At 44.7% G+C, this 144,179-nt stretch overlaps 2 protein-coding genes across 5 annotated transcripts in view; one reads left to right on the top strand and one right to left on the bottom strand.

The window, feature by feature from the left end:
• The window catches only part of RALGAPA1 (Ral GTPase activating protein catalytic subunit alpha 1), a 314,621-nt gene extending 313,217 nt beyond the window's left edge, over positions 1-1,404 (bottom strand). For all 4 annotated transcript variants that reach the window (XM_069732024.1, XM_069732041.1, XM_069732049.1 and 1 more), the window contains exon 1: positions 1,115-1,404. In XM_069732024.1, coding sequence (XP_069588125.1) covers positions 1,115-1,220 — 106 coding nt within the window. In that variant the 5' untranslated portion in view covers positions 1,221-1,404. The remainder of the gene's footprint in view (positions 1-1,114) is intronic.
• Positions 1,405-28,160: 26,756 nt separating this feature from the next.
• BRMS1L (BRMS1 like transcriptional repressor) lies at positions 28,161-84,415 on the top strand. Its single transcript, XM_069732011.1, has 11 exons — positions 28,161-28,345; positions 30,456-30,546; positions 32,904-33,031; positions 54,558-54,637; positions 56,463-56,559; positions 58,617-58,703; positions 74,624-74,688; positions 77,370-77,409; positions 77,561-77,629; positions 78,263-78,389; positions 79,732-84,415. Exons 1-11 carry the CDS (start codon positions 28,210-28,212, stop codon positions 79,847-79,849), a joined length of 1,038 nt encoding a protein of 345 aa, XP_069588112.1. The 5' UTR covers positions 28,161-28,209; the 3' UTR covers positions 79,850-84,415.
• The last annotated feature ends 59,764 nt before the right edge of the window (positions 84,416-144,179 follow it).

The following is a 144,179-nucleotide window of genomic DNA, read 5'->3' as shown; positions in this document are numbered from 1 at the left end:
CTCCAGTGTGGCTCCTCACCTCCGCTCCGGGGGCAATATTTCTAGGTTTGGCTGGAGTTAAAGAAATTGTCCATGATAAAAAATAACCAATATTTTCCTGCCCCCCCTAGTAGGCCCAACTGCGCTCTGATTACCTCCCAGCAGTGATGACATCACATACACCCATGTGATCACTGCAGCCAATCGTTGGCCTCACCACCGCCACTCAGGACAGTGATTGGCCACACCAGTCATGTGGGTGGTTGAAAGTGATGTCATCACTGAGGGACGTAAACAAAAACCAATGGCGGCGTCCGAAGGTGCCAGAGGGGTAATGAGCAGGCGAGTCTTGGAGATCGCTTTAGCGTATTGCATTTTCTGCTGTCAGACACTCTCTACCAGGGCCGGACTGGCCATCTGGCAATTCTGGCGAATGCCAGAAGGACCTGTCTGTAAATGGGCTGCCTTGTCTATTACGTTGTTAACAGAATTGGTGTTCTCAAGATACCCATACTGTTAAGAGTTGTGATGGAGCACGAACTTGCGTACCCCGTCACTTACCCCAGCAGGCCACAGGTATCATTAATAATATTGGTCTTATAGAAAACCTTCCTTTCATCCATCCAGGGTAATATTAGTAATATATCCTATCTAGTTCATGGGGACGGGGACAATATGGGCCTGTGTGATGTCAAATGCCGGGACTGAATTTCAGCCCTAGTCCGTACCTGCTCTCTACCCTTACCTAGAAAAATCCCTTTAAGTCGGTGACGGACACTACTGCAAACATCTACAGCGCAAGGACAGAGCCTGAGGGTCCCCGAATTTTGCCAAAGGGGGTAAGAAATTGGCGCCAGAGACGGTAAAACCTCTACCCCCCTCCCAGAACTAGATCGGACATCCGCAGCACGCCCCGACACCTATAGAAGCCCCCCGAGTGTGTACAGACCCGGGTACGACCGCAGGGTGGCACCGCTTTGCGTCACGTCGTCGTCGTGCAGCTCCTGACTGATTACTGCTGTATGATCAGATGACTTAAGGACTTTGGGCTCATCGTAGACCCCGGTGGCCCCCCATCCTCCATGTATCCCCCAGTACCCGGCCCCCCAACCATCCATCCTTCCCCGCCTCTCACCAATCACGATCCTCAGATGCTTCAGCCGGGTCAGGACATCCTTTTTGGGGTCCAGCACTTTTTGGGTTGATTTCTTCACATCCCCGTGAGTTTTTTTCGAGAACATCCCGGATGAGAGGAGGAGGACCCCCCGGCTCACCCCCGGGTGTCTCCCCTCCAGGTAACGGTATATACGGGCTTCCCGAGGAGAGGACGCGGACAGCCCCGGTCCCAGGGAGAGGATGGGAGGGGTGCGGGTGTCCCCGCTCTGACAGCAGCAGGTTACACAGATACATCCAACATGGCCGCCCCCGTCTGACTCCAGCATAACAAAGCAATCGAGCGCCGAGCACTGCACCGCTCGCTGCTGCCACCTAGTGTCCAAAATGTATGTATGCGAGGTGCAGTCAGGAGGATGGGAGCGCGTGTAATCGCACGGTGTGTACAGGTCAGAGATCAGCCCAACCTGTGTTCTGCTGGGCACATGACACTCCAGGACACAGGAGATCATCATGGGTCACACAGCTGCATATCAGTGGGATCCTGGGACAAAATAACGCAGGCCTCATTCAGACAAGTGTCTGTGTGCGAAACGGACTGGCGCAAATCATTTTAGACCGTTTATTAAAACGTCCAGCCGTTCTTGAGATATGAACACTTATGTTTACATCTTGTCGCCTTGGAGACCGACCACCACTGCTGTCTAGCTTCTCCACTTGTGAAAATTGGCTCAAGTCGTCAGTAATACTGTATAATCGTTCCTCAGGGGCAGGCTTACCATCAGTGCAACCGCACAGGGGCCCGAAAGATAAGGTGGGGCCACTGCCACCTCCACAAAAAAAGGGCATTACGATCAGTTATTTCTCTCTGGTCACAAAGAAGTTAAAAGACCGGGAGCAGCTCCGCACTGTGGCCCCCAGTACATAGGGACAGGGTTTGTGTAGAAGGAAGGCAAATAAATCTTCATTCTCTGGGACTGTGGGGCCGATTTATTATTGGATTTTTGCCTTTTTTCTCTAGTTTTTTGGTGTCTTTCATTTCTTATTATACACTTTTTTATTTTATACATTCACCTTTTTTTATTTCCTCCATCGTGGGTGAGGTTTGGGATTTTTAAGATGTTTCTGGATGATTCTTCAATTTCAACTGTCTGAAAACCTGCAATATTTTTTGGCAGATGCACTCCTGTCCCCTCCCCCACCACACTCTCCTCCTTGCCCGTTTCAATGTTTTATGTACATTTCAGCGCATCATGCGACTTTTTGCTATAAAAAGACATAAAAGCCAAAAATGAAGTATATTTTTGATTTTGCACAAAATTCATAAAATCAGGAGGGTTGATTTAAAGAATTTGGTGCATAAGAAGAAAAAAGGCTTAAAAAAACACAAATGATGAATCAGGGCCTTAATATTTTATTACTACAGACCCACCAGGCCTTATAGCCAGATCAGGACCAGAAGCGCCAGGTTTGGTTGAAGGAGGCTAATTCTTAAATATGAGGGAAAGATGATTTACAGGCTTTTGGTGCAATAAAGTATTGCCTGCAAATAAGGCTGCCGTCACACTCGCAGTATTTGGTCAGTATTTTACATCAGTATTTGTAGCCAAAACCAGGAGTGGAACAATTAGAGGAAAAGTATAATAGAAACATATGCACCACTTCTGTATTTATCACCCACTCCTGGTTTTGGCTTACAAATACTGATGTAAAATACTGACCAAATAATGATAGTGTGACGGCAGCCTAAGTCTCCATATACCAGCTGGTCCCGTTTAAAGGGGTTGTCCACTACTTTAATACTGACAGCCTATCCTTTGGATAAAAGTTGGAGAGGGTGCAACACCAGCACCCCACCGATCTGCTGAGACCTTTGTCGGCAGGCTATCATTAGTTGCAGAGCTCTACAGCACAGCTTTGTGAGCTGTATAATGGCCACTCATCCTTGTAAATCAAGTTCTAATCTTTAGAATAGGGGAACATGACATGTGCCGTCCCCGGCCGCGGCCTCTATGCAGTTGTCAGACCTATGCGCTCCATAGCGGATAACATCCGGCCTCCAGCTGATCGGCTGGGTAGTGCTGTCTGATGCCCCCCCCCCCCCCCCCCACACTGATCTGGTACTGTTTACCCATCCTAAGTATAGCTCATCAATACGAAATTAGTGAACAACCCCTTTAATGGAGATTTTAAAACTTTTAACTAAAAAAGCAACAATTGATCATCCTGTAGTGATAACGTGCCATCCATCCGCGTGACCCAACCATTCATTTCAGAAGTGAAACAACATGGCAAAGGAAGGCAAGTCTACCATTTTTTATTTTATTTTTTTTTAACAAAATTCATTGACGCAGCTATATGGAATTAGAGGGTTAATTCTACACTGCCGGGATGGAAGGATAAAGGGGGAAGGAATGTACAGGAAGGCGGTTATAATAGTCTACGCGCTTCGACGTTCCAAACGTCTTTGTCAGGACAAAACCACAGTGTACAGTACAATGCAACAATGCCGGTATGAACGGATGTACCATTTAGTTGTGCTCTTAGCTGTTGGACCTGTTAGTGACCATATCAGCTGAGTAACGCTGCTGTTGGTCTCCCCTTTGTACTCAGGTATAACTCTATTGTTATTCCAGTTTCTTAAAAAAAAAATGATGCAGCCAAATAGTTACAATGACACTAAACACTATTTTTTTTAATATTCAGAGAATATAACTGCACAGCATGGGGCAAAGTTATTTTTTTCTGATAAAGCCCCTTTAGACTGTTTGGGATATCAGGAAGAATAAATGTCCAGAGAATAAAAGGTGAGAGCGCCACCATTTCATCATCCTGAGACCACTCATGTATGGGGGCTTTTCATTTATGGAGGGGGCTCATCACAATTTTGGCCAAGATCACTTCCATGAATAAAGGGTGGAATCTATTCGTCCTCCAAGAGCAACATCTCCCGACCATCCAGGAGCAACTTGGTGATGATCAAAGCATGACGGAGACCATGCCCCAAAGCACAGTGATACCTACTAGTCAGGGAAACTCCCCGGACCTCAATCCCAGTGACTGATGGTCGCAACGTTGAAGCATTTTAAATGCCAGAGTCAATGACATCTCTGATGGCTCTTGTGTGTAAAAAAAAAATGTGAGAATGTCGCAAAAAGGTTTTTCAATAAAAATCTTTTAAAAGCTATTAGCTTTATCTTTTTAAAAGGTTTAAAAAAAAACAAAAAAAATCCCCAAATGCAGGTTGTTAAAAAAAAAAAATGAAAAAAGTACTTTACTCCCCATCCCTGGGATCAGCGTGGAGTCTCACCACTGCCCCGGTGTCTGATATTATTATTATTATTATTATTATACATTTTTATAGCGCCATTTATTCCATGGCGCTTTACATGTGAATACGGGGCAAATATAGACAAATACATTAAACATGAGCAGATAACAAGGCACACGAGTACATAAGGAGGGAGGACCCTGCCCGCGAGGGCTCACAGTCTGCAGGTGTCTGAACTTAGCAGCACAAACCCCTGAACTCATTGGAGCGCGGCACACAATAATAAACAAAGGTAGAGACTCAGTGCTGGACTCGTAGAGCTGGGTAAAGCGCCCCTTTAAGCAGGGATTGTCCAGTACTGGGTAACCCCTTTAATCCATTCAGGATCCCAATTGATTTAAAAACAATGGACGCAAACCTCCTACAGGGTCACGGTTCCAGCGATGTCTTCTCGGCTGCTGATGTTGTGAGAGAGCATCAGGGCCGTAGTCATGGCCGAGGACACCGGTGCTTTAGTGCCCTGGCCTCCCATCACATGAAAATAGTGTCCAATACTCTGCATACCTGTGGCTACACTTTCTGCGCCGTCGGGGTCCTCTCTGCTCTGCAGTAGGCTCCCATCAAAGTTGTTGCACAGATTGAGACTCAGTCCATTTCAACCTTCATAAGTACAACTTTACTATTTTCTTTAAGCAGCACATCCATATTCTTCACAGCATTTACAACAGGTTTCACATTGCACATCTCTTCCTCTTTCCTTGCACTTCCCTTTCTGTCACACAACACATACCCGGGTCGAACCGTATCGTTCGGTTCCTCAGCGTCCTCCCTGTTCAGCTATGCTACGGATAGACTTTCCTTAGTCTGTTTTGCCCCAGACATGAGAGTATCAGCCTCCGAAGTCAGCTGCCACTTGGCCAGTGACCTGCCCATCTATACTGTACTTTGCAGTGACACAGCATACTCGTGGACCAAACTCACTGCATCTGAGACTTCCCTCAGCCGTTTCACGCCGATTCTGAGGGCATCTGCCCATGCTATAAGCTGCCACATACTGGAGCTACCTGCCTCCGCGTCCTGTTACTGTTCCTGTCTTTAGTCTCCTTGCTGGCTGCTGTATTGGCCCACTGCTATTCAGGCCCAATGCTGTGGATGGCTGGGCTTCTCCTTTAGGCCTCTTTCACACTTCAGTCTTTTTGTTTCTGTCCAAATCTGTCGTTTTGTGAAAAAAATGGATCCAGCAAATGTTGTTGCTGGATCCATTTTTTTCTCATAGACTTGTATTAGTGACGGATTGTGACGGATGGCCTTCCGTTTCATCCGTCGTAAATTCTGTGTCCATCGAGCGGAGACAACGCACATAGAAATGTTTTTTGTATACGTCGTAAAATCACCCAGCGACAGATCCAGCACTGTCCATTGTTGGCTATAATGGAAGCCAATGGACGCAGGATCCGTTGCTGACTGTTGTGGAGATCAGACTGAACTAAAGGAATCCATCTTATCTTCTTCCTGAGAAATCTCGCTTACAACAAGATACATTTCTGCTGACTTGACATTTCCTTTTATGGAAGTAATCATGTGTGCATTCCTTCTTTCAATAGCAGCCTTTCATTCACCTTCCAGATGATGTAACTTTCTACTGATAAAGACTGGTATAGATTGTTTATGTAAGAGATAGTGAAATATGAGCGCTTGTGCGCATGTCTGTAAAAGAATAATTCTTTTCTATATAAAGGGAGGGCAAAGCCCAGAGAGAGAGATGTGCTCCTGGGCTTCCCTTGTATATGATCACACAATACCTTGTTTGCGTGTCATTTACTTAGGATCCCTACCTCTAGTAAGCCAGGGACTGAGAAGGACTTAACATTTCTTTGGCGCACCGAACAGGGACCCGAGATGAGAGTATTTGCTCGAGATTCACCTGCGGATACGGACAATGGAGATCTGGGATAATGGACGGCAAATGAACTGAAAAACCTGGCCAGGTAAGAGACATTATTAGTTCTCTTTTATCTGCCTTGTATTATCCGAAAGATCTCTATGAGCCGTGTCACGCTGGGTTAGTCTAGTAGTGAGTAGATACCTATAAAACTCGGGTTACTATATTGTATAGATTTATGAGTCCTGTCCCTGGCAGTGTGTGAACAGTGTGAAGGTTGTGGTATGTTGTGAAAGAAGAGCAAAAGTGCGTAGAAAAATAAGCCGAAATAGTTGGGGTATAAGCCTTATACACGGAAGTCAGCCTAACTGGGTCATGTGGTTGCGTCCTTTCGGGGAGACCTCCGCCCATGCTTGACTCTCATTTAAGTGCTTAACCTCCTTCATTTCTGGATAAGGTTTGATAGAATGAGCCCAGGACGCGGGTCCATGAGCCTGGGACAAGTATGCTAACTGACACAGAAAGTTTTGTGATCTGTATGGTGTTGCTGGGTCTGTTTGCGTGCATAATAGCACTTAAGTACATTCTGCACATTAGAAAGAATGGAGCAGATCAGCCCTTCAATATTTTAGCTCCCTAGGAGAGAAGGCAACGAGACATCACCTAGGATAAGTGATTGTCCAAACGTCACCTGGGGTAGAAATAGCTAATATTGAAAAAAAAAAAAGAAAAATGGGAAATAAACAGACAAAAACCGTCTTAGGACAAGTGGAAGCAGCAGATATCATACAGGAAAGATGTGGGAAGACAGTCAGAAGTCAGATTAGAAGGGTAAGAGAAAATTGGGAATTTCAGAAGCACTTATGTTTAGCACTGAATGGGAAAGACTGAGTAAAGAACGAGGTGGAATTATCAAAGACAATGGGTGGGAAGAAATCATACACTGTATGATAGAGGTCTCAAAAACAGCTAAAGAGGAGAATTGGAAGTATCATCCAGACACTTCCAAATGGATTATGGGGAAGGGAAAAAGTTGTGACATAATCCCACCACCTTACCTAGATCCAAAAGCCCAATCATTTGTACCATCTGGAGGAGCAGAAGGAGGAAAACAATTTCCAGCCTTGTATCCCAATCTTGGTGGGGTAGGAGGATGGGTATGTTCACACTGTGGACAACAAAATCCAGATTGGAGAAATGATTGCCTAGTCTGTGGTACACCTAGACATGGCGCTGTACTTGCCCCTGTTAGGGTAGTACCAAGACCCTTTAGGGAACCTGGTGCTGACGGGGTAATGGGAACTAGATATCACCAGACCCGACAGTATTTTCCTTGGTCCCCTGCTGAAGGTATGTCCCTCCTGCATAATGCGCCTGATCCCACTCAATATCCCATCCGATTTGCACAATACATACAACAAATCATGCAGACTCATGCTGGGGTCTGGGCGGACGGGGAAGAATTATTTAGAATGAAAATGTCCCCCGGACTTTTTCAGGAATTATTGACACACCTACAGCCCAATAGACCAGTGGCAGAAGGGGGTGCCTTACAGACAGAAGCATCAGGTACCCAGTTCACAGAGGCATTAATAATTTTCATGAGAGAAAAACAGAGGGAAAGGGGATCTACGGGTGTGATTATGCAGAAATTTGGGCAAAGTATTGAAGAATATAGTCAAGAATTAGAAAATAGCTTTAGGGATGAAGGATTGGATTTGACTGATGCTTCAGTAAGGAGACTTTTTACAAAACAATTAATAGAGGGGCTAGATCCGAAAATCAGAGAAAAATTTAAATCCTCTACTCCAGATTGGAGAACAATTGAACAACCAAATATTGTGAAACAACGATGTTTAGGAATAGTCATGGATATGAGAGAGAATCGTAAGCCTGTTAGAATAGCACAAGCTAATACAGGAGGAAGAGTGAGACACAACTTTCCTTGCCACTACTGTAAAAAGCCAGGTCATTTCCAAAGAGAGTGCAGGAAGAAGTTGGCAGATATAAAGTCAGGCAAATTTGTTCCCAGAAATAACCCTCCCCAAACGGACAACCAGCAGAAATCTACCATCATAGATGGTCCCATACCAGATTCAGATTGACTCGATGTGTTACAAACTTCCCTACCAGCTAGAAGACCTATGATACAGGTGAATGTGGGGGGGAGAGAGATTCCATTTTTGATAGATACAGGTGCAACTTCCTCAATTTTGAATCAAGATTTTCTTCCGAATCCGGAAGATATTTCAGAACAAACAACTTTTGCTGAGGGTTATGATGGGGTAATTCGAACACTGCCATATACTGTGCCCCTAGAGGTCTCATTAGGACCTAAATGTTTTGCATCCAGATTTTTGTATGCCAGAGGTGCCCCAACATGTTTGTTAGGAACTGATGTCCTAAAGAAATTAGAAGCTAACATCAATTTTAGGGAAGATGGCACAGTTATACTGACTATCCCTGATGATGCAGAAACATTAGAACAATATGTTAGAATTCAGGCTTTTGAGGATTATGCTGAAGAAAAAGAGTACACCACAGATCTAGACCTCTCAATGGTCCCAGAAACACTGTGGGCACAGGGTGACACCGATGTGGGACTATTGCATATCTCTCCTGTAAAACTATCTGTGCAACCAGGAACTGTTCTCCCACAGCTCAGACAATACCCTGTGAGTGCCCAGCAGGAACTAGCGATTACAAAACAGATAGAGGGATATAGAGAGAAAGGAGTTTTGGTAGAGATACAATCACCTGCTAACACTCCTCTGTATCCAGTCAAGAAGAGAACTCTTGATAAGAGTTCTATGCCCAAATATCGTATGGTACATGATTTAAGAGAAATAAACAAAGTTCTAGATCCAGTCACCCCAGTTGTACCCAATCCTCATACGTTACTATCACAGATACCAGCCAGTTCTCAAGTATTTACTGTAATAGATCTTTCAAATGCATTTTTCTCGGTTCCTTTACACCAAGATAGTTGGCATTTGTTTGCATTTACATTTAAGGGCAAACAGTTGGCGTGGACACGCCTTCCACAGGGAATGATACACTCCCCTACTCTTTATTCAAATGCCCTACAAACAGTCCTTCAGAGGTTTGAACCCGAACCACAGGTAGTAATTTTGCAGTATGTGGATGACCTACTACTTTGCTGCCCAGATCTAGAAACTGCAGAAAGGTCCACTGTGAGTTTACTATGTTTTTTAGAAAAAGAAGGGTGTAAAGTGAATAGACAAAAGCTACAAGTTTGTCAGACCAAAGTGGTCTTTCTAGGTCATTGCATTTCTCAAGGTAAAAAGCATCTTACACCTCAAAGAACTGAAGCAATAAGACAGATGAATGAGCCTAGAAATCATAAACAGCTACGAGCATTTTTAGGAATAGTGTCTCATTGTAGACAATGGATTATACATGCCAGTCAACTAATGCAACCACTGTATGACTGTGTAAAAAGTGAACCTTATTTGTTGACAAAAGAAGGTCAGATTTCGTTCCAACAATTAAAAGATGCCCTTGTTTCAGCTCCAGCGTTAGGGCTACCAGACTACACCAAACCGTTTCAGCTTATGGCTGCAGAAGTTGATTCCCATGCTACAGGAGTTCTTACCCAGAAGCATGCAGGGAAACAAAGACCAATTGCATATCTTTCAGCAAGGTTAGATCCCGTAGCTAGAGCAGCGCCAACCTGTGTACGTGTAGTTGTTGCTGTCTCACTATTGTTGGACAAAGCATCAGAAATTGTCCTAGAGTATCCACTCACAGTTCAAACTACACATGATGTTTATGGGATATTAAACCAGGTCCAACCAAAACACATTTCCATGGCCAGACATTCTACAGTGTTCTTTGTTGCTCCCCTCTACTATCACATTTGCTAGGCTTCAGACTCTCAATATAGCTACACTGCTACCTCTCGAGTCTGAAGGGGGGAATAAGGACACTGATCCACACGCAAATTTTTTCCCTACAGACACACATGATTGTACAGAGCTCATTTTACAAGAAACGGTAGGCTTACCCAATGTATCCGAAACACCACTTCAAAATCCAGATTTAGAGCTGTTTATAGATGGTAGTAGGTTTGCAGATGACACAGGTAACTTCCATACAGGGTATGCAGTTGTGTCAGGATCTGAAACTCTCAAAGCAGAACCACTTCCACCGAAACAGTCTGCACAAGAAGCAGAACTAACAGCATTGATTGAAGCTCTTAAAATAGCTGAGAACCAGACAGCTAATATATACACTGATTCTAGGTATGCACATGGTATTGTGTTTGATTTTGGAGTAATCTGGAGAGCTAGAGGTTACATGACAGCGTCAGGACAACCTGTAAAACATGCTTCTCTGATCAAACAGATCTTAGAGGCTGCACAAGAAACAAAAGAAGTAGCAGTAATCAAGGTAGCTGCACATGTGAGACTCGACACTAGGGAATCTAGGGGAAATGATAGGGCTGATAAAGCAGCCAAAGCAGCAGCAGTCAAACCCTTACAACAGGTCCATACTGTAAACCTCACAGAAAATACTGAAGATAGACTGAGACAAGCACAGGAAGATGCAGGAGAAGAGGAGAGGGACAGGTGGAAAAAGGAAGGGGCAGAAGAACAAGCGGGAATTTGGAAGAAAGATGGACTAATATGTCTACCTAGAGCCTGGTATCCGATTGTAGTTGGTGGACTGCACCACCCTACTCATGTGTCTGCAAATGCAATGACACTACTGGCAAAGCAAGTCTGGTTGGCTCCAGGTTTTGGCAACTATGCAAGAGACTATTGTGCTGCATGCGCTATATGCCTGACACATAATCCCGGACAGACAGCAAAGACCCCTATGAAGCACCACGTCCGACCTCTCTACCCGTTTCAGCGATTACAAATAGACTTTATCCAGCTGCCAAAAAGTAATGGGTATGAGTATGTGTTGGTGTGTGTGGACATGTTCTCGGGGTGGCCAGAGGCCTATCCAGTTCGGAAGGCTTCAGCTAAAAACACTGCTGTAAAGCTAGTTGCCGAACTGATACCCCGTTACGGTCTCCCTGAAGTGATCGAGTCAGATAGGGGTACTCATTTCACTGGAGAAATATTTCAAAATGTACTGAAAATGTTGGGTGTTGAAAGTCAGTTACACACTCCGTACCATCCTCAAAGTTCTGGTAAGGTGGAACGCATGAATGGAACTTTAAAATTAAAAATACAGAAAGCCATGGCTGAAACAGGAAAGCCTTGGACAGAATGCCTTTTACTGGCCCTTTACTCAATACGCAATACCCCAAGGGGTAAGACTAAACTGTCTCCATATGAAATTTTGTTTGGCAGGACTGCCAATTTAGGATGTTATTTTCCACAGCAACTTGTGTTAAATATTGAGTCATTGACTTCTTATGTGCAAAATCTTCAGAAACAATTAACTAAGGTGCATGCACAAGTTTTTGCTTCCCTTCCAGATCCTGACAACACAGAAGGAAGTCACAAGTTGGAACCAGGTGATCAAGTCTATGTAAAAAGACACACCAGAAAGGCTCTAGAACCAAGGTTTGACGGACCCTTCCAAGTCCTGTTGACAACACCTACATCAGTCAAGCTTGAAGGAAAGGCATCATGGATACATGCAAGCCATTGCAAGAAAAGCAGTATAAACTCATGATATTGATGTTAATAATGATAACCTCAACGGAGGCGTGGGATAGCCCCTTTGAACAATAGATTCGTACAACATCATAGAAAATTAGTGCATGACTTGTTAAACAATACACAAACCCTGACAGATTGTTGGATCTGTACCCATTCGCCGGTATCAGCCACAAGTATACCTTTTCTAGCAGTTCCCGTATTAGCAGAAGAAATATTCGCTTGGCCTAATTGTTCAGACAACCTGGCCAACAACCAAATTGGTAATGCTAGGCTGTGGAATACTACAATCGCCATACCAATTGTGGGATGGGTAGAATTTCCTTGGTGGCAGGGTAATCTCTCAGGGAGTAACACACATCTACAATATTTAGCATTTAGGGGAGGAAAATGGGTACCTAGAAATAAGACTGGATTAACTAATTTAGGACAGGTCCCCACAGAAAATCTACAGCTTAGTTTCAGTACAACCGTCCCCCCCTCTGATGCTTTCAAACCTGTAGTATTGGAAAGATACATACATAATAGAAAATGGAAACATTCTAAATTGTTCCCCCAAGGTGATGCAAACAGTTGTACAAGTAAGCCGGGGAACCTGGTTTGTAATGAATCCGATGAGTATATCAAAGGAATGCCTGTATGTGGGAATCCCGCAGCCGGGTACTGTAGCCCCTTGGGACAAAAACCCTCTTGGTGTATGCTTCAGAATGTATCTAGATTTGTGGACTTGGCTCACAGATTGGTATTGCAGCACTCAGCTCTATGGGATCTGCCTGAAGGTACATTTTGGATATGCGGAGAAGGAGCATATAAATGGCTTCCCGTAGGTATAAAGGGTACTTGTACATTAGGACGCCTAACCCCGGCTACATTCATAATTTCAAATAAACAAGTGAATATGCAAGCCGTGCCCAAGCACACACTGTATAAAAGAGCTGCAGATAACTCACCACGTCCCTCGGGGAGGCCACATATAGTACAAATGGGAATTCCTAACAAAATTGCTAGTACCATTTTTATTTATCCTATGTTAACACAGATGTGGGATAAATTAGTTAGAGCCACGGATTATCTAGATGATCAGATCTGGGATATATTGGATATACTAAACACTAGTATAGCTGTACAGAATCAGCTTATAATAGTCACTAACCAACATACCCTGGTATTGGATTACCTAACTGCCTCACAAGGGGGTATGTGTCAAATCATCGGACCCACCTGTCATTATATAGACCCGAATAGTACTATGAGTATGACATTTAAATTAAAGGACGTACAACGACTCAGAGATCAGTATGACAAAGACAATGACCAGAATAAGGATAGCTGGTGGTCAGATACCTTTTCTTTTCTTAACCCAGCCAACTGGTTCAGAGGAATCGGTGGGTGGGTTGCTGGGATTATGCAGAGCATAATACATATAGTTATGATTATTGTAGTCATATACGTACTATTCCAGATTGTGCTCAAGAGTATCTCAGTATGCACAGATAAACTTTGTGTAATAGATGCAAGAGTATAAAGTTTTTTTCCTTCTTCTCTTATGTTATCCTTTGCTAATACTGATTATTGCGCTTATTTTGCTATCCCTTTGTAATATCTGTACTTATTGCAAAACAAAGAAAAGGTTGCGAGAGTTAAACGGAAGAATTAATACTAGATTTGATTCTCTTATTGAATACAAGCATGTACATGTGTAATACCAAATAAAGGCTTTGTCTTTGGCCCTGTGGTAATAAAATAAATAAAAGAAAATGTCAAAGGGGGGAATTGTGGAGATCAGACTGAACTAAAGGAATCCATCTTATCTTCTTCCTGAGAAATCTCGCTTACAACAAGATTCATTTCTGCTGACTTGACATTTCCTTTTATGGAAGTAATCATGTGTGCATTCCTTCTTTCAATAGCAGCCTTTCATTCACCTTCCAGATGATGTAACTTTCTACTGATAAAGACTGGTATAGATTGTTTATGTAAGAGATAGTGAAATATGAGCGCTTGTGCGCATGTCTGTAAAAGAATAATTCTTTTCTATATAAAGGGAGGGCAAAGCCCAGAGAGAGAGATGTGCTCCTGGGCTTCCCTTGTATATGATCACACAATACCTTGTTTGCGTGTCATTTACTTAGGATCCCTACCTCTAGTAAGCCAGGGACTGAGAAGGACTTAACACTGTCAAATAACAGAATCGAGCGACGGCTTACGTTCTTTGAAATCGAGCATGCCTGGAAGGATTTCCATTCAGGGGAAAATCTCTCTCATTCTGTTTCTTAAAGGGGACCTGTCACCCCCAAAATTGAAAGTGAGCTAAGCCCACTAGCATCAGAGGCTTATCTACAGCATTTTGTAATGCTGTAGATAAGCCCCCGAGAAAAAGAGGTTAGATTATACTCACCCAGGGGCGGTCCGGTCCGATGGGTGTCGCAGTCTGGTCTGGGGCCTTCCATCTTCTTACGATGACGTCCTCTTCTTGTAGTCACGCTCCGGCGCAGGCGTACTTTGTCTGCCCTGTTGAGGGCAGAGCAAAGTACTGCAGTGCGCAGGCGCCGGGAAAGGTCAGAGAGGCCCATCACCTGCGCACTGCAGTACTTTGCTCCGGCTCTAACTAGTTCAACGGATCCGTCAATCCAGTGCATCCGTTTTGTACAATCGGCACAGGATCCTTCTTTTCAAGACTTTGGCTTCTTTCACACTTCCGTCGGTACGGGGTCGTCACGAAGCGTCGAAGCAACGTACCGACGGAAGTGTTTGCTTTCGTCTGCGTTGTCAAGCAGGAAAGATCGTGAGAGCGATACTTCCTGCTGGGCATGCGCAGTCTGAAACACTGGATCTGACATACAGAAAAACGTTCCCTTGAACGTTTTTCTGTGACGACGGGCCGCCAAAACCAAACCGTATCCAGTGCACGACGGACGCGACGTGTGGCCATACGTCGCGATCCGTCGGCAATACAAGTCTATGGGAAAATGCAAGATCCTGCAAATTTTTTTGCAGGATCCTGCATTTTCAAAAATCGACGGATTGTGATGTAAGCAGAAAGACGGAAGTGTGAACGAGGCCGAACGGAGTGTGACTGATTCTAAAAAAACGGATGTGTGAAAGAGGCCTTAGTGAACGTTGTGTGGCCACTGATATAATTCTGGGCACTTAAGCCCGTGCAGGTGGTTTGGGCACCCTGGCGCTTCTGGCTCAAATGAAGAAGTTTTCCCTCTCTTAGCTGCAGCTGACCCCTCCTACATTAACTATTTATAGTGTTGAAGCATATCATTACTAAACATACTAGAATGCCCCATCTAGTGGCCACAAAGAGGCACTACACTCTCCCTAACTGACATTAATTCAATACATTATATGTATATATACATACTAGATGGTGGCCCGATTCTAACGCATCGGGTAGTCTAGAATATGCATATCCACGTAGTATATTGCACAGCCCACGTAGTATATTGCCCAGCCACGTAGTATATTGCCCAGCCACGTAGTATATTGCCCAGTCATGTACTATATTGCCCAGCTACGTAGTATATTGCCCAGTCACGTAGTATATTGGCAAGTCACGTAGTATATTGCCCAGTGAAATAGTATATTGCCCAGTCACGTAGTATATTGCCCAGTCACGTAGTATATTGCCCAGTCACGTAGTATATTGCCCAGTTACGTAGTATATTGCCCAGCCACATAGTATATTGCCCAGTCACGTAGTACATTGCGCAGCCACGTAGTATATTGCCCAGCCACGTAGTATATTGCCCAGCCACGTGGTATATTGCCCAGTCACATAGTATATTGCACAGTCACGTAGTATATTGCCCAGTGACGTGGTACATTGCCCAGCCACGTCGTATATTGCCCAGTCATGTAGTATATTGCCCAGTGACGTGGTATATTGCCCAGTCACGTAGTATATTGCCCAACCACGTGGTATATTGCCCAGCCACATAGTATATTGCCCAACCACGTAGTATATTGCCCAGTCACGTAGTATATTGCCCAGTGACGTGGTATATTGCCCAGCCACGTAGTATATTGCCCAACCACGTGGTATATTGCCCAGTCATGTACTATATTGCCCAGCTACGTAGTATATTGCCCAGCCACGTAGTACATTGCCCAGTCACGTAGTACATTGCGCAGCCACGTAGTATATTGCCCAGTCACGTAGTATATTGCCCAGCCACGTAGTACATTGCCCAGTCACGTAGTATATTGCCCAGCCACGTAGTATATTGCCCAGTCATGTACTATATTGCCCAGCTACGTAGTATATTGCCCAGTCACGTAGTATATTGGCAAGTCACGTAGTATATTGCCCAGTGAAGTAGTATATTGCCCAGTCACGTAGTATATTGCCCAGTCACGTAGTATATTGCCCAGTCACGTAGTATATTGCCCAGTCACGTAGTATATTGCCCAGTTACGTAGTATATTGCCCAGCCACATAGTATATTGCCCAGTCACGTAGTACATTGCGCAGCCACGTAGTATATTGCCCAGCCACGTAGTATATTGCCCAGCCATGTAGTATATTGCCCAGTCACGTAGTATATTGCACAGTCACGTAGTATATTGCCCAGTGACGTGGTATATTGCCCAGCCACGTCGTATATTGCCCAGTCATGTAGTATATTGCCCAGTGACGTGGTATATTGCCCAGTCACGTAGTATATTGCCCAACCACGTGGCATATTGCCCAGCCACATAGTATATTGCCCAACCACGTAGTATATTGCCCAGTCACGTAGTATATTGCCCAGTGACGTGGTATATTGCCCAGCCACGTAGTATATTGCCCAACCACGTGGTATATTGCCCAGCCACGTAGTATATTGCCCAACCACGTAGTATATTGCCCAGTCACGTAGTATATTGCCCAGTCACGTAGTATATTGCCCAGCTACGTAGTACATTGCCCAGTCACGTAGTACATTGCGCAGCCACGTAGTATATTGCCCAGCCACGTAGTATATTGCCCAACCACGTAGTATACAGCACAGAGCCACGTAGTATATTGCACAGCCCACGTAGTATATTGCCCAGTCACGTAGTATATTGCCCAGCCATGTAGTATATTGCACAGCGACGTAGTATACAGCACAGAGCCACGTAGTATACTGCCCAGTCACGTAATATATTGCCCAATCACGTAGTATATTGCCCAGTGATGTGGTATATTGCCCAGCCACGTAGTATATTGCCCAATCACGTAGTATATTGCCCAGTGATGTGGTATATTGCCCAGCCACGTAGTATATTGCCCAGCCACGTAGTATATTGCCCAACCACGTGGTATATTGCCCAGCCACGTGGTATATTGCCCAACCACGTAGTATATTGCCCAGTCACGTAGTATATTGGCAAGTCACGTAGTATATTGCCCAGTCACGTAGTATATTGCCCAGTCACGTAGTATATTGCCCAGCCACGTAGTATATTTCCCAGCCACGTAGTATATTGCCCAGCCATGTAGTACATTGCCCAGTCACGTAGTACATTGCGCAGCCACGTAGTATATTGCCCAGCCACGTAGTATATTGCCCAACCATGTAGTATATTGCACAGCGACGTAGTATACAGCACAGAGCCACGTAGTATATTGCACAGCCCACGTAGTATATTGCCCAGTCACGTAGTATATTGCCCAGCCACGTAGTATATTGCCCAGCCACGTAGTACATTGCCCAGCCACGTAGTACATTGCCCAGTCACGTAGTACATTGCGCAGCCACGTAGTATATTGCCCAGCCACGTAGTATATTGCCCAACCATGTAGTATATTGCACAGCGACGTAGTATACAGCACAGAGCCACGTAGTATATTGCACAGCCCACGTAGTATATTGCCCAGTCACGTAGTATATTGCCCAGTCACGTAGTATATTGCCCAATGATGTAGTACATTGCCCAGCCATGTAGTATATTGCACAGCGACGTAGTATACAGCACAGAGCCACGTAGTATACAGCACAGCCACGTAGTATACTGCCCAGTCACGTAATATATTGGCCAGTCACGTAGTATATTGCCCAGCCACGTATGTATATGCAGCATCAATAGTAAAAACGTGGTCACACAGGGTTAATAGCAGCGGTTGCGGAGTGCGGTACCCGCGGCCCGTTACCACTGGCATTAACCCTGTGTGAGCGGTGAGTGGAGGGGATTATGTGGGCACTGGGCATTGACTGCAGGGGAGTAGGGAGGGACTAATAGGACTGTGCCCGTCTCTGATTGGTTGCGGCAGCCATGACAGGCAGCTGGCGACACCAATCAGCGACGCAGGATTTCCATGACGGAAGTTGCCGACAGACAGAAAGACAGACAGACGGAAGTACCCCTTAGACAATTATATATATAGATAGCAGCATGGCAAGCTTAAAGGGGTAGACTTTACATCCCCTTACAATGTGACAATTTGCAGCCATTAGTTGGCTTCAGTCTTTACGAATACGTCTGCGCTTAGATGGAATGTTGATGATTGGCTTCAGTGGTCATGTGACCCTCCGGGAATAGCAGAGCTGACATGGTCAGAACAGCACAGGGGAGTAGCCATTGCTTTTATTCTCTATGACGCCTTTAAGTGATTTAGCAGGAACAGTCCAGTAGTGGACGACCTCTTTAAGGCCGGGGACACACACAACGTATAAAAAGACGGTCCGTTTTTGATGGACGAGAATCGCACAAATGTTCCCAAAACAGTGATCCGTCTGCAGTGCGAGGATGCGATTTTCTCGCATCAAATGATCCGTGTGACATCCGTGTGACATCCGTATGGCGTCCGTATGGTGAGATTTTCTCACACACTTGCAAAATGAGCAAATAATGGCTGAACCTTTCCTGTCACCTGCCCAATGCCTGAGAATTTCTCGCAAGTCACACTAATGGTCCGTGTGCTGTGCTATTTTTTCTCACCCCCATAGACTTTCATTAGCGATTCTCGGCCGAGAAACGCTGACAATCGCAGCATGCTGCGATTTCACTCGGATCCTGAATACGGCCGAGAAAATATCGGATGATGGGAGCTGCCCCATAGGTTAACATTGGGACGAGTGCTATGCGATTTTTTATCGCATTGCACTCGTCCGTATTACGGTCTAGTGTGACCCCGGCCTAAGGCTCAGTTCCTACCATGCATATATTATGTGCAGGAATAACGCAGCACATTTCAGGCCTAGAAAAGTGGAGGAAACTTCTACAAATGGTGACTGTGGGATTTTTTGGGTTGAGATTTGGAAACCTCAGTTTCTATAAATGTTTTTTTTTTATCTGTGGATTTTCCCCATAAACTTAAATATGATTTAAAAAAACGCATGCAATCTGCACACAATATTAGCAATAAAGTTTTATGTAAGCCAAGTCCCTAAGCTAAGTTTCCAAAAGAAAAAAAATAGATATGAAACTTGACCCAAGAAAAAGAGAGAAAAATCCCAGCTGGGAAAAAAACATTCATAACAGTAAAAGAAAAAAAAAAAAAACAACTGAAATTTGTAGCATGAAAAATGCAGGCAGCAGTATTGTCATGTGACCGCTGCAGCCATTCAGCTGCAGTGCTACTCCAGGTGGCATGAGTCGCTGAGTACAGTGATTGCCTGCAGCGGTCAGCGAGTATAGTAGTCTAAACCCAAACATCTTATATGTGGATTTTGACGCAGATTTTAAGTTTTTCATTACAACGTGCAGTGAATTTTCGACTATAAGGCCGGGGACACACACAACGTATAAAAATATGGTCCGTTTTACACGGACGAGAATTGCACAAATGTTTACAAAACAGTGATCCGAGTGTACTGTGAGGATGCAATTTCCTTGCATCAAATTATCTGTGTGACATCCGTACGGTGAGATTTTCTCACCGGCTTGCAAAACGCACATAGTGAGACACATATATATATATATATATATATATATATATATATATATATATATACGAGAAAAAAAGGAAAACAGCACACAAAAAAATAATACAAAAAAAATTTTTCTAACATTAGTGCTAACATACTCTGTATCCTAATAAAGTGCATCAGTGTCCATGTGCATATTTATACAATTACACCGTAAAACAATATCCAGCATACACAGTAGGCTGCAAATATCACACAAATATGGTAATGAGCAATTAGAACTAAACAGATGTCCCAATCTAGTATGTAATTAAACAAAAAATACACTTACAGGCATACCGCCGTTTGTGTGTAAATCTCGGCGTCTTCCTGGAGTCACTGCGCATGTCTATAGCTTCTGACCTAAGACGCATAGCATTGTGGTCAGCGCCTGCGCATTCAGGCTCCGAATACAGCAACGCCATATTGGAAAAGGGAATGACCTTAATTCCTAATGGACATGTCAAAAAAACTCTGCAAATTTATAGCGAAACTTGATGTTTAATTCAGCGCTAGTCACATAAGTATCTTTTAAGTGTCATATTACCAAAAGACCTTAATATTCATTCAATGGGCTAATTTAAGCGCTAACAGAAATAGGACGCACTTATATATGTCAAAATGCTACATTATATCATATTAGTGTAATGGTCCGGACACTAGCCCATACGGGTCTAGCAAACACAACCCAACTACGTGGGTATTACGAAACAGGGCTGGAGTACCCAAGAAATAAGAACTCCCCAAAATTTCTGTGTGCCCTTAATAAATGAGACCATATTAAACTTCCATAATGATACTGTAGAGCAAATAATATATAAAGACAAATGAGTGCCATCCAAATATTTATTTCAGCAGAGTATTTATTTCCAAAAACATATTGAAGAAGGAGGACACCATTCTCCATACAAGGAATATCTTTCTCTTTATAGATTGGGACATCTGAAAAAAATGTATATACAAAAAATTAAAAACATATTCCCACATATATATGAAAAGAGGAAAGATACCAAATTCTATAAAACTTGATTAGTTTTAAAATCTACATTTAATCCATGTGGTTTTAATGTATTCAATTTCACTATCCACTCTAATTCCCTTCTTTTGAGCAGTCGCACACGATCTCCCCCTCTTCTCTGGGGAGGGACCATGTCAATGATACGGAATCGTAATTGTTTTTCTGTATGCGATTTCTCTACAAAGTGCTTGGAGACAGGCAGATCCATACGTCCCTTCCTTATGGTATGTCGGTGTTGGTTAATTCGAGTTTTGAAATCACAAGTCGTTTCACCGACATACCATAAGGAACAAGGGCACTGTAACAAATACACAACAAATTCAGAATTACAAGTCAAAAAATGTTGTATCTTAAATTTTTCTTGAGTAGTAGGGTGAGAAAAACTAGAACCTCTAAGCATCATGGGACAATTTACGCATGATAAACAGGGGAAACATCCCTTTCTGTTTTGACCAGACATAGTTGTTTGACTGGACCTTTTGAAGGGTCCAATATCAGATTTAATTATAGTGGTACCAATAGTACGGTTACGTTTATATGAAAACATTGGAGGATTGGAGAATTCTGTCACTTGGGGTAGACATTTAGACAACATACCCCAATGTTTACAGACAATTTTTGAAATTTTGCTACTCTCCTCACAAAAAGATGTAACAAAAGGTATACGATTCAATTCTTTTTTATAAGGCTTTTTTTGAAGAAGATCATCTCTTTTTAATAAATCCACCTTATTTTTTTGTGTTTTTAGAAGATTTTTAGGGTAGCCTCTATCTGAAAATTTTTTTAGGGTATTTTCCATGGATTCTTTTAAAGAGTCTTCCCTACTCTCAATTCTTTTGACTCTGATTAGCTGGCTAAAGGGAATGGATTCTTTCATTTTTCTCGGATGTTGGCTTTTAAAGAGAAGAAGGTCATTTTTGTCCGTCATCTTAGAATACAGTTGAGTCATCAATCTATTGTTATCGATTTTTACACTCACATCCAAGAACTGAATATTAGTGTTTGAGTATGCCAAAGTAAATTTGATTGTGTCGTCAACTGCATTCAAGTAATTATGGAATTCCAGCAGTGTAGCCTCAGGACCAGTCCAAATTAAAAAGATATCGTCTATGTATCTCCACCACGCAGCAACATAGCTGAAGTGGGGAGACACATAGACAAAATCCTCCTCGAGGGTGCTCATGACGATATTTGCATAAGCCGGCGCCATATTTGCGCCCATGGCAACTCCTCGCAATTGAAAATAATAAACGTCTCCAAACAGAAAATAATTTTTGGTCAATATCAATTCAAGCAATTGTAAAATGAATGTTCTGGTATCCTCAGAATATTGAGTATTTTGCAGCTTCCTACTAATTGCCTCCAAACCTTTACTATTTTCAATCGACGTATATAACGATATTACATCGAACGAAGCCAATATTATATCACCCGTCACTTTAACCCCATTAATCTTTTCAAGGAAATCTGTAGTGTCCCTCACAAATGACTCTGCATGATTAGCAATTGGATTCAAGATCCTGTCCAAGACGATCCCAATGTGTGACAAAATGGAATCACAGCCTGACACGATAGGCCTCCCCGGAGGATGCACGAGAGACTTATGTATCTTTGGTAGTATGTACATCACAGGAGTGATGGGAAATTTCACTGTCAAAAAATCAAATAAATCTTGATCAATAATTTGCATATTCAGGGCACCATCCAAAATTGATTTAATGTCCCTTGCAATTTCAAATTTTGGGTCATGGGTAAGTCTCTCGTACACCTCCGGGTCAGCCAACTGTCTATTGATCTCACTAATATAATCTTTTTTGTTCATAATGACGACTGCGCCACCTTTATCTGCATTTTTGATGATTATTTCATCATCATGTGCCAATTCATACAGAGCCTCCATTTCACCTACTGTCATATTAGGATACAGAAATTGATTAGTGCGTTCCTTTTTTAACTTATCTATATCACAATTAACAGCCAGAATGAAGGCTTCAATAACAGGTGAATTATCTGGTGGAATAAAGTGACTATTTTTCTTTAGGTTTAGTTGTTGTAAACTTAAGCTGCAATCAACAGATTTCTCTATACTTGGTTTGTTCCAGAACCATTCCTTTAGTTTAATAGACCTAAAAAATCGCTGGAGATCCATGTTGAGTTGGAACCAGTCCACATGTGTACTCAGCCCAAAGGATAACCCCTTATTTAAAACTGACATTTGATTTTCAGTAAGGGTCTTACTTGAGATGTTGACAATTAGGTCTGTTCTTTGCTCCTTGTCGCCATCTGTTTTTCTGCAGGTGACTTGTTTTTCCCTTTTTTCTCTTTTTTGCTGTCTCCGATGCTTTTTTCCTCCCCTTTTCCTATTGTTTTCGTTTTTTCTTTCATAGGGTCCAGTCCTAAAAAAATCAACATTAGGTAACAAATTTTCGTTATTAAAACAAGAATGTCTGTTTTTCAATGTCCAGTAACCTTTTTTCCTCCAGTTGCCTGCATTATCTCTCTGCCAGTTATAAATGTTACCATCTTTATAATCGTCCATATCACGGTTCCATTTTCTACGTTTCACATCCTCAAGTTCAAGACGCAATTTATCAATTTTAATATTTATGGATTCTTTAAAGTTGTTCCATTCCTCCTCTCTCATAAGATCTTTAAGTTCCTTTTCCACCAAGGATATATCGCATTTCAGTTTTTTTGTCTCCTGTTGTAAATATTCAATATTTAGGAGGATTACATCCAAGCCATATTTGTTTGAAATCATTCCAAACTTAGCACAAAAAGACGCATCATTTAACATAAGATTGGGATGAATGTTGGAACGAAGTCCTCTGGGGATTTTTTTAACCCTATAGTACTCACTAAGGGTTATCAAGTGTAATTGGGCTGTAGTAGATTTTCTTGAGATATTTTCATATTTCACTTTCAAGTCATAAAGCGATGGTGTGCTTAAGAAAGTGGCATGACTCTCCACTCCCTCAAGTATCCTTTCCCCATCTTCATTAGTATATGCAAAAACCCCCGAATCAGGCAAAACTTTTTCCATAGCCCACACTGGAAAATATATCTAGTAAAAATTGCACAAAAAATAATAAATCCAAAAGAATAGTACAAAAATAGGAGTAGTAGAAAAAATAGTCCGATGCAAATTTCCACAGAACATGTTATAAAGAAAAAAAATTAGAACAGCATCATATTACCAAACTTGTGGTGCAAAGCTTTCCAAACCAAAGTCCAAATGGTTCCAAACATACGAGAAAAAAAGGAAAACAGCACACAAAAAAATAATACAAAAAAGTGGGCTTTAATGCCTGGACGGCGTGGCAACGTTTCGGATTTCCAATCCTTTTTCAAGCAGTGAGTATACAAATGAAATGGGTATATATAGCTAATACATATGTTTCTTATTAACCATCAATAAAACAATATTCATTTTTCTAACATTAGTGCTAACATACTCTGTATCCTAATAAAGTGCATCAGTGTCCATGTGCATATTTATACAATTACACCGTAAAACAATATCCAGCATACACAGTAGGCTGCAAATATCACACAAATATGGTAATGAGCAATTAGAACTAAACAGATGTCCCAATCTAGTATGTAATTAAACAAAAAATACACTTACAGGCATACCGCCGTTTGTGTGTAAATCTCGGCGTCTTCCTGGAGTCACTGCGCATGTCTATAGCTTCTGACCTAAGACGCATAGCATTGTGGTCAGCGCCTGCGCATTCAGGCTCCGAATACAGCAACGCCATATTGGAAAAGGGAATGACCTTAATTCCTAATGGACATGTCAAAAAAACTCTGCAAATTTATAGCGAAACTTGATGTTTAATTCAGCGCTAGTCACATAAGTATCTTTTAAGTGTCATATTACCAAAAGACCTTAATATTCATTCAATGGGCTAATTTAAGCGCTAACAGAAATAGGACGCACTTATATATGTCAAAATGCTACATTATATCATATTAGTGTAATGGTCCGGACACTAGCCCATACGGGTCTAGCAAACACAACCCAACTACGTGGGTATTACGAAACAGGGCTGGAGTACCCAAGAAATAAGAACTCCCCAAAATTTCTGTGTGCCCTTAATAAATGAGACCATATTAAACTTCCATAATGATACTGTAGAGCAAATAATATATAAAGACAAATGAGTGCCATCCAAATATTTATTTCAGCAGAGTATTTATTTCCAAAAACATATTTAAGAAGGAGGACACCATTCTCCATACAAGGAATATCTTTCTCTTTATAGATTGGGACATCTGAAAAAAATGTATATACAAAAAATTAAAAACATATTCCCACATATATATATGAAAAGAGGAAAGATACCAAATTCTATAAAACTTGATTAGTTTTAAAATCTACATTTAATCCATGTGGTTTTAATTAAATGTGTATTTAATGTTGTTTTTTTTATTTTAACTTTGTTTCAGGTGACAAGGGTCTTCAATTGGATTGAGTGTTTAATAAACTATTACAACACCCTGTGTCTTTATTTCATTAAAATAATTTTTTCCTAATGTGTGTGTGTATTATTAACCCTTTATTACTATTGGATTAATAATGGATAGATGTCTTATTGATGCCTCTCCATTATTTACCTGGCTTAATGTCACCTTACAACAGCAAGGTGACATTAACCCTTCATTTCCCCATATCCCACTGCTACACAGGAGTGGGAAGAAGAGAGGCGAAGTGCCAGAATAGGTGCATCTTCCAGATGTGCCTTTTCTGGGGTGGCTGAGGGCAGATGTTTTTAGCCAGGGGGGGTCCTATAACCGTGGACCCTCTCTAGACTATTAATATCTGCCCTCAGTCACTGGCTTTACTACTCTGGCGGAGAAAATTGTGCGGGAGCCCATGCCATTTTTGTCTGTGATTTAACCCTTTATTTTAACAGCTAGAGACCCCAAATTTTGCACACAGACACTTCTAACATTACTAGTGAGGGATATGTAAAAAATAAGGGATATGAAATGGTTTACTGTATGTAAACCATGTCTCATATCCTGTCGGGTTTGGGAAGGAGATAGCAAAAGCCGGCAAATCAATTACCGGCTATTCTGCTATCTAGCCCTGTATGAAATATACCGCGAAAGCTAATGGACAATACTCTGTACTCGTCCTTCTAGACCTGTCCTCTGCTTTCGACACAGTTGACCACTGCCTCTTACTACAGATCCTCTCCTCTTTTGGCATCAAAGACCTCGCCCTATCCTGGATCTCCTCGTACCTTTCCAACCGCACATTCAGCATCTCCCACTCCCACACTACCTCCTTATCCCACCCTCTCTCTGTTGGAGTCCTCCAAGGCTCTGTCCTGGAACCCCTACTCTTCTCAATCTATACGCTCGGCCTGGGACAACTCATAAAGTCCCATGGATTCCAGTACCACCTCTATACTGATGACACTCAGATCTACCTCTCTGGTGCAGACGTCACCGCTCTGCTGTCCAGAATCCCAAAGTGCCTATCAGCCATATCCTCCTTCTTCACCTCTCGCTTCCTCAAACTCAATGTGGACAAATCTGAACTCATCATCTTTCCTCCATCTCATAGATCTTCCTCACCTGACCTATCTATCGCAATCAATGACATCATGCTTTCCCCCGTACTGGGAGTCCGCTGCCTCGGAGTAACCCTTGACTCTGCCCTGTCCTTCAAACCGCACATCCAAGCTCTTTCCACCTGTCGCCTGCAGCTCAAAAATATCTCCAGAATCCGTCCTTTCCTCAACCGTCAATCTACTAAAATGCTTTTGCACGCCCTCATCATCTCCCGCCTTGACTACTGCAACATCCTTTTCTGCGGCCTCTCTGCTAACACCCTTGCACCTCTCCAGTCCATTCTTAACTCTGCTGCCCAACTAATTCATGTCTCTCCTGGCTACTTCTCCGCTTCCCCTCTCTGCAAATCCCTCCACTGGCTCCCATTCCCTCAGCGTATCCAGTTCAAATTACTAATACTGACCTACAAAGCCATTCACAACCTGTCTCCTCCATATATCTCTGAACTAATCCCCGATATCTTCCCTCACGTGATCTCCGGTCCTCCCAAGACCTCCTTCTCTCCTCCACACTTATTCGCTCCTCGCCAAACCGCCTCTAAGACTTCTCCCGAATATCCCCCATCCTCTGGAATTCTTTGCCCCGACACATCCGACTATCAAACACATTCGGATCCTTCAGACGGAACCTGAAAACCCATCTCTTCAGGAAAGCCTACAGCCTGCACTGACCCCGCTGCCTCCTCATCCCTACCGAAGCTACCGCCTCACCAACACCGGAGCTACCGCCTCACCAACACCGGAGCTCCTGAAACCCCCAACCTACTGTCTCCTTCCCCATAATCTTGTAGAATGTAAGACCGCAAGGGCAGGGTCCTCTCCCCTCTGTATCAGTCTGTCATTGTTAGTTTATTTACTGTAAGTGATATCTGTAACTTGTATGTAACCCCTTCTCATGTACAGCACCATGGAATCAATGGTGCTATATAAATAAATAATAATAATAAATGTCTCACTGACATATATATATATACCCCTATTCTATGTGTAGACATTTATTCTACCTATTCTATTCTAAGCTGTCAGTGTGATTTTTCTGTACACTGCAATGAATTACCGGCTTTTCTATAGAACACCGCTGCGTATTTCTCGCAAGTCATACTGATGGTCCGTGTGTAATCCGATTTTTTTTCTCAGTCCGATAGTTTTTCATTGGCGATTCTTGGCCGAGATACGCTGACAATTGCAGCATGCTGCGATTTCACTCGGATCCTGAATACGGCCGCGAAAACAACGGATGATAGGAGCTGCCCCATAGATTAACATTGAGCCGAGTGCTATGCAATTCTTTATCGCATTGCACTCGGCCGTCTTACGGTCTAGTGTGACTCCGGCCTAAATCCTGCAAAAGAAAGCCAGGAACAGAAAAATTGTAAAGTGCAGACTCTCCTGAGACCGTCCCTTTCACAGAGGCCCTACTTATGCCGATACTGCCACAATAAATAAATGCATTTAAAGACATCAGCATTTGATTGCTTTAGTCTTTCACCCCGTCTGTTTATAAGCCGCCCGGCAGCCACGCTGTTTCGCTTTGCCACTTGGAACTTGTAGTTCTATTTTTCATGAATTTGTGGAACTCATAACCGGAGATGAGCGTGATAGAAATACAAATCCCAGAGTGCAGTGCGAACTCTAAGGCCGGCCGTGCGTTCTCAACCAAACCGAAGGCTGGCTGTGAAGAAAGAAAAGTAATAGCGAATCAGAAAGAGGAGGGCGAGTGAGCAGCCAATCACTTTTTCTGAAAAACGTGTAATGTGGGAGGTGTCATAAAAGTAGTAGGGTAGGTTGAGCACTGGGTGGTCCTTAGAGAAAGGCAAAGCTGAGTCGCTGGTGGGGGTGGAAATGCCGGTCCATTCGCGGGAGAAGAAGGAAACTAACCACAATGACATGGAAGTGGACTACCCCGAGAATGAGGGCAGCAGCTCGGAGGACGAGGACACGGACAGCTCCAGCGGCAGCGAGGAGGGCGACAGCTCGGGTAATGTGCAGCCCGGAGTCCTGTGCTCGGGGACTGATGAGCGCACAGTGATGGCGGCGCCGCTTATCTCTCTCGCTGTGGTTTACTATGTTATATTATCCCCATACATTAGCTGGAGTGCAACACATTGTACCTGGTGGCAGCAGCACAGGGGTCAGAGGTGAATGCAACACAGGTGCGAGAGGTGACTGCAACACAGATGGCAGCAGCACAGGTGACAGTGGCACAGGGGCCAGAGGTGGCAGCAGCACAGGTGACAGTGGCACAGGGGGGTAAGAGGTGGCAGTAGCACAGGTGCCAGGGGTGGCAGCAGCACAGGTGGCGGCAGCACAGGTGCCAGGGGTGGCAGCAGCACAGGTGGCAGCAGCACAGGTGCCAGGGGTGGCAGCACAGGTGCCAGGGGTGGCAGCAGCACAGGTGGCAGCAGCACAGGTGCCAGGGGTGGCAGCAGCACATGGGTAATGGGTCAGAGGTGACAGGAGTCAGAGGTGGGAGATGAGAGCAGCACAGGAGTCAGGTGAAAGGTGAGAGCAGTACAAGGGTCAGAGGCGGGAGACGAGGGCAGCACAGGGATCAGGGGCGGGAGATGAGAGCAGTACAAGGGTCAGAGGCGGGAGATGAGAGCAGCACAGGGGTCGGAGGCGGGAGATAGGAGCAGCACAGGGGTCGGAGGCGGGAGATAGGAGCAGCACAGGGGTCGGAGACTGTGAGCCCTCGCGGGCAGGGTCCTCCCTCCTTATGTACTCGTGTGCCTTGTTATCTGCTCATGTTTAATGTATTTGTCTATATTTGCCCCGTATTCACATGTAAAGCGCCATGGAATAAATGGCGCTATAAAAATGTATAATAATAATAATAATAAAATGGGAGCAGCACAGGGGTCGGAGGCGGGAGATGGGAGCAGCACAGGGGTCGGAGGCGGGAGATGGGAGCAGCACAGGGGTCGGAGGCGGGAGATGGGAGCAGCACAGGGGTCAGTCACACTGCAGTAGATCCAGTGCAGACCTTGGTGCTTCTTACAGCCCTTGGCTTCCTCCCTCTGACACGATGGCATGGGGTATATGTGTAACTTCTGCTTGCCCTGGAGTGAGATGTGGCAGAGCCAGCAGTGACCACAGTGGGCACCGATCAGCTGTAACATTAAGTCACGATTCACAAAGCACTTTAGTCTCGGTTCAGTGACTCCCAAGTTCCTAATTGGGTACGTTTTCCCCCGCACTGTAAAAACAGACAATGTTGTGCTTTACTTGTTATAAAAAATCTTCTTTCTCAGATTAATTTTTAATTTTATTGTTTACTGCTCAATACCTACGTTACTGGCCACCTCTGTAGTGTATCAGCAGTGGCCGGTCTCCCAGGCAGGGAACACACACATGTGACGTTGGCTGGATCTTGCGATCTGCAGTGCCGCTGCACACCTCCGATGCTACATTGGTAAAGCTGCCTCATATAGCAGCACTGGAGATCTCACAGTTTGGACCGGCGGTGCGATGATGCTACTTGTCCAAGCTGCCAATCATTTTAGGTAACTTCGCACCTCTGTCAACCACCTTGCCCCCAAATTAGCAAGCAGGAAACCTGGAGGTAAGGTAACCGTGCAGGCCTCAAAGCTAACCTGAAGGCACCTCCCAGGCCCATCTGATAGGTACTGTCGTGCGTGCATAGGGGTCTGCTGTGACGTTTCCCCCCCCCATATACAGCATTGATCCTACTGTCAGATTCCCTTTAATATGTTTGACACATCAGTGTCAAAATCAGTAAATGAAATTACCTGTGAAGAATGGGTGTAGGTGACGGTCACTGTTCTCACTACCCACCAGGTTTTGCAAGTGCAATCAGTCGCAGATTTTTGCACACAGAAAAATTTCTGTTAACCCTTTGTGGCTGCTTTATTAGCGGGGGTGGGGTTCACATGAGAATTTGTGGTCCGTCTTGTGACAGATCTACCACAGCCTTTAGACTAACGTAAGTCTCAGTGCTGATGTGTGCAGAGACAAATATCATGGTTTTTGAAGCTCGGGTTTTATCCTGGTCACATAAAATAGTTTAAAAAAAATTCATGTTTTTCCATAATTCAGAGAAATAAACTTTTGTTTTGATGTTCTTGCAGAAATGGATGATGAGGACTGTGAGCGGCGGCGGATGGAGTGCCTCGACGAAATGTCAAACCTTGAAAAGCAGTTTACAGATCTAAAAGATCAGTAAGTATCTTAATAAGAGTCATGCAAGGTTTGCAGCTGCTGGTTAATCGCACGAGGCCATCCTCAATGTCTGATACATCAACTTCATTTAACTTTACCAAGATAAGATAGCTAACGGGGTTTTCCGTTTTCAGCAAAGCTTGCTGGCAAGTAAAATAACATATCTGCAATGGTGATGTCACGTCAACAGTATGCTTCACCGCTGCAGCCAATCACTGGGTCAGTGACTCATGCTAGAGAGACTGGAGCAGCTGTGGAGTGCTGGAGCCAGAGGAAGGCTAGTACTATTTGGCTCTATTTTACATGCCTGCAAGAGTTTGGGGTTCGCTTTTCTGAAAGTGAAAAACCACTTTAATGACAGATTTGACATAGAAATAAATGGGCTGTTTCTCATCTCATCCACAGGATGTGCCACAAATGTATAGTTGATCTGGGGCCCCCAACTGTACCTGTACCTGTATTTGTCTTGAGAAACTTTCTCAATTATGCTCTGATTTCACTATATAGATGGTGGGAATTCTGTGGGAATGTCTGGCTACTTCAACCTTAGGAAAGATACAGGTCCCACTCCTGAGATCTGCATCTACTATATGTTTGTCACGCCTTGTGGATATGACACAGATGTGTATGATGGGAATGATTGACATTGAGGCGAGCTTTCTAACAAGTCTTTTACTTCTTCCATGTGTTGATTGACCTCCAGACAGTCCAAGCTCTGCTGTATAATGTCCTATAGGTTGCTGTGGCTTCTATGTGTGCTAAAAAATGAATGTAGAACAGGAATTGTTTTGTGCACAACTCTGCCGTGCCTTGGACTTTGAGCTGCATGCACATACATGAATGGTTAGGGGAGGGTGAAATCCTGCTGACAGATTCCCATTTAAAGGAATGTTAAAATGTCTTTCTTACTCTCTTAGATGATGGGGGACAGACAGGTTGCATCACAACTACACATTTCTATGTCTGTACCGCAGATCTGCCCTATGTAAATGGATAGGTTAGAGCTGTCATACCAGGCATAGACACATGGAATAGAGTGGCAGTGTAATACAGTGAAAGGGCTGGGGTACTCCACTGATCTGTGGATGCCCTTTATTCTGCTGAAAAATTAGAAGTATCGGGTCTAACCCCCACATATCTGACGTTAATGGCCAAGCCTGAGATCATCCTACTTTGGAAGTCCAGAGTCTGTGTATGGGAGCTTATATTGTGAGATGCTCGGTATATTTAGGCCTCATTCTGGCGTTGTTTTTTTCACATATGTGTCCTTTCTGTGTATTTCACTGATAGACTGTGACATGTCCGAGGGCCATCGGGCCATTCATACTTTCTTTATTTCCCTGTGGACGGAGCGGTCTGTGCAAAATTGTGGAGACGTGTTGTCACGATCCAATTTTGGATTTGTGGCAGATCTGGTTTCCCTCAGTTTAAGACCTTTTTTCCTTTCTGGTCATCGGGGGTTAATGACGCTGGTGGTTTTGCATTGCTGCTGGGTTAGCTGATGATTGTGGTGACCACTCCCTCCATCCTTTAAGATGTGACCTGGTGCACCAGCTGACTGTCTGTGTTAGTTCATTCTGCAGCGACTAAGCTGGGAGGAGCTTGCTGGGAACAGTTGTTCTTCTGCTGAGTCCGGTGAATCTGGTGTTTCTTCCCACTGTGCTTTGCAGCAATAAGCTAAGTGTTGTTTTCCTATACCTTGTCTGTCTTTCTTTACCCCTTGTTGTATTATTGCAGTGGTGGGACCAATGCTCTCACCTGCCAGTTCCTTACGTAGGGATAGGTGCAGGGCAAGTGAGGGACTAGGTATCCTGGTCGGCAACGGGGTGAAAGAACCCGTATAGGGACGATAGTAAGATCAGGGCACATCTGCAGGCCAGTGCAGTAGGTGCCCATTCCCCAAGTCCCTACTGACAGGGCCCACCGATGTAATTGTGTCCACGGTGTTCTCTTGTTTGTTGTGCTGTTTGTGACAGACCTACGGTTGAGTCGTTTTCATACCGGGTCAGTCACATCATGACACGTGTCTAATCAGAATCGGCAATGCAAGTTTATGGATCCTTGAAAAAATAGGACAGCACTCGGATGGCATGTGATTGTGGACTGATTTTCAAGAACTGTTATATAGGAAAAGAACGGTTTTTTTTCCCCTTGTACGAGAAAAACTGACACACGGACCTGCCTCGGCTAAAACTGACCAAAAATCACTGACGTTAGGTCTTTCTCATACATGAAATAACACAGACATCTGGTTGAGGCCTTAGTTGTGATCTTCACTGATCTACACATGTAGCATAGTATACTGATCTATATTCCCATGTTCTTTCTGTACTACGTTCACTGTATTTTATTTGCAGACTTTACAAAGAGCGCTTGAGTCAAGTAGATGCCAAATTACAGGAGGTGATTGCTGGAAAAGCCCCCGAGTACCTGGAACCCCTGGCTGCATTGCAGGAGAACATGCAAATACGGACAAAAGTCGCAGGTACAAAGCATTAAATAAATGCCATACAACTAGTAATGAGTCAACTTATTTTAATGTCGTCCATAGGAAACATGAGAGGTTAAATACCCCCTCCCACCTCCTCTCCCTGGTGATTTTTTTTTTTTTTTTTTTTTCCCTGTCCTTATGGGGTCGAAGAGGTCATCCTAAAGTGCTCTGTCCCGGCGGCAGACACTGGAGAATGATACTAGTCGGACAGCGGGGAGATCAATTGTGCTCACCTCTCCTCTCCTTGTGCTGTTCCTGACTCCCACGGACTCGGGACTCTCACCCTCCAGTCTGTACCTTTGGGTAAAATCTGGGGGGTCTTCAGGCTTGAGGCCTCTCTGAGCTCTCCAGCTGATCTCCTCCCCCTTCCACTTTGGTTGGGCTGGAGAAACCGAGAGGCGACTGGGGAAGCATTCTTCAGGCTTCCCTCACTGGAGCTCAGTTGACATTGTCCGGGCGACTGGAAGTCGCATCAGACCCTGGGCGTCATTTGATAGCATCACTTCCGGGTTTTGCATTCTACTGTGGAACGCACAGGCAGAAAGCACAAGAGGCAGACGGATACCTCCTGCTGGGTTTCCCTCAACACCGGAGACATAGTGGGAGGAGTCCCTCTGACGCAGAGGAGGCGCTTTTACGGTCCCTGTAAGTATGCAGTCATTGGATCCAATCCATGGTGCAGGTACAGGACATATAAGCTTGTTTCCTTCTCACCTTCCTTTCAGGGGTACAAAGAACCTGCACCAAGAAGGGAATCCAAGATCACAAGTTGCCAGTGCTCAATCTGTGCAAAGAGACTAGTATCTTCACATAGAAAGCCCCTATGTCAAGAATGCACTGATCCCCTCCAGCGGCCAAAATTAGGAACGTGTGTCATGAAAACAATTCGGACTCCCGGGAGGAGATGCCCATTCTGGAGGAGTTTCTGGAGGAGGGTGAGCTGAACCTGGGTCCTGATACCATTCAGGATGGGAAGTTAGGAAGTACTAGTTTTCCTCAGAAAACATGGAAGAACTCCTTATGGTGATAAGGAGGACCATGGAGGTGGAAGAGGAGAAGAATACATGTACAGTGCAGAAGGAGATGTTCAGTGGTCTCCGCTCAAGAAGGGACCTGGTGTTCCCCTTATATAAGAACATCCGGGAGTTAGTTCTCTAAGATTGGGATTCACCAGAAAAGATGTTAAAGACCACCTCAGAACTGAAGGTTAAAGTTCCAGTGGATGAGGAAACTGCGGAATGCTGGTCTGATGTGCCTAAGGTAGATATTCAGATTGCATGGGTGGCTGACTACCTTACCATTTGAGAATTCCTCTCAGCTAAAGAATCCTCTAGATTGCAAGATGGAAGGCCTCCTGAGGAAATCCTGGGAAACCTCAGCAGTGCTACTGAATTTTAATGCAGTCTCTACATCCATAGCCAGATCTATGACTCGTTCAGCTAGAGGAAAATCTTGCTGCTGGTACTCCAAGAGAAGGCTTCCTTGCTCCTTCTCCAGAATGCTACAGAATTTCTGGCAGATGCCTCGGCAGTGTCACTAAGAGCAGTGGCAAGATCCTCAGCCTTATCCAATTCGGTGAGATGGGCCTCTTGGCTAAAGTCATGGGGTGGTGACATAGCCTTAAAGATGAAACTGTGTACTATTCCCTTCTAATGGAAGTACATGTTCGGAGCAGCCCTAGATGACTTATTGGAGAAGACTTCGGAAAAATAAAAATCCCTGCCTTAGCCAGAAAGTACCAGGAAGAGGTTGTTTCGCCCCCTCAGGACCAGCCTCCCTAGTATAGAAGTAAAGGGATAATGGGAAGGTAGAGCTACCCCAATGGTGGCCAGTTCAGATATTTATTTCTCTCCCACGGTCAGCGTCAGAATAATCCATGACAACAAAAGGAAAGTCGGGGGGAGGGGTCACATAACAGGATTCCATCCACAGTAGAAAAAAATGTGAAACAAACCATGGGTCCTAAAGGGCTACAGAACCTTGAATTCTGGTCTAAAAGACCTGCTTGCCACATGGGTGGTTTCACTAGTTTCAGAGGTGGAGAAGAAGAAGGGGCACTACTCCCGTCTGTTCTTAATAAAGAAACAAAGCGGATCTTACAGGATTATAATAAGTTTGAAACCCCTGAACCAATACATCATATACAGGAGGTTCAAGGTGGAATCCATCAGATCGACAGTTCCCCTGGAAAGGAAAGATTTTGCCATGGCTACAATCGACCTGCATGACGCATACTATCGTGTTCCGGTTCATCCAAACTATCGAAAGTTTCCAGGGGAAGCAGATAATGCATTACTCATTCAATGTTCTTCCGTTTGGAATAAAGCGCCATGGATATTTACAATGATTATGGCAGAGGTCATGGCTCACATCAGAGGTCAGCAGATCTGCATAATGCCACATCTCAATGACTTCCTGCTGGTGGCTCTCTCTGTACTATTACTCCAGGAGCAGCTACCGACAACAACCCAGAATCTGACATTTCTGGGGTGGCTAGTAAACCAACAGAAGTCAGATACGGTTCCATCCACAAAGAAAACGTTTCTAGGGGTTCTACTGCACTCTCAAAAACAAACATCCTTTTTGCCCAGAGAGAAGCAGATCCAGTTGAAGTCACAGGTAAACATCCTACGGAGCAAGAAATCAATATCTATGAGGTTCGCCATATCTGTTATAGGCTCTGACATCCTGCATCCTGACAGTGACCAGGGCCCAAGCACACACCAGAACCCTTCAGATCTGTGTTCTGGCAAATTGGGATGGATCCTCAAAGTCTCTGAACAGGAAGATTTCAATACCTACCTATATAAAAACCTCTCTATCTTGGTGGAACAACCCAAAGAACCTGATCAAAGGAGTCCCTTGGATCCAGGACCCACTGATGACAATAGAGGTGGATGCCAGCAAAGAGGATGGGGTGCCATGGTTTCCCAGAGCTCCTTCCAAGGTCGCTGGTCAACCGAAATCGGCAGACAATCTTCTGATTTCAGAGAGCTGAAGGCAGTGGAAGAAATCCTCAAGGTGAAAATCTTTAGACAATGTTACTGCGGTCGCTCACCTCTGTCACCTGGTAAACACGAGGCACGAAGACCTGAAGGGTATCTCGGCAAGAATATTCTCCTGGGCCGAGGAAAATCTCCTATCTTTGTCAGCTCTCCATATAAGAGGAACAGCCAACATATAGGCTAGCTTTCTGAGTAGAAAAGATAATCACCCAGGAAAGTGGAGAATGGAGTTCAGAGGCCTACGTCATCTTAACCAAGAAGTGGGGTTGCCCAGAAGTCGACGTGTTCGCTTCATGCCAAAATGCAAAGGTAGCCCGATATTTCTCTAGTCACTTTCCACGACAGCATAGGAGTATGTCTCCATTCCCTAATGGGGGACAGGAAGCACAAGAGGTTAAAAGGCCCCTCCTACCTCCTATTCTCCATTGTCTTTCCTGTCCCCCATGGGACATGGAGAGGTTTCGTATGCTGTGTGGCCGGTGACCGCAGTATACCTGGTTTCCTGCCGGGCAGTGGTGGTTGTGGGCTCTGCCTTCCTCCGCATTGTGGCTGCTCCCGTCTCCCCGTGACTCGGGTAGCAAATAGATCAATGGCTGCACTCAACTGTACAAAAGCAAGGAAATGTGCGATACATGAAATGTGAATAGCTTAATGGCTTGTAAAATCTATGAAAAAAACACATGAGATGCTGAGCACAAGATTTGGCCAAAAAATGTGAGCCCATCCACCAAACGTCAAGGTAATCTCAGATCGGATGGGTCCCTGACCTGACTGCCTAGTGTGAACACTTACCTGTGGCTAATAACATGGTAAAGCCTGCATTTCTAGGAAGGTCAGAACCAACTGTGTTTGGATGTAATTAAAATCATAGCATGGTGAAGGGTGGGGCGTTCAAGTCAGACTCGGGACCTTCCTGGCCCACCTGCGCCTCCGTGGGGGGGTAAAGCGGGCCAGTGATCCCCGTCGGTGTCCTCTGTGAGCTCACCGCCATTTTCTTCCTCCTCTGCTGCTGTGTTCGGCGTCCTGGACGTGACGTCAGCGCTATGCACGCGTCACTTCCGGTCCTGCGTTCCACTGTGTGGAGCGCTTCTGCTTCCTGGATCTTGCCTCCTATGGCCTCCGGATCTCTGTCGCCACAGATAGCACGCCGCACCACGTGGTGGCCTGCTATAGGACCCGGGGAGGAGGAGGGGAGATCGATAACCTGCTCTGGGGGCTGGGTTTATTTTCTATATAAACCGGCCTGAAGACACCTCCAGGTAAGACTGATTTCTAGTCAGAATGGATGGTGCTTCCTGCCCTGCATCTGCAGAGCCCATTGCTGCCCATGCTCGAGTAAGTCTGCACGGGGTGGGTCCGAGCCAGAATAGTGGGTACCCTTCTATTTTCCTGACTCCACTCTCCCTCTTTTGCAGGGAGACAAGTCTGCCCAGAAGATTCTGGCCAAAAAGTCTTCAAAATGTGCAATCTGAAGCTTCCCTCTCTATGGGAGAAGAAGCTGTGTCGGGTGAACGGATAAAGTTGTCAGAGCCGAACAGCCCTCCCTCCTTGAGGAAATCCGTACCTCAGTGAAACATGAAGTACAATCCTCTCTTGCCGCCTTTAATCCTCCTCCACCTCCGCTACACCATCCATCTCCTTCTAAAAAAAAAAAAGATTGAAATTGAGGACTCTGACTCTTGAGTCTAATCATTCTTATTCATCCTCCTCGGATAGATGGGGTGAACCATCAAATTTTAAATTTGTGGAAGTGAGAAAATATTTTTTCTTCTCTTATTATATTGATGAGCTGGCAATAGCAGTTCGTAACACAATGGGGTTACAGGAGTCTATTCCTCAAACTATACGGGATGAAATATTTGGAGAATTGAAGTCGGAAAAGCAGGTGGGGTTCCCAGTACATAAAAATATCCTAGACTTAATATCTCAGGAGTGGGAGCTCCCGGAGAAACGCCTAGTCACCCCTTCTGAAATGAGACACAGGTTTCCCTTAGAAGCGGGTTCTCCTTCATGGGATATGCCAAAGGTTGACATACAGGTATCGAGAGTTGCAAAGAAAACCTCGCTTCCCTTTGAAGACTCCTCTCAACTGAAGTATCCGTTAGACAGGAAAATGGAGAGTTTACTGAAAAAGTCGTGGGAAACGGCCACCTCGGGGTTAAAATCCAACATTGCTGCTACCTGTGTAGCAAGAGCCCTCTCTAGATGGTTAGATGAACTGGAGAAACATATTTCTCAAGGTACTTAGAGGAGAGCTACTGGACTCTTCCCATGCTTCAAAAGGCTTCGGCCTTTCTAGCGGACACCTCCCATGGAGTCTATTAGGATTGCGGCCAGATCCTTAGTCCAATCTAATTCTACCCGAAGAGCCCTTTGGCTCAAGATGTGGAGTGGGGATGTTACCTCGAAAATTAAATTGTGCTCAATTCCTTTTAGGGGTGATTATCTCTTTGGTCCCGCTCTAGATAAAATTCTGGAAAAGGCCACAGATAGAAAAAAGACCCTTCCGGAGCAAAAACCTGTCAGGAAGTGTTTTTTTTTTTTTTTTATCATGCCCCGCAATCTAATACTCCTCAAACAAGAGGCAAAGGGAAAACTGGGAGATGGCGCTACGCCAAAGGAAAGGGAAAAAATATCCTCATTCCCCAGCAGCAAGATAAATGACTCTGGGTCTTCAATGTGATACAAGAGGGACTACTAATAGAATTAATATTCCCCCCCCCCCCTCGAAATCTGAGTTACCTCCCCAACGTCTCGGGGAGCCTATACAATGATGACAGGTCTTGGGAACCTTCTAAAATCAAATGCAGTCTCCCCTGTGGGGGTTCAGGCCATTACTCTTGGCTATTCCTGATTAAAGAAACTATCCGGGGAAGCGCAAGTCATAATAAATTTGAAGGATCTCAATCGTCATATTTTTATATCGCAGATTCAGGATGGAATCCGTGAAATCTGCTATTCCCCTGATAGGTCCAGACTCTTATGTTTCAAAAACCTGACCGTCTCATCCAAACATAGACTAAGTGTGAACAGGTGCTGAACCTAAAGTTGCCAACTCGTAAATAGTTAAGTAAATAAGGCAGCACACTGCAGCGCTAAAACATGCAAACATGAAATACGAAAATTGAACTGCATTACTGCACTAGAAATATAAAAAATGAGAGCGTTTAGCGCATAAAAATGGCCAATTTTATGTGTACCTGGTAGCCACATCAGGGCATCTCTCTTATACCAGGTCCGAAACTTGCCTTTCCTCGCTGAGAATAAACGTCTCCATCTGAATGGGTACATGTGAAACCTCTTCTTAGACTGAAATTCTCTCTCTCTCTGTGGAGGGGTATTGGACTCTTTTATGGTGACTATCGACCTAGAGGACGCGTACTTTCATGTGCCGATCCACCCGCCGGCACAGGAAATATATCAGATTTGCAATTCAGTACAACCAGCAGATAAGACATTTCCAATTCAACATCTTCCCTTTCGGCATTTCTTCAGCACCGAGAGTTTTCTCCAGGATAATGGCAGAAGCAGTATCACATATCCGCAGACAGGGAATCTGTATTGTTCCTTACCTGGACGATTTGCTACTGATGGCCCCCTCAGCTCAGAGTCTGAGCTGTCATGTTGCGAAGACTCTCGATATCCTCAGAACACTGGGATGGCTCCCAAACCTAAAAAAGTCCCAGCTCCAACCTTCCAAATCAAGAAGGTTTCTGGGAGTTCTGTTAGACTCGGTAAAACAGAAAAATTTTCTCCCGGAGGATCATTGCCGGGCGTTAAGGGAAAAGTTAATAGATTTCAGAGAAGACAGATCTCGAACTATAAGGAAAAGCATGTCGGTTCTGGGGTCCAAGACGGCCTGTATCCAGTTAGTGTCCTGGGCTCAAGCTCATTCCAGAGTCCTTCAAGCCCACATCCTCACAAACTGGGATGGAAATTTGAGCTCTCTAAACAAGAGTATACACTCCGGGGCGTGTGAAAGCTTCCCTAGCTTGGTGGTTGAACCCCAGAAATATCTGCAGAGGTGTGAACTGGTCACAATCTCCCCTTGTGACAGTCACAATTGATGCCAGCAAACGAGGCTGGGGGGGGCGGTAATATTGCATACTCCTTTTCAGGGACACTGGAGTCAGACAAAGAGTGCCAGGTCCTCTAATTTTAGGGAGTTGAAAGCCGTAGAGGAAGCCTTCCTAGCCGCAAACAGCATAATATCAGGCAGTCATGTAAAAGGTTACTCAGACAACACGACTACTGTTGCTCACCTCAAGCATCAGGGGAGCTCAAAATTCAACAGCCTGGCAGGCATCTTAAACCGAATATTAAGCTGGGCCGAGAAACACCTTCACTCACAGCCGTCCACTTGAAGGGTTCTTCCAACCTGCAGATGGATCACCAGGACATTCAGCCAGGAGAATGGAGCCTGAACAAGAGTCTTCAGGATCTTGGTAGATAGATGGGGTCTACCAGAAGTCGATTTATTCGCCTCAGACCAAAACTCACAGGTCAAAACCTTTTTTTTTCCCTGAATCCCAGGGACAATTCCAAAGGAATGGATTCCCTTGTCCAGGCATGGAACTTCCGATTGGCCTACGCCTTCCCGCCAATCCCCACTATTGGCAAAAACCCTTCGAAAGATCCGAGAGGAACAGGTGCCAACCATCCTAGTTGCTCCATTCTGGCCAAAGAGAAGCTGTTTCAATCTCATCATCGAACTACAGATAGACGGTCCAGTTCACCTGCCAGTAGATGCCGACCTTCTCCTTCAGGGGCCCTTCCAGCACCAGAATCCCCAAAAAATGAATCTAGCGGCCTGGTTACTGAGGCCCAGGTCCTAAGTGCTAGAGGGCTGTCAGATGCTGTAACTTCTACTTTGCAAAAGTCCAGGAAACCTGTTACTAGTGCAATCTATGGTAAAGTGTGGAAAACATTCTCTGTTTTCTGTCTTCCTAATAAACCAGATCCACTCCAACTGAATATATCTCAAATATTGGACTTCCTTCAGTGTGGGTTAGAGTTAGGCCCTAGGCCCAGCACTCTGAAGGTTCAGGTTTCCGCGCTCAGCGCTGTTTGTGACCAGGACCTGGCCAACCACCGTTGGATCAGAAGATTCATAGTATCAGCTCTAAGATCACAGCCTAGGAAGCAACCCATGATACCCTCATGGGACTTGAATCTAGTCCTCAGGGGGCTCACGCAAGCACCGTTCGAGCCCTTAACTTCCTGTTCTCCTCAACATCTGTCATACAAAGCTGCCTTCTTGGTAGCGATTTACCACAGCAAGACGTGTGGGGGAGCTGTAAGCATTGGCGGTTAGAAAACCCTACTTGTTAATTACAGATGACTCTCTAATTCTTCGGCTTGATCCATCTTTTCTGCCAAAGGTGGTGTCTGATTTTCACCGTTCTCAGAACATTATTCTTCCTTCCTTCTGCCAGAACCTGGGAAACCCAAAAGAGTAGTTCCATTCTCTCGATGTTAGACGGACTATTCTACATTATCTTGAACAAACTAGCTCTTTCAGAGTTGATCAAAACCTGTTTCTCCATCTGTCAGGTCAGAATAAAGGAAGGAAAGTGGCAAAAAGTACTATTTCTAGTTGGGTCAAAAGGGCCATACATGAAACTTATCTGGCCCAGAATTTGACTCCTCCAATCAAGGTCAAAGCCCACTCTACAAGGTCTACTTCAATGTCATGGGCAGAAAGAGCAGGCGCTTCCATTGAGCAGATCTGCAGGGCCGCAACATGCTCTTCACCACATACATTTACCAAACACTACAGATTGGACTTATTGTCCAATAGGGATCTAGTTTTTGGCCGGAAAGTTCTCCAGGCTATTGTGCAGAATTGGTTGGTACTCCTCCTATGCTGTCGTGGAAGGTGACTAGAGAAAATAGAATTAGACTTACCGGTAATTTGGTTTCTAGGAACCTTCCACGACAGCACTAATTCCCTCCCTTGCCTTGGATAATATCCTGGGTTCATTAAGGTAGCTAGTGCTATGGTATCCGTTATAAGTCACTGGCGAATAGGAAGTAGGAGGGGCCTTTTAACCTCTTGCGCTTCCTGTCCCCCATTAGGGAATGGAGACATCCTGCCATGCTGTCGTGGAAGGTTCCTAGAAACCGAATTACCGGTAAGTCTAATTCTTATTTTTTCATTGAACCCAGACAACACCTGCGTAGGTGTGGACACCTTTGCCCACCAGTGGGAAGTTCCATCTGGCATACGCCTTTCCCCGGTTCCTGTTCTGCCAAAAACTCTACAGAAAATAAGGATCAAGCGGACCAGAGTAATATTGGTAGCACTACTCTGGCTGAAAAAGAGCTGGTTTGGCACCATAACTAGCCTGTGTAAATGGTCCCCTGATTCCAGCAGTCAGGGATCTCCTACACCAAGGGCCAATCTACCATCCGGACATGGAGAATTTTCATCTAGAAGCCTGGCTTCTGAATTCTCAATTTTAAAAGCCAAAGGTCTTTCAGAAAGTCATTAAGAACATTCAAAAGAGTAGAAAGTCAGTAACACGCCATATATCACAAGACCTGGAAGACATTTGTTCTGGTACACACCATGATACAATCAGATTCTCAACAACCCAACATGGCCCAGAGACTGGATTTCCTGCAAGAAGGCCTTGAGAAGGGTCTCAGACCCAGTACCCTAAAGGTTCGAGTGTCAGCATTGAGTTCTTACTTAGACTAGAGTCTGGCCAAACATCCCTGGGTGAAAAGATTTGACAGCAGCCTCTTGCCTACTCCCCAGACCAGTCAATCTAGTCCCCTCCTGTGACCTTAATATTGTCTTTAAGGGGTTGACACTTCCACCATTTGAGCCTCTGCCATTATTAATACTAGACAAGTTATCATGGAAAACTGCTTTCTTAGTGGCAATCACGACAGCCAGGCAGGTGGGCGAACAACAAGCTCTCTCTCAATAAACGTGCCACCTGAGGATATTGGAAAACTGGTGCTCCACCTTGACCCTTCATTTCTACCTAAGGTAGTCTCAGACTTTCATAAGAATCAGGAGATAATTCTACCTTTCTTTTGCCAGAACCCAAGGAACAAGACGTAGGAAGAATTCCTTTCTCGACGTAAGGAGAGTGGTCCTTCATTATCTCCATGAGACAAGGGAGTGGAGGAAAGGCAATTTATTAGTTCAACCGTATGGTCAAATAACAGGAAGAAAGCTTCTAAGACGAACTGGATAAAAGGGGGCGATTACTGAAACCTACCATGTTCAGAATCTCTCACCTCCCACAGAAGTTCAAAGCTCATTCCATCAGAGCAGTAGCGGTCTCCTGGGCTGAGAAAGCCAGCATCTCCATTGAACAGATCTGCTACCTGGTTATCAGTCCACACCTTTTCCAAACATTACAGGCTTGACTTGACATCCATTAAGGATTTGTCTTTTGGGAGAAAAGTTCTCGAAGTGGTTGTCCCTCCCTAGGCATTAGTCTTTGGTATTCCTCCTGTGTGCTATTAGAGAAAATAGAATTAGACTTACAGGTAATTCGTTTTCTAATAACCCACCACGAAAGCACGGGTAATTCATTCCCTTGCTCAATTACTTCCTTTCTATTTGGATCCAGTAATATAATTTGAAGTGTTCATACTATTGTCGTCCTTTTGTAATAACACTCTAGAGAGGATGTGTGAGGGGCTATTTGGCCTCCTTTGTGTTTCCTGTCCCTACTGGGATGAGATGAGATCCTCCTATGTGCTGTCATGGTGGGTTGTTAGAAACCCAATTACCGGTAAGTCTAATTCTATTTTATTTATTTTTTTATGCCAGTGTAACCAAATGAAAATAAATCACCAACAAATGTAATTCTCTTCTGTTGTATTTTTCTGGAATGTGCCGACTTCAGGGCAAAAAAAACCCCTATGTAAACCTGAAGACAAATCTTATAGGGAATCTGTCACCTCATATTTCGTATATAAACTGCGGTCACTGCCATCAGGGGCTCATCTACAGCATTCTGTAATGCTGTAGATAAGCCCCCGATGTAACCTGCAAGAGGAGAAAAAGAGGTTAGATTATACTCACCTAGGGGCGGTCCGGTCCAATGAGGGTCGCGGTCCGGGTCCGGCGCTTCCTATCTTCATATGATGACGTCCTCTTCTTTGCTTCCTGCTGCAGCTCCGGCGCAGGCGTTGAGGGCAGAGCAAAGTACTGCAGTGCGCAGGCGCCGGGAAAGGTCCAAGAAGCCCACCGCCTGAGCATTGCAGTACTTTGCTCTGCCCTCAACACCTGCGCCGGAGCATGGGAGAGACTATGTGAAGATATCTGGGCAGTCCTCAGGATGAACGCTTTCACTCCTGACCTAAATGTAGGTTTCTCCTTCGCCTCATTGGGGGACACAGACCGTGGGTGTATGCTGCTGCCACTAGGAGGCTGAAACGAAGGGCTCCTTTTCACTTGCGAGAAATAAGTACGAGTCTCGCATGTTAAAACCAAGCTCTGGCGCCGGCACTTGGGAGCGGAGCTTGCAGCTCCATGTATTGCTATGCATCCGCACGCTACTCTCTGCAGTGCCGAAGGCAGAGCTTGGTTTTAACATGCGAGACTCGCATGTATTTCTCACAAGTGAAAAGGAACCCTATGTGATACAAAGAAAGTTCGCTCCTCCCCTGCAGTATACACCTTCCTGCTGGCTCTCAGCTAACCAGTTCTTTCTTAGTGTCTGTAGGAGGCACACGGACGGGTCTGCTATTCAGACCCAAAACTCATTTTATTTTTACCTTTTACATTTTTGACACTACTTTCTACAACGAAGGGGCGACGGATCCTTTCAAGGCTCCGATCTCCCCGAACCATCAACAGGCGAGCACGTGGAGCGTTGCCTCTCCGTATCCTCTCCTGTGACGTGGGATGCCACTGCCTGATCTGATTCTTAGGGGCGACGGGTCCCTTCAAGGGCACCGATCTCCCCACACCTTCAACGGACAAGCACATGGAGTGTCGCCTCCATGTACCTTCTTCTGCAGCCAGGCCTAATGCCGGACAACTGGCCCTGTCCACCCTGGGACTTGAACTCCGTGGATGTACAGAGGCCCCTCTCTTTGGCATCCGAGCAGCCCCCACTGTACCACCTCTGTTAAAGCGGATGATAGAAGGAGGCGGACGGTTCCTCTCCACCTCCCTAACAAAGGGATGATGGATTGAGGTTTATCCCTCTATCCCTGCACTGTCTTCGCTGCAATACCTGACCTGCAGCAGAACAATAGTGCGCGCGCTTTCCTCGGCGCTGAAACCCAGTCATCGCGGCGACTCAATTCCGGGACACGCACCGATGGTGAGTAGATCCAGTCGGTGGTGGGCCTCTGCAGTGGGATATTCACATGCTGACAAACAGCCTCAGCTTCCCTGTGGCCCACCTTCCTGATAACGCTCCGGCCGGCGGCAAAAATTTAGCCCCCGGCTTCGGCCGATGTGTAGGCCGAATTCCGGAAGCCATGCCCGCGCTATAGCGGCTTTGCCCACCTTTTCTGGCGCTTCTCACCTAGCACTGGAATGCTCGCTTCTCTCGGCAACGCCCCTCTATTCTACCCCTGGTATTGCTCCCACCAGCTGCAGAAATTTAGGCCCCCGGCTTGGGCCTATTCACACACGCACGCACGCTACGGTTTTGCGTTAAAGGGGCACAACGACTCTGCCTCCGGGAAAGGAAGTACTGTTTTCTTCCCCTGCATCTTCCCCTGTGCTTAAAGACACGTCCAGTATCTCCTGCCTGGTCTTAAAGGTAAACGACCAGTATTCCCTAGTCTTAAAGACAAATAACCCGTATTCCCTCGTCTGGTCTTTAAAGGGAACCTGTCACCCCGAAAATCGCGAGTGAGGTAAGCCCACCGGCATCAGGGGCTTATCTACAGCATTCTGTAATGCTGTAGATAAGCCCCCAATGTTAACTGAAAGAGGAGAAAAAGACGTTCGATTATACTCACCCAGGGGCGATCCCGCTGCTGGTCCGGTCGGATGGGCGTCTCTGGTCCGCTGCGGCGCCTCCCATCTTCATTCCAAGACGTCCTCTTCTGATCTTCAGCCACGGCTCCGGCGCAGGTGTACTTTGTCTGCCCTGATGACCTTTCCGGCACCTGCGCACTGCAGTACTTTGTTCTGCCCTCAACACCCAAGGTGTTTGTACGTTAATGACTGGGTCAATTTTTACAATTCTGACCACTGTCCATTTATGAGGTTATAACTCTGGAACGCTTCAATGGATCCCGGTGATTCTGACATTGTTTGCTCGCTCGTGCCCTATTGGGCTTCATGATAGTGGTAACATTTCTTTGATATTACCTGTGTTTATTTGTGAAAAAAAAATGGAAATTTGGGGAAAATTTTGAACATTTCGCAATTTTCCAACTTTGAATTTTTGTGCCCTTAAATCACAGAGATATGTCACACTAAATACTTAATAAGTAACATTTCCCACATGTCTACTTTACATCAGCACAATTTTGGAACCAACATTTTTTTTGTTAGGGAGTTATAGGGGTTAAAAGTTGACCAGCAATTTCTCATTTTTACAACATCATTTTTTTTTTTTTAGGGACCACATCACATTTGAAGTGATTTTGAGGGGTCTATATGATAGAAAATACCCAAGTGTAACACCATTCTAAAAACTGCACCCCTCGAGGTGCTCAAAACCACATTCAAGAAGATTAGCCCTTCAGGTGTTTCACAGGAATTTTTGGAATGTTTAAAAAAAAAAAAATGAACATTTAACTTTTTTTCACAAAACATTTACTTCAGCTCCAATTTGTTTTATTATACCAAGGGTAACAGGAGAAAACGGACCACAAAAGTTGTTGTACAATTTGTCCTGAGTACACCGATACCCCATATGTGGCAGTAAACCACTGTTTGGGCGCATGGGAGAGCTCGGAAGCGAAGGAGGGCAATTTGACTTTTCAATGCAAAATTGACTGGAATTGAGATGGGATGCCATGTTGCGTTTGGAGAGCCACTGATGTGCCTAAACATTGAAACCCCCACAAGTGACACCATTTTGGAAAGTAGACCCCCTAAGGAACTTATCTAGATGTGTGGTGAGCACTTTGACCCTCCAAGTGTTTCACTACAGTTTATAATGCAGAGCCGTAAAAATTAAAAATCATATTTTTTCACAAAAATTCTTTTCGCCCCCAGTTTTGCATTTTCCCAAGGGTAACAAGAGAAATTGGACCCCAAAAGTTGTCCAATTTGTCCTGAGTAAGCTGATACCCCATGTGTGGGGGGGAGCCACCATTAGGGCGCATGGCAGAGCTCGAAAGGGAAGGAGCGCCATTTGGAATGCAGACTTAGATGGAATGGTCTGCAGGCGTCACATTGCATTTGCAGAGCCCCTGATGTAACTAAACAGTAGAAACCCCCAACAAGTGACCCCATATTGGAAACTAGACCCCCCAAGGAACTTATCTAGACGTGTTGTGAGAACTTTGAACCCCCAAGTATTTCACTACAGTTTATAACGCAGAGCTGTGAAAATAAAAAAATCATTTTTTTTCCTACAAAAAAGTTTTTTTTTAGCCCCCCAAATTTTTATTTTCTTAAGGGTAACAAGAGAAATTGGATCCCAGAAGTTGTCCAATTTGTCCTCAGTACGCTGACACCCCATATGTTGGGGTAAACCCCTGTTTGGGCGCACGGGAGAGCTCGGAAGGGAAGGAGCACTGTTTTACTTTTTCAACGCAGAATTGGCTGGAATTGAGATCGGGCGCCATGTCGCGTTTGGAGAGCCCCTGATGTGCTTAAACAGTGGAAACCCCCTAATTCTGGAAACCGTAACCCAAACACACCCCTAATCCCAACCCTAACCCTAATCCCAACCGTACATGTAATACAAACCCTAACCCTAGCCTCAACCCTAACCCTAATGGGGAAAATGGAAATAAATACACTTTTTTTTTTTTTTTCTTTTTTTCCCTAACTAAGGTGGTGATGAAGGGGGGTTTGAGTTACTTTTATAGCAGGTTTTTTAGCGGATTTTTATGATTGGCAGCCGTCACACGCTAAGGGTATGTGTGCATGTTTATGCAGGTAAAATCCTGACCAAATCTGCACCTGAGGTCACTGGCAGGTCACCTGCGCTGTCCTTGCGTTTTTTCTGCAATGTAAGGACATGCTGCGTTCTTAAGACGTGCCGCATGTGCGTTTTCGCGGGTATGCCGCATGCGTCTTTTAATGCATAGTGGAGACGGGATTTCATGAAATCCCCTCCACTATGCTGTAACATCTGAACGCTGTGTTTTTGACGCTGCGGCTCAACGCAGCATCAAAAAGAGTTTCCTGAACGTGGAAACATACCCTAAAAGTTGCTTTTTATTGCAAAAAATATTTTTTTGCATTACCACACTTTGAGAGCTATAATTTTTCCATATTTTGGTCCACAGTCATGTGAGGTCTTGTTTTTTTGCGGGACGAGTTTACTTTTTTATTGGTAACATTTTCGCGCACGTGACTTTTTTTGATCGCTTTTTATTCCGATTTTTTTTGTGAGGCAGTATGACCAAAAACCAGCTATTCATGAATTTCTTTTTGGGGGGGGGGGGGGGGGGGATTACAGCGATACCTCATTTATATAATTTTTTTAATGTTTTGGCGCTTTTATACGATAAAAACTATTTTTATAGAAAATATAATTATTTTTGCATTGCTTTATTCTGAGGACTATAACTTTATTTTTTTGCTGATGATGCTGTATGGCGGCTGTTTTTTTTTTGCGGGACAAGATGACGTTTTCAGCTGTACCATGGATATTTATATCTGTCTTTTTGATCGCGTGTTATTCCACTTTTTGTTCGGCGGTATGATAATAAAGAGTTGTGTTTTGCCTCGGTTTTTTTTTTTTTTTTCTTACACAACTAATTTTTTTTTTTTTACTTTATAACATTGCCCCAGGGGGGACGTCATGTTATAAGGTCACATCGCTGATCTGACACTCTGCTGTGCACTGTCAGATCAACGATCTGATGTGCACTGCTGCAGGTTTACCAGCGCCTGCTCTGAGCAGGCGCTTGGTAAGCCACCTCCCTGCAGGACCCGGATGCAGCCTCGTGGCCATTTTGGATCCGGGGCCTGCAGGGAGAAGAAGGTAGGAGACCCTCTGAGCAACGCGATCACATCGCGTTGCTCCGAGGGTCTCGGGTAAGCATGCAGTGAGGCCCCTCCCTGCGCGATGCTTCCCTATACCGCCAGAACACTGCGATCATGTTTGAGCGCAGTGTGCCGGGGGCGGTCCGTGACCGCTCCCGGCACATAGTGCCGGATGTCAGCTGCGATAATCATCTGACACCCAGCTGCGCTCCCCCCATGAGTGCGGCCGATCGCTATGACGTACTATCCCGTCCCTGGGAATTAAGTCCCAGGTCACCTTGACGGGATAGTACGTCAAATGGGATTAAGGGGTTAAAGGCACATGACCAGCATTCCCTGGTCTTGAAGGCACATGACCAGCATTCCCTGGTCTTGAAGGCACATGACAAGCATTCCCTGGTCTTGAAGGCACATGACCAGCATTCCCTGGTCTTGAAGGCACATGACCAGCATTCCCTGGTCTTGAAGGCACATATGACCAGCATTCCCTGGTCTTGAAGGCACATATGACCAGCATTCCCTGGTCTTGAAGGCACATATGACCAGCATTCCCTGGTCTTGAAGGCACATATGACCAGCATTCCCTGGTCTTGAAGGCACATATGACCAGCATTCCCTGGTCTTGAAGGCACATATGACCAGCATTCCCTGGTCTTGAAGGCACATATGACCAGCATTCCCTGGTCTTGAAGGCACATATGACCAGCATTCCCTGGTCTTGAAGGCACATATGACCAGCATTCCCTGGTCTTGAAGGCACATATGACCAGCATTCCCTGGTCTTGAAGGCTCATGACCAGTCCGAAGCCGGTCACTCTAAATGAGCTCAGGAGCCCTCCGCTGCCGATTTCACCTTATCCCAGAGTACCTAGTTCCCTGAGTGGGCTTCGTCACTGCCGCAACCCATGGATTCTCTGACCAAGAGATTGAATCCCTCCTTGAACCCTCTGTGGCTCGGAGTGCTCGCAGGACCAATATAGATGGTCCCTTTGCTTCCTGTGAGCAGACGGCTAGCAGGAGCCGCAAGTTTTCTAGAAACGTACAGGCGTCTAGAAACGTACATGCGCCTAGAAAACAAAAGTTTCATTTCCTGATTCCTCACCAATGATTTGCTGAGAACAAGTCTTAAATATGGATCGGATATTGCCTTGGTTCTGGACTGCAGAACTTCAGAAAAGGATCTCTGTAGATTGACGAGGACTTCGGTTGTACTCTAGATCTAGCAGTGTCCCTCATAAGGAGACTAAACTCCCTCGCAGAGCATTTGCCATTCACCCGCACAGGGAGCGTCCGGATAAGCGATCCACTGGACAGAAACCTCTGAAAGCGCGGTATCCTTTTTCAGCCAATATGCAAACACGTGGGGTGTCCCCTCCATGTATACCCACCTAAGACGTGAGATGCCATGCCTGGTCTGATACTTAGGGGTGACGGGTCCTTTTAAAGGGCACCGATTTCCCCACACCATCAATAGACGAGCACACGGAGTGTCGCCTCCATGTATACTCTTCTGTAGCCAGGCCTGATGCCGGACAACCAGCCCTGTCCACCCAGGGACCTTAACTCTGTGGATGTACAGAGGCTCCCTTTTTGGCGTCCGAACACCCCCCTCTGCATCCCCACTATTTAGCAGATGATGCAAGAAGGCGGACGATCCCTCTCCACTTCCCTGTTAAGAGGGTGGTAGATTGAGGGTTCATCATTTTAACTCCGCACCATCAAAAGAGAGTGGCGATAGCAAGAGATGGCTTTTCCTGACCTTCTGCATGCAGCCGCGCATTCTGCCACTTGGCATATTAACGGGGTAGAATCTCCTGTGGTATACCTACCAGTATCCCTGCCTGATGGATCATCAATTAAAAATACTACGGACTGTCAGATAGCAAATCTGGTTTCTTCCGTCTTGCGACCTCCGGTTCAGAGCTCTACCCTTCCTTAGCTGCCGCATGTGTTGCTAGAGCAATGGTCTCCTGGTCAGAGACCTTAATTACGTTGATTTCTAACAGTAACATTCTCTCGAAGATGGTACAGCTGGTCAATCAAATTTCTTGAGCGAGGAGACTAGCTGCTTCACGCCTCTCAGATGCGTCTACTTGCGCGGCGCTGTCAGCAGCAAATGCCATTACATTCAGAAGGACATTATAGCTCATAGAATGGAAGCGTACTCTGTGTTCAAAAGGCCTCTGACATTACTCCCTTACTAGAGTGATCGGTTATTCGGTGAGAAGTTGGGAGTGTGGGGAACAAAGGATCGTATGTTTCCTATAGACCCAACCAGCAGTGGATGAGTTGACCAGGACAGTCTAGATTTAAGGGATCTTGGTTCCAACAAAGGGACCGAAAAGTGAGACCGACCCTGAACCTCAAACTTCTACCAAGCTTGACAAGGTCCCCCTTCTTCGGATGGAGTTCCTCCGCTCAGCCTTTACTTCAATGGAAAAAGGTGGAGTTCCTGGCATCCACCGACATTTGGGATGCTTACCTTCACAAAGCCTTTTCAAAAATTCCTTCGCTTTCCCTTTCGCGAACAACATTTTCAAATCACGACCTTGTCCTTCGGCCTTGCTACCACACCTAGAGTGTTCGCAAGGGTTATGACGGCTGTCATGTTCCTGCCCTATCTGCTCGACTTTCTAGCCGCTCTTCCAGCCATGCGCTGAGTCGTCTATATCTCTTGCAATACCCTCTCTCTCCTGGTCTGGCAGCTAAACTTAGACAAGTTTTTCCTCATTTCCAGCCCAGCAGATATCCTTTTTTGAGGATGATCCTGGAATCTTCCAGAAGGTTGGTGATTCTCCCTTGAGACAAGGCCGTGGTCCTTCAACAGAGAGCTCACGCAGTTGTACACTCATCCCCTCATTCCATTCAATTTGGTAGGAAGGTTCTGAGGAAAATTTTTGACAATGGAAGCGGTTTTCTTCGCTCCTCTCGTTTTCTGCAGGTCAAACAGGCTTTCAGAGGGTAGTCTCTGAGCTCCTTCCTCATCCAGGAGAGATCCTTTCTCCCGGTTCAATGGTTATTAGTCACTACCGATGCTATTCCTCTTCTCCTGATCATTCTTCTGGGCATCTAGTTCTACAGCAGGTCCACTGCCTTCTTGCAGATCACCCCATCCGATTCAATTGGACAATCCCACGTCTGTGCCATACGTCAGTCATCTAGCATGTACCCACGACCAGGCGTCATGGCCGAGGTACCTCCCATTCTCTGTTGGGCTACAATCTATCATTCGGTCATCTCAGCACTACACCTCTCAGGAGTAGAACTCTGGGCAGCAGACGCCGTCAGGGTCCTGCCTCATCTGAGTGGGAACTTCACCCGGAAGTCTTCCATCAGATTTGTCTTCTCTGGAGCACTCCAAATGTAGGTCGGATGGCGTCCAGACTGAACACCAATGTACTCTAGTTCATGGTTCAGCCATACCGTTAGGTCTTTGGGACCTTAATGGTCCTGGGAGTCTTACAGTAGACTACTTTTGATCCGGACAGACTTTACTATCAGGGAAGGTCGCCCTTTTTTCTCTGTGATCTCCTCATCCTGATGAGTTTTTGGAGCTAGCCGCTCTGTTCTTTCAGACTTTTTTCCCTTATTACCATCAAGGCAAGGTTGCCCTCATGCCATCCCCGTCCCTTCTTACCAAGTGGTATTCTATTCCCACAGTTATGAGGGCATCGTTCTTCCCTCATCTCTTTCGGCACCTGTCCACAAAACGGAATGGGTTCCCCATATTCTGGATGAGGTGAGTGCTCTGAGTAGGTATGTCTCGAGGACGGCATCCTTCCGAAGGTTGGACACTTTATTTGGACTACTTCACGGTAAGAGGATGGCTTTCTGACGGTTACAGGAAGGGTTTAGCTGTTTCATCAGCCATGTTAGCTTGGTGGATTCGTTACACCATTCAGGAGTACTTCCGTGTTAGATGTCAGCCTATCTCCCTGTCTATCGAGGTTTCTTGGGTTCTAGGCACCAGGCATCTGCAAAGCAAGCCTACAAGCTTGCGGGTTCGTTCGTCCAGTCCACATGCATTCTTGAAGCACTATAATTCCCAGACTTCCACAGATGTGAGTCTGGGCAGGCAGACTCGGCAGGCAGACTCTGCAGGCCGCGGTAGCGCACTTGTAAGTAGCGGTTACACAGGGCCTGATCTGATGTTATCCCCACCCAGGGACTGGTTTGGGACGTACCACGGTCTGTGTCCCCCAATGAGGCGAAGGAGAAATAGGGATTTTTGTGTACTCACCGTAAAATCCTTTTCTCCGAGCCATTCATTGGGGGACACAGCTCCCACCCTATAATTAGCTTGTGCTTGCTTTATAATTTGACATGCTATACTCTCATATATATAATGTGACCTGCCATATGCTCATATGTTATTGATCTCCTACTGCTTTTGCAGCGAACTGGTTAGCTGAGAGCCAACAGGAGGGTGTATACTGCAGGGGAGGAGCTAACTTTTTTGTATCACTTAGTGTCTGCCTTCTAGTGGCAGCAGCATACACCCACGGTCTGTGTCCCCCAATGAATGGCTCAGAGAAAAGGATTTTACGGTGAGTACACAAAAATCTCTATTTTTCTTTATTTTGTGGAGCCCGAAAACTCTGTACACTTGGAGGAAGCTTATTTTTTATCAAAATCTAGGATCAGACATGTTGAAAAGCATAGTGTTCCATCTTTCTTCCTTCCAGTGTCTGGGCAGGGAGGCATGAGCGCTGACTCCATACATATTAACTGATCCTGCTTTAATCTGGACATGCTTAATGTGTACGGTCTTGTAAAGAAACCAATTGCTCAATAGTATTTAAAATTTTATTGTATTGTGTGTTTTTTTTTTTTTTTTTTTTTAATTTACCATTTACGGCTAGATTCCTATCTTCAATTTTTGGCAAAAGCTGAATTCTGTTTGAAGCTCGGTCCATTAAGTCAAATTGAAGTGCCAGCACAGGCAATGAAAGCAGAACACTGTATGGCCTTGTAAATTTACAACTCCCAGTTATGATGTGACTGCCTGCAGCGGACGCTAGAGGAATCCTGCTGTGTACAATAATGCAACTGTTATTTTCAGTTTGTCTTCAGTAAGCGCCCCTGGTGGTGGCTACCGGCAGACAAAATAGTATTATTTGTTTTAATATTTCAGAAACGAGAAGTTGGAGCCCTGGAAAAAGAAACTGTGCTCCATCTTTTATCGATATGAATTATGAAATTAATCAGGATAATTTTTTTTCTTCCTTTTAAAGTATCCCTATCATTCTATACAATTTTTTTTTTTTCCCCCGGGCCTTCCTCTCCATGTACAGGTAGCATTTTAGACTGAGTAAAACTTTTTTTGCTTGTACTGATCAGTAATTCTTGTCATCACATGAAAATTATCATTTGGTTTTCCGTTACATTTTGTTTTCTTTTTTTATTTAAGGCATTTACCGGGAGTTATGCTTAGAGTCTGTAAAGAACAAACATGACTGTGAGATCCAAGCTGCACGCCAACACTGCGAGGTAAGAGTCTCTAACACTGTTCTTATGATATGTGAAAGGTGTATATTCTGTATCTAATATATAATTGCCTAGAATACTACTTCCTGCAATTTGTGCCAACTTCCGTGGCTTTGTCCGGAGCTAATGTCCGGAGCTAATGTGCGGAGCTAATGTCCGGAGCTAAGTGACGTCAACAGTGTCCAGTGTCTGATTGGTTGCCGCCTGCTGCGAGCGACCAATCAGAAACGTGCCGTACTGTGACACACTCCGCCCGCCATTTTGGTGTGATTTTTGAATTTTTACCTCACAGCAAGTTTCTACTGCGTGGAGGCGGGCCCAGTGACGTTGCTCTTCAAGCTCCTGCCGAATTTCGTCAAAAAAATGATAATACCATTTACCAAAACTATATATATTTAGTTGTGAAGTGGTTCAGTGACATTTTCACACCAATTTTGAACTTTTGTTTGGTGTTTTCTCCATATACTGCCTATTATTTTTGTTCTTTCTTACTATTATTTATTAATTGTATTATTCTTACATTTGAATAAAGTATATATGGATTCTAGACTCCCGATTCTTTAGAATCGGGCTGCCATCTAGTACACTATAAAGGAAATGGGTTCAGAAATGAGTATTCTTAAAGGGGTTGTTACAATCCAGTATTTTATCAGCAGGATATTATTATTGCAGGACTAGGTTTCATGTGCCAGGCAGTCCAACTAATCTGTAGAATACCTCCCCCACCACTGATTGGCAGTTTTCAGACAGTGTACACAGAAACTGCAAATCAGGGGTGTGGTTAGGGGTTAGCACCTACTTGCACTTTGCTGTAAAGCTTGCTTGTGCTGGTTCCAAACTTCAGTGTTTTTGCCCCTCTCCCATACTTTACACGCAAAGCTGCTTCTGCATCGGAGACCACACAGTTGGGACCAACAGCTGAACCATGCCGCTGGTCTGAACTGTGAATCTTCAGGAGCGCAGCTGGGATGCAGGAGAGCAGTGCCCTACTGAAGATGAGTACTCTCCTTTTAAAGAAGTGGTCTGCTCCACACATTACATTTCATTGAGAGGCGACGTTGGCAATACTGCAAGTAAATGCTTGATAATGAGTTCCCCTGCAGATTACAGATGATTGTGGAAGCCTGTGCTATGTAACAGTTGGCAGCTCCTCTGCTTTATATTTCTTTTCTTGCCATGTTACACTTAGTTTTTGTGCAATAGCTAGTTATTTTTTATAAAGCCAACAACTGAAAGTAATCATTCACCGACCACTCCGCTTATTACCAGAATTATCACAATGAATTGGCTACCTATTGCACCCACTTAATATAAGGGGAGAGCTGACATTAACGTGCAGGACTGAACATGGAGGACTGGTCAGCTTGAAATGTGACGGAAACTTGTGGGGATGATTATTCTGCACTCTGTGACAGCTGAGAAGATCGCTGGGTCTCTTATTGTAAGTAGTACAATAGAAACCTTGAATTCCCTGCACTGCTTCTAAGCCCTTATTCACGTGTCAGTATTTCAGCTCCACACATTTACAGATTGTTCAGAGAAGACTGGCTCCTTTCCTGCAGTTCTCTTTTATTTTTGACTAATAAAGGGGGTGGGTTGGGGATTACCAATCATTGTGTCCTGCTGCAGTGGGGAGAGGCTCCTGCTGCAGGGACACAAGGTTTTATTTTTTTAAATATATATATATTATAACATTTATCAGTTATAATTGAAATGTGAGACTAAATACGATTAGTTGGTGACTGTGACTGATAAGCTACATAGTGACCTGGTAAGTGTCCCTATTATTTTAGGAGATTGTATCACTAAACCTGCTTTTGTGTTTTAGAGTGAGAAGCTGTTACTTTACGATACGGTCCAATGCGAATTAGAAGAGAAAATTAGAAGACTGGAGGAAGATCGTCACAGTATTGATATTACCTCAGGTAATGAACACTGCTGGAACCTTTTCTTCTTTGTATTCTTGCACCTGCTTCTAATTGTCAGCATCAGTCACCTCTGGCCCGTGCTGTGGGCTGCTCATATCTGTCCGACTCCGTATCTGGTATTCCTGTGTCCAGTAGTGGAGCCAGCACTCTAGCATGCAATGTAATACTGGGTGCTGCAGGCTGAGCCAGCACTCTAGCATGCAATGTAATACTGGGTGCTGCAGGCTGAGCCAGCACTCTAGCATGCAATGTAATACTGGGTGCTGCAGGCTGAGCCTGGGGTACTTCAGGAAAGCCTAGTTCAAGGACTGCGGAGGGTAGTGCAGCTGTTAAGGAGTATAATGTGCCATGCAAGTCACCCCTCTAAGATTGACGCAAGTAAAATCCGCAACAAACAGAGAATTTTGTGGATTTAAAGGGGTTTTCTGGACTTAAAGGAACTGTCAGCACAGAATGACTGTTCAAACCAAGTACAGACTTGCTGTGCTTCATGGTGGGGCTAAACATTTAAGTGCACCTTCTCACCCGCTTGTTTTCTCTCTATCTCCATTCCCGCCTTCTCTCTGATAACTGTGGCTTCATAGAGCCACGTAGGAAGGTGCGCCGAGCCATTTCACCATGCCAAGGGTGCGCCGAGCGCCTATACTTGGTGTGAGCAGTCAGTCTGTGCGTCCCTTTAAATAAGTCTGCCCAATTATAAAAGAGTGCAATGTGTAAACTGTCACCATTTTCCTGTAACCCCCCCCCCCCCCAAAGACACAGGAGAAGTGTTATGATCCGGTGGTTTGGACAAATAATGGACCTGATTGTTACTGATAATAAGGACGAGCTCTGGGACGTGGGAACTCTGCTGACCGCAATCCCTAAACCTATCAAAACACACTAGAAATAGCCGTGGATTGCGCCTAACGCTCCCTATGCAACTCGGCACAGCCTAAGAAACTAGCTAGCCCTGAAGATAGAAAAATAAAGCCTACCTTGCCTCAGAGAAATTCCCCAAAGGAAAAGGCAGCCCCCCACATATAATGACTGTGAGTAAAGATGAAAATACAAACACTGAGATGAAATAGATTTAGCAAAGTGAGGCCCGACTTATTAAACAGACCGAGGATAGAAAAGGTTACTTTGCGGTCAGCACAAAAACCTACAAAAAACCACGCAGAGAGTGCAGGGAAAAAATACCTTCCGCACCGACTCACGGTGCGGGAGGCGCCCCTCTGCGTCCCAGAGCTTCCAGCAAGCAAGGCAATATTGACAAAAGCAAGCTGGACAGAAAAAATAGCAAACAAGCAAAATAGCACAGAGGAACTTAGCTTCTGCTGGAGCAACAGGAACTCAGAACGATCCAGGAGCGAACAAGAGCCATAGTACAACATTGACAGCTGGCATGGGGCAAAGATCTAAGTGGAGTTAAATAGAGCAGCCCACTAACGAATTAGCCTCGTCACCTGTGGAAGGAAACTTAGAAACACCCACAGGCACCAGAGAAAGACCATGGACAGAACCAGCCGATGTACCATTCATGACCACAGGAGGGAGCCTGACAACAGAATTCACAACAGAGAAGTGTCACATGTGACCGCATGTTTGCAATTAATGTATGCCAGCTAGTAGGATCCCAGAAGGTTAAGAGATCTGCGAGCCTCTCGTCCAGTGGAATCACACTACTGATCCACCGGATGGACCTGTAGTCTCCCCAAAACAATCCGCCTCTCTCTATAAAGTATGGTTCATTCTCCAAGCCTAGAGAATAGACAATGAAGACTGTGTAAACGAGTCATCAGAAAATGATCTATTTTCAAATTGGGTTTTTGTTAAATGAAGAAAAAAAAATATTAAGAAAAAACAATATTGATTTTTAAAAAAAAAATGCAAAATTTAAGCAAGAAACCTGATGTAAACAATAGGGAAGTTTTGAATGACGCATTTGCTCTACACAACCTCAATCACAAGATGTATCCGCAGTGTGTATTGTGCCTTCAGCTACATAGTTCAAGAAAACCACGTCCTAATTGGAGAAAGTGCCACTAATCTGCCATTTATTTCTTTTTCAGAGCTGTGGAATGATGAATTGCAGTCTCGGCGGAAACGGAAGGACCCGTTCAGCCCTGATAAAAAGAAGAAACCTGTTGTGGTGTCTGATATCCTTTCTGTATATACCTCCTTCTCTTCTGTCACCGGACTCCATGCTGTGTATTTAGAAGCTTTCTATAGTAGTCTGTGACCTATTAAGCTCTTCAAGGTGGCAATATATATTATACAGACCTCTTCCAAAGCCACAGATTGTAGTGAAACCGGCCAACAGCTGATGTATATAAGGGTGTGTTGTTATTCTCTTGACATTAGACTATGGGTAGGGTAAGGATTAGAGATGAGCGAATGTGCTCCGATAAGGTATCCAAGCATGCTTGGGTGCTAACCGAGTGTCTTAGGCGTGCTCGAAATATGTTTCATTCTCCTCTGCTCCATGTCTCGTGGCTGTTCGACAGCTGTAACACATGCAGACTGTCTGTCTGTTAGGCAATCTCTGCATGTTTTGCATCTGTTGAAGAGCCCCGAGAAATGCAGCCGCGGGGAGTCGAACATGTTGTTCAATCACGCCGAAGACACTCGGTTAACACCAGAGCGTGCTCAGATAACACCTTATCCCAGCACGTTTGCTCATCACTAGTGAGGATCTTTTGGACAATAAAAATCCCCATTTTAATGGACTAAGCCGTTCTTTCTCCGTCAACCATCCATTTTCACACCGGATGTAATTCATAGGCACCTTTCATACCATTTAGGCCAAAAGAGTCCTCTTGTCCTCCGTCAGACTGCACTTTCCTAGACAGTGGAACACTGCAAAAAAAAAATGTATACCATATGAGGTACTGTATTAACTTGCCCATCATCCATATCTAGCTATGATTATAGCTTAGTACCATCTGCTTCTATACCAATCCTTACATCTGACCTATATGTATTACAGATTTAGACAGGCTCCGCTTAGCAAAAACACAAAAGGCCCAAAAATACAACTACTTTGTGTAGTTGACATAGATATGTTGCAAACGTTTTAAAGCTGACAATAAAGCAGCGAGGGAGGTACACAGTCTTTATACCAATGATTATCACAACGCTGCTTACAGAGAACTATCGATTGCACTTATCTGTACAGCAAATGGAAATATGACATATCTTATAATAAAAGATAAGCATGGAATATCTGCTAAAAAAAAGCAAATTTACCCAAAACAGTTTACTGATTCTCATAGCAGAAGGGCAGAATATTCCCATATTTACAAATCAAATTCACTGTCCGTTTTACAATTTAATTGGATTTTAAAAGGAACTTGCTTTGCTTTGTGTTGCTTTGTGTGGAACCTGTGTGGGCTGGTACAGGGGCTGTAGCATGGGAACGCACTAATGGCACAGGAGCATAGAGGACCATCAGATCACATGGAAATGAATGAGCTAGTGCCACAGGAGCCACACCATTCTGTATAATGATGAGACTGCTGAAAAATCTACTTTTGTAAGGATTGTTATATAAATACAAACCTTACAGAAGTACACTTTTCAGCAGTCTCATCATCAGAGGCAGAAAGGTTATAATAACAGGTAACAGCACTGTGTGTGTGTATGTGTATATATAACGTAAAGGGAACACTAAAATACCATGTCCGAGATATCACTGGACAAAATGTTTCAGTTGAAAATCTTTATTCATTGCATAGTGGAATGCGTTTAGAGCAATAAAACATAAATATGATCAATGTACATAAAAATTAATATTCCATGGTGGTCTGGATTTGGAATGATACTCAAAATCAAAGTGGAAAATCAAATTACAGGCTGATCCAACTTCAGTGGAAATGTCTCCAGAGAAGGAAATGATGCTCAGTAGTGTGTGTGGCCTCCACATGCCTCGATGACCTCCCTACAACGCCTGGGGCATGGTCCCGATGAGTTGGCAGATGGTCTTCTGATGGATCTCTCCCCAGATCTGGATTTAAAGCATAAGACTATTCCTAGACCGTTTGTGGTGCAATGGAATGGTGTATGGATCAAGACATGATGTCTCAAATGTGCTGGATTGGATTCAGGTCTGGGAAACGGCCAGGCCAGTCCATAGCTTCAATGCCTTCATCATGCAGCAACTACTGAGACACTTCAGCCACATGAGGCCTAGCATTGTCATGAATCAGAAGGAGCTCGGGGCCCAGTGCACCTGCATATGGTCTCACAATGGGTGTGAGGATGTCATCCTGGTACCTAATGGCAGTCAGGCTAGCTAGCACATGGAAGGCTGTGGGCCCCTCTAAAGAAATGCATCCCCACACCATTTCTGACCCACTGCCAAACCGGTCATGCTGGAGGATGTTGCATGCAGCAGAACGTTCTCTGTGGCGTCTCAAGACTTTCACGACTGTCACATTTGCTCAGTGTGAACCTGCTCTCATCCATGCAGATCACAGGGCGCCAATGTCGAATCGGCCAATCTTTGTGTTCTCTGGCAAATGCCTATCGCCCTGCACGGTGTTGGACTGTAAGCACAACCTCCACTTGTGGATGTCGGGCCTTCATACCCCCCCTCATGGAGTCTGTTTGACAGTTTGAGCAGACACTTGGATGTTAGTGGCCTGCTGGAGGTCATTTTGCAGGGCTCTGGCAGGCACTGCTCCTTCTGTTCCTCCTTGCACAAAAGAGAATGTAGCAGTCCTGCTCCTGGGTTGTTGCCCTTCTACGGCCCCCTTCATGTCTCTTGGTCTATTAGACTGTTTCATGGTATCTGCTTCATGCTCTGGATACTCTGATGACACACAGCTACCCTTTTTACCACAGCTCGCATTGCTGTTGTTGTGAATTCTGTGGCTGAGTTCACTTCTGTGGTCACAAGTGGTATTGCAGTCTCTGGGCTTCCTCCCTCAGGTGTTTTGGTGAGCTCGTTGGCTGCCTTGCTATTTAGCTCCACCTGAGTCTGTCTTCCTTGCTTCTTGTCAATGTTCCAGTGTTGGATCTGAGCTACTGCATCTTTCCTTGGGCCTGCTGCTCTGCTAGATAAGTGCTTCTAGTTTGTTTTCTGTTTTTTCTGTCCAGCTTGTTATTATCTTTTGCTGGAAGCTCTGAGAAGCAAAGGGGTGCACCGCCGTGCTGTTAGTTCGGCACGGTGGGTCTTTTTGCCCCTTTGCGTGGTTTTCGTTTTAGGGTTTTTTGTAGACTGCATAGTTCTCTTTGCTATCCTCGCTCTGTCTAGAATATCGGGCCTCACTTTGCTGAATCTATTTCATTCCTACGTTTGTCTTTTCATCTTGCTAACAGTCATTATATGTGGGGGCTGCCTATTCCTTTGGGGTATTTCTCTGAGGTAAGTCAGGCTTGTATTTCTATCTTCAGGCTAGTCAGCTCCTCAGGCAGTGCCGAGTTGCATAGGTAGTGGATAGGCGCAATCCACTGCTGCTTCCAGTTGTGTGAGGATAGATCAGGTACTGCAGTCTACAGAGATTCCACGTCTCAGAGCTCGTCCTATTGTTTTGGGTTATTGCCAGATCTCTGTATGTGCGCTGATTACTGCACGCTGTGTTGCCTGATTGCCAGCCATAACAGTACAAGGAGCCATTCAATGATTTCCAATAGAGGGAAAAAAGAAATCCTGACATCATTTTTTTTTCTTAGCTCTGTCTTCAGTCTTTTTTTTCCCCTAGACATTAGAGTGCTTCAGGACACAGCTGTGGACATGGATATTCAGGCTCTGTGCTCCTCAATGGATAATCTTGTTGTAAATGTACAAAAGATTCAAGATACTATTGATCAGAAATCGATGCTAGAACCAAGAATTCCGATTCCTGATTTGTTTTTTGGTGACAGAACTAAGTTCCTGAGCTTCAGAAATAATTGTAAGCTATTTTTGGCCTTGAAACCTCATTCTTCTGGTAATCCTATTCAACAGGTTTTGATTATTATTTCTTTTTTGCGCGGCGACCCACAGGACTGGGCGTTTTCTCTTGCACCAGGAGATTCTGCATTGAGTAATGTTGATGCATTTTTCCAGGCGCTGGGATTGCTTTACGATGAGCCTAATTCAGTGGATCAAGCTGAGAAAAATCTGCTGGCTTTATGCCAGGGTCAGGATGATGTAGAAGTATATTGTCAGAAATTTAGAAAATGGTCAGTACTCACTCTGTGGAATGAATCTGCACTAGCGGCTTTGTTCAGAAAGGGTCTCTCTGAAGCTCTTAAGGATGTAATGGTGGGATTTCCTATGCCTGCTGGTTTGAATGAGTCTATGTCCTTGGCCATTCAGATCGGTCGTCGCTTGCGCGAGCGTAAATCTGTGCACCATCTGGCGGTATTGTCTGAGAGTAAACCTGAGCCTATGCAGTGCGACAGGACTATGACTAGAGTAGAACGGCACGAACACAGACGTCTGAACAGACTGTGTTTCTATTGTGGTGATTCTACTCATGCTATTTCTAATTGTCCTAAACGCACTAGGCGGTTCGATAGCTCTGCCGTTATTGGTACTGTACAGTCCAAATTCCTTTTGTCCATTACCTTAATGTGCTCTTTGTCATCATATTCTGTCATGGCGTTTGTGGATTCAGGCGCTGCCCTGAATCTGATGGATTTGGATTATGCTAAACGTTGTGGATTTTTCTTGGAGCCTTTGCGGTGTCCTATTCCGTTGAGAGGAATTGATGCTACACCTCTGGCCAAGAATAAGCCTCAGTACTGGGCCCAGCTGACCATGTGCATGGCTCCTGCACATCAGGAAGTTATTCGCTTTTTGGTACTGCATAATTTGCATGATGTGGTCGTGTTGGGGTTGCCATGGCTACAAACCCATAATCCAGTATTGGATTGGAACTCTATGTCGGTAACCAGCTGGGGTTGTCAGGGAGTACATGGTGATGTTCCATTTTTGTCTATTTCGTCATCCATTCCTTCTGACATCCCAGAGTTCTTGTCGGACTTTCAGGATGTATTTGAAGAGTCCAAGTCTGATGCCCTACCTCCGCATAGGAATTGTGATTGTGCTATCGATTTGATTCCTGGTAGTAAATTCCCTAAGGGTCGTTTATTTAATTTGTCCGTACCTGAACACACCGCTATGCGCAGTTATGTGAAGGAGTCCCTGGAGAAGGGACATATTCGCCCATCGTCGTCACCATTGGGAGCAGGGTTCTTTTTTGTAGCCAAGAAGGATGGTTCGCTAAGACCGTGTATTGATTACCGCCTTCTTAATAAGATCACTGTTAAGTTTCAGTATCCCTTGCCATTGATTTCTGACTTGTTTGCTCGGATTAAGGGGGCTAGTTGGTTTACTAAGATTGATCTTCGTGGTGCGTATAATCTGGTGAGAATCAGGCAGGGAGATGAATGGAAAACGGCATTTAATACGCCCGAGGGTCATTTTGAGTATCTGGTGATGCCGTTCGGACTTGCCAATGCTCCATCTGTTTTTCAGTCTTTTATGCATGACATTTTCCGTGAGTATCTGGATAAATTCTTGATTGTTTACTTGGATGACATTTTGATCTTCTCAGATGATTGGGAGTCTCATGTGAAGCAAGTCAGAATGGTTTTCCAGGTACTGCGTGCTAATTCCTTGTTCGTGAAGGGATCAAAGTGTCTCTTCGGTGTGCAGAAAGTTTCATTTTTGGGGTTCATCTTTTCCCCTTCTACTATCGAGATGGATCCGGTTAAGGTTCAGGCCATCCAGGATTGGACTCAGCCGACATCTCTAAAAAGTTTGCAGAAATTCCTGGGCTTTGCTAATTTTTATCGTCGCTTCATCTGTAATTTTTCTAGCATTGCCAGACCATTGACCGATTTGACCAAGAAGGGTGCTGATTTGGTTAATTGGTCTTCTGCTGCCGTGGAAGCTTTTCAGGAGTTGAAGCGTCGTTTTTGCTGTGCCCCTGTGTTGTTTCAACCTGATGTTTCTCTTCCGTTCCAGGTCGAGGTTGATGCTTCTGAGATTGGTGCAGGGGCGGTTTTGTCACAGAGAGGTTCTGGTTGCTCAGTGTTCAAACCATGTGCTTTCTTTTCCAGGAAATTTTCTGCTGCTGAGCGTAATTATGATGTGGGCAACCGAGAGTTGCTGGCCATGAAGTGGGCATTCGAGGAGTGGCGTCATTGGCTTGAGGGTGCTAAGCATCGCGTGGTGGTTTTGACTGATCATAAGAACCTTACTTATCTTGAGTCTGCCAAGCGCTTGAATCCTAGACAGGCCCGTTGGTCGTTGTTTTTTGCTCGTTTTGATTTTGTGATTTCATACCTTCCGGGCTCTAAAAATGTGAAGGCGGATGCTCTGTCTAGGAGTTTTGTGCCCGACTCTCCGGGGTTATCTGAGCCGGCGAGTATCCTCAAGGAAGGAGTCATTGTGTCTGCCATCTCCCCTGATTTGCGGAGAGTGTTGCAGAAATTTCAGGCTAATAAACCTGATCGTTGTCCGGCCGAGAAACTGTTCGTCCCTGATAGGTGGACTAGTAAAGTTATCTCTGAACTTCATTGTTCGGTGCTGGCCGGTCATCCAGGAATCTTTGGTACCAGGGAGTTGGTTGCTAGATCCTTCTGGTGGCCATCTCTGTCACGGGATGTGCGTGCTTTTGTGCAGTCCTGTGGAATTTGTGCTAGGGCTAAGCCCTGCTGTTCACGTGCCAGTGGGTTGCTTTTGCCCTTGCCGGTCCCGAAGAGGCCTTGGACACATATTTCGATGGATTTCATTTCTGACCTTCCCGTTTCTCAAAAGATGTCGGTCATTTGGGTGGTCTGTGATCGCTTTTCTAAAATGGTCCATCTGGTGCCCTTGGTTAAATTGCCTTCCTCCTCTGATTTGGTGCCTTTGTTCTTCCAGCATGTGGTTCGTTTACATGGCATTCCTGAGAATATTGTTTCTGACAGAGGTTCCCAGTTTGTCTCGAGGTTCTGGCGAGCCTTTTGTGGTAGGATGGGCATTGACCTATCTTTTTCCTCGGCCTTCCATCCTCAGACTAATGGCCAGACCGAACGAACCAATCAGACCTTGGAAACATATCTGAGATGTTTTGTTTCCGCTGACCAGGATGATTGGGTGTCATTTTTGCCGTTGGCTGAGTTCGCCCTTAATAATCGGGCCAGCTCGGCTACCTTGGTCTCTCCATTTTTCTGCAATTCTGGGTTCCATCCTCGTTTCTCTTCAGGACAGGTTGAGTCTTCGGACTGTCCTGGTGTGGATAATGTGGTGGACAGGTTGCAGCAGATCTGGACTCAGGTAGTGGACAATTTGACCTTGTCCCAGGAGAAGGCTCAGCTTTTCGCTAATCGCAGACGCCGTGTGGGACCCCGACTTCGTGTTGGGGATCTGGTTTGGTTATCTTCTCGTCATATACCTATGAAGGTTTCCTCTCCTAAATTTAAACCTCGTTTTATTGGTCCGTATAGGATTTCTGAGATTCTCAATCCGGTGTCTTTTCGTCTGACCCTCCCAGACTCCTTTTCCATACATAATGTATTCCATAGGTCGTTGTTGAGGAGATACGTGGCACCTATGGTTCCATCTGTGGAGCCTCCTGCCCCTGTTTTGGTGGAGGGGGAATTGGAGTATATTGTGGAGAAGATTTTGGATTCTCGTGTCTCTAGACGGAAACTCCAGTATCTGGTCAAATGGAAGGGTTATGCTCAGGAAGATAATTCCTGGGTTTTTGCCTCTGATGTCCATGCCCCAGATCTTGTTCGTGCCTTTCATGTGGCTCATCCTGGTCGGCCTGGGGGTTCTGGTGAGGGTTCGGTGACCCCTCCTCAAGGGGGGGGTACTGTTGTGAATTCTGTGGCTGAGTTCACTTCTGTGGTCACAAGTGGTATTGCAGTCTCTGGGCTTCCTCCCTCAGGTGTTTTGGTGAGCTCGTTGGCTGCCTTGCTATTTAGCTCCACCTGAGTCTGTCTTCCTTGCTCCTTGTCAATGTTCCAGTGTTGGATCTGAGCTACTGCATCTTTCCTTGGGCCTGCTGCTCTGCTAGATAAGTGCTTCTAGTTTGTTTTCTGTTTTTTCTGTCCAGCTTGTTATTATCTTTTGCTGGAAGCTCTGAGAAGCAAAGGGGTGCACCGCCGTGCTGTTAGTTCGGCACGGTGGGTCTTTTTGCCCCTTTGCGTGGTTTTCGTTTTAGGGTTTTTTGTAGACTGCATAGTTCTCTTTGCTATCCTCGCTCTGTCTAGAATATCGGGCCTCACTTTGCTGAATCTATTTCATTCCTACGTTTGTCTTTTCATCTTGCTAACAGTCATTATATGTGGGGGCTGCCTATTCCTTTGGGGTATTTCTCTGAGGTAAGTCAGGCTTGTATTTCTATCTTCAGGCTAGTCAGCTCCTCAGGCAGTGCCGAGTTGCATAGGTAGTGGATAGGCGCAATCCACTGCTGCTTCCAGTTGTGTGAGGATAGATCAGGTACTGCAGTCTACAGAGATTCCACGTCTCAGAGCTCGTCCTATTGTTTTGGGTTATTGCCAGATCTCTGTATGTGCGCTGATTACTGCACGCTGTGTTGCCTGATTGCCAGCCATAACAGCTGTGCCATCCTGGATGAGCTGCAGTACCTCAGCAACTTCTGTTGGTTGTTCTGTAGACATTGCCTCATGCTACTGTAAAGTACCTCTAGGGGTGAGAGCAATGAAAAAATGGAAATGTGATCAAAACAGTCAGAGGATGAGAACAGATGAGAAAAAAATATATAATATACTAGTTGGCTTGTGCGAAATTTTCGCACCTTTTAGTTGTCAGGGGAGCAGGCAATTTCAGGAAAATCAAGCTCGTCAAATGTTAATGTATTTAATGAGTTGATGAACACAGAGAGGTATTTATAAATGTAGATTGGTAATACAATAAATTGGTTTGATAAGTAGAGGCTAAAAAAAAGTCGAGGTTGTGGTGCCACCTGCAGGTTATTGTTTTTTTTCTGCAGGTTTCTGAAAATGAATGTTTAAATTGTGTTTATTGATCAAATCGTGAATGTGTGGTTTGTTTGTGTCTTTTCTTGCTGAAGGGGGCAAGTTTACCTTTCAAATGGTGTATCATTTGTGCGTGTGGGAGGCGAAGTAATCACCGAAAAAGCAGTGCATGATTACAAATGTGTTTGCATAGGTGACTCACCTGCAGTGAAGTGTGCAATCCTCGAATTTGACTGAAATAGGCTAGGCAAGCACTTCAGCAAGCTGGAAAGACCCCAAGGCAAATGTCACCTGCAGGTAATTTGACCTTTGAAATGATGTATCATTTGTGTGTGTCGGTGGAGTATGAACGGAGCAAGTGTGCAATTGAATAGGCAGTGCATGTTTACAAATATGTTTGCATATATGACTGACCTGCAGTGAAGTGTGCAATCCTCCAATGTGCCTGAAATCAGCTGGGCAAGGAGTTCGGCAAGCTGGAAAGCCCCCAAGGCAAATGTTAGGATTTGTTTGTGATGTCTGTAAGCAGCTTTGTGGTAGTGTGCTTTGGGGTAGTGTGGTACCATTTGCAGGTCATTTTTCCTTACTGCAGGTTTATGAAAATTAATGTTTAAACTGTATTTTGTGATCACATCATGGATGTGTGGTTTGTTTAGCTATTTTCTTGCTGAAGGGGGCAAGTTTAACTTTCAAATGCTGTATCATTTGTGTTTGTGGGTGCAGTATGATCAGAGATGCAAAGTAATCACTGAAAAAGAGTGTTTAGAATTACCGTATTTTCCGGCGTATAAGACGACTTTTTAAATCCTGAAAATCATCTCAAAAGTCGGAGGTCGTCTTATACGTCGGGTATGGCGTGTGCAGGGAGCGGTCCTGGATGGTTTCCAGGGTCTGGAGACTTTCTCCTTCAGGCCCTGGGATCCATATTCATGTAAAAAAAAGAATAAAAATAAAAAATACGGGATATACTTGCCCTCCGACGGCCCCCGACTCTCAGCGGTGCAAGCGGCGGCCTCCGTTCCTAAGGATTCATTGAGCGAAAAACCTTCAATGACGTCACGGTCACAAGACCGGTCTCCTCTCCTCCTGACCCTGGGAACCATCCGCACCGCACACGCCGTATAAGATGACTGGGCGTATAAGATGACCCCCGTCTTATACGTCCATATTTTATATGGAAAAGTTGGGGGTCGTCTTAAACGCCCAGTTATCTTATACACCAGAAAATACTGTAATATAGAAGGATTGTAGTGTGTCTAATTATTGCGTAGTCGATAGGAGCAGTGTGTCGCAGAGCAACGCAGAGTTGGTTGCTCTCTGTGTTGTAACCCAGAGTATTTTCTCTAGTGAATGTAAGCACGAACAGGTTCGTTTGTTGCACCTGGGACCGGGTTACGGGTAGCTGTGAGAGATGGGCCGGTCTAGCTACCCACATACCTCACCTCACCTCTGGGTGTGGTTAACAACCTATTATAAGGGAGGCTGTTGTTTGGCACATCGTCTGTATGTTGGGAGGGAGAAGGCCTCCTGTGTGTGTTTGGCTCCAGACCGAGCCTGAATACTGGATTCTACCCCAGCCTGTGTGCTGACAGACCTGGCGGAGCAGAGCCCTGCTATGGACATTTTTTTTATTTTTTTGTTTGCCTGATCTAAAGGCTGTTTTTTTTTTTTGTCTGTCTGGGTATATGAAGCAATAAACCCACATGAACTTTTAATGGAACAAGCCTCCTGTTTTCCTCCCATCGCACCCAAGTGAGTAAAACCCCTCTAATTGGTGCTAGACGTGCAGGCAGCGTTTCCAATAGAGTCGTGCGACTACCGGAAGGACTGCATGTCCGGGGTTGTCTGTTTCAAGCATGCTAGCATCGCCAGAAAAAAATGGAGGACCTGCTGAAACACCTGGTCCAGTCACAGGAGCACTAGCAAGAGACCAACAGGCTGTTGCTATAGCAGAGCCATCAGGAACACCAGCAGCAGATGCAGCTTCTGGCAACCGCCATCCAGGCAGGACGAGCGCCCAAACCCCAAGTCCGGCTGATGACACCCACGTCTGGAAGGCGGTAAGACGGGCTTTGCAGAAAATGACCGCTGAGGATGATGATGATGCCTTCCTGATGGTGTTTGAAAGGGCCACAGAGAGGGAGAAACTTCCGTCAGAGCAGTTTGCAGAGGTACTGGCGTCATACTTGACGGGAGAGCTCCAGAAGGCATACTGATTTAGCTTTGCAGGATGCCAAAGAGTATGGCAAGCTAAAAACTGAGAATCTCACGCCCTTGGGGGTGACAATGACTCTCAGGGCACAGCCGGTTCACTGCCGGTTGTATCACCGGGACAAACCACCTCGTTCCCAAATGTTTGACCTCTTGCACTTGGTCCAAAAGTGGCCGCAGCCAGAGACCTCTACGCCTGCGCAGATGGTAGAACTTGTGGTGATGGACTGATTTGTGCCCTCCCTGCTGAGGTCCGTACAGACTTGGGTTGCCCAGGGTGATCCCGCAGAACGCCGATGAACTAGTCTGACTGGTCGAGAGTTACCAGGGGGTTGAAGATTCCTTGGGAAGACAGCCCTCTCTATACTGGTGGACCCAACAGGGGGCGGAGGCCAAAAAGGGGGAGGGGCGTCCAAGGTCAAAAGGGGCATGGGAGGTGGTGACCAAGGTCCCTAAGGGTGATATTGTTTGCTGAACGTGCCACAGCCCAGGCAATATAGCCGCATGTTGTCACCTGACCCTCAAACAGATGGCCTGCAGCATGGGACGCCGTTTTTCATATTATGCGTATCCAGCCTGCAGTGTGAACTGTCCACCCAGCAAGGGGCTTCAAGCGCATCCCGTGAATGTGAACGGGCGAGAGGTAACGGCACTGCTAGACTTTGGGAGTCTTGTGAACCTTGTGAAGGCCACCCTTCCTCTCCAACTGACCCTGGGAAAAAAAAAAGTCGGCGTACTGAGTCCCACGAGGTCGACGGTGTTCAGGACTTGTTGCACCCTATAATTATAGGCTGGGACGTTTGTTTGTTTTAGGATCTGTGGGGGAAGGGGTCTGAGTTCGCTGGTGCGGAGAAGGAAGCAGTTAACCCTAACGAGGTACCATCACACCCAGAGTCAGACGGATTTCTCTTTTGTGTCCTTGTGGGGGATGAAGAGATAGTGTCCCCTGAGTCTGACATTCCAGAGTTAGGGGTGACCACTGACCAGTGAGAATTTTGGGCAGTGTAAAAATACTTGGCACAGGGTTACTAGTGTTGGTTGATGATGTGACTGAAGACAGAAGCAACCTGATGAATTTTTGAAGTGTACAGGACTATGCTTACTGCTCAAATTCAAAACATACTGTGAAATCAACACAGAAGGTTTTAAGGCAAAGTGGAATATTCTGCAATGACCGAGTCAATCACCAGATGTCGACCCCATTGGGCAGCTTTTCCCATGCTTTAGACAAAACTTAAGGCACAAAGTCCCACAAACAACAACTGAAGTCAGCTGCAGTAAAGGCCTGGCAAATTATCACAAAGGGGGAAACCCAGCAATTAGTGACATCCATGGTTTCCAGTAGGTTTTGCCATAATGTAAAGTACTAGAGTTGCCGCAGAAGTCCATGGCTCCGTCTTCTGCAGGTGTTGGACTTCTGTGCTACAAAGTCTAGGAAACAGATCATAGACCTAATGGTCCACTGCCATCTGCCACTACCTAGTCTGTAGTATGTTGGTGGCCCCTCTTTAGCCCCCCACCCCGATACAGATGAGACTAATGATATTTGAACCCACTGATAACGACAGATCCGGCAGATAGTCATTGATATGTAAGGGGACTTCCTGACACCTCCTCCTACCCCCGACGTGATTGTTGGGGGAGAGAGCGAGCATGATCTGGCTAGTCCGATTTAGGACTGTGCATCTTTTTTGTTTTCGGCTAGATAATCCGACGCAAGCAATGTTTGGCAGCAGCTCTCATAGAGAACACACAAGCAGAGCGAGCGCTCCAATGTATGGGAAAGTTGGGAGAGATATCTGCTGGCTAAAGATCAACCAAGTCCGTGATAAACCGACAGCCATCTAATGGTGCATGTGTGACCTTAGACAAATGATGCCATCTAATGACGTATCTGCCTAAAGTGATATGTATACTGATATTTCTACTTCAACGCTGGGATCTGCCAGATCGATCTTGCGTTACTTCTATCACAATAATTTCTTCTCCTGAATCTGATTTATGTCCTTACATTAGAATAAATTTATTTAAAAAAAAAAAAATACATCAGTGCAGCTTCATGGGCTGTAGGGGGTCTACAGGCTGTTAGCAGACCGCCATGAAATGCCTATAAAATATATTTAATTCTGCCTTCCTACAGAAGAATTTTTTTTTTTTTGTGGATATCTCCTTCTTTGTTTCCATTGCTTAGTAATCACTTAATGATCCAAAATGTATGGCTGTCGGTGGTCAAACCTCCACTGAAAATAGCCTCCCGGGGAACTTGGCACAATGTCCATTCACTGCCATAATAAGTAATTATCTTATTCTAGTAAATCCTTTAAAATGGAGCATTTCTATGCGCTTCCCCTGCTGTTATTTAAGTCTGCCCACACGAGCAGATTAAGTCGTTTTGTCAATGGTTATTTTTCAGCATAGAGCGCATTAGAGTATAATACGCTGTTTTTTTTTTTTTTTTATGAGTAGCCATCAGATCCTGACTCATACAGCAGCTTTATGGGTAATGAATGTAAAAACTACCAAAAATAACAAATTGATGTAGAAGGGGCGATTGAGTCAGGATTTGTCCTATGTGCAAAGAATATCTTTTTTATAACTTGCCCAAACTTTTTCTATGGCCACCTGCATATTACAAAGAATATGACATCTGGGTATGAACAAATGGAGGATGTTACTGAAGGAGTGTTGCTGTGAACGTGCCTTATTGCGGATGCAGGCGACCATAGTTTCAGTCCGAGTGCAATCATTCAAAACATCAGTTTGCGTTTGGACCAATGTTATTCAGTGGGGCAGTACATGTGTTATATATTTATTTTCTTGGACAGCGTGGTTCATAGAAGAATCGCAGCATGCACAATTTTCCTCGCAAATCGGATGGCACTCGCCCATTCATGTCTCTTGGTTCGTGGAAAACATCAGACCACACTCAGATGACATCTGACATTCTGCAGATTCGAACAATGGAGAAAATGGAGAATTTTTTTCCTCCATCTTCATCCTCATTAAAGATATTTGGATCACACTATGCTGACATTCAGATCAGTTTGATCAGCATGTCATTTGCATAATCGCCCCTATTGTCTCAGATGAGCGAACCTACGGCCATCAGCCTAAGCCTGATCATCCAGAGCTCTAAAAAGATATATAAATTATGTAAAGTTGAAACCAGAAGTTTACATACACTATAGAGAAAGACACATATGTATGTTTTTTCTCAATATCCGACATGAAATCAGAATAATTCTTTCCCGTTTTAGGTCGATTAGGATTACCATAATTATTAATAATTGCCAAATGCCAGAATGAGAGAGAGAAAGTTTTCAGGCATTTTTACTACTTACTGCAAACTCAAAAGTTTACATCCATTTTATTAGTATTTGGTACCATTGCCCTTAAACTGAATGGCTTGGGTCAAACATTTGGGATATCCTTCCACAAGCTTCTCACAAGAGTTGGTCGGAATTTGGGCCCATTCCTCCTGACAAAACTGGTGTAACTGATCCAGGTTTGTAGGTCACCAGTCTCGCACAGGCCTTTTCAGAACATGTCTCCAAAAATTAAGGTCTTTGCTCCTGTGTGCGTTTGCAAACATTAATCTGGCTTTTTTTGTTTCTTTTGGAGTAATTTCTTGTTCCTGGCAGAATGGTCTTTCAGCCCATGTTGATACAGTACTTTATTCACTGTGGATATTGACACACTTACCAGCTTCCGCCATCATCTTCACAAGGTCTTTTGCTTTTGTCCTTGGGTTGACTTGAACATGTCAGACCAAAGCATGTTCATCTCTGGGACACAGAACTCTTCTCCTTCCTTAGCGATATGATGGCTGGACATTCCCATCTTGTTTGTACTTGCGTGTGTGTGTATATGCGTCCATTTTGTAGAACAGAAGGCCCCCAGCATAAAGGACTTTTACATCTGTAATTAATGAAGAAAAGTATGGAGAAAGAAACCAATTTGATGGAAGGGGTGTACCGAGCACCTATTCTTGGCTTGAACAGTCATTTTGGCTTGTCCTTAAAAACGGAATGTGAAAACGCAAGTGTTAAATACTGGTCTGCTGATATGGCTTTTTTATTTAATGTGTATGGGAAGCCTTGGCTTAATATGGTGATTATCAGGGTGATTGGTAAATTGTAGTAATTTTAGCCTTTCGTTCAGTCTGCTTGTCATACAGAAGAGAGCAGGTTATGTATCAGCAGCTCTGCCTCTTCTCATTCAGAAGAACAAGAAGAGTCCCTTTGCAGGCAGTGTAGGAGGGTCCTTCACCTAGATATTGACTCGTGTGCCCACGAATATCCATCTTGGTGCCTTGTTGAGCTTTGTCAGTTATTAGTTTCTGCAGTACTCAAACTGATGGGTATCATTATGGAAATAAGTCTTGTAAGGCTGCGGTCTGTTTAGTGAAAAGAAAACTTATCTTTTTTTAACAATGTTGTTGAAGGGCCGCTTAGTGAATTGGTCACCAAGGCTTTTCTATAGAATCTGAGTGAAGCATGATGTAGGGGTAGACACCCCAATTCCTGTGCTGTCACTTACTGGGCTGCTTGATGTCCGTTTTATCTGCTATAAATCTAGCAGTTCTCAGAATGCTGAGCTCTGTTTAACCCCGCCCACACCACTGATTGGCAGCTTGCTTTTATACTGTGCATAGGCAGAAAGTTCTAATCAGTGGTGGCGCAGGGTTATAGCAGGTGAAAGGAGGCATAAAACACTGATTTTATTGAAAAACCAAAACACAGCCTAGTAAGTGACACATTACTGGAATCACGGTCTCTGCCCCTACATCATGCTGCTCTCAGCAAAAACCTTCTGAGTTGTGTAACCAGCTCCTGCCAAATTTCTTTATTTTTCCACATTTTGCAAGGATGAAATCAAATAATTTTTGTGTTTCTCCGTGAAAAAACTATTTTACACATGTCAGACTCCTTAACATGCCCACGTCCATATATTGTTTACATGCTGCAAGACCTGGATATACTTGAAGACTGGACGACTATTAGAAAAGTGAGAGGTTTTCTCTAAACACAAGAATAGATTTCTCATTGTCAAGTGTGAGGATAAGGATTTATAAAGCAAAATGTTTTTAAAGGGGTTTTCCCACAAACAAAAGTTCATTTTAATCAATAGATCTTGGAATAATATTAGCGTCCAGAGATGTTTGAATAAAATGTTCCTGTGCCGAGATAATCTTATAAATTTGTCCTTGCTGTGTACTGTGTAATGGCTGTGTAGGGATATGGTCTGATCATACCACATCTGCAGGGCAGGGGAGGAAGCAAAAGACTATACAGACGTTATAGCTGGGAAACACAGTTGATTCTTTCTTTGAAGTAAAACATTGTTTAAAAACAGGCAGTGAAATGTTTGCCTCATACAATTGTCTGTAATCCCAGGCTGTAATGTCAGTATACTCTTTTTACTTCACAACATAGTCAGGAGATGTGGTATGATCAGACCATAACCCTGTACGGTCAGGCACAGCCATTACACAGTACACAGCAGGGGCACATTTATAAGATTATCTCAGCACAGGAACTTTTTTTTTTGTTTGCACATCCAATAGTGGAAATTGTTATTATGCCAAGATCTTTTAATTAAAATCAACTTTTGTTTGTGGCGAAAAATAACCTATAAGTATTGATAAATCTCTACCACTGACTATGAAGACCAGTGAGCAAATTGCCAGTGAGGAAGTAGAGCGAATCTCACACTTCCAAACTCCACCTGAGAAGGAGCGCACTGATTTTCTGTTAACCCATGCAGCTGGCACTGTGTAGGGAAAGTGCCTGTGCAAGCCACATGATGCACTTTCTTTTTTTTTTTTTTTTTTTTATAGAACTAAATGCAAAAAAACATTTTTAGCCAACCCCCCCCCCCCCCCCCCCCGTTCCCCCAGAAAAAAAATGTATAAGTAGGTTGCTTGTAGACTATAAACGTCTGGATAGTCCACACATTACTCTGCACTGACGTTCTAAAAAGCAAAGTAAGGAGATTGTTCAGTTGTGGAGATGGGCAGTCAGCTGTCACACAGCCCAGCCCAAAGTGAAGATAAATGTAGTTTATTACCTTGTTTACCTTCTCCATTCCTGTATACCCATTGCTGAACCAGGGCTTTGTGTTTACAGATAAGAAAGCACTGACAGTGCTTCCTCCTCTGGACCCAGTGGTTATGTGATCTTTCTAGTTAAGGGAACAGGAGCTGCTGGGTCATAGGAGACTCATTCCGCTCTGATGTGCAGCCGGGAGGCTGCATTTCCTCAGCAACTGGGGCTAATATACCAGCCCTATTTGCAAGGGTAAGCTGCAATAAAAAGCATGTATTGCTATATTAAAATGCCCAAAAAAGATGCTGTTGGTCTGAATCGTCACCCGTGTGATATTTCTTTAGGATATGCCGTGGATGCCTGATACTCCACAAACCCCACTTATATCTAGAGACAGATGTTCGTCGCACTCTTTCTGGAATGAAGCTGTATATGCTCAATGCTGTTTTTTTATTTTTTTGTTTATTTATTTACTAGATGGTGGCCCGATTCTAATGCATCGGGTATTCAAGAATATGCATGTCCACGTAGTATATTGCCCAGCCACGTAGTATATTGCCCAGCCACGTAGTATATTGCCCAGCCACGTAGTATATTGCCGAGTGACGTAGTATATTGCCCAGCCACGTAGTATATTGCCCAGCCACGTAGTATATTGCACAGCCACGTATTATATTGCCCAGTCACGTAGTATATTGCCCAGCCACGTAGTATATTGCCCAGCCACGTAGTATATTGCCCAGCCACGTAGTATATTGCCCAGCCACGTAGTATATTGCCCAGCCACGTAGTATATTGCCCAGCCACGTAGTATATTGCCCAGCCACGTATGTCACAGGTTAAAAAATAAACATACTCACCTTCGGATCCGAGGACCCCTTGTGCTGCCGCCATCTTCCGTTCCCAGGGTGCATTGCAAAATTACCCAGATGACTTAGCGGTCTCGCGAGGCCGCTAAGTCTTCTGGGTAATTTTGCAATGCATCGCTGGGAACGGAAGATGGTGTGCGGCTCTGTAGACAACGGAGGGTGAGTATAGCAGGCTTTATTATTTTTAACATTACATTTTCTGCTATTGATGCTGCATAGGCAGCATCAATAGTAAAAGGTTGGGGACTCACAGGGTTAATAGCGGCAGTAACTGAGTGCGTTACCCGCGGCATAACGCGGTCCTTTACCGCCGGCATTAACCCTGTGTTAGCGGTGGCTGGAGGGGAGTATGCGGGCGCCGGGCAGTGATGGCGGGGAGTAAGGAGCGGCCTTTTTCTTCCGGACTGTGCCCGTTGCTGATTGGTCGTGGCTGTTTTGCCGTGACCAATCAGCGACTTGGATTTCCTTGACAGACAGAGGCCGCGACCAATGAATATCCGTGACAGAAAGAAGGAAAGACAGAAGTGACCCTTAGACAATTATATAGTAGATTTTAATTTAAGCCCCCTTAGAAATTGAAAATGCAGATTACCGCTATGGATTATTTTTAATCTATATCGGTGCTGACTAGTGCAAAACCTCACTGTGTGAACATGCACATTAAGTTTCCTACAAATTTCCTTTGGTTTCACCCATTTTAGTACATTTCAGCATTGTTTTGTTTTTGCACTGTGAGTGGGAAAATGAATTAGTAACTATTTGTATTTCTTAGGCCATGGCAACGCTAGGCCCTCATCGGGTAAAGCCAGAAGGTAAGTAGTAAACAGAGTGAAGAATTTTATAACTAATCCTTTATACTCTTTTGAGACAGACAAGCATATATATTGCTCAGTGCATAGGATTTCACTAATTTATCCAAAACTATGGTGATTCCATAATAAAAGTATGTAACGTTCATCACAGGAGACGTGTTGCCTCATGGTGCATCCAGGCACGCAGCACCTGATATGCAGAGGACAGACGGCCAGACTGGTAAGTGACTGGAGATTGCTACAAAACACAGATGTGCGGACAATGTCTGTGGATGGATTTATCTCGAGATACCACTAGATAGAAAATATGTAGGAAAAACTGCTGCAATATTTCCTCTATTATAGGAAATGTGGAAAAAAGTCTACAAATACGGGCCAATTTGGTGCAACGAGAGGGCATTCACCAATTTAAGCCCTCTTAAGCCTCTTCTTTTCCAATATGCATTTCAACATAAATCGAGGGAGGTCCAGAGTGACCTCTTTTTATGCTCCATTGTTGCATGGTTATAGAGTTAAACTTCTTTTTGAACCAGACCTGAGACATCTTTGCTATGAGTAGTAATTAAGTGCTAATAGTTATCATCCTGGAACCCCCAAACCCTTCAAATGATGAGCTACTTTTATTTTTATTTTTACAACTTGCTTTACATGGCCCTTTATAACGCAGATACACTTCAGTTGGGCTATATTCACATGTCTGTGACCAATTTTTGCTTTAGAGCACTATTATGATGATTATTAATGGTTGTTTTATTGCCGTCCCTCTTTGTTTTCTTTACTGTATATATTCGGGAAGCACTCTGTACTGTCAAGCTATGTTCTGGGATTTTGCATTTTTGTTCCTCCATTTTAGTTACAGTAAAGATGGAAAAGCATCAGCACAGTGCCAGGTCGGAGGATGGTCGGCTGCATTATGATGGAGAGTGGTATGGCCGAGGGCAAACCATCTGCATTGACAAGAAAGACGAATACCCAACCAGGTACTAATCTAGAGTAGTCACTTAACTCTGTTTAATCGGACAAGCCTTTAATCACCCATCCATAGGATGGCCGATAGCTTATTGATCGGTGGGGATCTGCCCTTTGGGTCCTGCATTGATCAGCAGAATGGGGGGAGCTTTTATGTCCGCCAGACTGGAGCTGCAGCGCACATATTCCCTATTGAGCTGTCGCTCCGCTTTTCCTAGCAGATCTATAGAGAATGAATGGAGTAGAAGCCGATCTGTTTGGTTCCCAGCAGTCGGAAACCCAATGATCAGCAAGTTATCACCTATTCCACAGATGTGTGATAACTTGGTCTGACTGGACAACGTCTTTAAAATGAAGCTCCATCTTTGATCATTGACATCTACATAGTCAATATTGATCAATCAGTCCCAAGACTTTGTTTCCTTCTACTCTGCACAATGTAGAAATAAATATCTGCTTGCTTTGTCATCTCACTTCACAAACTGACCACCGCTAAATATTTTATACATCCCACCTCCATGAAGGTCCAGATTACTAATCGCAGATCTTGCACATTTTGGTTACTCGGTGTTGCAACTTGTGGCTCACTAGTTTCTGGTGAGTTATGACTCTGAACTGCAAGTTATAGACCACAGATGTAACTATATGAAGTGAAGCCAACAACTGCCAAAGGGTATACGCACGTGTTAAGTGTTTGCAGCAAAAAATTTTGCATCACTTCTGCATCTCTTGGAAGGAAAAATGTTGCGTAAATAGTGTGCATTTTTGTTTTTGTTTTTTTTGTTTCATTTTTTTTTTGGTTTTGGTTGCAGAGTTTTCCCCCACTCATATTAGTCTTGGTGAAATCTGGAGCAAAAATGCAGAAAGAATTGACATACTGCAGATTTACATCTGCGCCAAAACTGCAAGGAGAAGATGAGCAACGTGTGCATGAGACTTCAGGAATCTCATTCATCATGAATGGTCAGCATGGGTTGCGTACATATACATAGGCATTAATGGCTACTAAGTGAGCTATCTGGCATGTAGGCAGGCTGCTCAATGCTGCTGTGTGCCAGTAATGAAGGCTAAGACAATATAAAGCAGGTTGCAGATGATCCATGGGGAGCTGAATATCCTGTGACCAGCTTATGTTTAGGGAGCGCTTGTAATGAAACAAAAAAAAGCACATAACCCCTACACATCACAGTATTCACAGTATCGGATGCATTCTCCAATGGCTGTAAGGTGTTGGACAATCTTGCTTGAGCGATATGACAAGTAGCACGGCGCGCGCACTTATTGATCCTGGTCAGGAGTCATCTCCTCGTCATTCTTGATCTCGTATAACCCATGTGTCCTTCTCTCCTGCAGCGCGGTCATCACCACAATAAACAGTGATGAGGTTTGGTTTAAGAGGCCAGATGGCAGCAAGTCTAAACTATACATCTCACAGCTGCAAAAAGGGAAATACAGTATCAAGCACATCTGATCGGAGCCATGTCCCACTCCAGAATTTCCAGGACTGAAATTGTGCCAAGTCATAGGAAATCCACCGCCTCCCCGGTCCTCTTATTGTGGCGTGTATGTGAGCATGTGATGTAATCCCTGGGCGTGTAGCTGTGTTGTGTATATAATGTCGGGATAACCATTAATGGGGAGCAATGCATAAAAGAAACCTTGTGACCTCACGGAGTGATGTACACCCCGCAGACGAGCCCTCTCCTCCTGGGGGTGTCTAAAGCGAATGGTATTAAGGAAAAGACAAAGTATCGTCTCTTGGTGCTTGCCAAGGCAAGGAGAGATGTGCGGCAGTATTAAAACAAGATTTACCTTTATTACATATGCATTTATATACTTTGAACATGAGATGAACTCTGACTGTTTTAATAATCTTTCAAGAACGACGTGCACTGTATGATGACGTCTCTGAATGGCGCAGGGTCACGGCACACATCATAATGCGTTCTGTTTGAAGAACTTGCAAGTCCTTCATACTCTTTGTGTGAAGTTTTCTCCCTTCGTAAGTGTGTGGCTACCGTTCATAAGAAGCGATGAATTATTGAAGCCCTTATTAATATAATCAAAATGTTTCGCAAAGTGATTCCACTCTGGTCATCGCAAAAGTGTTTGCCGCACATCTATTCAGTGTGGAAGTGTTGTGGCGGTAAATAAGAGAAGCTGTCCGGAGGTTACATGGGAAATGAAACTTCCAAGGTAACCAGTTTTTTTTAATGTAGGGACCAATACACGCTGTTTTGCGTTTGACAGATGGACATGGAATCTGTGTGATGTTTAGGGATCACAAAACTTGGATATAGTAATGTACACCACTTTTAGAACTTTTTCATGTATCTGGACATATAAAAAAAACTCTGGACAAAAAATTTGGTAACTGGAACAACACAAGATAACACAAGATAAATTACACCATGACGTTATTTATTTGACAAAGCCAAAATGCTGAAGCATTGTACGTAAAGTCCGGTACACCCCATGAATCAATCGCTTGTAGAACAACTTTATCAGCAATAATGTGACAGAATGGTTTACTGTAATACTTTATCAGTCTCTCACATCGTTCTGGAGGTAGTTTGCCTGACTCTTCTTTACAATAGTGCTTACATTTATTGAGGATGGTTGGCACTCGTTTATGCAAAGCTCTTGTGTCCCCCAATCCCCCCGCATTTCAATTGCTTTTCGATTTGAAGTGGGCTTTGAACACTGTCATTTTTTTTTTTTTTTTCTTTTTCAGTCCTACTGATATAGATATGTTGGATTGCTTGGGCAACCCAGTTTTGGCCAAGGTTTAGTGTTTGGATACAGAAGAGTTAATGGTTAACTCAATGACTGCAAGTTACCCAGGTCCTGTGGCTGCAAATTATCAACCCTCAAACACCATGCTTTACAGTTGTTTTGAGGTGTTTGTGCTGATATGCTGTGTTTGGTTTTTGTCAAACATGGTGCAGGGCATTATGGCCAAACATCTACCCTTTGGTCTCATCTGTCCAAAGGATATTCTTCCAGAAGTCGTCTTGTTAGCTCAGATGCAATTTGCAATCTTTAGCCATGCTGACATGTTCTTTTTAGAAAGAAGAGTCTTACTCCTGGCAACACTTCCAAGTAAACCATACTGGTTCAGTATTTTTCTAATTGTACTGTCATGAACTTGAATATTTAACACGCTAACTGAAACCTTTAGAGTCTGAGCTGTAGCTCTTGAGGTTTGTTTTTTTTCCCAATTTCTCCGAGCATTGCTGGGGTGTCCATTCCTAAAAAGATTGTCAGATATCTTGAATGTTTTCAACTTGTGAATAATCTTTCCCACTGTGGTATGGCGAATTCTAAATTGTTTGACAATGACCTTATAACCCTTCTCAGATTGTTGGCAATAATTGTTTCTGAAGATCATTGCTGATGTCTTTCCTCCTTGGCATTATGTTAACACATGCCTGAATTCTCGAGACCATCCAACAGGCAAAACTTTGTTTTTACAGAGGCATTCACAATTGATGGTGAACTACTAATTAAGGACGTTTGTCTAGCAGCATCTGACTGCTACTTTCTGCTTCCATTGGAATTAAGCGAAGTTAAGATACTGGGTAGTTAATTTTTCACGGACTTCTTCTACATTTTGGCCTACTTTTTGTCAAATTATGAAATGGTGTAATTAGTGAGGCTATGGTATTCTAATTTAATACAATTTTAATTGTCTTGAATACCAAGAGGAAGAGAATTTAGATATGGTGTACATAGTTTTTCTCATGACTATAAATTGTTACTTGAAATTTCAGCCCTTTGGACTCAGATGAGCAGAGGTCTATCTGTTTTGGATCAAGAGATGTAAAGTGGGATCATTTACCGAGACAAGGGGTATTCAAAATCAGTTGAAAGCCTTCTATCCTCGCCATGTGAGCTGTGACCCTGTTGTATCTCGTGTCTGTTATCCTGATCAATGTAAAGTTTTTCTATATAATATAATTATATACTGTTTACTGTGTTATTCATGTACTGTTTGTGCCAAACATGACTGCGGTATTATATTTTATATTTTATTTCTCTCTACATATGTATGAAGTTATTTTACAAATACTTTATTTTGTGCTTTTTATGTGATGTTTGTTTTTGTCTATCGCTACTTTCAGAATTCTGCTAGTTTCCCTTACAAAAATTGAGTAAGGCTGTGTGCACACGTCCGGAATTGACGTAGAAAGTTACGCGGCAATTGCGCAACTGTGCCGCGGGTAAAACGCATGCGGAATTGGCATGCATTTTCCCGCTAAACACTAGCGTTTTACAAGCGTAATGAGCTTGCAGAATGCTAGTGTTTTCCAAGCGATCTGTAGCATCGCTTGGAAAACTGATTGACAGGTTAATCACACTTGTCAAACATAGTGTTTGACAAGTGTGACCAACTTTTTCCTATTGATGCTGCCTATGCAACATCAATAGTAAAAAGATCTAATGTTTACAATAATAAAAAAAAAAATAATAATAAATCGTGATACTCTCACCTTCCGGCGGCCCCCACAGCGTTCCCAGTAATGCCACGCGGCAATTACCCCAGATGACGTAGCGAGACCCACGTCATCACAGGTCATTGCCGCAAAGCATCGCTGGGAACGGAAGCATCGCGAGGAGCGGGAAGGCTGCGAGGGAAGCTGGAAGGTCAGAATATCACGATTTATTATTTTTATTCTTTTTTTTTTTTTTTTAAACAATTATATGGTTCTGAGGGCCTGGAGGAGCGTCTCCTCTCCCCCACCCGGGGTACCAACCGCACATGATCCGCTTACTTCCCGCATGGTGGGCATAGCCCCATGCGGAAAGTAAGATGATCAATGCATTCCTATGTGTGCGTAATCCTCGAGATTCCACACACAGCATGAACATTCCGCCGCTTAAAAATTGCAACATGTGCACAAAAATTGCAGATTGCATTCTAATAGGATGCTAAATGTATGCGTTTTTTTTGTGGTTTTATCTCGTTTTTATAGCGAAAAATCCTAAACGTGTGCACACAGCCTTATAATAGGATGCTTAATATATACTTTTTTACACGGTTTTATCGCGTTTTTATAGCGAAAAAGAAACATGAAAAATCCTGAACATGTGCACACAGCCTGAGGCCGGTTTCACATGTCTCTGGCTTCGGTACGTGTGGTGACAGTTTCCTCACGTACCGGAGACACTGACTCATGTAGACACATTAAAATAAGTATGGCTCTGCACATGTCAGCGTGTTTTCACGGACCGTGTGTCCGTTTGGAAAACACGGAGACATGTCAGTGTTCGTGGGAGCGCACGGATCACACGGACCCATTAGTCAATGGGTCCATGTAAACACGTGCCGCACACGGATGCTGTCCGTGTGCAATCCGTGTGCCGCCTGAGGACCACACGGAACAGCGCTACAGTAAGTGCTGTCCCCTGTGTGTGGTGCTGAAGCCGCCATTCATCCCTTTTGTCCTGCTCGGCTGAAAGCCGCGCTCGCAGGTGAGAAGGGATGAAAGATCAAGTTTTTTTTTTGTTTGTTTTTTTTTTTTGTTTAAATTAAAGTTTGGGGTCACCTCCCGCCTCTCACATCCCCCGTGCGCCTGCCCGCTTGCAGAGAAATACTCACCCAGCTCCCGCGATGCCTTCTCTCAGCGCCGGCAGCTCGTCCTGTGTGAGCGGTCACGTGGTACCGCTCATTACAGTGATGAATATGCGGCTCCACCTCCCATAGGGAGGGAATTATCTGGACGTGTGAGACTGGCCTAAGGCTCAGATCACATTACCATTTTGTCAACATTTTCCTGCAGGAATAGCTTTGTTCTTAACTTTACAGATGTAAATGTAAGTAAAAAAATAGTTTATAATGATTGTATGGGCACTACATTGCCTTGCCTGACACTCGACCTAATGGCTTTGCGTGTTTTTACGCCATGTTAAAAAAATCAGTTCTTTAAATGTTATTGGATCCTAGTACAAAGAAGACCTTCTCAAATGTTGTTTCTCTTCTGCTTTTTTTCTGCTCCATTCCCATTTCTGGTGAATAAAGATGTATGTGAAAGTATTTTTCCTGAATGCCAGCCTTAGATCATACAGTTATCGGAGCTCATTTAGTGCAGATCATTCCAGTAGCTGGAAACCAGCAGAATTCGGACTTTAGGTTTGGCTAAAAATGGAGAAAAGAGCAAAGGATCCTAAATTAAGAGTTCTGTGACTTTGCTTATTTTCTGCATTGGGGCTAGGAATTAATAGTCTGGAAGTTACTAACTACCTGCCTGTTCTACCCAGCGCTGGATCAGATCAGTCACGAACTGCTCCTACAGGCGATTCTGCTGCTTCATTTGACCTCATGTCAACAGAGCAGCTCTTCCGCTCTGCTCTGTCAGTACGGCTTCTGAGAGCAGCATAATATAGAGACCTTGATTCCAGTGATGTGTCACTTAGGCTAGGTTCACATCGCGTTAAAGCAGCCCGTTCAACATATGCGTTAAACGGGCTGCGTTAATGCAAGTGCCAACATGCCATAGCGCTAGCGCAGATAGAGCTAGCAGATGCTCTATCTGCGCTAGCGGTGACGGACCCGGAAACGCTGCAGCCCGCGTCCGAGGGTCTGTCACTGAATGACGGGACATCGCTAGCGCACGCCCGTTTTGGGCGTGCGCTAGCGATGCGCCCGAAATAGTGCTTAATGGCAGCGTTAACGGACTGCGTTATGCCGCGGTGTAACGCAGTCTGTCTAATGGACTGCTTAAACGTAATGTGAACCCAGCCTTACTGGGCTGCGAAGTGTAGTTTTGACCTGCTGATAAAGTAGTGATTTCATCACTAGAGCACTAGTAAACCTGCATCCATGTAGTCGAACCATGTTGCCACCACTGATTGGCTGCTTTCTGCCTATGCACAGTGTACACAGAAAGCTGCCAATTAGTGATGGGGGTGGGGTTACACAGAGCTCAGCATTCAGAGAACTGCTAGATCTACAGCAGAAAAACTCCATTTAATCAAAACTACATCATCCAATAAAGTAAGTGAGCCAGTCAAGGTCTCTGCCCCAATTCATGCTTCTGTCAGATGGGGTAGCAAAATCCTGGTGACAGATTCCCTTTAAATTTTGATGAAAACATTAAAGAGCTTTACATGCTTTAAAAAAACACATTAAAAGCAAGACAAAATCACTTACTGACGCATTTGACTTCTCCCTTCTGACATATGAGAGAGAAGTAGACTGTTTTGGATACTTGTCTTAGATTTTCCTCCTGTATAGGATCTTGGTGTTTGTTGCCAATGACGAATATATAAAGGGATAAGTTGGCTAAGGTTTGGTTCACTTTTAGGTTCTGCATTTGTAGAAACAAAAATCAAAAAATGGCAGCGATACTGGACCGTCTCATAACAAACACTTATGGCTGTGTGCTATATTTTCTGTCATTTTATTTCTGATGCAGATGTGAGGCTAGCCTAGTACAAGTAGTTTTTTTTTTTTTTAAAGGGTTATTTCAAGTGATGAGCGATTGCGCTCGGCTAAGGGGTTATCCGAAAATGCTCTGGTACTAACCAAGTGTCTTCAGAGTGCTCGAATAATATGTTCGAGTCACCGCACCTGCAGACCCCTCAAGAGCACAGTAACTACTTACTATCTTGGAAATAATTACAGTTTTTTTTTTTTTTTTGAATCCTTGCTGCAATTATAAGTCTACATCGATTATGAGCTTTTATCTGATGTTGGAATTGCTATTGTATCCTGAATCATTAACATTTAAAACGGATTTCCTCCAGAGATGTAAACAAGCCATATTTAATGGTTTTGTCTAACTTTGCACATTGCTCGGGCTTTTCTAAAATGCCGTCATTTAGTTAATCTGCAGACTATACCAATAGACCCCAACACTGCAAAAGAGGATCCTTTTTTTTTAATGGGTCCACAATTTAGTGCTGCATGAATCTGTCTTTGGTTAGCCCCCTAGTGGTGGCTGCAGGCTGTCAGGATTTGATCACTATAGGTATGTGATAGAAAACAGACTGCTGACCCTCCCCCCTCCATAAAGATATTTCAGTATATTAATTGGGATAAAGTGATGGATCTGCTTATAATAATTGCTGTACTATAATATCCAGGGTATACTGAATAAGCCTGTGTAGGCACTTTTTTATTATTATTTATTTATATAGCACCATTAATTCGATGGTGCTGTACAAGAGAAAGGGGTTACATACAGGGTTATAGATATCGTTTTCAGTAAACAAATTTACAGTGACAGACTGGTACAGAGGGGAGAGGACCCTGTCCTTTCGGACTTACATCCTTCCTGGCTTTCTGGCACCTAAGCCACTCTTAAATATGATGGACGTTGCTGAATTACTAAACTTTAACCCTTTAGTGACAGAGCCAAATTTTTGAAATCTGACCAGTGTGACTTTATGTGGTAATATCTCTGCAACGCTTCAACAAAGCCCAGTGATTTTGAGAATGTTTTTTCGTGACACGTTTTACTTTATGATAATGGTAAATTTAGGTCAATATGTTTTGTGTTTATTTATAAAAAATTTGAGAAAAATGTAAAAAAAATTAGCAATTTTCAAAATTTGAATTATTATCCCAGATGGTGATACCACAGCAAACCATTAATAAATAACATTTCCTACATGTCAGCTTTACATCAGCACCATTTGTAAAATGTTGTTTTATTTTGTTAGCATTTTAGGAGGTTTAAAAATGTAGCAGCAATTTTTCATTTTTTCAAGGAAATTTACTAAATTTATTTTTTAGGGACTTATCCATGTTTGAATTGGCTTTAGGGGTCTCATATATTGGGAAACCCCCCAAATGTGATACCATTTCAAAAACAGCACCCCCTGACATATCGAAAACTGCAGTCAGGTAGTTTATTAACCCTTCAGGTGCTTTACAGGAATTAATGCAAAGTGGTATGACAGAAATGAAAAGTGTCTTTTTACCACCTAAATGCCTCTAACTTCTGAACAGATTACTACAGCCGGCAGACTCTAAGGCCGCTATTTGGTTATGAATTGCCATGGCAGACATTAGGACCACATAATCATGATCTGAGTGCACCAATTGGGAGAAAGAGGAAGCGCCCACACTCTGTTAACCATATACAATGATGTAGTCACTATTTACAGCAGCATCTAAGGGGTTAAACAGATTTGGACGGCGCAAACTCTGATCATGGCTCATACAGCAAGTTGTCAGCTATAGTAGACAGCCGACAGATGCTGGATTGTTAACTGTATGGGGAGGCTATTCTCTTATGTCAGGTCAGTTAAAAGACGTATTGGCTGTCATTAAGGGGTTAAAGAAAAAAAAAACTGGCATAAAGACTGGAGTAAGACCTTGTCTGTTTTGGTTTTGAATCTTTATTTTTATACTAGCTGAAGAGCCCGGCGTTGCCTGGGCATAGTAAATATCTGTGGTTAGTTATAGCACCTCACTTGTCTTATTTTCCCATCACGCTTCTCATTTTCCCAATCACATCTTTCATTTTCCCCCTCACACCTCTCATTTTCTCCCTCACACCTCTCATTTTCTCCCTCACTCCTCTCATTCCCCCCTAACACTTGTCATTTCAACCTGACATCTGTCATTTTCTGATCACTCCACTATTTTTCCTCACTCCTCTCATTTTGCACTCACACCTTTTCATTTTCACCTCACACCTCTCATTTTCACCTCAGTATATACATGTTTGTCATCTCCCTTATATATAGTATACATCTGTATGTCATCTCCTGTATATAGTATATACCTGTATGTCATCTCCCCTGTATATAGTATATACCTGCTGTGTCTCATCTCCCCTATATATAGTATATACCTGAATGTCATCTCCTCCTGTATTTAGTATATACCTGTGTCATCTCCCCTGTATATAGTTTGTCTGTGTCATCTCCTCCTGTATATAGTATATACCTGCATGTCATCTTCTATATATAGCATATACCTGTATGTCATCTCCTCCTGTATATACTGTATACCTGTAGGTCATGTGCTCCTGTATATAGTATATACCGGTGTGTCATCTCCTCCTGTATATAGTATATACCTGTATGTCATCTCCTCCTGTATATATATGTATCTGTATGTCATCTCCTCCTCTATATAGTATATACCTGTGTCATCTCTCCTGTATATAGTATATATGTGTGTCATCTCCCCTGTATATAGTATATACCTGTGTGTCATCTCCTCCTGTATTAGACCTCGTTCACACGTTATTTGCTCAGTATTTTTACCTCAGTATTTGTAAGCTAAATTGGCAGCCTGATAAATCCCCAGCCAACAGGAAGCCCTCCCCCTGGCAGTATGTATTAGCTCACACATACACATAATAGACAGGTCATGTGACTGACAGCTGCCGTATTTCCTATATGGTACATTTGTTGTAGTTTGTCTGCTTATTAATCAGATTTTTATTTTTGAAGGATAATACCAGACTTGTGTGTGTTTTAGGGCGATTTTCGTTTGTCAAGTTGTGTGTGTTGAGTTGCGTGTGGCGACATGCATGTAGCGACTTTTGTGAGATGAGTTTTGTGTGGCAACATGCGTGTAGCAACTTTTTGTGTGTCGAGTTGCATGTGACAGGTTAGTGTAGCAAGTTGTGTGCAGCAAGTTTTGCGCATGGCGAGTTTTGCGCGTGGCGAGTTTTATGTGTGGTGCCTTTTGAGTATGTGAAAGTTTTGTGTGAGGCAACTTTTGCATGTGTTGCAACTTTTGTGCATGTGGCAATTTTTCAGCGTGTGCAAGTTTTGCGTGTGGCGAGTTTTCCATGAGGTGAGTTTTGCACTTGTGGCGAGTTTTGCAAGAGCCTAGTTTTTGCATGTGGCGAGTTCTGCGCGTGGCGAGTTTTGAGCGGCGACTTTTGTGTTTCGACTTTTATGTGGCGAGGTTGGTGTATTTGTGGTGAAATGTGTGCTGAGGGTAATATGTGTTCAAGCATGTGGTAGTGTGTGGCGCATTTTGTGTGTGTGTTTATATCCCCGTGTGTGGTGAGTATCCCATGTCGAGGCCCCACCTTAGCAACTGTACGGTATATACTCTTTGGCGCCATCACTCTCATTCTTTAAGTCCCCCTTGTTCACATCTGGCCGCTGTCAACTTGCCGCCTACACTTTTCCTTTCAATTTTTCGCATTGTGTAGATAGGAGCAAAATTGTTTGGTGAATTGGAAAGCGCAGGGTTAAAATTTCACCTCACAACATAGCCTATGACGCTCTCGGGGTCCAGACGTGTGACTGTGCAAAATTTTGTGGCTGTAGCTGCGACGCCTCCAACACTTTTCCTTTCACTATTTCCCCATTATGTAGATAGGGGCAAAATTGTTTGGTGAATTGGAAAGCACGGGGTTAAAATTTCACCTCACAACATAGCCTATGACGCTCTCGGGGTCCAGACGTGTGACTGTGCAAAATTTTGTAGCTGTAGCTGCGACTGTGCAGATGCCAATCCCGGACACACACACACACACACACACACACACACACACACACACACACACACACACACACACACACACACACACACACACACACACACACACACACACACACACACACACACACACACACACACACACACACACACACACACACACTTTTTTTATGCTTAAAGGGAACCTGTCACCCCGTTTTTTCAGATTGAGATCTAAATACTGTTAAATAGGGCCTGCGCTGTGCGTTACTATAGTGTATGTAGTGTACCCTGATTCCCCACCTGTGCTGAGAAATACATTACCAAAGTCACCGTTTTCGCCTGTCAATCAGGCTGGTCAGGTCAGGTGGGCGTGGTGACATCGCTCTTTTCTTCCCCAGCTTTCCGTTGGTGGCGTAGTGGTGTGCGCATGTCGCAGTGACGAATCCACTGCGCGCACGTGAAGAAGCAGCGTGCAATCTGCGCTATTGCCCCTGTCATCGGTGGGGGCGGCCATCTTCCTGGGGCCGCGCGTGCGCAGATGGAGTGCTCTGCTGCATGGGGCTTCAGGAAAATGGCCGCGGGATGCTGTGCGTGCGCAGAAGAGATCGCGGTGGCCATTTTTCCAAAGCCGAGTTTGCATCTCGGCTTTGGGAAAATGGCCGCCGCGATCTCTTCTGCGCACGCGCGGCATCCCGCGGCCATTTTCCTGAAGCCCCGTGCAGCAGAGCACTCCATCTGCGCACACGCGGCCCCCGGAAGATGGCCGCCCCCACCGATGACTGGGGGTAATAGCGCAGATCGCGCGCTGCTTCTTCACGTGCGCGCAGTGGATTCGTCACTGCGACATGCGCACACCACTACGCCACCAACGGAAAGCTGGGGAAGAAAAGAGCGATGTCACCACGCCCACCTGACCTGACCAGCCTGATTGACAGGTGAAAACGGCGACTTTGGTAATGTATTTCTCAGCATAGGTGGGGAATCAGGGTACACTACATACACTATTGTAACGCACAGCGCAGGCCCTATTTAACAGTATTTATATCTCAATCTGAAAAAACGGGGTGACAGGTTCCCTTTAAATTCATTCATTTTTGGCTTTTTTCCACTGTACAGTTTCATTGTGACTTGATTGGCTAGTATATTCTCTCTGTGTCACAGGGCAGATTGGTTAAATAGGTTGTCCATTTCTTCGACAACTTCTCAATTACAATATTCCCTCAAGCAGAATAAAAGGCCTTAGGGTATGTGCACAAGATCAGTATACGCTGTGGGTTGAGGGTGCAATGTTCAACCCGCAGCGTCCAGATGTTACAGCATAGTGGATGGGATTTCAAGAAATCCATTGCCCACTCTTCAACCAGAGATGCCTCCGGAGACAGACATGCAGCACATCTCTCCAGACGGCAGCATGTCTATTTATCTTGTGGACATGCGAGCCTCCGCAAGATAAATTTCACCCGTACAATGTATTGGACTCAGTGAATCCGCACGGTTCAATGAACACATGTGGATTCACCTGCATTCAATAGCCAGCAGCCCTTTGGACTCAGTGGACATGCACTGCGTCCAAGATGCTGCCAATTCTTGATCGTGTGTACCTACCCTTATACTCTCCTCCCCATTGGTGGCTGCTGACTGCCTGCAGGGCTCACATGATATATCGACGTCCTCGGAAGACCTGACAGCACCAGAGAATATGGTGTTTGTTACTGGAGAATATTGTAATTGAGAAAGGGTTGTCTGAGTAGTGGACAACCTGGGGTTGTAGAGGCTTGAGGTTAAAGTCTGCCATCCAGACTATTGAATAGTCACACTCCTCTCAGCACTATTGGTTCCTCACTCCGGTGCCATTTGCATAATTCCGGTCACATTAAAAACATGTCCATTCATTTGTATTGAGTGAGGCTGCGCATGTCTAGTTAGCATGTGACCACATATATGCAAGCCACAAACCTGTGGTCACGTGATCTCCCGGTCCTGGTGTCTGCATCAGAGAATCCTCACAGCGTGCGGTGTGTACGCTTTCAGGATGCAAAAGTCTGCAATCTCCGAGTTAACTTCACGCTAATTTTTACTTTTACAATCATAGGATCCTGCGGTGGAAGAACACTACAATTTTCATTATTGGGCTGCAGCTATAAAACCCATTGTAGAGGTAAAGTTTCATATAGCACTAATATTAGTGATGAGCGAACGTGCTCGGATAAGGTGTTATCCGAGCACTCTCTGGTGCTAATAGAGTATCTTTGTCATGCTTGAGATGCCGTGGCTAGATATGTTGCAGCTGTCGAACAGCTGTGAGACATGCATAGTTTTCGAGCACGCCGAAGATGCTCTTCGCACACAAGCATGCTCACTCATCACTAACTGTTATGTTGGGTATCTGGCTGCTAATTTTTTTTTTCTAACATTGCTTATGCCCCAGCAGTTTACATTGTGAGAATTCAATTAAAAATATGCCAAAATTGTGAATCGGGTTTTATACATCACGAGAGAGTATGATCAGGCCAAGTGCTCATTGTAGAGTTTTCTAAAGTTGCTGACTATCGAAGATGGTTTACGTCACTCCCTTATTACCAAGCGACCATTTGTGTCATAGTTTGAGCCTCACACTGATTTTACGTCTTAATTTTTTGGGATGATGTAATTTTCTGAGGTTTTCTGATATGTTGGGAAATCTATGTACTGGCCCAATTATTTTACCGAACAATGATATCTTTGAGAAGTCTTCAAGTGTGTGGTTTCTCTTGTAGGCACCACACAACTCCTGAGGATGCATTTGATAAATGTGTCCTAAACTCTTTGTGGGGACATTTTTATTGCTGATTACTCATGGGTGCTACTTGGCTTATGACAATGTACTGGATATTAAACACTCAGGATGGATTTCTGAAGACCCACAGCCAGCCGTCCCTTTGTCATCAGATTTACTTCAGTTAGAAATCTTGTTATATCTTTTCCTCTTTCTCTAGACTGATAATTTGTGTACTGAAATATCTTGTGCATGTTTTGTTTTCAATACTACGTGAATATTCTCAGTGCCACTTTACCATGTATTATCAGTGCCACTTTATTATGTATTATTTCTCTGTTCATTGTGGGTATGCAGTCTTGTGTATTGTACTTTTTTTTTTTTTTTTGCAAAATATATTTTTCACATTCTCATGTGTAAGTGCCTTTTTATTTTTTTTTGTGAAACTGCAGACCACTTGTATACAACATAAATTATAATTTAAGTTCATAGAGTAAGACTGGAAACTGTAAAAGACTATTTACTGTTATTTATTATTATAGAGCCATTTATTCCATGGAGCTTTACATGTAAAAAGGATACACATAACAAAAACAAAATAATCTTGAACAAAACGAGTCACTGACTGTTAGAGGATAGCAGACCCTGCCCATTACAAGGGATGGGTGAGGATTCAGAAGGTGAGTGTAAAGCAGGTCGTTTAGCGGTGTGGTGGATCAGGGGTTACTGTAGGCTTGTTGGAAGAGGTAGGTCTTCAGGTTCCTTTTGAAGGTTTCCACGGTCGGTGAGAATCTGATATGCGGACATAGAGCGTTCCAGAGTATGGGGGGATACACGGGAGAAATCTTGTATTTGATTGTGCGAAGAGGGGAGTAGAGAAGGAGATCTTGTGAGGATTGGCAGTTGTGTGCAGGTAAGTATGGAGACTAGGTCACAGATGTATGCAGGAGAAAGGTTTTGGATAGCTTTGTTTGCCAAGGTTAGACTTTTTCAACTGGAGTCCCTGGGCAATGGGGACCCAGTGGAAGGATTTACAGAGATGAGAGGCGGGAGGATAGGTGAATTAGTCGGGCGATTGGAGGTGCAAGAGTGTTAGAGGGAAGGCCACAAAGCAGGAGATTGTAGTAGTCAAGGTGGGAGATGATGAAGGAAAGCACTAGTGTTTTTGCAGTCTTGGTTGAGGAATGAGCGGATCCGGGAGATATTTTTGAATTGGAGTCAGCAGGAAGTGAAAAAGGCTTGGATGTGTGGTTTGAAGGAGAGATCAGAGTCTAGGATATTACCCCAAGGCAGCGAGCTTGCGGGACTGGATAGAGTGAAAAGCCATTGACTTTGATGGATAGGTCTGTTAAGAGGTTGAATGAGATGGTGGAAAGATGAATTCTGTTTTAGCCATATTAAGTTTTAGAAATCTAGCAGAGAAGAAAGTTGAAATAGCAGACAAACATTGTGGGATTCTGGTTAGTAAGGAGGTGATATCGAGTCCAGAGAGGTAGATCTGTGTGTTGTCAGCATAGAGGTGATACTGAAAGCCTTTGTACTCTGAGCTGTCCAAGGTTGAAGGTGTAGATGGAGAAGAGTAGGGGACCTAATACTGAACCTTGGGGGACACCGACAGATAGGGGACGAGGTGATGTGGAAGACGCTGAATGTCCGGTCTGTAATGTATGAGGAGATCCAAGATAGGGCCAAGTCTGTGATGCCAAGAGATGAGAGAATCTGTAGTAAGAAGGAATGGTCCACTGTTTCGAAGGATGATGACAGGTCCAGGAGGAGGAGGAAAGAGCGGTGTAGCTTGGATTTGGCAGTTAGTAGGCCGTTCGTGACTTTAGTTAGGCCAGTTTCAATGGAATGGTGCCGTCGGAAGCCAGATAGTAATCAGTCGAAGAGGGAGCAGGAGGAGAGGTGGGAGGACAGTTCAAAATGGACGTCATGTTCCATTAGTTTTGAGGCATAGGGGAGAAGTGATATAGGGCGATGGGTCAAGGGAGGGCTTTTTGAGGATAGGTGTGGTTGTCATGTTTGAAGAATGAGAAAAAGACACCTGTTGTTAGTGATAGATAGATTGAAGAGATGGGAAAGGGTTGCGATGAAGACTGGTGAGATCTAGGATGAGGTGGGATGGGATTGGTTCAAATTCACAGGTGGTGAGATATGATTTGCAGAAGAAAAAGGAAAGTATCTTCTGTAATGGTGGATAAGCTGGTTTTGGAGAGGGCTGAGTAGTTGAGGAGGGGCTGTAGGCCAAAGCTTTCTCTGATATTATGATCTCCAGCTTGAAGAATGAGGCAAACTCTTCAGCTGAGAGGAGCGGGAGGAGGCAGTGGGAAAGGAAAGAATTAAAAATTGAATAGTTGTTTAGGGTTGTAAGACAGGATATAAGAGCTGAATAGTATGTTTAGTGAGCGTAGACTTGAAAGTAATGAGGGACTGTTTGAAGCAATGATGTGCTCGTTGGAGTGGGATCTTGTCCATCTCTACTCGGCAAACTTGGACGCCTGCATCAGTTCTGTAGTTAGGCTGGTTTGCCAGGGTTGCCTGTTGATTGTGCAAGCTTTCGTATGTGTGAGGGGTACTACTGATTTGAGAGCTGCAGCTGTTGTATTTATATAAAGTGGCAGCAGCATCTACATTGCTTAAGGAACTTCTGCTTGTTAGAGGGAGAAGGAATACAGAGACTGAGTGTAGGTCGAGGTGTTTGAGATTTCTGTGAGGGTGTGCAAGTTTGAGTGGAGTAGGTATTGTGCACCTGGAGAGGAGAAGAAAGAGAAAGTAGATTGTGGTCAGAAAGAGGGAGGAGAGGTCATTTAGGCAAGTTTCACACTAGCGTTTTGCTGAGCTGGGGAGGGCTGCGGACTTCCTCCTGTGAAGCCCCACCCACGGCCGCTCAACTCCACCCACTTCCGCATACGGCCTGGTACCTATCTTTTTTTTTTTATTCAAATAAATTTTTTATTAAGAATAACAAGATAAATGACATGTTACATTCTCATTTTCAATACAAAGCTTTCCCCCCCCCCCTTCAAACATTCCCCTTCAATCCCACCACCCCCCAACCCCACCCAACAAAGCAGCTCACCTTGCTTAGCACTTCCATCATTAGACCAATATACTATCTAATCCCTCAGCCAATAATATAAGCCACATTTAACATTACCATTAATTAGGAATCTTAATTACCTCTCCCTCTATAATACCTCTATCCCATAGCAATCCACGGAGACCACATTTTATTGAACATTTCGATTTTCCTTCTTTTTTTATAAAACCCCTTTTCCAGTGTCAGGCCCTGCTTCACATACTGGAGGAATTCTCTTGACGGTGGTTCTTCCCTAATCCAATTTCGAGCTATTACCTTCCTAGCGATGTATAACAATCTGGCAATAGCTATCTTTAGGTTGTTATCCACTCCAATCTCATCCACACATCCCAACAAGCACACTATAGGATCCCTTGGCACCTTACATCCATACGCACCTTCCATACGGCTCAAAACTACCACCCAAAAAGCAGCCAGTCTCGGACACGTCCACATCATATGGAGTATATCAGCATCTGCAGTTTTACACCTCGGGCATTCAGAATCATCACGCAAACCAGCCTTATATAGCACCATCGGTGACTTATAAACCCTGTGTATCACATAGAGCTGTGGCAGTCTATACGGTTCGCTCAGTGACAATCGTGGGACCCATTCTAGCACCGACTCCCAAGTCTCATTCTCCATTGGACCCAGATCCCTCTCCCACTTAGCTCTCGCCATTATTGGAAACCCCAATAGGAAAGTATGCAACAGCTCTTTATACAAAGTAGATATGACTCCCCCAGTAGTCCCTTCATTACACACATACTCCAGTACTATATCCCTCTGAATTCCAATACCTCCGTTTCTACTCTGAGCTCCAAAAGCATGCCTCATCTGCAAATACCGATACTCCCCTGCAGTCCCAAGACCAAATTCCCCCTGCAATTGGGAAAATGATTTCAATTCACCTCGCTCAATTATTTGATACACGTATTGAATCCCTTTGACTTGCCATTCTGTCAGTACCCCCAGTGCCTCAAACTCCTGTAAGTTGCTGTTATGCCATAGCGGTGAGAATCTAGTCAAATCCGTGACCCCCCCACAGCCTGCGTATCAACAACACAGTCGGGTATAATTTCCCCAGAGCCCCCAGGGATCCATCCTCCAAACATTGTACTACTGGCCTTCTTTTTGTCACCACTTCCATCAGCCGCTGTACCGCCCCAGATGACCCTTCATGCGCCCAGCCTTTTAAATGCTGACTCTGGGCTGCAAGAAAATATATTTCAGGGTTAGGCAATGCCAGTCCCCCATCTTCCTTGGGTCGCTGAAGTGTCTCCAGTTTGATACGCGGATGCTGTCTCCCCCATATCAAATTCCTGCTGGTACCTATCTTTAACATTAGGTACGCAGGTCGTGCGGATGCCTCTGCATGCATCGTTTTGACGATGCGGCGACCCGCGTAAAACGCAGCTGGTTGGAATTTATTTTTTTCTCTGCAGAGTCAAAACGATGCATGCTTAGAAGTGGGCGGAGGTGCGGCCGTGGGCGGGGCTTTACAGAGTAAGTCCGCAGCTAAGCAAAGCACTAATGTGATACTAGCCTTAGAGAGGTTAGCTAGGGAACAGATGCAGGTGAAGATGAAGTTCAATGTGTGGCCATCTTTGTGAGTGTCTGCGGAAGACCATTGAGTGAGACCAAAATAAGGAAGCGAGAGAATCTTAGAGACAGCTGAGTGGGATGTGTCAATGGGGATGTTGAAATCATTCATGATGATAGTGGAGATGTCAACGGAAAGGAAATGAAGTAGCCATGTAGTGAAGTGGTTGAAGAAGGTGGTGGCTGGCCCCGGGGGGCATTAAGTGACAGCCAGTTGGAGGTTTGAGGGGGAATAGATGTGCACACAGTGCATCTTGAAAGAAGGGAGAGTAACGGAGAGAGGCAGTGGGATTTGGGTGAAGGAGCAGTTATCTGACAGGAAAAAAGGAACACCTCTACCATGCTTGCCCTTGGGGCGGGTGGTGTTGGGAAATGTGGAATCCATCGTACGAAAGAGCAGCTGGAAAATCTGTATCGGGTGGTGCGAGCCAAGTTTCGATGGCGAGGAAGAAAAGTTTGCTAGTAAGAAAAGATCATGGATGTAGGAAAGTTTGTTGCAGACAGAGCGAGCCTTCCATAGAGCTCTTGTTAGAGGGACTGGGGAAGCTGGGGCTGGGTGAATGGGTATTAGTTGCGGAATTTTGTCATAGAGCATGGATAAGATGTACAGGTGGCTGTGGGGATGTGATGAGAAGGACCAGGATTTAGAGTGTTATCGTCAGCAGTGAGGAGGAGCAAAGAAAGTGTTAGGTGGGAGCAGGAGAGGGCATAAGGTGGCTGTGTTTGGTGCCCGAGGATTGTATGTTAAGGAACCGTTCTAAGGAGGAAGTGAGATGGATAGAGGGAGAGATGACCAGTTCCTTTCTAGGTGTAAGGATTAGGGGGGGCTAGTAGGAAGTAGAGGACTATCGGTGTGAGAGTAAAGACAAACAGAAACTTGTTTACTGTAAGTAAATATATAGTTACCTTTAGTGATGAGCGAGTGTACTCGTTGCTCGGGTGACCTCTGAGTATTTGACTGCTCGGAGATTTAGGCTATGTGCACACTTTGCAGATTCCACTGCGGATTTTTCCGCAGTGGAATTGCAAAATCCGCAGTGAAAACCCATCGCGGTTTTTACTGCGGATTTATCGCGGTTTTTACTGCGGTTTCTTCTGCGGATTTTCAACTGCAGTTTCCTATTGGAGCAGGTGAAAATCCGCAGAAAAGAAGTGACATGCTGCGGAATGTAATCCGCAGCGTTTCCGCGCGGATTTTTCTGCAGCATGTGCACAGCGTTTTTTGTTTCCCATTGGTTTACATTGTAATGTAAACTCATGGGAAACTGCTGCGGATCCGCAGCGGTCAAATCCGCTGCGGATCCGCAGCAAAATCCGCAAAGTGTGAATATAGCCTTAGTTTTCATCGCCTCAGCTGAATGATTTACAGCTACTAGCCAGGCTGAGTACGTGTGGGGGTTGTCTGGTTGCTAGGGAATCCCCACATGTAATCAAGCAGGCTAGTAGCTGTAAATCATTCAGATGGCGCAATGAAAACTAAATCTCCGAGCAGTCATAAATACTCAGAGGTCATCCGAGCGTGCTTGGGAAAACCCGAGCAATGAGTACACTCGCTCATCACCAGTTACCTTCAGTTCTCTCCTGGTTCAATTCTGGGCTAACACTTCATCACATATCACACTTGTATGATACACTTATGTGATGCACTGGGCAGACTATGTCACAAACTTTTTACTCAATATATTTTCTTAAAAAAAACCAAAACTATCCTATATAGTAGGCCATAAAGCATGAGCATAAGAAACCACCAAAAGGGAAACTCTTTACCTAGGCCAGAATAAGATTTAAAAGGTACAAATTTTATTGTTACATATAAAATAATCCTAAAAAGTCAGACAATACACACGTATCCAGAAAGAGAAGTGGGTACACCCAAACAAGTTTATTGGTAAAAAGCAACTGGTAAACCTCCCAATCAGAGTCTTTATTATGGCTAATGTCTCAGAGTGCAATGATTAATTAATCCATTGTACAAGTGTACACAGGTAGTTAAAATGTGAATGATTAGTCAAATGTAAGCTTTATTATGTAATCACTATAAGATTAGAAAAAATACACTTGCACTCCAGGCAATTAGACCAAACCAAGAAAGTATGAAAGGATGCCTAATGGCACCAATAACATAATAATGTGCCTTAAAGTATAGCAGCGCAATGGTAAGTATACATATAATACACCACTAAACTGTATATTACAACACAGTTAAAGACCCAGACTGTAACTATTCCATATTGCATAAAGAAGGTATAGTTACCTAGGAATGATGTATGGGGACCCACCACACCCGACGCGCGTTTCACTTGGATATGCTTCGTCCAGGACCCCTGGTCTCTCAATACACTAATCGACCCAGGGCATCGGATATACGTTGAACTTGGATACCTCGTTGAGTTTCCTGTAATCATTACAGGGAGCTCCACTCTCCATTCGGCTTTGGTACGAGAACCATAGGGCTGGACCAGCTGCTCTTTGACTCTTGTCGTCCAACTCATATGGCCTTTGCTACTTGGCCAGGAACTTGCTTTCAACCGTGGGGATCGACACCCCATCTCCATGATTAAACTGTCTGTCTTGTTGACTGATTGAAGATCCTTGCTTGGACCTCTTGTGCTTGGAGGAGGCTCTCCCTCACAATTGGCATCACACTCGCGATCCTGTCCTACATCTGGGCCACATGTTCGATAAGTCTTCAGTGAGGTGTTGCCTCCTATTCCCAGGACTCCATTGCAACGTCCACATGTCTTCGAGGGTGCCGTCTGTACAACAGCTCGAATGGTGAGAACCCCGGAGAGCCCTGTGGAACTTCTCAAATGGAGAACAGTAGGTACTTTAACAGGCAATTCCAGTCCTGGCCATCCTTCTCCACGACCTTCAGCATAGTGTCATGCACAGTGTGGAAAGACTAAGTGCAACACGAGGGCAAGCTCAGCTAGGGAATGCAGGAGTGGAGACCCATAGGCAGATCTAATAGCACCCTGCCTCCCCTACCATCCCTATATTGGTTCCACACCAATCGCCAAGCAGCAACCTAACCTCTGTATATCCTTAGAACTTGGCCCTGAATAGAGAAGGGGGAGTGAGCACTGATCAGTCCCCACCTGAATACTAAAGAGAAGGGAGACAAACAGGGGAAGCAACGTAACGAGCAGACTCAGAAAGGTAATACCAAACGTCCTCCGACAGCACTAGAGAGGAAGTAAGCCGACTGCTGTAGCTCCAAGCCTTCACAAGGGGAAAATGTGAATATCACAGGCGGCTTCCTGAAGCAGATTTGGAGTCTATATACACCCAGTTCCAGATGTGTCAATTAGAGCCGCAGGGAGGCTGCCACTGGGTCTAAAATTCAGAAGGATTAAGAAGGCATCTGCTATGCCAAACGCAGAGACCTTCTGCAGCCAGATGCAGAGCGACTGTAGCATCTGACACACCCATGACACAGACTTTAGGGTCTTTTTGAATCTTTCCATGAGTCTCTGTGGATGGTACACAGAATGTCCTGAGTTTTGTAATCTGGAGGGCCTTACATAGCACTCATTACCTTGGACATGAATGGTGTTCCTTAGTCTGTCAGAATCTCCCTGGGAAGGCCCGTCTGGGAGAAAACATGGTCTAGCTCTGTCTATGCTCCTGGCTGAGGAGTTCCTCAGTGGTACCGTGTCACATAGTCCATGATCACCAAGATGTATTGGTGGACTTGGGCGGACTTAATTAAGGGTCCTGCCAAATCCATGGCAATCCGGTCAAAGGGGGCCTCTAATGAGTAACGGAACTAGGGGACTGAGGAAGTGGGATATGGGAGCAGTTAGCTGACGGGTAGGACGGGGTCGGCAGAAATTAAAAATGTCCCTGTGACACCCAGGCCAGTAGAACCTCTGAAGGACTCGCTCTAGTGTTTTATCTACTCCTAGATGCTGCCCTAAGACATGAGAATGAGCCAGATCTAGCTCCCTACGTCTACAGGATCCTGGAACTAACAGCTGCTCTAATACTTCCCCTTGCTGTTTAGTGACCTAATATAGCAACTCCTCATTGACTGCAAAGTACAGGAATCTGATGTCGATCCCCGGATCTTGGGATACCCCATTTATCACAGTCACATTTCGAAATGTCCCTTTTAGGGTAAGATCCCACATTTGACCAGTCCCAAAATTTTCCCCCAGAAACCCGCAGTTAAGGAATTTTGTCCTCGCTGGTAATCGTCAAGTCCTCGTCACCAGCCAGGATACATAAGGGGCACTCATCCACCTCCGACTGCGATGGAGTTTCATCAGGGTTAAGCTGGCTCCTGTCTGCGTCACTTGGTTTCCCCATCTTTCCCCACAAGACCAAGATCAGGCTGAAGTCCTGCCCAATTATCATGCGGTGTAGCAGACCTTTGACTACCCCGACCTCATAGGACTCAGTTCCCCGGCATGTTTTTATCAACATTCTGGCGACGGGGTATTCCTTGGCATCCCTGTGGATGCATGGGATGCCCATTTGTTTCCCTGGGATCAATTGGTGGGAGACTGTTGCCCTTATCGGGGTCATCAAGCTCCCTGAGTCCTAACACCAGCACCCCATTTTCTCTAGTCACCTTCCACGACGGCATATGGAGGTTGTCTCTTTGCCCTAATGGGGAACAGGAAACACAAGAGAGGTTAAAAGCACCTCCCACTCACCAGTGTCTTTCCTGTTCCCCATGGGACAGGGAGAGGTTTCCATATGCTGTAGTGGCCGGTGACTACAGTCATTCTTCAGGTCTTACCTGTGTTTCAGCCGGGCAGCTGGGGTCGCCTCGTGCCTCTCCGTGTGCTGCTCCCGTCGTCCTGCTTGTCAGGTACCTCGGGACCCCTCCCGGCCTTCCTGTGCCCCCTCGAGGTTAAAGCAGGCCGGGATCCCCAGCCGGGATTCTCTCTGAGCTTCCCGGCTTCCTCCCTCCATGCTGCTCGGTTCGGCGTTCCGGAAGTGACGTCAGCGGTCGCGCGCGCGTCACTTCCGGTTTTCGTATCTCCCTGAAGCCGGCTCTTCCGGGTTTCGCCGGCGGCGGTGTCGGTGCCAATGGCGTCCCACACGTGGATCCTGGAGGAGGAGGGGAAATCCTATCGCTGGAGGCAGGTGCTAGGAGACCTACTCCATAAAAGCCTGCTGAACCACCACTGAAGGTAAGACTATAATCTCTTCAGTATGGATGGTTCTTTGTGCCCTGCGTCTGCAGAGCCCAGCGCTGCCCCTGCTTCTGTGAGTATGCAGGGACTGGATCCGGGAGGTAGTTACTTAGGGGTAGCTCCTCATTCTTCTCTCCTTCTCTGTTTCAGGGAGAAAAGTCTGCCCCTAGAGCTGCTATTAGGAAGAAGTGTCCGGTCTCTTCTGCAAAGCTCCCTCCTACCTGGGATAAAAAACTATGTCAGCCATGCACTGACAGGATAGTAAAAGCCGAGCAACCATCCCTTCTAGATGAGATACGCTCTCTTGTTAAACAGGAGGTACAATCTTCCTTAGCAGCCTTCACACCTCCACCCCCGCCTCCGCCACCTCATTCCCCAGCTAAGAAGAGGAAGATTCAGGTCGTAGAATCGGATTCGGATTCAGACCACTCTTTTTCTTCATCTGCTGGCTGGGAAGATCCAGCATCCCCTAAGGCTGAGGTCAGGAAATACCTCTTCTCCTCGGATTATATTGAGGACCTGGTGTCTGCTGTTCGTAACACCATGGGGCTTGAAGAGGGACCTGTACCACAGTCCATACAGGATCGTATGTTTGGTGGGCTCAGATCAGAGAAAAAGGCAGGATTCCCCGTTCATGCAAATGTTATTAATATGATTGAGCAAGAGTGGGAACTCCCTGAGAAGCGCCTTAGTATGTCTTCTGAGATGAAACATAGATTTCCTCTAGAAGGTGACCTTGTCAAACTCGACGTTCCCAAGGTGGATGTGCAGGTGGCCAGAGTCGCCAAAAGAACTGCACTCCCCTTTGAGGATGCGTCGCAGTTGAAAGACCCTATGGATAGGAAGATTGAGAGTCTCCTGAAGAAATCATGGGAGTCTTCTTCTATCCTCAAGGCTAATATTGCCTCTACCTGTGTAGCGAGGACCCTTTCCTGCTGGCTGGAGAAATTAGAATCGCACATTTCTCAGTGTACCTCCAGAAGTGAGATGTTGGATTCTTTTCCTATCTTACATAAGGCTACTGGGTTTCTGGCGGATGCTTCTCTGGAATCTGTTAAGATTGCCGCCAGATCTTTAGTGCTCTCTAACTCTGCCAGAAGAGCTCTCTGGCTTAAATTATGGAGTGGTGACATCACGTCTAAGGCCAAATTATGTGCCATCCCCTTTAAGGGAGACTGTGTTTGGTCCAGCTTTAGACGACATTTTGGATAAAGCGACCGACAAGAAAAAGGCGCTCCCGGAGAAAAAACAACCAAGGAAACGTTTTTTTCGTGCCCCACTGTCTCAGCCCTCTCAGCCGAGGGGTAAAGGCAAGACTGGCAGGTGGAGCTATGCTAAAGGCAGAGGGAAAAATATCTTCGTCCCTCAACAACAGCAGCAGCAGCAACAGTCATTCCAGCAAGATAAACAATGACTCCGACCCGGTGGGGGGAAGACTCTCAAAATATGTGGATCAGTGGGAAAACATCACCAGCTCCCACTGGGTCCTCAATGTTATCAAGGAGGGCCTATTGATCGAGCTAACTTCCCCCCCCCCCCCTCAGGGTCTAAAGATTACCACCCCCTCAACGAGGGATCACAAACTGTTAACATTGGGTCTCAGAGACCTTTTAAGATCAAATGTGATCTCCCCAGTTCCACAATCAGAATGGGGTCAGGGACATTATTCCCATTTATTCCTGGTAGCAAAACCATCAGGGGAAGTACGTATCATCATAAATCTAAAGGGTCTGAATCAATATGTAAAATATCGAAGATTCAAGATGGAGTCTGTAAAATCAGCCATTCCTTTAATACATCAGCACGCCTTTATGGCGACAATCGACCTGAAGGATGCGTATTTTCATATCCCTGTTCACCCGAGACACAAAAAATATCTCAGGTTTGCGATTCAGGGGAATCATCAGGTGGAGCACTATCAGTTTGGAGTCCTTCCCTTCGGCATCTCATCAGCTCCGAGAGTATTCTCCAAAGTAATGGCGGAAGCAGTGTCATTCATTCGGAGACAAGGGGTTTGTATAGTGCCCTATCTGGACGATCTGCTGATAGTGGCTCCCACCAAAATGACCCTGGTATCTCATGTATCAACCACATTAGAGATATTGAAGTCTCTGGGTTGGATACCGAACATAAAGAAATCCCAGCTTCAACCCTCAAAAACCAGAAGGTTTTTGGGAGTAATCCTGGACTCGGAAAAACAGATGTCCTTCCTTCCAGAAGATCACAGGCTACCATTAGTAGTAAAGGTCAAGAAATACAAAGAGATGAGATCTCCCACACTCCGGGAAGGAATGTCACTATTAGGCTCCATGACAGCCTGCATTCAGTCGGTGGCTTGGGCTCAGGCCCACTCAAGAATTCTCCAGACCCATGTGCTAGACAATTGGGATGGTCGTCCTGGCTCTTTAAACAAAAGGATTCACACTCCAGGTCAAGTGAAAGCATCCTTAACGTGGTGGATGAAGTCCGAAAACCTTCGCAGGGGTGTGAGTTGGATTCAATTCCCGTTCACCACGATCAAATCAGATGCCAGCAAGAGAGGCTGGGGAGCCATGATAAATCATGTTCCTTATCAGGGTCTTTGGGACCCGTCAATCAGAGAGAGATCGTCAAACTTCCGAGAACTCAAAGCTGTGGAAGAAGCTCTCCTTGCAGCAAATCGTCAACTCTCTGGACAACATGTCCAGATATAATCGGACAACATGACCACGGTGGCCCACATCAGACATCAGGGCAGTACAAAATTCACCAGTCTAAAAAAGATCTCTGCCCGAATCTTTGCCTGGGCCGAGAAACATTTACTGTCTCTGACGGCAACTCACCTAAAAGGTACTGACAATTTTCAGGCAGATTATTTGAGCCGACAGGATATTCACCCAGGCGAATGGAGTCTGGATCGGCAAACTTTCAACTTACTGGTAAACAGATGGGGTCTCCCGGAGGTCGACCTCTTTGCTTCTCACCAGAATGCGAAAGTAGAAACATTTTTTTTCCCTGGATCCAAGAGGAAATCCCAGAGCAGTAGACGCCTTAGTTCAAGATTGGCATTTTCATCTGGCATACGAATTTCCACCCATTCCGATTCTTGCAAAGGTGCTACGGAAAATTTGGATAGAAAAGACTCCAACTATTTTGGTTGCTCCATTTTGGCCCAAGAGAAGTTGGTTCAACCTGATTATCCAACTTCAGGTGGACGGACCGGTAATGTTACCGATAAAGGTCAATCTCCTTTCTCAGGGCCCAGTTCTTCACTCGGATCCTCAGAGGTGGAATTTAGCGGCGTGGTTTCTGAAGCCAATGTGCTGAGAGCGAAAGGGTTATCAAACCCTGGTATAGTTACTCTACAAAAATCGAGAAAACCGGTAACAAATGCTATTTATAATAAAATCTGGAAAAATTTTCATCTTTTTGTCTGCCTAACCCTCCAGACCCTCTCAGGCCAGATATACCTAAGATATTAGACTTTTTACAAAGAGGCCTAGAAATTGGTCTGAAACCCAGTACTCTGAAAGTCCAGGTCTCTGCGCTCAGTTCCATCTTTGATCAAGATCTAGCAGGACATCGCTGGATTAAAAGGTTCATGACCTCAGCCAACAGAATAAACCCTAGGAAGCAAGTTATAGTTCCTCCATGGGATCTCAATGTTGTGCTTCAAGGCCTTACAGGTCCACCGTTTGAACCTTTGTCTACCTGTTCCCCACAAAATCTCGCCTACAAAACTGTTTTCTTGGTAGCTATAACTTCAGCTAGAAGAGTGGGTGAATTACAAGCCTTGTCTATAAGAGAACCTTATCTACTGGTTAGAGAAGATTCAATAATACTCCGTCTTGATCCCTCTTTCCTCCCAAAAGTGGTCTCTGAATTCCATCGTTCTCAAGAGATAGTGCTACCAACCTTTTGCAATAATCCTGCAAACTCTGAGGAAAGAAAATTTTAATACTCTCGATGTTAGACATATCCTGCTACATTATTTGGATCAAACCAGTGCTCTTAGAGTTGATCACAACCTTTTTGTCCACTCTTCAGGACAAAATAAGGGGAAGAAGGTAGCCAAGAGTACCATTGCTACATGGATTAAAAAAGCCATAACAGAAGCTTACCTTGCTCAAAATAAACTACCTCCGGTAGGAATCAAGGCCCATTCAACTAGATCTACGTCGATCTCCTGGGCAGAGAGAGCAGGCGCATCTCCAGAGCAGATCTGCAGGGCAGCTACGTGGTCGTCACTCCATACCTTCTCCAAACATTATATGTTGGATGTATTATCCAATAGAGATTTAGTCTTCGGCCGCAAGGTTCTTCAGGCCGTTGTCCCTCCCTATTGCCAATTAGTTGGTATTCTTCCATATGCCGTCGTGGAAGGTGACTAGAGAAAATAGAATTATTCTTACCGTTAATTCGGTTTCTAGGAACCTTCCACGACGGCGCTAATTTCCCACCCTCTATATTTCCTGGATTAATTCTGGGACTCAGAAGGTAAACCGGTGCTATGGTTTCAGTTATAAGTCACTGGTGAGTGGGAGGTGGGAGGTGCTTTTAACCTCTCTTGTGTTTCCTGTTCCCCATTAGGGCAAAGAGACAACCTCCATATGCCGTCGTGGAAGGTTCCTAGAAACCGAATTAACGGTAAGAATAATTCTATTTTTTGTCACGGGACATGCCTGCGGCCCTTCACCGGGTTGATAGTCCACACTGCAGGCGGGATAGACATAGTACGAGCAGTGATAGTACCAATATGTCCAAAATAAAAAACTGTTCGACACTTCAATTAATATACATCAAAAAAATGTCTGTTAGTGGCCTAATTGCCACAGACAAGAAGAGATTCCAACAATAATAAATAAAAATCTATTTTTATTAATGCATAATTAAAAATAGATAATTAAAACAGACAGGGCTAAAAACCTAATATGGAGGGGAAAGCACAGAACAATGTTTTGGAGTACTAGAGTGGAGATGATGTAAACCAATAAAATCCCTGGAAAAGTCAATTTAATCTATAGGCCAAGTAACAACAAAAATGCCACTAGTAAAAATTAATATATTGTCTCTGTAGCAGACAATAGATCAGGAATTACAGGAATCAATGTAATAATAAATATATAGCCATAATTCACATGCTAGTCACTACATGCTTGATGCATTAGATATTGTGGTACACCGATTGATATATTGATTTTGATACATTAGACCTTGTTGTGCATCACCTGCCATACAGCTATCATTATATGAATTATGGCTATATATTTATTATTACATTGACTCATGTAATTCCTGATTTACTGTTCTCTATGGGGACAATAGATTAATTTCTATACTAGTGGCATTTTCTTGTTTCTACTTGGCCTATAGGTGTCTGGTAGCAATTAGACCACTAACAGACGTTTTTTTATGTATAGTACGAGAAGCGCCTTCCTAGGCTGCAGTTCATCTCCTGTTCAGGGGACAAAGGGCAACGGGCGGCTATATGTCCCAGACCGTGACATCTACTGCATGAGCAAAACTTTACCCATGGGCTTTGGCAACCTCTTGGGATCTAGAACTCCACCCAGTTGTTGCTCTACTACCCTTCTTTTGTTCGGGCTGTACGGGCCTGCCGGGGTTCTGTGCGGGCTGCTGGGGCTCTGCGGGCTGCCAGGGCTCTGCTGGCTGCTGGGGGTCTGTGGGGCTGCCGGGGCTCTGCGGGCTGCCCCGGTTCTGTGCGGCCTGCCGGGGTTCTGTGCGGCCTGCCGGGGGTCTGTGTGGGCCTGCCGGGGCTCTGCGGACTGCCTGGGCTCTGCGTGTGTGCAGGCATCGTCCGATGGGGCTACAAGTCCCATCGGACGATACCTGCTACAGTGACAGTGATTGACACATTAGCCAATGATGGGACAGTAGTAGTCCCATCATCCGGCTAATGTGTTGAATTAAAAAAAAACATAGATACATACAATACACTCATACATTACATACAATACAGACATACAGTACATTAAACAAAGTTCATACTCACCATTACTTGTCATTTTGATCCCCAAAGCCAGTGTCACCTGTAAAAAATATTAAAATAACAAACAACCAATATACTCCCTGATCCGCAGAAATCCACGAGTGTCCTACGACGATCTCCCATGGAGAACGGCAGCATCAGCTGATGCGACCGCTCTCCAGGGGTTCCAGGAACACAATGACAGGAGGAAGGTGTGTTCCAGGAACACAATGACAGGAGTGGCTAAGTGCCAGAATTGGCGCATCTTTAAAGATGCGGCATTTCTGGGGCGGCTGCGGACTGGTATTTGTAGCCGGGGGGCCAATATCCATGGCCCCTCTCTAGGCTATGAATATCAGCCTGCAGCTGTCTGCGTAGCCTTTATGGCTATAAAATATAGGGGGACCCCACTTCATTTTTTGGGGGGTCCCCCTATTTTAATAGCCAGTAAAGGCTACGCAAAAAGCTGCAGGCTGATATTCATGGCAGGCTACAAATATTGTCCCCCGGCCGTCGGCTTTCCACCTCTGGCGCAGAAAATTGCGCGGGAGCCCATGCTGTTTTTTCTATTCGCCACGACAGCACCCACTAGAGAGAGGGGATCCGCCCCTAGGAACAGGAAACCTACAGAGAGATAAAAGGGGCGGCCCCCCCCTCGCTCCTCAGTTGGTTTCCTGTTCCTAAGTGGGAAACCCTCAGAGAGAATCTCTGCAGTTTAAGAAGAGGAAAGCTCGCCTGGACCGCAGCCTGTACGTCTCTGCAGAGCGACAGGTGCCCCAGAGCGAGTGTCAGAGACAGGGGAATGTTCCTGTTGGCTCCCCCCTCGTCTGAATGCATCAGCAGGATGTCTGGGTTACAACAGTCTCCCTGCTGGGAGAAGGTTGTTGCTCCACCGCTTAATGACAGACTCCCCGTCGGCATATCGGGTAAGTGACACCGTATGAGGGGCTGACCGATTCTCGGCCAGCATGTGGAGCAGCATGGAAGGCTGCGGTAGCAGGCGCCTCTCTTCCTCAATAGCGTGGAGGAAAGACGCACGCACGCAGGCGCTGTATGGTCGGCGTCCCGGATGTAGATGATGAACTTCCGGGTGCGCGGGGTCGGTCGAGCGTTCTGGTATGGACGCCTCGGCGTTCAGTAGCGGTGGAGGCGATGCCTATTTAACCCCTTTACCCCCAAGGGTGGTTTGCACGTTAATGACCAGGCCAATTTTTACAATTCTGACCACTGTCCCTTTATGAGGTTATAACTCCGAAACGCTTCAACGGATCCTGGTGATTCTGACATTGTTTTCTCGTGACATATTGTACTTCATGATAGTGGTAAAATTTCTTTGATAGTACCTGCGTTTATTTGTGAAAAAAACGGAAATTTGGCGAAAATTTTGAAAATTTTGCAATTTTCAAACTTTGAATTTTTATGCAATTAAATCACAGAGATATGTCACACAAAATACTTAATAAGTAACATTTCCCACATGTCTCCTTTACATCAGCATAATTTTGGAACCAATTTTTTTTTTTGTTAGGGAGTTATAAGGGTTAAAAGTTGACCAGCAATTTCTCATTTTTACAACACCATTTTTTTTTAGGGACCACGTCTCATTTGAAGTCATTTTGAGGGGTCTATATGATAGAAAATGCCCAAGTGTGACACCATTCTAAAAACTGCACCCCTCAAGGTGCTCAAAACCACATTCAAGAAGTTTATTAACCCTTCAGGTGTTTAATAGGAATTTTTGGAATGTTTAAATAAAAATGAACATTTAACTTTTTTACACAAAAAATTTACTTCAGCTCCAATTTGTTTTATTTTACCAAGGGTAACAGGAGAAATTGGACCCAAAAAGTTGTTGTCCAATTTGTCCTGAGTACGCTGATACCCCATATGTGGCAGTAAACCACTGTTTGGGCGCATGGGAGAGCTCGGAAGGGAAGGAGCGCTATTTGACTTTTCAATGCAAACTTGACAGGAATTGAGATGGGACGCCATGTTGCGTTTGGAGAGCCACTGATGTGCCTAAACATTGAAACCCCCCACAAGTGACACCATTTTGGAAAGTAGACCCCCTAAGGAACTTATCTGGATGTGTGGTGAGCACTTTGACCCACCAAGTGCTTCACAGAAGTTTATAATGCAGAACCGTAAAAATAAAAAATCATATTTTTTCACAAAAATTATATTTTTGCCCCCAATTTTTTATTTTTCCAAGGGTAAGAGAAGAAATTGGACCTCAAAAGTTGTTGTCCAATTTGTCCTGAGTACGCTGATACCCCATATGTGGCAGTAAACCACTGTTTGGGCGCATGGGAGAGCTCGGAAGGGAAGGAGCGCAGTTTGACTTTTCAATGCAAAATTGACAGAAATTGAGATGGGACGCCATGTTGCGTTTGGAGAGCCACTGATGTGCCTAAACATTGAAACCCCCCACAAGTGACACCATTTTGGAAAGTAGACCCCCTAAGGAACTTATCTAGAGGTGTGGTGAGCACTTTGACCCACCAAGTGCTTCACAGAAGTTTATAATGCAGAACCGTAAAAATAAAAAATCATATTTTTTCACAAAAATTATATTTTTGCCCCCAATTTTTTATTTTTCCAAGGGTAAGAAAAGAAATTGGACCTCAAAAGTTGTTGTCCAATTTGTCCCGAGTACGCTGATACCCCATATGTGGCAGTAAACCACTGTTTGGGCGCATGGGAGAGCTCGGAAGGGAAGGAGCGCCGTTTGACTTTTCAATGCAAAATTGACAGGAATTGAGATGGGACGCCATGTTGCGTTTGGAGAGCCACTGATGTGCCTAAACATTGAAACCCCCCACAAGTGACACCATTTTGGAAAGTAGACCCCCTAAGGAACTTATCTGGATGTGTGGTGAGCACTTTGACCCACCAAGGGCTTCACAGAAGTTTATAATGCAGAGCCATAAAAATAAAACAAAATTTTTTTCCCACAAAAATTATTTTTTAGCCCCCAGTTTTGTATTTTCTCTAGGGTAAGAGGAGAAATTGGACCACAAAAGTTGTTGTCCAATTTGTCCTGAGTACGCTGATACCCCATATGTGGGGGGGAACCACCGTTTGGGCGCATGGGAGGGTTCGGAAGGGAAGGAGCGCCATTTGGAATGCAGACTTAGATGGAATGGTCTGCAGGCGTCACATTGCGTTTGCAGAGCCCCTAATGTACCTAAACAGTAGAAACCCCCCACAAGTGACACCATTTTGGAAAGTAGACCCCCTAAGGAACTCATCTTGATGTGTTGTGAGAGCTTTGAACCCCCAAGTATTTCACTACAGTTTATAACGCAGAGCCATGCAAATAAAAAATATTTTTTTTTCCACAAAAATTATTTTTTAGCCCCCAGTTTTGTATTTTCCCAAGGGTAACAGGAGAAATTGGTCCACAAAAGTTGTTGTCCAATTTGTCCTGAGTACGCTGATACCCGATATGTGGGGGGGAACCACCGTTTGGGCGCATGGGAGGGCTCGGAAGGGAAGGAGCATCATTTGGAATGCAGACTTAGATGGATTGGTCTGCAGGCGTCACATTGCGTTTGCAGAGCCCCTAATGTACCTAAACAGTAGAAACCCCCCACAAGTGACCCCATATTGGAAACTAGACCCCTCAATGAACTTATCTAGATGTGTTGTGAGAACTTTGAACCCCCAAGTGTTTCACTACAGTTTATAACGCAGAGCCGTGAAAATAAAAAATCTTTTTGTTTTCCCACAAAAATTATTTTTAGCCCCCAGTTTTGTATTTTCCCAAGGGTAACAGGAGAAATTGGTCCACAAAAGTTGTTGTCCAATTTGTCCTGAGTACGCTGATACCCCATATGTTGGGGTAAACCCCTGTTTGGGCACACAGGAGAGCTCGGAAGGGAAGGAGCACTGTTTTACTTTTTCAACGCAGAATTGGCTGGAATTGAGATCGGACGCCATGTCGTGTTTGGAGAGCCCCTGATGTGCCGAAACAGTGGAAACCCCCCAATTATAACTGAAACCCTAATCTAAACACACCCCTAACCCTAATTCCAACGGTAACCCTAACCACACCTCTAACCCTGACACACCCCTAACCCTAATCCCAACCCTATTCCCAACTGTAAATGTAATCTAAACCCTAACCCTAACTTTAGCCCCAACCCAAACTGTAGCCCCAACCCTAACCCTAGCCCTAACCCTAACCCTAGCCCTAATCCTAGCCCTAACCCTAGCCCTAACCCTAGCCCTAACCCTAGCCCTAACCCTAGCCCTAACCCTAGCCCTAACCCTAGCCCTAACCCTAACCCTAGCCCTAACCCTAGCCCTAACCCTAGCCCTAATGGGAAAATGGAAATAAATACATTTTTTTTTATTTTTCCCTAACTAAGGGGGTGATGAAGGGGGGTTTGATTTACTTTTATAGCGAGTTTTTTAGCGGATTTTTATGATTGGCAGCCGTCACACACTGAAAGACCCTTTTTATTGCAAAAAATATTTTTTGCAATACCACATTTTGAGAGCTATAATTTTTCCATATTTTGGTCCACAGAGTCATGTGAGGTCTTGTTTTTTGCGGGACGAGTTGACGTTTTTATTGAAAACATTTTTGGGCACGTGACATTTTTTTATCGCTTTTTATTCCGATTTTTGTGAGGAAGAATGACCAAAAGCCAGCTATTCATGAATTTCTATTGGGGGAGGCGTTTATACCGTTCCGCGTTTGGTAAAATTGATAAATCAGTTTTATTCTTCGGGTCAGTACGATTACAGCGATACCTCATTTATATCATTTTTTTATGGTTTGGTGCTTTTATACGATAAAAACTATTTTACAGAAAAAATAATTATTTTTGCATCGCTTTATTCTCAGGACTATAACTTTTTTATTTTTTTGCTGATGATGCTGTATGGCGGCTCTTTTTTTGCGGGACAATATGACGCTTTCAGCGGTACCATGGTTATTTATATCTGTCCTTTTGATCGCGTGTTATTCCACTTTTTGTTCGGCGGTATGATAATAAAGCGTTGTTTTTTGCCTCGTTTTTTTTTTTTTTTTCTTACGGTGTTTACTGAAGGGGTTAACTAGTGGGCCAGTTTTATAGGTCGGGCCGTTACGGACGCGGCGATACTAAATATGTGTACTTTTATTGGTTTTTTTTTTTTATTTAGATGAAGAAATGTATTTATGGGAATAATATTTTTTTTTTTTTTTCATTATTTTGGAATATTTTTTTTTATTTTTTTTACACATTTGGAAATTTTTTTTTTTACTTTTTTACTTTGTCCCAGGGGGGGACATCACAGATCAGTGATCTGACAGTTTGCACAGCACTCTGTCAGATCACTGATCTGATAGGAGTGCAGGCTGCTTCACAGTGCCTGCTCTAAGCAGGCTCTGTGAAGCCACCTCCCTCCCTGCAGGACCCGGATCCGCGGCCATCTTGGATCCGGGGCTCGAGCAGGGAGGGAGGTGAGGAGACCCTCGCAGCAACGCGATCACATCGCGTTGCTGCGGGGGGCTCAGGGAAGCACGCAGGGAGCCCCCTCCCTGCGCGGTGCTTCCCTGTACCGCCGGCACATCGCGATCATCTTTGATCGCGGTGTGCCAGGGGTTAATGTGCCGGGGGCGGTCCGTGACCGCTCCTGGCACATAGTGCCGGATGTCAGCTGCGATAAGCAGCTGACACCCGGCCGCGATCGGCCGCGCTCCCCCCGTGAGCGCGGCCGATCGGCTATGACGTACTATCCCGTCCAGGGTCAGATAAGCCCAGGGCACCTCGACGGGATAGTACGTCTAAGGTCACAGAGGGGTTAAAGTTATTCAGGTAAAAAAAAAAAAAGGGTGGGGGCGTGTATCCTCAGTTAAGCTACACTATATAAGGCTGATGACACATGGCTCTATGCGCAACATCTCGTCTCAGGAGGATATCGAGCGCCCACTGGAGGTTTTAGTCCTGCCTAGTGGTGATGCCAGGAAGAAAAGCAGTGGACACTCGAAAATGAGTGATTCCACTGATAAATCAGTGAAAAAATCGTCCCGTTCTACACCCCAGGCCGATCAGACAACTCTGCAGCCGGTATATATTTTTATTTCCGGATGAGTATGTATATAGCTTCATAGCGCTTACAGTAGTCTCCTTTACTTGTGTCTTTTATAGGCTAAACGGTCGGCAAAATCTAAACATAAGCAGTGCGCAATATGTAATGAGCCTCTACCGGACTCTTATATAAAGAAACTAGCTGAAGAGCCCGGCGTTGCCTGGGCATAGTAAATATCTGTGGTTAGTTATAGCACCTCACTTCTCTTATTTTCCCATCACGCCTCTCATTTTCCCAATCACATCTTTCATTTTCCCCCTCACATCTCTCATTTTCCCAATCACATCTTTCATTTTCCCCCTCACATCTCTCATTTTCTCCCTCACATCTCTCATTTTCTCCCTCACTCCTCTCATTCCCCCCTAACACTTGTCATTTCAACCTCACATCTGTCATTTTCTGATCACTCCATTATTTTTCCTCACTCCTCTCATTTTGCACTCACACCTTTTCATTCTCACCTCACACCTCTCATTTTCACCTCATCACCTCAGTATATACATGTTTGTCATCTCCCTTATATATAGTATACATCTGTATGTCATCTCCTGTATATAGTATATACCTGTATGTCATCTCCCCTGTATATATTATATACCTGCTGTGTGTCATCTCCCCTATATATAGTATATACCTGAATGTCATCTCCTTCTATATATAGTATATACTTGTATGTCATCTCCTCCTGTATATAGTATATACCTGTGTGTCATCTCCCCTGTATATAGTATATATCTGTGTGTCATCTCCTCCTGTATATAGTATATACCTGCATGTCATCTTCTATATATATATAGCATATACCTGTATGTCATCTCCTCCTGTATATAGTATATACCTGTAGGTCATCTGCTCCTGTATATATATATATGTACCTGTATGTCATCTCCTCCTCTATATAGTATATACCTGTGTGTCATCTCTCCTGTATATAGTATATATCTGTGTGTCATCTCCCCTGTATATAGTATATACCTGTGTGTCATCTACTTCTGTATTAGACCTCGTTCACACGTTATTTGCTCAGTATTTTTACCTCAGTATTTGTAAGCTAAATTAGCAGCCTGATAAATCCCCAGCCAACAGGAAGCCCTCCCCCTGGCAGTATATATTAGCTCACATACACATAATAGACAGGTCATGTGACTGACAGCTGCCGTATTTCCTATATGGTACATTTGTTGTAGTTTGTCTGCTTATTAATCAGATTTTTATTTTTGAAGGATAAGACCAGACTTGTGTGTGTTTTAGGGCGAGTTTCGTTTGTCAAGTTGTGTGTGTTGAGTTGCGTGTGGCGACATGCATGTAGCGACTTTTGTGAGTTGAGTTTTGTGTGGCAACATGCGTGTAGCAACTTTTTGTGTGTCGAGTTGCATGTGACAGGTTAGTGTAGCAACTTGTGTGCAGCAAGTTTTGCGCATGGCGAGTTTTGCGCGTGGCGAGTTTTGTGTGGTGCCTTTTGAGTATGTGCAAGTTTTGTGTGAGGCAACTTTTGCATGTGTTGCAACTTTTGTGCATGTGGCAATTTTTCCGCGTGTGCAAGTTTTGCGTGTGGTGAGTTTTCCATGAGGCGAGTTTTGCAAGAGCCTAGTTTTTGCATGTGGCGAGTTCTGCGCGTGGCGAGTTTTGAGCGGCGACTTTTGTGTTTCGACTTTTATGTGGCGAGGTTGGAGAATGTGTGGTGAATTGTGTGCTGAGGGTGATATGTGTTCAAGCACGTGGTAGTGTGTGGCGCATTTTGTGTGTGTGTTCATATCCCCGTGTGTGGTGAGTATCCCATGTCGGGGCCCCACCTTAGCAACTGTACGGTATATACTCTTTGGCGCCATTGCTCTCGCTCTTTACGTCCCCCTTGTTCACATCTGGCAGCTGTCAATTTGCCTCCAACACTTTTCCTTTCATTTTTTCCCATTATGTAGATAGGGGCAAAATTGTTTGGTGAATTGGAACGCGCGGGGTTAAAATTTCGCCTCACAACATAGCCTATGACGCTCTCGGGGTCCAGACGTGTGACTGTGCAAAATTTTGTGGCTGTAGCTTCGACGCCTCCAACACTTTTCCCTTCACTTTTTTTCCCATTATGTAGATAGGGGCAAAATTGTTTGGTGAATTGGAATGCGCGGGGTTAAAATTTCACCTCACAATATAGCCTATGACGCTCTCGGGGTCCAGACGTGTGACTGTGCAACATTTTGTGGCTGTAGCTGCGACGGTGCAGATGCCAATCCCGGACATACATACACACATACACACATTCAGCTTTATATATTAGATTGTGTCAAAATTGCATAGATAGCACTTTGCAACAGGAGAGTTCGGTCAGAATGAATGACATACGTCTCATGATCCGGGAAGAGCTTCAGTCCTTGGGAGGTAGCCCGGCCGTGAATATTGAAAGGAGAACTCTTTCACCTATAGCCGACACATCAGCAGAAAGTTGAGAGTTTGACTCAGACATCTCTCAGAAATTGGATTCCTCTGAGGAGGAGGATTATGTCTGTTTTCCTACGGACAATGTGAATAATTTGGTTAAGGCTGTAAGAGGAACAATGGGGGTGTCAGAGTCTAGGGATCCTCAGACGCCTCAAGACGTTATGTTCGCAGGTTTATCGCAGCGAAAGGGCCAGGTATTCCCTGTGAATCAGGCCATTAAAGACCTTGTTAAAAAAAGAATGGGGTAAAGGACAAAAGTGGTTTGTGCCAGTATCATGTAAGAGGCGGTACCCCTTTGATGATGAGGACTTGGCCGTTTGGTCTAAAATACCTAAAGTGGATGCGGCTGTAGCATCCACTTCTCGCCGATCCTCTTTACCTGTAGAGGATGCGGGCTCCTTATCTGATCCCATGGATAGAAAATCAGACGCTCTGCTTAAAAAGTCATGGGAAGCTTGTGTCACTGCATTTAAGCCAGCGATCTCAGCCACGTCCACTAGTAGATCTATGCTGGTCTGGCTGGAGCAGTTGGACCAAAATATCAAGAGCGGTGTATCCAGGGAGAAACTACGTGCCTCTATTCCTTTGATTAAGGGGGCTGCAGCCTTCATATCTGATGCCTCTATAGACTCGCTCCGCTTGGCAGCCAGAACAGCCAGCCTCACTGATACGGCGCGTCGTGCATTATGGTTAACCCCTTCCCGACCTGTGACACAGCGTATGCGTCATGAAAGTCGGTGCCAATCCGACCTGTGACGCATATGCTGTGTCACAGAAAGATCGCGTCCCTGCAGATCGGGTGAAAGGGTTAACTCCCATTTCACCCGATCTGCAGGGACAGGGGGAGTGGTAGTTTAGCCCAGGGGGGGTGGCTTCACCCCCTCGTGGCTACGATCGCTCTGATTGGCTGTTGAAAGTGAAACTGCCAATCAGAGCGATTTGTAATATTTCACCTAAAAAAATGGTGAAATATTACAATCCAGCCATGGCCGATGCTGCAATATCATCGGCCATGGCTGGAAATACTAATGTGCCCCCACCCCACCCCTCCGATCGCCCCCCCAGCCCCCCGATCTGTGGCCCGCTCCCCTCCGTCCTGTGCTCCGCTCCCCCGTCCTCCTGTCCGCTCCCCCGTGCTCCAATCACACCCCCCCGTGCTCCAATCAAACCCCCCCGCACTCCGATCCCCCCCCGTGCTCCGAACCACCCCCCCTGCACACCGATCCCCCCCCCCTGCACACCGATCCACTCGCCCGCACACCGATCACTCTCCCCCATGCTCCGATCCCTCCCCCCCCGTGCTCCGACGCCCCCCCGTGCCCTGATCTCCCCCCCCTGTGCCCTGATCTCCCCCCCTTATACTTACCGATCCTGGCGGGGTCCCGTCAGTCTTCTTCCCCGAGCGCCGCCATGTTCCAAAATGGCGGGCGCATGCGCAGTGCGCCCGCCGAATCTGCCGGCCGGCAGATTCGTTCCAATGTGAATTTTGATCACTGTGATATAATCTATCACAGTGGTCAAAATAAAAAAAACAGTAAATGACCCCCCCCATTTGTCCCCCATAGATAGGGACAATAGTAAAATAAAGAATTTTTTTTTTTTTTCACTAAGGTTGGAGTTAGAACTAGGGTTAGGGTTAGGGTTAGGGGTAGGGGTAGGGGTAGGGTTAGGGTTAGGGGTAGGGTTAGGGTTAGGGTTAGGGGTAGGGTTAGGGGTAGGGGTAGGGTTAGGGGTAGGGTTAGGGTTAGGGTTTCGGTATGTGCACACGTATTCTGGTCCTCTGCGGATTTTTCTGCAGCGGATTTGATAAATCCGCAGTGCTAAACCGCTGCGGATTTATGGCAGATTTACCGCGGTTTTTCTGCGCATTTCACTGCGGTTTTACAACTGCGATTTTCTATTGGAGCAGTTGTAAAACCGCTGTGGAATCCGCAGAAAGAAGTGACATGCTGCGGAATGTAAACCGCTGCGTTTCCGTGCAGTTTTTCCGCAGCATGTGTACAGCGATTTTTGTTTCCCATAGGTTTACATTGAAATGTAAACTCATGGGAAACTGCTGCGGATCCGCAGCGTTTTCCAAAGCGTGTGCACATACCTTTAGAATTAGGCTATGTGCACACTGTGCGGATTTGGCTGCGGATTGGCCGCTGCGGATCCGCAGCAGTGTTCCATCAGGTTTACAGTACCATGTAAACCTATGGAAAACCAAATCCGCTGTGCCCATGGTGCGGAAAATACCGCACGGAAACGCTGCGTTGTATTTTCCGCAGCATGTCAATTCTTTGTGCGGATTCCGCAGCGTTTTACACCTATTCCTCAATAGGAATCCGCAGGTGAAATCCGCGGTAAATCCGCAGGTAAAACGCAGTGCCTTTTACCCGCGGATTTTTCAATAATGGTGCGGAAAAATCTCACACGAATCCGCAACGTGGGTACATAGCCTTAGGGTTAGGGTTGGGTTGGAATTAGGGTTGTGGTTAGGGTTAGGGGTGTGTTGGGGTTAGGGTTGTGGTTAGGGGTGTGTTGCGGTTAGGGTTGTGGTTAGGGTTACGGCTACAGTTGGGATAAGGGTTAGGGGTGTGTTGGCGTAAGAATTGAGGGGTTTCCACTGTTTAGGCACATCAGGGGGTCTCCAAACGCAACATGGCGCCACCATTGATTCCAGCCAATCTTTTATTCAAAAAGTCAAATGGTGCTCCTTCCCTTCCGATCCCCGACGTGTGCCCAAACAGTGGTTTACCCCCACATATGGGGTATCAGTGTACTCAGGACAAACTGGGCAACAATTACTGGGGTCCAATTTCTCCTGTTACCCTTGAGAAAATAAAAAATTGCTTGCTAAAACATCATTTTTGAGGAAAGTAAAATGATTTTTTATTTTCACGGCTCTGCGTTGTAAACGTCTGTGAAGCACTTGGGGGTTCAAAGTGCTCACCACATATCTAGATAAGTTCCTTGGGGGGTCTAGTTTCCAAAATGGGGTCACTTGTGGGGGGTTTCTACTGTTTAGGCACACCAGGGGCTCTGCAAACGCAACGTGACGCCCGCAGACCATTCCATCAAAGTCTGCATTTCAAAACGTCACTACTTGACTTCCGAGCCCCGACATGTGCCCAAACAGTGGTTTACCCCCACATATGGGGTATCAGCGTACTCAGGACAAACTGGGCAACAATTACTGGGGTCCAATTTCTCCTGTTACCCTTGAGAAAATAAAAAATTGCTTGCTAAAACATCATTTTTGAGGAAAGAAAAATGATTTTTTATTTTCACGGCTCTGCGTTGTAAACGTCTGTGAAGCACTTGGGGGTTCAAAGTGCTCACCACATATCTAGATAAGTTCCTTGGGGGGTCTAGTTTCCAAAATGGGGTCACTTGTGGGGGGTTTCTACTGTTTAGGCACACCAGGGGCTCTGCAAACGCAACGTGACGCCCGCAGACCATTCCATCAAAGTCTGCATTTCAAAAGTCACTACTTCCCTTCTGAGCCCCGACGTGTGCCCAAACAGTGGTTTACCCCCACATATGGGGTATCAGCGTACTCAGGAGAAACTGGACAACAACTTTTGGGGTCCAATTTCTCCTGTAACCCTTGGGAAAATAAAAAATTCTGGGCTAAAAAATTATTTTTGAGGAAAGAAAACGTATTTATTATTTTCACTGCTCTGTGTTATAAACTTCTGTGAAGCACTTGGGGGTTCAAAGTGCTCACCTCACATCTAGATAAGTTCCTTTCGGGGTCTAGTTTCTAAAATGGGGTCACTTGTGGGGGGTTTCTACTGTTTAGCCACATCAGGGGCTCTGCAAACGCAACGTAACGCCCGCAGAGCATTCCATCAAAGTCTGCATTTCAAAATGTCACTACTTGACTTCCGAGCCCCGACATGTGCCCAAACTGTGGTTTACCCCCACATATGGGGTATCAGCGTACTCAGGAGAAACTGTACAACAACTTTTGGGGTCAAATTTCTCCTGTTACCCTTGGGAAAATAATAAATTGCAGGCTAAAAAATCATTTTAGAGAAAATAAAATTTTTATTTTATTTTCATGGCTCTGCGTTATAAACTTCTGTGAAGCACTTGGAAGTTCAAAGTCCTCACCACACATCTAGATTAGTTCCTTTGGGGGTCTAGTTTCCAAAATGGGGTCATATGTGGGGGATCTCCAATGTTTAGGCACACAGGGGCTCTCCAAACGTGACATGGTGTCCGCTAATGATTGGAGCTAATTTTCCATTTAAAAAGCCAATTGGCGTGCCTTCCCTTCCGAGCCCTGCCGTGCGCCCAAACAGTGGTTTACCCCCACATATGGGGTATCAGCGTACTCAGGACAAACTGGACAACAACATTTGCGGTCCAATTTCTCCTATTACCCTTGGCAAAATAGGAAATTCCAGGCTAAAAATCATTTTTGAGGAAAGAAAAATTATTTTTTATTTTCATGGCTCTGCATTATAAACTTCTGTGAAGCACCTGGGGGTTTAAAGTGCTCAATATGCATCTAGATAAGTTCCTTGGGGGGTCTAGTTTCCAAAATGGGGTCACTTGTGGGGGAGCTCCAATGCATAGGCACACAGGGGCTCTCTAAACGCGACATGGTGTCCGCTAACAATTGGAGCTAATTTTCCATTCAAAAAGTCAAATGGCGCGCCTTCCCTTCCGAGCCCTGCCGTGTGCCCAAACAGTGGTTTACCCCCACATATGAGGTATCGGCGTACTCGGGAGAAATTGCCCAACAAATTTTAGGATTCATTTTATCCTATTGCCCATGTGAAAATGAAAAACTGAGGCGAAAAGAATTTTTTTGTGAAAAAAAAAGTACTTTTTCATTTTTACAGATCAATTTGTGAAGCACCTGAGGGTTTAAAGTGCTCAATATGCATCTAGATAAGTTCCTTGGGGGGTCTAGTTTCCAAAATGGGGTCATTTGTGGGGGAGCTCCAATGTTTAGGCACACGGGGGCTCTCCAAACACGACATGGTGTCCGCTAACGATGGAGATAATTTTTCATTCAAAGAGTCAAATGGCGCTCCTTCCCTTCCGAACCTTACCATGTGCCCAAACAGTGGTTTACCTCCACATGTGAGGTATCGGTGTACTCATGAGAAATTGCCCAACAAATTTTAGGATCCATTTTATCCTGTTGCCCATGTGAAAATGAAAAAAATTGAGGCTAAAAGAATTTTTTTGTGAAAAAAAAGTACTTTTTCATTTTTACGGATCAATTTGTGAAGCCCCCGGGGGTTCAAAGTTCTCACTATGCATCTAGATAAGTTCCTTGGGGCGTCTAGTTTCCAAAATGGGGTCACGTGTGGGGGAGCTCCAATTTTTAGGCACACGGGGGCTCTCCAAACGTGACATGGTGTCCGCTAAAGAGTGGAGCCAATTTTTCATTCAAAAAGTCAAATGGCGCTCCTTCCCTTCCAAGCCCTGCCGTGCGCCCAAACAGTGGTTTACCCCCACATATGAGGTATCAGCGTACTCAGGACAAATTGGACAACAACTTTCGTGGTTCAGTTTCTCCTTGTACCATTGGGAAAATAAAAAAAATGTTGCTAAAAGATAATTTTTGTGACTAAAAAGTTAAATGTTCATTTTTTCCTTCCATGTTGCTTCTGCTGCTGTGAAGCACCTGAAGGGTTAAAAAACTTCTTGAATGTGGTTTTGAGCACCTTGAGGGGTGCAGTTTTTAGAATGGTGTCACTTTTGGGTATTTTCATCCATATAGACCCCTCAAACTGACTTCAAATGTGAGGTGGTCCCTAAAAAAAATGGTTTTGTAAATTTCGTTGTAAAAATGAGAAATCGCTGGTCAAATTTTAACTCTTATAACTTCCTAGCAAAAAAAAATGTTGTTTCCAAAATTGTGCTGGTGTAAAGTAGACATGTGGGAAATGTTATTTATTAACTATTTTGTGTCACATAACTCTCTGGTTTAACAGAATAAAAATTCAAAATGTGAAAATTGCGAAATTTTCAAAATTTTCGCCAAATTTCCGTTTTTATCACAAATAAACGCAGAATTTATTGACCTAAATTTACCACTAACATGAAGCCCAATATGTCACGAAAAAACAATCTCAGAACCGCTAGGATCCGTTGAAGCGTTCCTGAGTTATTACCTCATAAAGGGACACTGGTCAGAATTGCAAAAAACGGCCAGGTCATTAAGGTCAAAATAGGCTGGGTCATGAAGGGGTTAAAGAACTGGAAGGGAGATGCCCAGTCCAGGGCAAAGTTGTGTACCATACCCTGCCAGGGTGAGTACCTCTTTGGAACTGTCTAAGATGAAATTCTCACTAAGGCAGGTGAAAGGAAGAAGGGGTTTCCTAATCCCTTTATTCCTTCTTACAGAAGGGCGTTCAGGAAGCCACCATTTGGCAAGAAGGGAGGCTTCAGAGATCGATGGAATAATAAAGAGTTCAAACAAAAAGGAAATTTGTTTAATAAACACCCCTTCAAGCCAGCGGATAAATTCCGTTGATTATATTTCACCGGTGGGCGGAAGACTAAAAAATTTTTTTAAACAGTGGAAAGAAATAACGGTTAATCCATGGGCCATTGATTTAATATCCTCAGGCCTCACATTGGACTTTATTCGAACACCTCCGGATTCTTTCCTTCTTACCACCTTAAGATCCAGGGCAAGAGGCACTTGAAACTGAAGTTAAATCCCTCTTATTCAAACAAGTCCTAGTAGAGGTTCCATCATCCCAGATAGGGAAGGGATTTTACTCTCCCTTGTTTCTGATTAGTAAGCCTGATGGCTCTTTCAGAACTATAATTAATTTGAGGAAGCTGAGCACCTTTATAAGACCCAGAACATTTAAAATGGAATCCATTCGTTCGGCTATAAAGAATCTATTTCCAAACTGTTACATGGTCGTACTGGATCTTAAGGATGCTTATTACCATATTCCTATATACCAGTTACACCAGCAATTTCTTCGGGTAGCAGTTTATATAGAGGGGCAAATTCGTCATCTGCAATACAGGGCAATGCCCTTTGGCTTATCTATGGCCCCAAGGGTTTTTACTAAATTATTATTGGAAGTAATGTCCTTTTTACGTGTAAAGGATACTTTGGTCATTCCGTATTTGGATGACCTATTGATTGTAGGTAAGAACTCCCTACAGTGTGAGCAGAGGTTACAGGAGGTAGTGTTATCCTTACAATCCCTGGGCTGGCTGGTTAATTGGGAAAAATCCAGACTCCAGTCTGTAACGTGTCAGAAATTCCTTGGGCTCCTTCTGGATTCGGTTGACCAGATTTGTAGGCTTTCTGAAGATAAGAAAACTTCCATATTCGATAAAGTGTGCTTAGCAATCAAAAAGCATAGTATGTCATTAAGAAGTGTCATGTCATTGCTAGGTTCTCTGACTTCATGCATTCCTGCGGTTCAGTGGGCACAGTTCCATACTAGGCATCTACAAAAATTTGTATTGGAAGAGGACATTAAAAATAGAGGATGTCTGGATAAAACAGTTTTTCTAACATCGGAAGTAATACACTCCCTTATGTGGTGGTTGGATCGGGAAAATCTTTCGAGAGGGGTTCTATGGGTAATCACCCCTTCTAGTATAGTGACCACAGATGCTAGTCCTGAAGGCTGGGGGGCACATTTTCAGGATCAGTTGGTTCAGGGTCGTTGGTCCAGTTCAGAACTTAACAGTTCCTCTAATGTCAAAGAGTTGAGGGCTATATATTATTCCCTACTTCACTTTCTTCCTCAGCTAAGCGGCTCTCATACAAGAGTCTTCTCCGACAACACCACTGCGGTGGCTTATCTGAACCATCAAGGAGGTACGCGGTCAGACAAACTCAGGGGGGTGGCAGCAGACATGGAGTTAGCCGAAGGTCATCTGCTATCCTTGTCAGCGGTGCACATCAGAGGCATAGACAACTTTCGTGCCGATTTCCTCAGCCGTCACACTCTTCATCAGGTGGAATGGATGCTCAACAGGAAGATTTTCAAATTAATAACAGCTCGATGAGTTGTTCCTCAAATAGACTTGTTTTCCACAAGAGCCAACCGTCAGGTCAAGGTGTTTGCCTCTCTATGCAGGGAGGACAAGCCGGACATATTTGATGCCCTCGAGGTACCATGGACATTTGACCTGGCTTATGCTTTTCCCCCATGGAATCTATTGCCTATAGTAATAAGAAAGATAAGGGAGGAAGGCGCAAGAGTTCTGTTAATAGCCCCATTCTGGCCCAAAAGGCCATGGTTCTCATAGCTGAGGGCAATGTCAGTTTCAGACCCTTGGATTCTGCCTCAGACCGAGGACCTGCTCTCTCAGGGACCATTCCTCCATCCTCAGGTAAAGGGCATGAACTTGACTGTCTGGAGTTTGAGAGGCGGTTACGAAGTCTGAGGGGGTTTTCTAGTGGGTTAATCGATACCCTCATGAAGAGTAGAAAACCTTCAACTACCAGGATTTATGTTAGAATTTGGAGAAAATTTCTTCAATTCCATACTGCACAACTTTCTTCTGAAGTTCCTATATTCCCTGTGTTAGAGTTTCTACAGAAGGGTCTGGAATTAGGACTCTCCGTAAGCACTCTGAAGGTACAGGTTTCAGCTTTAGGAGCTCTTTTTAATTATGATGTGGCGGGTAATAGGTGGATATCCCGGTTTATATCTGCATGTGACCGATCAAGACCAATTAGCATACCACAGGTTCCTCAGTGGGATCTATCTATAGTCCTGGATGCATTGACACAGCCCCCTTTTGAGCCTCTCCATGCAGCCTCACTAAAAAATATCTCTTTGAAAACCGTATTATTAGTGGCATTAGTTTCCGCTAGAAGAGTGAGCGATCTCCATGCATTATCTATAGATCCTCCCTTTTTATCAGTGACATCAGATAGGATAATTTTGAAAACGGACCCTTGTTATCTCCCTAAGGTAGCCACTACTTTTCATAGATCCCAGGAGATCTTATTACCTACCTTTTATGAGAACCACTCAACTCCAGAAGAAGTAAGACTTCATACCCTAGATGTTAAAAGGACTGTCCTGACCTATTTAGAGAGAACTAGGGACTGGAGGAAGAGTAGGGCTCGCTTTGTGTCTTTCCAGGGTAAAACCAAAGGTACCAGAGTCACAAAGAACACATTATCTCGCTGGATCAGAGAGGCCATAATCTTGGCGTATAGAGCTGGAGGAAGAGATCCTCCAATGCATGTAGGGGCACACTCTACAAGAGCCTTGTCAACTTCTTGGGCAGAAAGGGCGAATGTGCCAATAGACCGTATATGTAAGGCTGTAACTTGGTCTTCACCTAATACCTTCTATAAGCACTATAGATTAGACCTATCTTCTGCTTCTGATCTAACCTTTGGGGTATCGGTCCTTGACTCAGTAAACCCACCCAGTCTATAGTCTCTGTAAATCTCTCTAGTGGGTGCTGTCGTGGCGAATAGAAAATACCGGATTACTCACCGGTAATGCTCTTTTATAGAGCCCACGACAGCACCCATTCACATCCTTCCCTTTTCTTTGTATAGTTGCACGTGGTGCTTTCTGGTGAGGTGTAAATATTAGAAAGATGTAGTATAGGTTGTAAATATGTGTGTGTATATATATATATATATATATATATATATATATATATATATATATATATATCTATATCTGAAACTATTAACTAAAACCTGGCGGCGGTTCCTCCTATTCTCTGTAAAACAACTGAGGAGCGAGGGGGGGCCGCCCCTTTTATCTCTCTGTAGGTTTCCTGTTCCTAGGGGCGGATCCCCTCTCTCTAGTGGGTGCTGTCGTGGGCTCTATAAAAGAGCATTACCGGTGAGTAATCCGGTATTTTTCCGTAGTTTTTTTTTTTTTAATTAAACGCTCATTAAGGCCTCTTTCACACTTTCGTCGGGCCGACGCACGTTGTGAAATTTGTGCCCCGACGTGTGCAGCGGATGCAGTTTTTCAACGCATCCGCTGCCCATTCTGAAATCTGGGGAGGTTGGGGCGGAGTTTCAGCCGCGCATGCGCGGTAGAAAATGGCGGACGCGACGGACAAAAAAACGTTCTCTTAACCCCTTTACCCCCAAGGGTGGTTTGCACGTTAATGACCGGGCCAATTTTTACAATTCTGACCACTGTCCCTTTATGAGGTTATAACTCTGGAACGCTTCAACGGATCCCAGTGATTCTGACATTGTTTTCTCGTGACATATTGTTCTTCATGATAGTGGTAAAAATTCTTTGATATTACCTGCGTTTATTTGTGAAAAAAACGGAAATTTGGCGAAAATTATGAAAATTTCGCAATTTTCCAACTTTGAATATTTATGCAATTAAATCACAGAGATATGTCACACAAAATACTTAATAAGTAACATTTCCCACATGTCTACTTTACATCAGCACAATTTTGGAATCAACATTTTTTTTTGTTAGGGAGTTAGAAGGGTTAAAAGTTGACCAGCAATTTCTCGTTTTTACACCATTTTTCTTTTAGGGACCACATCTCATTTGAAGTCATTTTGAGGGGTCTATATGATAGAAAATACCCAAGTGTGACACCATTCTAAAAACTGCACCCCTCAAGGTGCTCAAAACCATATTCAAGAAGTTTATTAACCCTTCTGGTGCTTCACAGGAATTTTTGGAATGTTTAAATAAAAATGAACATTTAACTTTTTTTCACAAAAAATTTACTTCAGCTCCAATTTGTTTTATTTTACCAAGGGTAACAGGAGAAAATTGACCCCAAAAGTTGTTGTACAATTTGTCCTCAGTACACGGATACCCCATATGTGGGGGTAAACCACTGTTTGGGTACATGACAGAGCTCGGAAGCGAAGGAGCGCCGTTTGACTTTTCAATGCAAAATTGACAGGAATTGAGATGGGACGCCATGTTGCGTTTGGAGAGCCTCTGATGTGCCTAAACATTGAAACCCCCCACAAGTGATGCCATTTTGGAAAGTAGACCTCCTAAGGAACTTATCTAGATGTGTTTTGACTGTTTTGACCCACCAAGGGCTTCACAGAAGTTTATAATGCAGAGCCGTAAAGATAAAACAAAAAATTTTTCTCACAAATTATTTTTTTAGCCCCCAGTTTTGCATTTTCCCGAGGGTAACAGGAGAAATTGGACCCCAAAATTTGTTGTCCAATTTGTCCTGAGTGCGCTGATACCCCATATGTGGGGGGGAATCACCGTTTGGGCGCATGGGAGGGCTCGGAAGGGAAGGAGCTCCATTTGGAATGCAGACTTAGATGGAATGGTCTGCAGGTGTCACATTGCGTTTGCAGAGTTCCTAATGTACCTAAACAGTAGAAACCCCCACAAGTGACACCATTTTGGAAACTAGACCCCTTAAGGAACTTATCTAGATGTGTTGTGAGAGCTTTGAACCCTCAAGTGTTTCACTACAGTTTATAATGCAGAGCCGTGAAAATAAAAAAATAAAAAACTTTCCCCCCAAAATAATTTTTTAGCCCCGTTTTGTATTTTCCCGGGGGTAAGAGGAGAAATTCGACCCCAAAAGTTGTTGTCCTATTTGTCCTGAGTACGCTGATACTGCATATGTTGGGGTAAACCCCTGTTTGGGCGCACGGGAGAGCTCGGAAGAAGCACTGTTTTCAACGCAGAATTGGCTGGAATTGAGATCGGATGCCATGTCGCGTTTGGAGAGCCCCTGATGTGCCTAAACAATGGAAACTCCCCAATTATAACTGAAACCCTAATCCCAACAGTAGCCCTAACCACAACCCTAACCCTAATCCCAACCCTATTCCCAACTGTAAATGTAATCTAAACCCTAACCGTAACTTTAGCCCTGACCCTAACTGTAGTCCTAGCCCTAACCCTAGCCCTAACTCTAACCCTAGCCCCAATGGGAGAATGGAAATAAATACATTTTTTTAATTTTTTAATTTTTCCCTAACTAAGGGGGTGATGAAGGGGGGTTTGATTTACTTTTATAGCTGTTTTTTTAGCCGGTTTTTTATGATTGGCAGCCGTCACACACTGAAAGACGCTTTTTATTGCAAAAAATATTTTTTGCGTTACCACATTTTGATTCCACAGAGTCATGTGAGGTCTTGTTTTTTTGCGGGGCAAGTTGACGTTTTTATTGGTAACATTTTCGGGCACGTGACATTTTTTGATCGCTTTTTATTCCGATTTTTGTGAGGCAGAATGACCAAAAACCAGCTATTCATGAATTTCTTTTGGGGGAGGCGTTTATACCGTTCCGCATTTGGTAAAATTGATAAAGCAGTTTTATTCTTCGGGTCAGTACAATTACAGCGATACCTCATTTATATCATTTTTATTTATGTTTTAGCGCTTTTATAAGATAAAAACTATTTTATAGAAAAAATAATTATTTTTGCATCGCTTTATTCTCAGGACTATAACTTTTTTATTTTTTTGCTGATGATGCTGTATGGCGGCTCGTTTTTTGCGGGACAAGATGACGTTTTCAGCGGTACCATGGTTATTTATATCTGTCTTTTTGATCGCGTGTTATTCCACTTTTTGTTCGGCGGTATGATAAAGCTTTTTTTGCCTCTTTTTTTTTTTTTTTCTTACGGTGTTTACTAAAGGGGTTAACTAGTGGGCCAGTTTTATAGGTCGGGCCGTTACGGACGCGGCGATACTAAATATGTGTACTTTTTTTATTGTTTTTTTTTTATTTAGATAAAGAAATGTATTTATGGGAATAATATATATATTTTTTTCATTATTTAGGAATATTTTTTTTTTTTTTTTACACATTTGGAAACATTTGTTTTAACTTTTTTACTTTGTCCCAGATGGGGACATCACAGATCTGTGATCTGACAGTTTGCACAGCGCTCTGACTTACAGCACTGCAGGCTTCACAGTGCCTGCTCTGAGCAGGCTCTGTGAAGCCACCTCCCTCCCTGCAGGACCCGGATGCCGCGGCCATCTTGGATCCGGGCCTGGAGCAGGGAGGGAGGTACGGAGACCCTCGCAGCAACGCGATCACATCTCGTTGCTGCGGGGAGCTCAGGGAAGCCCGCAGGGAGCCCCCTCCCTGCGCGATGCTTCCCTGTACCGCCGGCACCTCGCGATCATGTTTGATCGCGGTGTGCCGGGGGTTAATGTGCCGGGAGCAGTCCGTGACAGCTCCTGGCACATAGTGCTGGATGTCAGCTGCGATAGGCAGCTGACACCCGGCCGCGCTCCCCCCGTGAGCGCGGCCGATCGCGTATGATGTACTATCCCATCGGTGGTCATAGGGGCCCACCCCACCTCGACGGGATAGTACGTCTGATGTCAGAAAGGGGTTAAACGTTTTTTCGTGCCGAATGTCCACCAAAACACGACGGAACCGTTGCACGACAGACGCGACGTGTGGCCATCCGTCGCGATCCGTCGCTAATACAAGTCTATGGGTAAAAAATGCACATTTGCAGGAGCCGTTTTTTTCCCAAAATAACGGATTGCTAAAAACGCAAGTGTGAAAGTAGCCTTAGAAACATCGGCCTTTCTATTATATATCTATGGATATATCTATCTGTAGATAGATATATCTATAGATACATAGATGTATCTATCTATATATCTGGCTGCTTTCACACATCATGTTTTTGCCATCAGGCACAGTCCGGCGAGTTTTGAAAAAAACTGATCCGGCGGAAAAGAAATGATCTGGCGGAGAAAACGGATCTGGCGGAAAAAAAACGGATCTGTTTTCTTCACAACTCGCCGGATTGTGCCTGATGATGACAAAAACCTGATGTGTGAAAGCAGCCAGATATATGGATAGATATCTGCGCCAGAGGGGGAAAGCCGACGGCCGGGGCCCAATATTTGTATCTTGCTATGAATATCAGCTTGCAGCTGTCTGCGTAGCCTTTACTGGCTATTAAAATAGGGGACCCCCCCAAAAAAAGACGTGGGGTCCCCCTATATTTTATAGCCAGAAAGGTTACGCATACAGCTGCGGGCTGATATTCATAGCCTAGAGAGGGGCCATGGATATTGGCCCCCCTGGCTACAAATACCAGTCCGCAGCCGCCCCAGAAATGGCGCATCTGTAAGATTTAAGTTAATAACGAGTGTCCCACGACGATCTCCCCTATAGAACAGTGACATCTGGTGATGTCACTGCTCTATAGGACCCTCAGTGACACACTGACAGGAGACAATGGCTCCTGCAGTGCATCACTGAGGTTACTATAGTTCAAAGTCTCACTTTATGGCAATTGCTGCGTGGAAAAATTTCTCATACAGCAGTGCCAAAAGTGAGACTAGGGCCTATTTTTTTTTACAGCGGCAGAGGAATACAGTGCGGAAGGATACCTTTCTCCCGTCATTGTGTTCCTGGAGAGCGGTCGCACCAGCTGATGCTGCCGTTCTCCACAGGAGATCGTCGTGGGACACTCGTGGATTTCTGCGTATCAGGGAGTATATTGGTTGTTTATTTTAATATTTTTTACAGATAACACTGGCTTCGGGGAACAAAGTGACATGTGATGGTAAATATGTACTCTGTTTAATGTACTGTATGTCTATATGTATTGTATGTAATGTATGAATGTATTGTATGTAGTATGTATGTAGTATGTATGTATGTAGTATGTATGTAGTGTGTGTTTTTTTTTTTTTTCATTCAACACATTAGCCGGATGATGGGACTACTACTGTCCCATCATTGGCTAATGTGTCAATCACTGTCACTGTAGCAGGCATCGTCCGATGGGACTTGTAGTCCCATTGGACAGTGCTTGCACACATGCACAGAGCCCCGGCAGCCTGCACAGAGCCCCGGCAGGCCTGAACAGAGCTCCGGCAGGCCCGCACAGACCCCCGGCAGGCGCGTACAGACCCCCAGCAGGCCCATACAGATCCCCGGCAGCCCGCACAGAGCCCCGGCAGGCCCGTACAGACCCCCCACGGTCACGCACAGACCCTGCCTGCACACAGAGACACGCAATCTCCGCCCACACTCCATTATAGTGCATCATTGCACTATGGGAACTTCCGATTCCGGTATCCGATTTCGCAAAAGTATTGGAAACTCGGTATCGGAATTCCGATACAGCGATTATCGGACGATACCTGATTTTTGCAGTATCTGAATGCTCAACACTAGTGGTGATCCCTTTTGTGCTTGGACCGACATGGTCACTCCTGCGCATACCAAAGTTTCAGGTTTTTACTTTGGCTTACTCTTGTGCATCCTGTAATGCCAAATCATAATAATCCTTTTGGGGCTCACCAGTTAGGGGGCCAGCACCTCCACCCACTGCTCTGGTGGTAGTTTCTCACACTCTGCTACCCGCTTAAACACAGTCAAAAATGCTTCCACATCATCACTCGGGGTCATTTTTGCATGGATCTTCTTACCAAATTCCGGATGTATGCGTCGTCACCTGGACTTGGGGAAGGAACTGATGGCCTTCCACGAACCGCCTCTGCGAGCAAGTCAATCTGCTGCTCATGCTGCTGTTGCATTTGTTGTATAAGCAGCTTACTAGTTTCCTGTTGCGCTTTGTGTTGCTGCTGTAGTTACTGCTGTTGCTGTCTTGTACTAGATGCTTAAGCAGGTCCTCAGTTTTGTCTGACATTGTATGCTGGCTTGTGGCTGCCTTCATCCAGGACATGCAGTGCTTCTTGTAGCCGTCATACTTGTTCGCTGAGAACCCTACCCGCATTCTTCACCACCTGTGGTAGATCGGCTCACTCAGCTGTACACAGAGGTAGACATTGGATCACTGCGGCTGTAGGAGTGCACTTTATTTAGATGAAGCATAAACCAAGGTGAAGCAAAATGAAAAACACGGCCCTCTGGGCAAAACAAAACGGTAGTACTAGGCAGTTCTTATTAGCAGGGATCAGCATGCTCAGCGTTGGCAAGACCCACAGTTCAGGCATAAGCAAAACTCAAATCACTTCTCTGGAGTGTTCCTCTCCAGACACTGAATACTGCTGCCTTTGGAGGCTAGCTACTTAAACCCCAGGTCACACCCTGGGGTGCAGATGAGGAGGACATCCTCTCACCCGCTCTATGGATGTCCACATAAAAGCCAGCCCATTACGCAAATTAGCTTAGCCCCTCACCGCAGTTAGTGTACTGGAGGAAAAACTCTGGGTTTTATACCACTGACGCCATTAATCGTAGTGAAACATATCTCCCCTCCAGCACTTTACCAGTGACTTTGTCACAATGGATACAGCCTCCACTCACAGAAATTAGCGTTCTGCTCCTCTCTATGGTGACAATCCTCTCAATAATGGCAACACTTTACCCAAGAAAAACTATCAAAGACAATTTAGTTTGCTGAATTTAGATAACTGTGAAACACTATTCTGCCTGATGTACAGACTAGTCACAGGTCTCTAAACCTGAATGCAACAGCCTAATACTCCTATATGCATATGAGGCTGTTGAGTTCTGGTCAGGAGATCTGCGGCTAGTCCTAACATCATAGTTTGTACACAGACCGTATTTCATAGCCTTTCTGAATTCTACTTGGGCTGAAGTTCTGCTCACTGTACCTGCTAGCTATGGTATGGTACAGACCATTCTTTGCTGCAGTTCTCCTCCTTCTGCTTGTCTGTGTCTGACCTCAAGTGATGGGAAATGGAGACTTTTTGCTCTTGAAGGGATGATGCATTGGCACACCGCTCTGTCTGAAGGTCCTTTAAGCTCCCCTAGAGTACATTGATCACAGCAAGAGCCGGTGCCACTGATGGGGGTATTCATCCTCTTGCGCCTGCGTTATAAATAAATAAAAAAAATAGTGGGGTCTATTCTATTTTTGATAACCAGCATGGCAAAACTGACAGCTGCGGGTTGCAACCCTCAGCTGTCAGCTTTATCATGGCTGGTTATCAAGAATAGAGGGGTCTCCATGCCATTTTTTTTAATTTAAATAATATCAAAATAACGACGTGGAGCTTTACTCGGCTCTTCCCACTTGCCCTGTGTTGATGGGATGAGGTGTTAATATTTGTGGGGTTGAGTCACCTTTGTATTGTCCAGTGATATCCAGTCTATAAGACACCTCTCCCATACTAACCCCATAGTCATATCGTAAATTTAAAAAAAAAACACCTAGAATAAAGTTTTTATTTGAAATTAGAATCCACACTCTGTTTTACAAGTTTAAAAATAAGTTACTCACTTTACGCCCATTCTATTGAAGCCCTTGTCCTCTGTAAAAAAAATAAATAAAAAAAATAACCCTATCCCTCACCTGTTTGAAGTGAAGATGTCCCACACCGTAATCTATGTCTGTGATATGTGATTTACAACCTGGACAGTGTCATGATGAGACCTTCCAGGCTGAAAACCCACGAGAGAATGAGCTGCTGCTAGCGCAGTCTCAGTGACTAGCGGTGACATCATACAGGTTACCGCAGGTGGCTGAGGCTGAAATCCCACACTTCACTGTGAGCCAGGACAATGAAATATAGTGACTTCACAAGGAGATCACTGCGAAATTTAAAAATAAACCTGAATGGGGTTCGGGTACTTTTTTTTTTTTTTTTTTTAATCGGCCAGACCCGAACATTCAGGGGTTCGCCCATCACTAGATATGATTTATCCTTATTGATGTCTGTACTTTAGCACTCATTATGGATGCTCTGATTCTTAACCCCTTAGTGATCGGGCCAATTTTTAAAAATCTGACCAGTGTCACTTTTATGTAGTAAAAACTCTGGAATGCTTCAACATATCCCATTGATTTTGAGATTTTTATACTTTATGATAATGGTAAGCTTAGGTTTATGTTTTGCATTTATTTTTAAAAGTATCAGAATTTTGACAATGTTTGAAAAAAAAAAATAGCAATTTTCAAACTGAGTGATTTATACCTTTTAATCCAGATAGTCATACCACACAAAAACATTAATAACATTTTCCATATGTCTGCTTTTTCAGCATCATTTGTAAAAATGTTATTTTATTTTTCTTAGCATTTTAGAAGGTTTAAAACTGTGGCAGTTGAGGAGTTCTATATTTTGGAAGACCCCAAAAAATGATACCATTTTAAAAACTGCACCCCTCAACATATTCAAAATTGCTTTCAGCTAGTTCATTAACCCTTCAGGTGCTTTTCAGGAATTAATGCAAAGCGGCATAACAGGAATATAAAAGTTTATTTTTTACCACCTAAGTTTAGATAACTTTTGAATAGACTGCTATAGCTGGCAGACTTTAAGGCCTTTATTTGGCCATGAACTGCCATGGCAAACATCAGGAACACACAATCAAGATCTCAGGGTGCCAATCACACCCACACTCTGTTAAACATCAAGATGCTGTAGTCACAATACAACATCATTTAAGGGGTTAAACTACCATACACTGTGCCAACATTGATCATAACTGATGCAGCAAGTTTTCAGCTATAGTGTACAGCTGATAGCTGCTGGATTGTCAACCATCGGTGAATGCTAGTCTCTTATATCGCAGGTCAGTAAAAAAGACGTATTGGTGCTCACTAAAGGGTTACGGTACTTGTAATATTAGGAAAGCAGGACGAAAGGGAGTGTTACATCACACAGTACCAATCAACTGAGATGTGACATTACCTGGGTCCAGATGAAATGATGACAAATGAATTTAGTATACAGCTGGATGGTTTGGGTACTGCCTTTGATTCTTCTTTTGTTATCAATTATTTATAGTAAAGTTATCTGGTTTGTATCCTCTTCTTTTAACATGTTTTGGCCTTTTATGATAAGTCACATATGATTACTGCATGCATTGTAATACTCATTATGCTGCCTACCAACTGTACTTGCCCACCTTGCAACTCCATGTTTTGTTATATGTGTGGACTATGCCTTGCTTTGTGCCATTATAAGTGATAAATAAAAATATGCGAGTTGTCGATCCAGGGATCTTTTTTCATAGCCATATTTGGAACTGCTTAAGATTTTTTTTTTTTTCCTCAAGGTCAGCACTGTAGAATTTATAGTTTGCACTACACTGTGTGCAGAATTATTAGGCAAGTTGTATTTTGATCACATGATACTTTTTATACATATTGTCCTATTCCAAGCTGTTCAGGCTTGAGAGCCAACTACCAATTAAGTAAATCAGGTGATGTGCATCTCTGTAATAAGGAGGGTTGTTGTCTAATGACATCAAAACCCTATATAAGGTGTGCGTAATTATTAGGCAACTTCCTTTCCTTTGGCAAAATGGGTCAGAAGAAAGATTTGACAGGCTCTGAAAAGTCTAAAATTGTGAGATGTCTTGCAGAGGGATGCAGCAGTCTTGAAATTGCTAAACTTTTGAAGCGCGATCACCGAACAATCCAGCGTTTCATGGCAAATAGCCAACAGGGTCGCAAGAGGCGTGTTGGGCAAAAAAGGCGCAAAATAACTGCCCATGAATTGAGGAAAATCAAGCGTGAAGCTGCCAAGATGCCATTTGCCACCAGTTTTGCCATATTTCAGAGCTGCAACGTTACTGGAGTAACAAAAAGCACAAGGTGTGCGATACTCAGGGACATGGCCAAGGTAAGGAAGGCTGAAAAACGACCACCTTTGAACAAGAAACATAAGATATTTCTTGGCCCAGTCTTGACATTTTATCTTAAGACTGACTTTTCAAAGGTTTTATTGTCTGATGAAATGAAAGTGACTCTTGATGGGCCAGATGGATGGGCCAGAGGCTGGATCAGTAAAGGGCAGAGAGCTCCACTCCCACTGAGACGCCAGCAAGGTGGAGGTGGAGTACTGGTATGGGCTGGTATCATCAAAGATGAACTTGTGGGACCTTTTCAGGTTGAGGATGGAATGAAGCTCATCTCCCAGACCTACTGCCAGTTTCTGGAAGACAACTTCTTCAAGCAGTGGTACAGGAAGAAGTCAGTATCGTTCGAGAAAAAAATGATTTTCATGCAGGACAGTGCTCCATCACATGCCTCCAACTACTCCACAGCGTGGCTGGCCAGTAAAGGTCTCAAAGAAGAAAAAATAATGACATGGCCCCCTTGTTCCCCTGATCTGAGCCCCATAGAGAACCTGTGGTCCCTCATAATATGTGAGATCTACAGGGAGCGGAAACAGTGCACCTCTTGGAACAGTGTCTGGGAGGCTGTGGTGGCTGCTGCACGCAATGTTGATCGTAAACAGATCAAGCAACTGACAGAATTTATGGATGGAAGGCTGTTAGTGTCATCATAAAGAAAGGTGGCTATATTGGTCACTAATTTTTGGGGGGTTTGTTTTTCATGTCAGAAATGTTTTTTCTAAATTTTGTGCAGTGATATTGGTTTACCTGGTGAAAATAAACAAGTGACATGGGAATATATTTGGTTTTTTATTATGTTGTCTAATAATTCTGCACAGTAATAGTTACCTGCACAAACCGATATCCTCCCATGATAGCCAAATCTAAAAAAAAAAAAACACTCCAACTTCCAAAAATATTAAGCTTTGATATTTGAGTCTTTTGTGTTGATTGAGAACATAGTTGTTGAGCAATCATAAAAATAATCCTCTAAAATACAACTTGCCTAATAATTCTGCACACAGTGTAGATGTACAAGAAACTTTTTCAGCTACCTTACTATGCAATTGAAGATTTGGATGGCCCTATTCCTCATTTGTTAGTTAGGTGGCAGTGTTGCTTCAAAAATACACTGTCTTCATTCAGCCACTGCTGTATACTGCATATTTCTATATAGATGTCCAACATACAATAACTTATTTTTAAAGCGTCAACATATTCCACAGCAGTTTACAATTTTACAGGGGACTTGTACAGACAATAAAGACAAGAATAAGCATAACTCAGATATCAAAAGGAGTGAGGGCCCTGCTCGCAAGCTTACAATCTATGAGGAAATATGGGACACACGAAAAGTAAATGGTAAAATGTGCTTATATTGTACAGTACAGCCATAATATAGTAAATAACACTGCATGAATCGGTCGCCAGGCTGAACTGCGGTGACCTCTGTGAGATCCCCGCTAGCACCGTGAGAAAAACTCTAACGGTGCTAGCGGGGATGTCAGAGAAGGCACGGCAGTTCAGCCTGGCTGGGAATGGAGCGTCAGTGACGTCACCGCTAGTCACTGAGACTGCGCTCGCAGCCACTCATTCACCAGTGGTTCTCAGCCTGGACGGTCGCATCTTGGCACCGTCCAGGTTGAAAACTGTTTATCCACCAGACATGGATTACGGCGTGAGACAGAACGATGGACAGGTATGGCATATTGTTTTTTTTTTTAATTTTACTTTCATTACAGGAGAACGAGGGCTTCGGTGGAATTTGGAGTTTAAATAAAAATGGAAAACTGTTGTGTTTTTACTTCAAATGCCTTTATTCTTGCTGTGTCTTTATTTACAATGCAACTGTAGGATTAGTAACGGATAGGTAGCTCATAGACGCCTCTCCGTTACTATGCTGTGGGCTTGATGTCACCTGACAATACAAAAGTGACATCAACCCCACAAATATTAGCCCCCCTTGCCACTGCTACCAGGGCCGCCATCAGGGCATTACAGCCATTACATGTGTAAGGGGCCCGGTGAGGAGAGGCAAGGAGGGAGGGCCCGGACTGACCAGACACGCAGTCAGCATGTCTCATACACTTTGGGCCCCACCTCTTTTCCTGCTGGGCTGGAGGCATTATGAGGTGATTGCATCGCTCCTGTCTCATGTGGCCGCATTCACTGCAGCAGACGCTGCACAAGGACCTGGGCTTTTGCTCTGTGCAGAGCTCAGTGCCGCCTCCAGCAGAGGCTCCGCCTCCGCCATCTCTCACCCTCACCTACTCCAGAACATAACAGCAGCAGTGAGCGGAGCTCTGAGTCTGCAGGAAGAGATTGAAGCCAGTAAAGGTCAGCAATTCTGTGATGCTGCCTCCTAGTGGCTCCAGAACTAGGGCTTCACTGGGCTGCACAGGAGGGACCCCGGGGCCCCACTATTCCTGTGGGATCAAGCTGCCGGCACTAGGCTACACTACACTGTCCCTCCATAACACCAGTGCTAGGAAACTGCTGTGTAGGAAGTCTCCCTGTACTCATCACTTGCAGTCGGAACCGGGGGAGGGGGCGACCAAGAGTCTGCACTGGAAGAGGAAGTAGCTGCTCTTATAGTCTCCTGCTGTGCTGGGGGCTCCTACTGACTGCTGCAATGTCTGTCTGCTGGCCTGGGATAATGGTGCAGGTGGTGAAGGCCCTGCAGCGTAGGTAAGTATATATAATAGTGTGCATATGATACTATGTGTATATAGTGTATGTAATATATAGTGTGCAGTATATGTATTTTCTTGTTTGTAAATAAGTGTATGGATATACTGGAGATGATCCTTGTATATGTAAGGGTATGTTCACACGTTCAGGATTTCCATCCTTTTTTTTTCAGGACAGTTTTTTTTAAAAACTGCAGCTCTTGGCAGAAAACGCAGGTCCTTTTTTTGGTCCTTTTTTTGTCCTTTTTTGATGCGTTTTTTGATGCGTTTTTTGATGCGTTTTTTAATCCTTTTTTATGCAGTTTTCTATGCAGAGACTGTGTGTTTCCTAGGAAGCTTTTTAGGGCTAAAATGGCTGAAAATACCCTAACCCTACCCCTAACCCTAACCCTAACCCTATCTCTAACCCTACCCCTAACCCTACCCCTAACCCTACCCCTAACCCTACCCCTACCCCTATTCTAACCTTAGTGAAAAAAAAAAAAAAAATTCTTAATTTTTTTATTGTCCCTACCAATGGGGGTGACAAAGTGGGGGGGGGGTGTCATTTACTATTTTTTTATTTTGATCACTGAGATAGGTTATCTCTCAGTGATCAAAATGCACTTTGGAGCGAATCTGCCGGCCGGCAGATTCGGCGGGCGCACTGCGCATGCGCCCGCCATTTTGCAAGATGGCGGCGCCCAGGGAGAAGACGGCCGGACAGACACCGGGACGCCGGGTAAGTATAAGGGGGGGAGATTAGGGCACGGGGGGGGGCACCGGAGCACTGGGGGGGGGGCATCGGAGCACGGGGGGGTGGGCATCGGAGCACGGGGGGGCGGGATCGGAGCACGGGGGGGCAGCCACACTCCGCCCACGCACTTCCGCCCGCTCCCCCACACTTCCTGCTGCAGCGGTTCTGCACATCAAATCGCAGTAAAACCCGCAGATATATTTTTGATCTGCGGGTTTTACTGCGATTTTGACCTCACAATGGAGGTCTATGGGTGCAGAACCGCTGCGGTTCAGGAAAAAGTGACATGCTCCTTCTTTTTTGCCGCAGCTATTCTGCGCGGCTTTTTAAACGAAATTACGGACCATGTGCACAGCAGTGACTGTTTCCCATAGGGTTACATTGTTATGTACCCTGCATGGAAAACTGCTGCGGAACCGCAGCGGCAATACCGCTGCGGTTCCGCAGTAAAAAACGCACTGTGTGAACATGGCCTAATAGTGTATCTGCAGTATATAGCGTAGTTAATGTATAGCGTACAGTGTGTATATAAATATGATCCTTGTATCTGTAATATATATTGTACGTAATGTACAGTGTGTGTATATGTGTATGTATGTATATATATTATAGTTCTATCAGTGTAGAGATGCCATGTCTACAGAGGAGTGCTGCACTCTGTACCCTAATACCAGCACACAATGCATGTGTGTATTTTTATGAATTATCTTTAATAATACACCTCACCTATAATGCGTGAGAAGACGTCATATACTGGTATACTGTATGTATATATGTGAGCATTTCACAGGGCCGCCATCAGGGCATGACGGCCGTGACTGGCGTATGGGGCCCGGTGGGCAGAGTGGGCCCGCATCGGGCCCTGTCTCATCTGCTCACCGGGCCCCTACCGGCAGCCGCAGGCTGAACCGGGCCCTTAGCGCCGATGCTGCAGCTGTTCAAAGCTATTGACGTGCGGGTGCGGGCCCGCACATCAATAGTTAACAGCCACCAGCCAATCTGAGGCTGGCAGCTGACGTCAGCCGCAGCGTGCATGCATGTCGCCGGCGTCTGACGTCATTGTCAGTCGTCGGCGAGTGCACGCAGCAGCTGCGTGGAGACAGAGAACTTCGCCCGCCGCAGGAGCACGGCCAGGTAAGAACTTTTTTTTTTTTTTCCTTGAGAGCAGCGATCCGGGGGGCCCAGGGAAGAACGCTGGACAGAGATGGGGCAGAGTGCTGGACAGAGATGGGGCAGAGTGCTGGACAGAGATGGGGCAGAGTGCTGGACAGAGATGGGGCAGAGTGCTGGACAGAGATGGGGCAGGATTGGACACAGATGGGGCAGAGTGCTGGACACAGATGGGACAGAGTGCTGGACACAGATGGGGCAGAGTGCTGGACACAGATGGGGCAGGATTGGAAACAGATGGGGCAGAATGGAGACAGATGGGGCAGGATTGGAGACAGATGGGGCAGGATGGATACGATGGAGACAGATGGGGCAGGATGGGGAGATCATATGGGGCAGAATGGATACTCATGAGGGCAGGATGGGAGAACATATGGCTGGAGCCTGCAATGAGACACACGGGGGCTAGGATGGCGAATATTATCATAGGGGCTAATTAAGGGATATTATTATTGCAGTGATGTATTTATTTTATTTTTTGAGTATACTGTTTTAAATGGGGGGAGGTCCTGTTACTGTGCAGAGTGATACTATGTCACCTTCTTTATGTGGTGTAATGTAGAGGCTGTGAAAATTAAGTAATGTATTCTGCAAGTGGAACTCGAGATAACTGTGTTATTTCCTGCAGAGACGAGTCCTGGCTGGAAGAAATGATGGCGGTCTGTGCTGGATGAAAGATGAAGGACTTCACCTAGAGACGTCACTGGTGAGTCAGTGTTACCTATACACTGACACTGTACACTGTATACTATATACAGAGGTCCTGTGTATAATGTCACCAGTGATCACTGTATTACCTATACATTATATACAGAGCTCCTGTGTACAATGTCACCGGTGATCACTGTATTACCTCTACACAGACACTGCATACTAAGTACAGATCTCCTGTGTATAATGGCACTGATGGTGATAGTATTGTGGGTTTTTTTTTATTACTGATCAGTATTGTAGTATTCAGTCATTGGTGGTAATATGCGGTCTGGTCATGGTGCAGCGGTATTTGTTCCTTGTATTTTATATTATTCGATCACTGTGGTGGTAATATGTCATCTGGTCATGGTGTAGCGGTATTTGTTCCTTGTATTTTATATTATTCGATCACTGTGGTGGTAATATGTGGTCTGGTCATAGTGCTGTGGTATTTGTTCCTTGTATGTAGTATTATAGGTCATTTTAAAAATTGAAAAATAAATAAAAATATACCTAAATTGTATTGCATATTTTAACAAAAATTAAATAGGTTACAGCAGAATAGGGCCCGGCCAATAGTGTCTACCGTGTTATGGTGGCGGCTTAAAAAATCTTTTGGCCAAAACAAAAGCTGCCGGCTATATGTGTGATCTGGTGATGGGAACTGTCAATGTGTGATAGGTGAGAAGTGGAGATTTTCCAAGAGAGAGCGGTGGGACTGTGGACAGTTCGAGGGGTGGAGCCTGGAGGCGGGGCTGGGGTGGAGCCTGGGCGGAGTTTCAAGGGGGCCCCGAAAATTTTGCCAGTATGGGGCCCCGAAATTTCTAGTGGCAGCCCTGCCGACATGCAATTTCAAATTCGAGCTGTTTTGGGCGGTGTTCGAGTCGTTCGACGAACTGGAACAATTTGCTTAAAACTCGTCTGTTCGAGTTTCTGTTCGATAACTGTTCGTTCACCAAAAGCCTAACTTGATTTGCACATTAAAACTGTTTATCATTGTTAATAGACTGTTTCAGTGTATAGTGGGCGGGGGATAGATCTGTGCTGAAATAATGCTGATCTCAATTTTTTTTATTCTTTCCCGCATTTACAGTGGGGCGGTGCAGTCTCTCAGCCTATCAGCAGTGCACACAAACACAGCAATGTGCATGTGATGCACAAAAGCAAGGGCATGTGTCATTGGCTGTGTATGTCACATGTCCTTGCCCTATAAGAACCAGCCATTTGCCCCGTCGCCACCATTTCCTCACTGCTGCAGCTTAGTGTTAGACGGCACCGCTGCTGCTGTGGGCGCTACACAGTCTAAGTGTTTTTTTGGAGCAAATTTTCAGAGAGATAGGTTTAGGGCGTCAGGAGGAGTCGGGACTAGTTGTAATATCAGCCCTTTTCAGGGTAGGTTACAGCAGTTCATGGCACTGTTTGCCAGGCAGGTCTGTGCCAGTGCTGTGCAAGTGTTTGTCACAGCATTTGGTGTAATCTAGCTCAGCCAATCCTTTTGGGCTAGTAGCATTGTCTGATAGTCATCTGAGTAGCCCGCCTGTGAAGCTAGCTACACCGCCTGTGTATCTCAATTTTTACTGCATCTAACCCAGTTAATAGTTTTGGGCCTAAGAGCAGTCTCTGCACGTCAGCAGAGTAGCCCGACTGTGAAACTAACTACACCGCCTGTGTATCTAAATTTTTACTGCATCTAATCCAGTTAATAGTTTTGGGCCTAGGAGCAGTGTCTGCACGTCAGCAGAGTAGCCCACCTGTGAAACTAACTATACCACCTGTGTATCTAAATTTTTACTGCATCTAACCCATTTAATAGTTTTGGGCCTAGTACCACAGTTTGGCCACTCAGTTCTGCTCTGTTTTCATCCATCGGTTGTTGTGCCAACAACTACAGATACAGAGTTGCCAATTAGTTAAGCACTAAAATGAGTGGCAAAAGGCCTGCTGCTGGTGGGAAGGGGAATAGGCGTGTTGGAAAGGGAAAAAAAGGTTGTGTCCGTGGGGTAGGTGGTAAAGCAACAGTAACATCTGCAGAAGAAAGACCATCTTCCAGCCAAAGTAAGATGTCTACTTTTCGTGGACAATCTGATATGATCCCTTTCTTACGACCATCGCTACAAACATAACCAAAAATTTCAGATGAGGCACAAAAACAGCAGGTGCTTGAACGGATATCAAGTGCTCGTTCAAGTGGGCTCTCCTCCATGTCAACTTCAACATCACAACTACTCCAGTCCTCAGAGTTGTCACCCCAATCGCACTTGCTTCCTCACAGCTCCCAAGTCTCCAGCCGTCCGTCTGAGCGTGGGGTAACACACATGGTTGAGTCTATAAAGCTGTTTACGCATACCATAGCCTGGGAATCAGAGGTCTGCTCCAGAGCTTCTGTGAATCCAGATGAGGAGTCGGATCCAGGCCCAGATGAAGAAGGTTCTGAGCATAATGTAGACCCTCGTTCCCAAACTGTAACTCCTGTTGGTGGAGACAATGAGGAAGATGATGATGAGACTGAGATACCTGATTGGAATGAAAACTTGACTTTTCGGTCAGGGCAGGAAGAGGTTGGCTCTGAG

The sequence above is a fragment of the Ranitomeya imitator genome, chromosome 1 (genome assembly GCF_032444005.1).
Source record: "Ranitomeya imitator isolate aRanImi1 chromosome 1, aRanImi1.pri, whole genome shotgun sequence".
NCBI classification, from domain to species: Eukaryota; Metazoa; Chordata; class Amphibia; order Anura; family Dendrobatidae; genus Ranitomeya; species Ranitomeya imitator.
Note: the sequence above shows the minus strand (reverse complement) of the source record. Positions and strands in the feature narration are given on the sequence as shown.

Coding starts and splice junctions, on each gene's coding strand:
- BRMS1L (XM_069732011.1), top strand. CDS start 28,210: ATGCCGGTCCATTCGCGGGAGAAGAAGGAAACTAACCACAATGACATG. Junction 54,638..56,462: donor CTGCACGCCAACACTGCGAG/GTAAGAGTCTCT, acceptor TTTGTGTTTTAG/AGTGAGAAGCTGTTACTTTA. Junction 77,630..78,262: donor GAGGACAGACGGCCAGACTG/GTAAGTGACTGG, acceptor CCTCCATTTTAG/TTACAGTAAAGATGGAAAAG.